Source organism: Perca flavescens, chromosome 12 (assembly GCF_004354835.1).
Source record: "Perca flavescens isolate YP-PL-M2 chromosome 12, PFLA_1.0, whole genome shotgun sequence".
Classification (NCBI taxonomy): domain Eukaryota; kingdom Metazoa; phylum Chordata; class Actinopteri; order Perciformes; family Percidae; genus Perca; species Perca flavescens.
Genome location: NC_041342.1, coordinates 22,045,107 through 22,185,294, shown reverse-complemented (window position 1 = coordinate 22,185,294; position 140,188 = coordinate 22,045,107). Strand labels below are relative to the sequence as shown.

The window sequence follows — 140,188 nt, the reverse complement described above, 5'->3', positions numbered from 1 at the left end:
AACATCAGTCCACTTACAGCCATAAAACAAGACTAGTGCAGCTTCACAGTTGAACTGCAAAAAAAATGTCCCACGTACCGTCCCGTTCGGGTCCGGACAAGTGGGAGGCGGAGTGCACCGTGTGCAAAGCTGGCACATATGTTTCAGTGTCTTTATTATTTATCTTATTACATTGAAAAGGTATTAAGAGATATTTTGTTTGAAGCTGGATTTTCTAACACAGAAGAGGTCATATTTAGAACATTATTTCCTATTATTTATTTATTTTAAAAGAGAGCTATTATTTTGTTACATGTTGTTACAGATTTTATTTGATTACAGAAGTTATTTTTGCACAATTGAGGCATAATAAAGCATGTTCATTAACCTCTGAGAATCACCACTGTCTGGATTTGTCTCGAGGCCAGGCCGAGTGTCCTCTTTTTTGGAAATCAAAATATGGTCACCCTAGACTAGCCTTCTTAACCCCGTTGTATTTGTTGTTTTCCCAGTTTGACAGTAAAGGATGTTGCCTGGTTTAATTTGTGCAGCCGTATTGCCGTGATATGTGAGAGGAAGTGGATTTTATAGTAGCCTACTCCTTAACTAATCATATACAAATGATCGGTCTCAGCAAGCACTGTGTAGTGTGTTGTAACTTAACGCCACCGAAACGGCGACCCTCTGTAAACGTTATGAATTCAAACATGCCAGTTTGTAATATTTTGTATTATGCTCTTCTTGTCTTTACTGAAATCAAACTAATCAAACAGCAGAATGCGCTTACAAACCAGGAGGGAGCGATTTGACTTTTGGCTAACGTAATGGACGCGCTGTTGTTGATGCTGACTCGCCTTGAGCAGACATTACATTTATTACAAATTTAACTTTAGATGAAACGTGTGTTTTAACTTCACCTGGGGAAACTGACTTCACTTTCAGAGGCTCGGCTCGGTCGCTCCAGTCTTTGCCGGGATGCAGGGCCACCGCCCCGCAGCAGACTCGCTGTGTGTGTGTGCGAGCCAGAATGTGCGAACGCCGCTCTGCACGTTTGATGCAGGGACGTAGCTAAGTATTTGAGGGGCAGGGGGCTAAGATTACCAATCTACAATTATTATTTATTATGAATTAATATAAATTAATTGTTTGTTTCAATGTTTTAAGAAGCCTGTGCACATAGTGGCAGTTTGTTTTTACAAGCAAAGTTTTTTGAACACCAAAGTTAGGGGGGCACCTGGGGGGGCAAGGCCCTACAGTGGGGGGTCAGCTGCCCCCCCTTGCCCCCCTGTAGATCCGCCCCTGACTTAAAAATATGAAAACGTTGACAGAAAACTATAGAAATCATTTATTTTAATCCAACTGATTTAAAACTGATTATACTGAACTGGAAAATCTTCTCTTCAAAGATTATCTGGCTGTTTTTTGATAAATGTGAAGCACAAAGTCACATACATACCATGCTACATCTTATAAATGGTACCATACATATTGGTCCATTATCATTTGTAACGTATCCTCATACAATGGCTTATATGATATCTTATAAAAAGTTATGCACAATTTGTGAGCGTTATGCCACGAATGTCAAGCAACACGAGCGATCGGAATTTTAAAAAGTAAGAATTATAAAATAAGTTTGTTACATAACTTACGTACGGGGTATCGTTGGGCAAAAATTCCATAATCATTTTCACCATATTGTAATTCAAGTGGTCTGAGAGAAAACTACTTCTCCATCTCCTCTTGGCTCACTTTTCAGGCTTTAAAAAATCTAGCCCGTGATGGGAGACTTTAGCCAATCACAGGTCATTTAAAGCAACACTAGAACTTTTCCCGCTTCGGACCCCTACAGGTTGGAAGCGGAATTGTCCATTACATTACATGATGCAAGTTTGCCAGATCAGGTGAGTAAGTTGGAGTACAAACGTTTAGCTCCGCCCACATTTAGCCCAACCCCGATTTGCGTACTGCAGTCAGGTGCAATTGGAGTAGGTAGCGGATCTGTAGTGCGAATGACCTGGACAATGTAATGTAATGGAGAATTCCGCTACCAACCTGTAGTGGGACCAACATGGGAAAAGTTCTCTAGTGTTGCTTTAAGAGAGAGTGTTCCAATTGTCTGTTCTGTGCATGCATTTCCTGTGGGACAGAGCAGGGAGAGGGAGAGCTGCAGGAAAAAGTCTCACTCTACTTCAAATTATGGCATTTTTTTGCTTTAAGTAGGTAACACACGTAAAAAGTTAAAAAAAAGTCAATGTTGACTTTTGCTTTCACACGGGACACCAACATGGGGCTCCTGGATGGAAGTCCTGTGTTTGTTTGACCCCATGTCTGTTGGTCATGTGTTGTTAAAAGCCTAATTAAAATGGTCAGAATAAATTCCTACCTAAAAACAGCAAAACAGAAATACATTAATGGGGATTATGAAGTTGTATTCTTAAAACCTAATATTGAAATCAACCATTTTAATTGAAAGAATAATGACCCGTAAACACGGCACTTAACTTAAACTGCTCCACAGTGAAGCTGCACAGGAACCAATCCCAGAATATGGGTTAAAAAATGTTTTGGGGTGTTTTACATTTGTACAGTTATTCACATATGGATACCTTATTAAACTTTAAACATATTAGATCCTAGATATGATGATTGAATCCCAGCCACATAATCATCAATTGATATATTTGTTTGAAACAATGTCAGGCAGAAAGCAAGTTACATCTTCTAGTCTAAAAAATAAAATGTTAAAGGAGCTCCATATTTCTTCCATAGTTTTTTGAAATCCTCATAAAAGATAGTCCTTGATCTCTGTAGAAAGGGGCATCCCATTTGTAGAAGAAAACAACAGTTTCTCGCTGCTCCTTCATGGTGAGTCATTTGAGATGTCAGACCTTTTTTTAACTTGACCTTGGAGAAGTAATCCTCACAAACGTTGCAGGCCTGCGCCTCGCCACTCTGTCCATGCAAGGCCTTGCTTTTCTGCGTTTGGGGAGCAATGAACGTCAACATATGGACAAGGCTGAGGCCTCAGGCAGAAAGCTGATGAGCGACGGATTGTCTGCAGCTCACTGCGTTTTACCGTCGGCTTGTGCTTCTGTCTCAGTGTCAAATTCAGTCAGGCAGCAGTAGAGCAGCATCTGGGCGTATTTGGTGACAAAGGCTGGAGGAGGAAAAGAGGTGAGAGGAGGGAAGATGTGGAGGAGGAGAGGTCAGTTACAGCTGACTGATAATCCAAGATGATAAATGCTGTATTTTGAAAGTGCTATAAAATCATGTGCTACAGATATTTGACAAACTGGGAGAAGGGTGTATGATTGTGCAATATTAAACATAATAATCTTATGTATCATGAATAGGGAATGTCTTCCTTGTTTCACCTCCTCTTAACATGTTTGAACAAGGGTCAACAAACACAGGGCAGCAACAAGACATAAGACATTTCAGCCTAAAACGTACTGTTTAACTTGCGTATGAATTTGGGCCTCCTCTCGTCAGGCAGGTAAATGGCTACGTAGTAGACCGGCACCCCAGACAATGCAATGCCAATTCCTATGAGAGAATTGATGGTGTCTCCATACAGAGGGACGATGACTAAGAACAGGCTACACAGACAGTAGATGAAGGGGAAGAACAAGCTCAACTGTGAGGAGAAAAAGACACAAATCAGGTTAGTTTGTAAACTGATGTCAGAGTATCTTGTGATGAATTATTCAAGACAAAATGTAATCTATGGAAACTGTATTAACAGTGCTTCAGGTTATGTTCATAAGAGTAGGCACAACATGACAGACCCACTAAACCTTCTCCTCAGTGCCGTAATCATATTGTTCATTTTGCACAAAAAGATCACTGAGTTTGGGCTGTAACAAGCTAAGTAAGTTGAAGAAGATGAAGAAAAAGCTTCCTCGCTTCAGGCCATCAGCATGCTGAACTCTCTCCTCTGTATATCTCCACTAACCTGCACATTTGTATATTTGTATCAAGTTCGTAGAAAAGTGTATTGTATAACTTGACTCACAACTGTGGTACATATGCCACAGTTGTGAGTCAAGTTATACAGCTGCACTTACTTTTTACATTTTTATATACTGAAACATTGTACAGCCCACCTACACACTAGGCCAACATACACTTTAACATCTTAATAGGCTACTAATATTACCTATATTTCTTTTTCTATTTCTTAGTTTAACTCTTATTCTAATTATTATTCCCTTTTGCACAGCCTTAATAGTATCCCACCCTGATTTTCATTGTATGAGCATGTAACAAATAAAACCTTTGAATCTTGAATCCAAATGTAACTGTAGATGTAGCTGGATGTGATAGATATGGGGTTCAAAGTTAAATTATTACAGAAATGATCGCTTCAAACCATAACAATATTTGAAATACCCACAGAACTGTAGAGTTGTGTATGTATGCACTATGTGCCGTATGAGCAGTGAAAAAAGCGGCACCTTCACAGGCCTGTGTCTGTCTGGCTGAGTGATGCGCAGGTAGATAAGGCCGGCCACAGACAGACCCACGTAGAGCCAGTAACTGAAGCTGAAATAGTTGATGAGCTGGAACACGTCCTCCACACACAGGAAGATCAGACCCATTAACCCCTGCAGAACATGAATTCACATATGTATGTGTCTAGTTGTGACGTGAACATTTTTGGTCTCTTTAAAGTGGCATGCATGTGTCGTGTATGCATTTGATCAATCTGATGTCCATTTGTTTTTTAGAGTAAGATAAATGGTCCTCACATTGAACAGCAGTGCAGGTATTGGTGTGTAGCGCCGCAGGTGAATCAGACTCAGGCTGTTTGGGAGGTGGCCCTCTCTAGCTCCAACGAAAAACAGCCTGCATGATCAATAAAGATGGAAAGTTTTTGGCAAAACATTCATCATGATAATACTATAAGTCAGGGTCTGTTCAGTACTTCCTAATTACCGTGAGGCAGCTATGACAGAAGCATTGAGTCCTCCATAGCAGGACATGGCCACTGAAACAGGCATGATCCATCTGAACGGCCCCAGGGCTGCATTCCCAAAGGTCTGTGAAGAAGGATGAAGAAAGAAGCACTTTATTGATCCCTCAATTGGGAAATTCAATTTTTACACTCTGTTGTTGTTACATTACACACATAGGCCCGAAATACACTCGCATGTAGTGCCTGACTTAAGGACACCTCGGCAGTGCCAATATTTACTCCATACTTTGGCCTGGTCCCCAAGCCTGAGCTACTACCATTCCATGGTGAACATGGTTTATTACATTTTCTGAAGTCAGAGTGCAAAATGTACTGGGTCAACAATTATTTAGTCCAAATCAACGGAAGTACATTTCCAGGATAAAGCATGACAATTTATCTCACGATACTGTATTGTGTGAACAGTTAACTTTATTTAATATTTTATGTTGAATTTTCATTTGTGGGGTGCAAATGCAAAAACAAGGTCCTTCCTGAGACCATTTTGCAAAGCCACCGTCGCTGTGTCCAGAGCACTACCCAAGATGAACAATTATAATTGGAATTAAAAATGGAAACAACCCAGAGTGTTTTTTTTTCTCCTATCCCAGAATGTATGTGTGGTGTAGCCAGACCTATTTCCACAGCGCTGTGGAGATAGGTCTGGCAACCATTTCAGGACTATATTTAGCAGCAGAGTAAATCATCTCTCTCAAGTGACTGTGTCTTACCACAGCAACGGCGTCACTGGCCAGCAACGATGGCATGTCCAGCACCACATAGTACGCCACGTTGGTCAGCAGGTAGATGATGGTCACTATGGGCATAGAAATGGCAATGGCCAGGGGCAGATTCCTACAACAACAACATCAAAAAACAACACAGAGCACGAGTCTGACTCACTGAAAAGCTGCAGTGACAGATTACAGGGGGTTCATGTTCAACATTTTACTCAAATTGCAATTCTAACCTTGATAGCCCATTATTTAGGATGCCAACAAAACAAACAAAAAACGATAAAATCAATAAGTTGGAGAATTGCATGTGGCTGTGCTATAACATGCCTGATAAAAGTAATCTGTAAAGACTGATAACCTGCAATAACTGATATTTTGGCAACTTGAGGGCGGCAGACACTGTAGCTGTAACATCAGTCCTCCGAAGAGCTAACGGTAACATAGAGTCATCATAATTCTCTGTAGGTTCATCACTACAAGCAATGCTTTTCACAAATACATAGTCATTTGATCCACTGTTAATATGAAAATATTGATTTTAGCAGCCTTAAATAATGCAAAAACAAATGACTGACTGTTACTGTAATTTGTAATACTTTATTCAACTTTTACCGTTCTCTCTGACCACTCTGACTGTACTCAAAGAAAACTGTGAGCAGATTTCTTGCCAGTGAGCAAGAAACAGGAAGTAAAATCTAATCTAAAATTTCAAACGTGTCTCTTTTTATGTCTGTGAATGTATGTGTTACCTCTCTGGATTCCGAATCTCCTCAGTGACAAAGTTGAGTGTATCCCAGCCGGAGAAGGAGAACAGAGCTGAGTAGAGGGCCAAAGCAATGGCTCCGGGATCTGTGGAGGAGCCCTCAAACGGATTGTCAAAGCTCTTTGATCCTCCTGCACAAATAGAAGTCAAAGTTTAAAGCACATATTTATTTGTTTTTTCACTGATGCATTCATACTTTTTACATAATCTTACCAGTAAATATTTTCATTATTCCTACAACGATGATGAGGCAGAGTGCCATGAGTTTGGCGTAAGTGAAAATGTCCTGGACCAGAGTGCCCCACTTCACATAGGCACAGTTAATGAAGATGAGCATACCTGGGAAAACCAGAGTAAAAAGGCAATTAATGAGTCTTCCTCTGCATGACTGAGACATTCATTTATATAAACAAGGTGTAATACAACTTCTGGTACAACTTCTGCCTTCCTGTTAGGTTGCATTTGCAAAGATAAATCATTCAGGAAACAATGGTAAACCACGCTGGTTTGTAAATTCTCTAATACTGTACGTTGAATTTCAAAAGCGATATAGCTATTAGAAGCCTGCTGTGTCTCAGCCCCATGACCAAGATAGCTAATCATCTCCTCTGTGTCATGTGGTGTGGGCCACAGTCTCTATCAGTGTACAGAAACAGAAACTGACTTCTTAGTAGGGCCGCTCATGACTCATGGCGTTGCTTCTCTCTCACCTAAATACCTCTTCTGCTAACAACATTGTTGAAACCACAAAGCCAGGCTATACAGTCTAATTATAGTTGATGCCAGTTCCACACAGGGTTACCGAGTCCTGGGTACTGGGATTCATGGATAGCTAAATATGTGCTAGGTCTATAATACCACTGCACCACTTGCTTTTGCCCATGTCATTCTTAAAGGACCAGAGAGGTAATTACTGAATGTAAATAAAAACTTTTTTTCAATGCAATGCAATCCATAAATAGTATACAAACAGATCTTAAGGGTTGTAACTTTAAGTGTAAGGGTTTTGTTGCACAATAGTGAAACATGCTTTTTGGTTTGATCTAGGGGTTGAGCTGACGTCAGGAACTGGGCTGAGGCCAAAGTGGGCATCAGAGCGTACATTTCAAACACTAGATGGCAGTAAAGTTAGTTTTTCCTGCCTGTATTTTTCCGCAAACCACTGCAGTTTTTTCTATATCATGAAGACAAAGCTCATTTCTAAGTCCTGCATTCTATTTTTCTGAGTGGTGAACTATATACAGACACATGCATGTTTCTCACAGAGGCAGGCTGCAGCGATAAGCCGGACAGCATCATATGGCGGCTGGCAGGTGGGGTAGAAAGCCTCCACCAGGTAGTTGGCGAAGGTCAGCGAAATCACAGCCTGGCTGGCTGGCTCGATCAACAGGATGGACGTCCACAGACGGATAAATGCAAGGAAGCCTCCGAACGCCTCCAGGATGTAGGCGTAGCTGGCTCCAGACTTGGTGATGGTGGTGCCGAGTTCTGCGTAGCACAAAGCTCCAAACACTGAGAAGATGCCTGCAAAAGCCCAAATCAGCAACGACAGCCCATAAGAGGCACTGTGCATTAGTACACCCTTCGGTGAGATAAAGATCCCAGAGCCAATCATGTTGCCAACAATCAGGCAGATTCCATTCATGAGGGAGATTTCTCTCTTCATCTGCATTTTCTCCACTTTCCCATTATTCTGGGCCTTTAAGTCCTCATCAGATGGAGTCCGTAAACTTGGGCATATTGTCTGTGACATGAAATCAATCTTGTGCTTCAGATCCTCCATTAGTCCAGGGCTGGTGTGGAGATGATATGGCAATAATTAAAGTGGATTATTCAAATATAACAGTCAAAACATACTGTTGTTTCATATAAATAGGACATGATTTTTCTTAAGTATACTTTTTCCTTTAATGTCTAACTACACTTCTCAAGCCTGAAACTAGGCTTGGGCGATATGGAGAAAACCAAATATCACGATATTTTTGACCAAATACCTCGATATCGATACCACAACGATATTGTAGTGTTGACTATTGGTGCTTTCACAAAATATTTATACAATGAGATTTTTGATAAATAATCATCAATAATGTGGATATAATGACTAAGTGGGTAAAGGCAAATAATAGAACAGCTAGAACAGTCTGGTGTGTTCAGAAAATGACATCACTTTACTGTAATGCAGCCTTTAAAACCAGGAAACCACTTATGCCATATTACGATATTCAAAATCTAAGACGATATCTAGTCTCATATCACGAGATCGATATAATAGATATATTGCCCAGCTCTACCTGAAACATTAAACCAAAAATGTCCAGTGTACATTCCTTCAGTAATGATTCCTCATGCTCTTTATGCATCCAGACATTAACAAATCATTACAACTAAGTTGTTAAGACATAAAAGGCCAATGTGTAAAAAGAACTTACTTTATTTGTTTACGTAAAGAAGATCACCAGGTATAATTTTTCCTACGGAGTCTCCCTCAGGCCTGTGCTGCTCCTCTGAACCATGCAGTGAGACATTGGTCATCTTAGATGTAGCAACAGGACGGTCGATGTTGCAATTACTGTTGCCCAGCACAACCACAACGGGTGTTTTTCCAGCACTAGGCGAACCACACTCTCGTGTTCCCCCCTGTGCTATTTTCAGAGACAAGCAGACCTCGTCCCTGCCCCCTGCCTGCCCTCAACAGCTTAGACAGAGGGAGCCAAGCTGCTTCTGGGTTACAGATACAGTCAAAAGAATGTATGATATAAAACCGATTGTGACGTATACTTTCATTAAAGAGTATCTAATGCACTGGGTCACTCAGACAGGTTGCTATACACGTGTATGAGACAATAGACCTCTGGCCACGGACATGTAAAATTCCCGGTACCCCTTCTACAAAAGGAGCAGGACAGCCAGACTGAAACTGAACTCTTTGCCTCTCTTTGAGGTCATTTTGCGTCTGTGTTCTTTTTGCGTCTTTTGGGATTGTTTTTTGTGTCTCTATGTAATTGTGTAATTGTGCACCTGGGTCTATCCCCAGTAGGACTGTTCAGTAATCTACATTTATACATAATGCCCCTTGTTTCTTGCCAACTGTTCTAATAATGTAAATATTGCACTTGGATTAATGCTACACAACCATAAATCAAGAAGATAGTAGAAGAAAGCAGGCAGTTAGAACCGAGAACCCATTTTAATGAAGAGTTTGATACAATATATGAAAAATTTAGTTTCTTTTGAAACCACAGCTACATATCAACGGAACGTTCTGTACGTCTATGGTTCTGTAACACATTATGACACTGATAATGACATGGTACCAAATGAGGCCGGTATTTTGAAGAAGGTGATTCTACGAATATCAAATCATCACTTAACAAAAACAATGCATGAGTTTTTACCAAGAGATCACAAATGAAAATATATATAAAAAAGATGAAACTATCATCTACAGTACAAAATATGTTACAACATATTTAAGCTATCAAATTTGTAGCATTTTTACTCATCGTTTCTTGATATGTGTTAAACGCTTTTGCACATTTCTATAGTTGAGACCAAAAGCAGAATATGAGGCACAGTTATCAAAGACAAGGCAACATTATGAAAACATATCGACCTTGCTTGGCCTTCCTGTTGTCATTTAAATGACATGATATAATTGTGTACGATTTATTGTGTCTTACTAAGAATCACCTGCTGTGGCTCATTTCCCACAGTGTTTTTTAAAGTTCTTTATTCAACTGAAAATGACCCAACGATGGGGAACAATACAAAGGTTACTGTGTGGGGAATTTGTGGATGTAATGACAGTAAATGACACAGCTACACTACTGTACCTATTTAACTACTGCTACCCAGGAAGTAAAGGCAGTGACGAAGGCCCTTAATGGGATGTATACCTGCATACAACATACACACTAGAGCTGAAACGATCAGTTGATGAATCGATTTGTTAATTAATATGAAAATTAATCTTCAACAATTTTTTTTTTTTAAATCAATTAAGTTATTTTTAAGCAAAAATACCAAAGATTGACTGGTTCCAGCAATTTATAAGTGAATAGTCTTCTATGACAGTAAACTACATATCTTTGGGTTTTGGACAAAATTTGAAGATGTCACCTTGGGCTTGGGAAACAGTGAAATGCATTTCCTACCATTTTACAGACCAAATGACTGATCAAGAAAATACTTGTCAAAGTAATCGTTAGTTGCAGTCCTATTACACACACATATACAAACATGGCTATAAGGAGGACTGGAAGTAACACCTGTGTCATGGAAACAGAAATAATTTGTTTACAATGCATGAAGTAATTCAAAAACTGTATTACTCAGTATTACTTATACAAACAATCTGGTGCTACGGTCTTAATGTGAAAATGTGTATTTTCTTGCATTAAGCCTTTCTAAAGGTCTCTGATCTCTGTATATGAGAAACAGAGTGAAAATGATTTTATAAACAGGTGTTACTGTCCTTTTGAGCAGATTAGGAAGCACAGCTACAGTAGAAAATGTACGAGTCTAGAGAGTGATAAACTGAGCATTGGCTGCTTAGAGTGCACTTTATAAAGCAGGTAAACTAAAAGGTTGCTACAAGCAAAGCCTGTTTGATCTTATCTGTTCATGTGTTGCATTTCTCCTGCAGAGCAGCTCAACAGGATCAAAAATGTGAAACCCATCGATAAACTGCAGCTCTGGAAGTATCCAGATGAGTCTGAAGTGTCTCTATTAAAACAACACTATTAAAAATACTGAGAGGTGAGGCCACTACTGAGAAGACCAAAAGAAATCAGATCACTTTGGTCCACTTTTAATCTAGACAAAGACATGCAGACAGACACGCATCCCTCTCATTCTGAGTGATATCTTACAACCTCAACTTCGTCTTTACTCAACATCCCAGCGACTCTCTTTAGTTCAGCAGTAAAAAGAAAAGGAGGGGGGAGGAAAAAGAGCCCGGGGCAGGGACAAAAACTTCCCACGCGGTCACAGTCTATCAAAATCACAACTCATTTCAACACTAAAAGACCACATACTTCGCTTTAATACAAAGACACAGAGGGCCACATGCTCGCTCACTTTCTCAGGCGGTAAACCAACATTTGACCAAGATTGCTTTAATGGGAATTAACCTTATTTTTGCTGTAGGTTTTCCAGCTTGTTAACAGTCCTAATATCACTTACTCAGATCAACTGAGTGTATTGGGGATGTTTGCATTTGACAAAAATGGCCACACATCCACACACACACTCCCACCCAACCACAGACACACACACCCACACACACCCACGTAACGGAGACAAAGGAGAGAAACTCTGCGATACATCCACTCAGAATAAATAAATCAATAAATCCTTGACATTGTTAAATAAAATCATTGATTCTTTCAAACTTTTGATTCTGATTATACAGAATAAAACCTCTTTGTCTCTCGTGAGTGGATATTCTTCAAAGCCAAAAGCTTAGTTTTGTACCTGTGACTCTTTTTGCTCACGCAGCCCTCAGTTCCTCCTTCTCTTTGAGGGAAAGACTGACAGAAACCACAGTGACCATCTTGACGACAAAAAGAACAGGTAGGAGTTGTAGTGTAAAGTTGGCACAGTTAATAATCTGGATTGTTTTCATGGATTGGCTGTGACTGCTGCTACTTGTTCCTGGGGATATTGCAGGACATGGACAGAGGCGGCGCGTTGGGGACGAGAGTAGGGGAGCCAATTTCAGATGGGAATGGCTGCAGGCCCATTTGCTTGTTGTCACACAGCTTGCGGACGACAATGCGGCAGAAGGCTTCGTTGCGTCGGTGACAGTTGTCCAGGAGCTGGCGGACCTTAGCGGTGCGCGTCGGCTGGGTCTTCACCAGCTCGTAATCCTCCCGCATAAGCATGGTTTGGGCCAGCAGGGCATCCAAGCTTTGGTTCAGACAGGCCTCTGTCATCTGGGAGACAATATCCTCACGCCGTGTCGCGATCCACTGGGCAATTGGGCCTTGTGAGGGAGGGGAATGCCGCAACAGAAGAGAGTTATCTGCTGAAAAGGAGGAGCGAGAGGAGGGATTCAGATTTTGCTTGTAAATTTTGGCAAAACGGTAAAAACAGTCAATGTAATTCAACTTTCCAGAACTGTATGATCATTATCACCAGGGATCAAAGCTATTTCACCAATACCATATATCTAAAACAGAAGTATTTTAAACTAAATAAAGCGCTGTAACAGTCTAGTGCGATAGAAAGATAAAATCCCAGCGGCAGTTGCTGGTTATCGTTTAGCCGATACAGAGCTCCGTGACGCCGGCTACAGAGCTCCGTCGTATCAGTGGCAGTTTTTAGATGGGTTAGCCGCCAATAGGTGACTGTGAGCCGGCTACAGGCACAGCCAGATGCCGGTCCAGGTCATAAATAAGTGCTTTGGCATGGCTGGCTGAGTGGCACTATCCATGGAATTGGAGGAGGGATTTAATTCTTGCATGTTTTGATTTGTTGGTACATGATCAAAAAACTTCCACCCCTCTGTTTCTTTCACAAATTGCACCCTGATTATCACCCATTTCATCCATTATGCTTTAACTGCTTGTACCTTGTTGCTGAGGCTTGAGGGTGAGGTTATCCAGCTGTGTCTCATATTCAGTGACAGGCAGGCCTGGTTTGATGGGTATGTTCAAATAGTTAAGGGGCCTGGCACTCTGGTAGCCATTCAGATTGTTGACTGTGCAGTTGTCTATCAAAGACTCAGGACGCTCTAGAGTATGAGAATACGACGACAGATGTCCCTCTACATCAGAAAGAGTAGAAGAAGAGATGAGACAAAGCATATATTGTATGTTTACATAAAACCTAATGCATGGTACTGTGCGCTTATTCTTTTTTTTTATAGCCAGGAAATGATGCCAATACATAAGATGCCAGTTATAATAACCTTTAGAAGGTGCAGCATTGCTGCTGGTGAGGGCGCCTGGTAGAGATATGTCCGTGTCCTGGGAGGAACAAGAGCCTGAGCCTGAGCCTGAGGTGGAGCTCTCCTGTGGCAGAACAGACGGTGATGTTTAATTTACATTACTACATAGACGTTGAAAACATAATACCAAAAACAGACAAGGCTTTAATGTATAAGTGCATCCCCAACTTTATCCTGATATTTCCACAGACATTTCAGCTACTGACCGGCCAGGGGCTGAGCCTGTCCTTCAGCATGTTCAGGGATCCTTCCTCGCTTCTCTTCTCACTCACTGACTGGGCTGAACAACAGGCCGATCCTTGCTTCAACTGTGGAGGAACAAGTAAAAAGAGGGGAATGAGTCATACTGACGAGGATGATTAGTGGGGAACAATCCATCCATCCATCCATCCACACCCTCATAAAAATAATATATAAATGACTATAAATGACTTACAGCTTGTGGAGCAAGGGTGGTTTCATTTTTTAGACCGAAAAGAGGAAGGATATGATGAGGGGAAATTATAAAGTGACACGTTTGACCTGTGATCCTCTCATAGTCACGTTACAATCCAAACTCTTCCAAAATTACACAGTTTTCACAACATTTACATCCCCTTCTTTGAGTGCAGACATCAAATATTCAGCATTAGCCTGTAACTATGTATTCTATACATTCAGACTAGTATTACCTAACCACTGAGACATAACAGAAAAACAAAACAGGTCTTAAGATGATAATAAATGTAATAATATTAGTAATTTACAGTTCTGCATCAATCTCTAAATCACATTTAGAAGAATATTCAGTTAAAACTGATCGGTGATGCTGTTTTGCCCTCATTTTTCTCTGTGAAGTTTGCTAGAAGTTACGTAATTTTATGCGTTTTATGTGGAGTGATCACTGCAGTGGACTCTGTTTAAACGATTTCCTTTTAAATGCTACATTGCTTGTCAGCAACCGTTCATATGGTAACTTAAACCCCACCCTCTCTTGCATGTAGTTCCCCAATTTCTCTCCCTTCATGTCTCTGCTGTCTATTAATATAAGCATAAGTTACATTACATGTCATTTAGCTGATGCTTTTATCCAAAGTGACTTACAATTGATTATATATATATATATATATATATATATATATATATATATATATATATGTCAGAGGTCGCACACCTCTGGGGCATCTAGGGGTTAAGGGTCTTGCTCAGGGACACATTGGTTGATGTATCGCAGTGTGAATCAAACCCAGGTCTCCCACACCAAAGGCATGTGTCATATCCACTGCACCATCACCACTCTAAAGTGCCCTAAACACTTTTAAAAAAAAAAAGAACTGTGGGAAGACAACTGACTAACCTTTGACTTCTTGATCTCCAACACTGCCTCCAGTAAGTCGATTTCGTCAAAATTCCTCACCATGGGCTCCAGCTCAATCAAACACTCTGAAATGGCATTAAAAAACACATCACATCTTTACTGTTTATGACACTGAGATATCTCGTCAACAATGCAGGACAAAACTATTTTACAATGGTATCACTGGAAAACAACTCTTAAGTTTATAAAATGTTTCAGAAAAGACAGCATAGAACAATTCAATAATGTGACAGGAAGCTGATACTAAAGGCCTTTTTATGGTTGTGTGTCGAAGACCCCTCTGAGTCTACGCAGGACCCTACGCCGTAGCCTGACGTGTACCTCTCGAAAAATGTAACTACACGTCGCAGCGACGCACGTCGCCCGGCCGTGGCTTGGTAGCGTTTCATTTCCCCTGACTTATTTCCTGGTTCTCCTTCTCCATAAACAACATGAAATCAAGGAGAGGGTTAACTTTTCCTGCTACAGATTTCCCACCTTGGTCAGAAATCACAGGGGAGACACTTTGTTTCTCTCACTATGACTCTAGTTGGTACTCGCTCCAAAGCTATTCGCCGTCACTCTCTCGCTCTATCACCCACTCCCCCCACACACACACACACACGCCGGCTCGACACACACACACCAGCGCACAAGTATAAACATCAGGCCACTTACGTAGGCTGCAGAACCATAAAAAAAGGCCTTTAGTCACTGCTTTGTCAAATTTAGCAGTGACTAGGATTAGTCTGTTACTCAACATGAAAAGTCATCCCAAACTGTGAAAAAGGTCAAACTGGTACAACAGAGTGCAATCCTTCTACCAGAGAAGCATTCCTGCAGTTTAGTTATTTGTGTGAGCTTACTGAGGAAGGAAGGTCGTTCATCGGGGTTAGCGCTCCAACCGCAGGTCATTAAACTGATGAGGGTTTCTCTACTGGGGATGTCAGCATGCAGACTGCCCAGACTTGTGTCAGGACGCAACCCACGTAGCACACTGAACATGATCTGCATTGGGTTGGTCACCTCTGCACACGCACGCACACACACACACACACACACACACACACACACACACACACACACACACACACACACACACACACACACACACACACACACACACACACACACACACACACACACACACACACACACACACACACACACACACACACACACACACACACACACACACACACACACACACACACACACACACACACACACACACACACACACAATTAGTCCGGTAGCACCATGAATGGTCACTCAAAGAGAACCTGAACAGAATGACAGGAAGGCGACATAACCAAAAAGTTGTTACCTTCAAATGGAATCTGCCTGGACAGCACTTCCCACATAATGATGGCATAGCTTCAATGTAAACATGAAAGAGAGAAACATACATGGGAAGTTAGAGTTATCTCATTCTTTCAACTGGTATTCCCCTTCAGAACTGAGGGACTTTATGATGAGCTAACCAGAGGAGGAAGTACAATGAACGTTGCAGAACGACCTGTTGCAGCATTCCAAACGTATTGCCCAAAAGCTTAAGAGGCTACATCAGCATCAATCAAGTGGACTTCTTATACTTGTTTTATAAAAGTTACCCACTCTCTGACAAATTTACAATCACTATTGCTGCACTGATCTTTATTGTGCTTACAATCCAACCCCATGCGGGCACGTTGTCACAACTTGACAGTCAAGAAAACAGTACTTCACTTTATTGCGGATTGTGCTCAACAATCCTTTACTTTGTCAAAGTTTTAAAGCAATGATGTCATCAAGAGTTCATCCATTCACAAATTCTGTCCAATAATTTGGTCACTGACCAATTAAACATCATATACTTAAAATATATTTAGATGTTAGAGATACTAAAACCATACTCCGATAAATGGAGAACGTACTTGTTGATGTCGGTTGTCCAACCGGTTTCTAATTACTAGTTATTGAGGTTTGGTGTCTCACCTGTACATGTCGTGTTTCACATCTGCCCGACGGCTCTTGGAAGGTTCGTACCTCTCAGGGGGCATGTAGATCACTGTGCCCCCCATCTCTGTGGGCTTGGACCCCGAGCCTTTACTGACAGACAGCTGTCGCCACTTTGAAAGGCCAAAGTCAGCGATCTGGACAGAACAATAGCATTTTTTCAAAATTCTAGATATACGTTTAATTTATTTATTTTTTTAACATTGTTTTTCTTGGATCAGCTTATTCTTTTGTCAATTGAAGACAGCTGATTGGGGCACCAAGACCAGTAGCTATGTTGTGGAAGAATTGTCCTGTTTATTAGAGTGGGAGCACCTATGACACACTTTTTTTTTCTTTTGTTTATTAGCACAACATGCTTTTGAAGCAGCACTTTTTCTTAAAGGTAAATGGACTTAAATTATTTAAAGAAATTTAAGAAATGTCAAAAAATCATGAAAAATTGTGACAAACGTACATTATAATTTCAGAGAGCCCAAGTTGATATCTTTAGACTTCTAATTTTATGAGAGAAACAGTCAAAACCCCTTAAATATTCAGTGTACTTTTATATATGACAAAATAAAGCAGAAAAGCCAACATTTTTCTTTGGAAATTTTGCTTGAGAAATGATTGAAAAGATAATATTTAAGATTTAAAATAAATAAATAAATAAATAAACTATTGTGTGCCCTACTTTACAGTTTCATGGGACAACATGGGAATTCACTAAACATGTGATTACTGGGAGATAATCTATTACCATGTACACACACCACACACCACACGCACCACACACACCACACACACAGTAATTATGAAAGTAAGTAGACAACCACCCTCAGTGACATCCACACTCAAATGTTTCTTTCTTTTTGTCCCACATACAGTTCATACTATACCAAATTCTCACTGACACACATACCTTAACATGAAATTCACAATCCAACAGTATGTTCTGTGTCTTTAGGTCGTGATGTAAGAGGGGTGGGTTCATGTTGTGAAGGAAGTTAACCCCAAGGGCAATCTCATACAGGATCCTCAGTCGCAAAGGCCAGGCGAGTCTTGGGTACATGTCCTTCTTTAGGTAGAGACAACAGACCGGGTATACAAATGTAAATAAGAGCATCTGTAAATCATGTGTTTAGGCAAGTGCAGAGGGAGAGGAACAGTTTTACTGCATTTCAAGTGGGGAATTTCCCAAACTACATTTGTCTGCTTCCAGCTTCTTTTACCCTGCTTGTTTCAAAGTGTCATTAGACACTGTGAATACTTCCAAGTTTCACTTTTGCTTGCTGTCAGACAGGCATGTCATGCCATGGCGTACATGCACGTGATGAGTGATGTATGTACGAAACCGAGCTAGAGATGGGGCAGCTTGCCAAAAACAACAAAGAGACTTTTCAGTTCAGCCATTTTGGTAACAAGTGCAGAAACCAGAACTGTTTACATGTTCTCTACATTTGTGACTGTAGAACCTTTCACACAGCTTGTTCAAGGAGGGAATGTTTTCCATTCTGTATACTCAATACCTTTAGTTTCTGATTAGTTTTATAGTACATCTCCTTTCCTGAGGGAAACAGGAAAACAATATAAATGCCTTATAGCCAAGGAAAGCTGCGGTCTTTTTAATCCTTAATCCAAATTAATTCTTTAAGATCCATTAAGGACCTTGGATTATGATGTTAGGACTCGATCAGTTTCTGAATAAAGAACTCTTAGTGTTATGAAATTACTTGATGACATATAGCTACCTCGTGGAGCAACAGGTCCAGAGAGCCATTGCTCATGAACTCGGTGACAATACAGAAAAACTCAGGCTCGTTGCAGATGCCGAAGATCTGGATGATGTAGTTGAACCTGGCTTTGTGGAGCACCTCGGCCTCCTTCAGCAGGCAGTTCCTCTCTCTGAAACACAGCCAGGTGATATTTGTTCAACAAAGAGTTATGGGAAGACACCACAAAGGAGATACATTTGAGTGGACAGCTATTATATCCGTCACTACACATGCCAGTAAGGGAGTCCTAGTCCTCTCGAAATAAAAATGTATCCTATTTAGAAATGCGTGCCGGTTTAAATTAGGGGTGGGAATCACCAGAGACCTCACAATACAATATCATCACGATATTTATGTCACAATTCGATATTATTGCGATTTTAAACATATTGCAATATTCTGCGATATATTGCAATTTATTACCTTTTTTCCAACTTCAAATTATTCCCAATTTCAAAATATGTCCCCAAAAGAAAACTTTGTCAACATCTGTTTTATCTAAAAAAGATACATTTCTCTGTTTTTTCATCTCACTTCAATTTTAGTGCTGCAAAATCAGATTGTCAAGCAGACAAACTGACCAACCCATACATAAAAGATCGATACTTGGCGTCTGTGTATCGATACAGTATTGCCACGGAAAATATTGATACTATGCTGTATTGATTTTTTTTCCCAGCCCCAGTTTAAATATGAGGATTTTAGCAAGGTTCTTCACCTGAGCTGCAGAAAGGCAGAGGGATAATGTCATCCAGAGCTGCTCCATAGACACTATGGATACATCTGATTCAAATATACCTAAAACTGACAACAATTCAAGTCTTGATGCTCCGACTTCCACCTTGTCAGTAGATTCAATTCAATTCAATTTTATTTATAGTATCAAATCATAACAGAGTTATCTCGAGATACTTTACAGATAAAGTAGGTCTAGACCACACTCTATAATTTACAATTTACAAAGTCCCAACAATTACAGTAATTCCCTCAAGAGCAAGCATTATAAATGGCTATTGCGACAGTGGCGAGGAAAAACTAGATGCTAACTTTTCTGTAAAAATGTCACTGAAATAATACAATGTAAGTTTCTGTTTAATTCATCTTTAAATTTACAGTATTGAGAATTTCTCCCAAACAGTTAATATGGCCTACATTGTTACATGAGGTGGTACCTTTCTCCAACAGGACAATCGAGTTTCAGACACTTGATGGCCACAGTGGTCCTCCAGTCGGAGTGCTGCGCTTTGAACACGGTGCCGAAGCCCCCTCTGCTCAGGTAGTACAGGTCTGTCAGCTTCTGGTAGGGGATCACAGGCAAGGTGCTGGTCAGACTGCAAATGTTCACACACCCTATAGCCGCGTGTGGCTCCATAGCAGTTTGTGAGGCTTTTACGGGAAGTCTCTGAGGATTTATCATCCAAGTCAGCTACTTAAAACAGAACTGCCCCTTATGGTAAACCCAACGAGGAAGAGCTCTTCCATTTATACGCATGCCATAATGTCGCTGACTGCTAGCAAACTAAGCTAACGTTAACGTCAATGTAATGGAGGAGGACAGCTGAAAAAGAGCAACCGATAAATGGTTTGCTGATAAAAAAAAACGCCGAGCACCCAACGACTAGAATTAAATGCATGCGCTTTCACTTCCCCGTGTATTCACGTTATGCTGTCAGACTACCTCTAACCAGCTGTCACAGGCAAATAGTCAAAGAGGAACGACAACAGCGAGCTGCTGATCGCCACTGCCATTTAAGGCTGCTGGGTTTGTTGTTGCTAATGACGACACGCTTCCGGGTTTTTGCGAGATGCGTTCGATTGATTCAGACAATTTACCCGATTTTGTGATTTTATGGGACTGATTTTCAACATCCGTCGGAACACCAGGAACTACAAATAAGAGCAAACCCAAATATGACGATGGCCGTGTTTATAGGTTGTTTGAATAACTAGGCCTACATATCGTTTAGACTTCATATTCGCATTTTTGTTTCAGTTTCGTTGGAACAAAACAACTGAACCCATCTGTTCATGTTGGGGTTTACATGCTGGAGTTTCCCAAACGCGGCGGGGCTTTCCTACTATGTTTAATTCAGTGTTTCACTTATTTTAGCCACAGAGAAAATGAACACTTTCACACAGAGAAAAGGAAGACAACGTGGAACACACACACACACACAAGTTCATTTACAAACGTCTTTTCACATCGTACCAAAAAAGATAGATAGATAGATAGATAGATAGATAGATAGATAGATAGATAGATAGATAGATAGATAGATAGATAGATAGATAGATAGATAGATAGATAGATAATTAAAGAGTGTAGTCCTATGCAGAAACTTGGTTATGGTAAAACTATTAAATCCTAATTAAAAACGTCACAAAAAAATCTGTGGGACAATATAGTTATATTGTTGAAGAAGAAACAATTAAATACCAAATAGGCTACCATTATATAAAATATGTAATTTTCCATACGATTCTTATAATGTAATATAATATAACTTATTTATGGTGTTATCAGTTTACAGTAGGCCTGTGTCATCATATTATGTCTTGTTGTTTGTGCTTTATCGAAACTGTGAAACTGTGAAGCACGTGTTTGCATTGCCCCCTTTGAAAACCCTCTGTGAAAACCCCGTCAAGCAGAGGGTGTCAACAAATCAGAAACCATGTTAATGCTTACGTGGAGCTAACACAACGTGCCTATAGTGTCTACAGATGTTGATGATCCAGCAAGACTATATTGTCTTGTCTACGTCAATGATTCCCCTGTTGCATCCTGAAATCTATTTAAAAAAAAGGAAAAAAACAGAAAATGTATGATGACACATTCTCAGATTCTGTTGAAGCATCAACCTTTTAAAGACACACAAGCATAAGCTCAGTGACAGTATTTTCATTTCTGTATCTTCTTTTATTTGTGTGTGTGTGTGTGTGTGTGTGTGTGTGTGTGTGTGTGTGTGTGTGTGTGTGTGCGCGCGTGCGTGTGTGAGAGAGAGCGGGAATAATAGATTTATTTTCTGAGGATATAGTAAGTACCTTAACAATGTCATTGCCATGTTTCATGTACAGGTCTATATCGACCATAAATATACAGATATGTATATATATATCTATATATATATGTTCACAAAAAGTGCCTGCGCATTATGTTGCTATGAATGAATCTGCTTCTTCCCTGAAATGTGAATGATGAACCTTGTCATTCATAATGTGTTGAATGGATTTTAAAGAGTTTTGATGCTATAGACAAATATGACCATAAGGTGGCAGTGTATTAGCAGTTTTCAAAGATAAAACCTCTGCACCTGAATCAAAGATGTTGGGAACTTAATGTTCTGTTCTCATCACCCACAAGGACATCTCTCTAAACCCCGAACACGGTGCTCCGTATGGGCTGAGATGTTTACCTCTGAAAAAGTGATTAACAGTGTTGCAATTAATGAATGAAGTGTGTGTGTATGAATGCTTGTGTGTCAGAGCTTCAGGCCAGTGGTATAGTCTACGTTATACGCAGGTATAGGCAGTATACCCACTAAGAAAGCTCCAGGATTTCCATATACCCACTTAAAAATGCGCAATGACATGTAACAACATACTTTGCATCATAATTTAGATACATTTTGAATTGTCATCTGTGTTGTTGTTTTTTTCTTCGCATAGATAGGTATTTCAAATAAAGGTATTTCCACTGTAATTTGTTGCATACAAGTGTGTCAGAATGCAGTAAATTAAGTCTTTGACGCTATATACATATATATATGTATATATATATATATATATATATACCCACTGCAATACATTAGACTACACCACTGCTTCAGTCCCATCCAACTGAAACCTCATTCATACTAGCCTCATTATCACAAGAGCCACTTTATTTATTCTATTTGTGTCACAGAACAAATGACAGACGTGGACATCGAGAGGTCTGGGCCAGGCTGCATTCATACTGCCACACTGATTGCATTTGTACACAATTGTATTTGTATAGTACAATTGAAAACATACAATACAAACAAAAACAACTAATTGAGAATTGAACGTGAAAAAACTGCTCCCAATGCCTAACCATGATATAAAAGGCAGTAAACATTTGTACCACAATAACAAATAAACATTGTCAAAGGGGAGACTTTATTTTTTTTTAAGTTTTTTTTTTTAAAGCTGTAATTGGCTGATAAAATCAATGATCTTTGGCCTCACTTAAAACACCTAAGCGGTGAAATATCTTGCAACTGGACTTTCACTTAGACACTAATGACTCATGACTTCACTCAGATTTGAGCCAATTGACTTGGAATAACTCCCCATGGCCAAAAATGAAAGATTATGTTGTAAAAGGTGTGAAGTGCATCACATCTTATTGGCAACAATCAACCCCACAGCAGCCAATCACATTGAACGAGCAGGAGGGAAATATGCAGACTAGAAGGCAGGCAAAATAATTACTTATTTAGGACTTGGAACAAAAAGTTTAGGACTTGGACTTGACTTGGGACTTCACACCTAGGCTTGCAAATCACTGTCCCAGTTAAAGAAACCACTAACAGCATAAAAAAACATTAATAATGTACATATGTTTAGTGGTCTAATGTCGGTCCATCTGTCATAATAATATAGTACTGTTCTTTTATCTTTTATTGTATTTTTTTTTTTACAAAATAAAGCCTTCATTCATCCATTCATTTATTCATTAGTACTTGGGTAATTTGGGAGTGACAGCAGGCTCCTGTTTACTTTTAATCGTGATGGTTTGTTCACATCTGGTTCACAGATTATGTCTTTAACAGCACTCATACACACATTGTAAACAGATGTGGGCACATACTGATAGTGAGTAGTGACAATCTTGGAGAAGAACCAGCATGTTCTGCTATCAAGTGAATTCCACACTCACTTAAGGTCAGACCGTGAGAAGCTCAGCTATCTGCCAGCAGAACATTAGTGCATGAGGAAAAATCCAAGATAATGGAACACAGTAATGTAGATTTTTTTAAATCCAAAACACTAAATTGGTCTCATACAGTTATCCTTGCTGTCAGCAGTTTGGCACTCGACAAGAAAAACAACATTACGAGGAGAAGACAAACTGACCAAAGTGAGAGATACGAGTACTTCCCCATAAATAATGCCCAAAAAGTGTCAGAATACCAAGATTTATAAACAATGGAACAAAAAACATTGGAACATCCTCCCTTACAGATAATTCCACAGGGTTTCATTGTTTATAATTAATTGCAGCACATACTGTACTATCCTGAATAAGTTATCAACATGACAAGATATCAAATACTTTTTGTAACATTAATATTGTAATGGCTGGCAGGACGCCATTGTGTTGACTGTTCTACACTGCAGTGCAAAGGATCATGGGACTATATATTCTTGACTGTTTCTGTCGAGTGTGTTAAAGTAGGTTATTGTATCTACACCATAGATCTACACATTTCAAAGGAGTGCATAAAATCACCAGCTGTGAAAGGACTCACCAGAAAGATTAGAAGAAGTTTAAACAAATATTTTAGACAAAGGGAACATTCAGCTATTAGACTCCTGCAATTCCATCAAATAAACTTTACAGAGTTGGACATACAATAGTTTAACAGTGTGTTAATATAAACCTGAACCTGACCTCCTTTTTCATCAACATCAGAAAAAAATAATAATGTGTCCCATATGAGGAGCTGTCAAAAAAGTATTGGAAACTCGCACTACAGCTACAAAATCAACCATATGCCAATAGTGGCATATGGCTTATTGTACTTGGTTGTGTTTCAAAGCTGCACCCAAGGGGTTGTGATAGTCCAGTGTTAAACTCTATCAACTGTACAGGCTTACAAAAACAAACATTTTACATTATACAGCCCATGTGTATGACCTTTTCCCATCTTTTCCATCCACAGGCTCTTATTAGCTATGCATTTTTTTGATTGTATCTTTCCACACCTCTTATTAGCTATGCATTTTTTTTATTGTATATTTCCACACCTCTTATTAGCTATGCATTTTTTGGATTGTATCTTTTGTATGCTGATAACTACAGTAAACACATACATGGACCTTTTTCTCACATTCTTCTTTGAGTGCAATATTTTCAAAACCACCATTTTTGTAAGGTATCTAAATCAGAAGATAATTAATCAAAATTTTTGGACAGTTTATAGTAAACGTAAGACAAATACACAAACAGAATAGGGTCAGTATTAATTAGTCAGTTTAAAATCAAATCTAACTAGAATTACCGCCTTGCGGTTGTATGCCTTTGCCAACCAGCCAAGTTGTAGTTTACATCCATGTCTGTCCAGATAATATATACAATAAAGACTTTGAAACACTTTAAATAAAGGTATTATATTTTTTTATGAAACGTGGATGCTTCAAACACATCTTCAACCCAGCAGCACAGAAGATCTATACAATCACCACGATTTGAAGGTTGTGTCACCAATTCAGTATCCGACCAAATGTCTCCCATTCTCTTCCTGAGCGATGGCGTCGTTGAATAATGGCCAGAAAATGTTTTTTGCAAAACATTATGATGTCACAGTGAACTTGTCATCACTTCATCATTTTATCCTATTAGACATTTGTGTGAAATGTTGTCATAATTAGCATAGGAAATCCGCAGTTATGGCCACAAATGCATTTTGTGAGGTCACAGTGACCTTTGAACTCCAAAATCAAATACTTGTTTGTGCCAAATGTTAAGAGATTCTCTAAAGCAGTCCTCAGAGTTACTGCAGAGGGGCCACCAAGTTGTTGTTTTTTTATTTGATTTATTTAATTGTATCAAGAATGCCTTACACATGAACAAAATACATCAAATACAATTGGATAGGATAAAAACACAATAAAGTCCAGGACCTATTTCCATTGTGGTCCTCAACACATAACATCAGGACAAGACAAAAAATTCACATAGTGTATAATAATCAATGACATAACATAAAAACATTTTTCTTAAATAAATAAAAAATAAAAATGGTAACTTGCCCTTTGATCTATTCGGCAGCCCTCTCTAGTAACCAGACCTTGATACTCTTTTTGAAAGAGTTCAGGCTGGAAATAACTTGTTCCACTGAACTGCCCCTAGATAGGACAAAGGTTCCTTTCCCTAACACTGTCTTAAATTTATAAGGACACAGGTCAGATATGCCGCCACGAGTATAAATATTGTGTGTGTCCTTTACCTTAGTTATAAGACACAACACAAAATTGGGACACTACCAAACAATATTTTCTGAATCATGGTCAGTCTTAACATAGTAACCTGAGACTCCACAGGGAGCCAGTTGAGCTCAACAAATTGTGACCTACCTATATGCGATCTATGGCCCAAGTTCAGAATTACTCTTATTAATATATTCTGTGTTGTTTGCAGCCTCCCTTTAAGTCAGTTTGTTAGGCCTTCAAACCAGGAGGTACATGCAAATTCAAAGTGGTTTAAAATTAAGGCGTTTGCTAAGATGATCATTGTTGACCGTTCTAAAAATTTAGAGTTTCTGGCTTAAAAGTATTTTACTGACATTTTTTGTACTGACCACAACATTATTCAAACTGACCCTAAATTCCAAGCATCTACTCAATCTGTATTTTGAACCGAACAAGATAGCCTCTGTCTTACCAAAATGTAGGGACATCACATTGTCAATCAGCCAGTTGTTTACAGACGAAAGCTCAGAGCTCAGTGTACTCTCTAGTGTTGATAGTTGTTTATGAGACATCAAAAGTGTTGAGTATTCAGCATACAAAAACAATTCACATGAACAGGAGTCTGCCATATCATTAATGTATGTTAAAAATAAGGACGGTCTGAGAATGCTTCCTTGTGGAACGCTGCATTCAACTACACTAGGGTCAGACAACACTCCCCCTGAGACCACCACTTGTTCCCTCCCTGATAGGTAAGACACAAACCACCTACAAGTGGGGCTGTCTGCCCCCAAGGCCTCAAGTTTGGCAATCAGACTGTCATGATTTACCGTATCAAATGGTTTTTGAAGATCCAATAACACCATTCCGCAGAGATTTCCATAATTTATTTCCCTGCGTATGGTGTCGGATAAATACAATAGGCATTATTCAGTAGAATGTGACTTCCTGAATCCGGGTTGAAATTTAAACATTAAGTTGTTTTTATTCATGTTTTCATTGAATTGCTCATTGACCAACTTTTCAAAATGTTTTGAGACTGTGCACAAAACAGAGACTGGTCTGTAGTTACGAAGATCATGGCTTTTTAAAAAGGGGAACTACCTTGGCCATCTTGAGGTCATTTGGGAAAACACCCGATTCAACAGACTTAGGCCACACACGTTGGCCCAGGCCCAGTTTAATATGCAACTCAGATTTATACAAAATGTAGTGGGGGTCCCTTGCTAAGGGGTCCTTTGCCTAAACAATTTTGAAGACCTCTGCTCTAAAGGCATTCCCTAAATTTTGCGTTCATGAGAATGGGACTGACATGAGGTCACAGTGACCCTTATGAGGTGCCATTTAGGCTATATATATCAAGAATGCATGCACTTTCACCTTGCACACACCCTACTTTTTCTTGCAAAATGTTGTGTGTGTGTGAGCTGAAAAGTTGTTTGTGTGTGAGCTAAAAAGTTATGTTTGCACATGCGCCGAAAAGTAGTGTGTGTGTGTGTGTGAGCCAAAAAGTTGTCTGTGGCTAAGCTAATATTCAAATGAAGGCCCAGCGGAGCAATGCTATTGGCTGAATTTTTTTCTGATACACCCATAGTTGTACATTCAAGGGGTTGAATGCCAAGGTATTGTCAATGTCGTTATTATCCCTACTTAGCTGCAAGTCCTGATATCCCCTCAGCAAGGAGCACAGAGAAACTGACATACAGTACCTGTAAAGAATTTCCACTATCTATATTTGCTGGCTCATCAACAAAGCTGGAAGAAAAGCAGAAACCGCTCTTGCATGGTCGTTGAGTTCTCTCTCTCTCTACTTAAGCCATCTGAAGCTTCTATTTGTATTTCCACAACACACCAAAGAGCATCATTAAAAACTTTCCTCTTTGTTCCGAAAACCAACAGAAAATAAGGACTGAATATACAAAATGAAAACAATACTGTGCAAAAACATGATTACATTAAATATTCTATAAATATTCAGCCTAAATATTCAGGGTCCTCAATGTTCCAGTTCCTTTTATTTTATTTCAGGATCATTTGACACACATGCTGCTGTCATGACATTTAAAATTGTATTGACTCCTTTAGAGCTTTTTGTACAGTAGCTCTAAATATCTGTGAGAAATGCCCTCCATTCATGCACACAGGGTGCAAAACAAGGCCAAGGCCAGCCATGGAAACTGCAGGTAACCATGGCAACATTGCTGCCTCAAGCTGAAGTGTGAGTCCACTCACTGGTGGAACAAAACTGGATAAACATTGAGTTAAACGGACTAAAACAACTTTAAATGTAGCCTATATTACTATTTCACCACAGTATCCATTTTCTCTTTCGGTTAGAGTTTATATTTATTTCATACAGTCTTGTTTGTACATGTTATATCAGATGTTATGTTAAAGAGGTACTCCTAAACTATACCAGAGCTCTGTAGTCCGCTTCTCATCTCTACTTGAGGCTAGCGGCTCGAGGCTACTTTAGCTGCCTCTAGCATAACACACCCGAATCTCCAACCTAATTGTCGAATTGCAATTGTGTTGCTCTGTAGGCTTTGACAAGAAAGAATGTTAAACGAGTGCAGGGGAGTACTCTACATAGAGTCACTGTACATAAATAAGGATGGCCGGCACGTCTCCACTTCGTCCCACTGTACAAAAGTGAAGCCAAAATATCCCGGATACGGGCACGGCCATCTTGTAATTTTGGAGCCAGAGTCTGCGCAGTATTGACTGGGAAAAATTTAACACTTCAGCAACAAACAAACAGCGCAATAAGAACTACCTAAAATAACAGAAAGCATCTTTGTGAAAAAATTATTTGACATGTAGGCTACTTAGATTTTTTTATTTGGCCCAAAGCCCATGTCCCTTCTGCTAACGTGGAGGGGCCGGTGCTTAGGACCTATACTGCAGCCAGCCATCAGGTGGTGATCGAGATGTTTTGGAGCCTTTCTATATCACTAAATGTCTATGCATTAACCCCATGATTAACCTAACGATTAGCTAACGATTGTATCATAACCACGCGACTTACTGTCGCATAGTAGAGCAATTACCGTACAGTACAGGAGAAGTTTACAGGCAGTTTCGACTCTCATTAGCTGTTTAAGTTTAATTACTAATGTTAACTATCATTTTAGTTAGCAATAATTAGCCTGTGCCCATGTTATCTCTTTACACATACCTACACTCTCCGTCTCTGTAAGATTGGGAATGACTGAGATTTCTCTCGGCACAGCTACCACAAGACTTCCAACTTTCAGACACGTTGCTCACGTCACATCTACGTCTTCAAGCTCAGTTGGAGGCTGCGCAGTAACGCTCAGCTATCACCGGAAAAGTGCTTCTAATATCAAGGGGGTAAGCTTCGCTTCAGAACTCGAGCCATCATGGCGCCATTTTGTTGCTAACTGGCCATCACCTCCTGTTAGCATTCCGCTGACCGCCATTTTTTTTTTACGTCACTTGACTGCGAATAACTTTACATCTGAAGCGTTTAAAGACTCTATTTGTCCGTTGTTTAGTTCCAAAGAAACACGACAATGTATAAAAGGCTCCATTACCTTGTACCTCACGTTATGGCTCCGTAGCAGACGTTTTATATATATATATATATATATATATATATATCGCCTACCTCTGAGACTGATCTGTTTTCTGTTGCCAGGGCAACAAAGCGTTTAAAGACTCTATTTGTCCGTTGTTTAGTTCCAAAGAAACACGACAATGTATAAAAGGCTCCATTACCTTGTACCTCACGTTATGGCTCCGTAGCAGACGTTTTATATATATATATATATATATATATATATATATATATATATATATATATATCGCCTACCTCTGAGACTGATCTGTTTTCTGTTGCCAGGGCAACAAACATCTCATGTCGTGCGTCGAGCCCGTCACGAGGGGGCGCCGTGTTTCGCTCCTGGTCGTTTGTCATCCACTCTCTTGGAGGCAGAGATACCTCACAACCAGAAAGAAGCACGAGGGAGCTGAAGTGAGGGGTTTAGAGCTGAAGTGAGGGGTTTAAAGGAGAATAAGTACGTAATTCGTAGATTATTATCCTCCATTTGCACCTGATAGTCTGAGATTTATGTAATTAACATATGAGAGACTGATGTTTACCGTGTCATCAACAGATCTCATCATCATTGAATCATGAGGACGATCAACGGCAGACACTGGTTGTGCTTCTTCCTGCTTGCCTTCCCGCTGTCCTGGGCAGAGGACACGAAGAAAGATGTGAGGAAGACTGAGAATGACACAGGTAAGGATTCAACCTCCTCTTTTTCTTTTTTTTTCTTTCTTTTTTTTTTAATGTTTTTTTTAAATCACATAAGTGGATTTTATTTGTTTTTTGTTGTGCTGTGATTGTGAGCCATTCAAAAGTCGTTTTAATGCTACACTGAACGAAAATGATGCAGCCCTTATAAAATGCATTTAGTCTTTAAATTGTTTTACAAAGTAACGTTGGTCAATAAAAGTATGAAATGAATATATTTGTAAGGAGGAGAGACAGATGTTACTTATTTGATCATGGTTTAGTTTGTATTTAGAATTGTTCTTTTATTTAAAAAATGTAAATTATAAGAAAAGTTCTGATTAATTAAAAATTAAACATTTAGAAAATGTCTTCAATTTTAAAGTATTATCTTTGTCTTTTAACCAATCCTGCATATTATTGTATTATACCAATGCCCTGGTGATTTTATAATTTCTGAAGCTTTCAGAACTTTGGTTTAATTTTGGTTTAATTCAGTTCTTTGATGGGAGATTTGCAACAGAGTGAGAAGGACGTGTTAAGATTTGATTCAACTTTATTGTCATTGCAAAGGGTACAGGTACTAAGACAACAAATTGCAGTTTAGCATCTAACCAGAAGTGCAAAAAGCCGTAAAGTGCAGAGTGATGTACAGAGGGGAGAAGCTGTTCCTGAGCCTACTGGTCCTGGAACAGAGAGTCCGTTATGTGCTGAGTCCTTCACACCTAAATGCCCAATCCATAAAATTTGACCATAAAAGCTAAAAGTATACTAACAAGAATCGGACTTAACAACATTTTCTTGTGTATATTCTTGTGTATTTACTGCTGCAAATAGTGTTGACAAAAATTTTACATCATCAGAAACAATAACAACTTTGATTTTATTGTCGTCTTCTGTTAGTTGGTGCATTAAAAAAAAAGCCAGTCAATTTGATGATGATGTGATAATGTCATCCCAGTTAGATTACTGCAATGCACTCTTCTCATGCCTCACACAACAAAACCTCAATAAACTTCAGTTGATTCAAAAAGTCGCAGCCAGACACATAACCATGTCCAACACACCTGTTTAAAATCACTTAATTGTCATTGGCTCTCAGTTCGTCTTTGATTTTAAAATTTGAATGATCCCTTTTAAGGCTCGTAGGGGGTTAACTCCAGGATATATATTGGCCTCCTGCCCCCCCAAGAGCCTGAATGCAACCTGAGATCCACTGGCAGGTCATTACGGGCCATTCCTTGGTCAAACCTGAAAACTAAAGATGACCGGGCCTTTTCTGTTCGGGCCACAGTTGTGGAATGACCTGCCAATGGAGATCAGGGAAATACATTTGAAGTCACTTTTAAAAGCTATTTTAGACTTTTTTTTCAATTGATTTTACTGTTGTTTTTATTATGGTTAGTTGTTGTTTTTTCCCAAAATATTTTATCGACTGTACTTATTGTCTTTTCTTTTAAAATTGTATGTGAAGCACTTTGCAACTTGTTTTGAAAAGCGCTTCATAAATAAAGGTTGTTATTGTTGATAGCGTGTTCCAGTCCTGAGATTGGAAATTCTGTGATGCGAAAACCGTTTGTTTACAGTTGGATCAATGAATCAATGAATTGTTTTTTGTTTTTTTAAACGTAACTTTATTGAGAGAAAAAGTCACAAACGCATCAAAAACCCACAGGAATCCTGGGTAGCTCACCTGGTAGAGCAGGCGCCCATATACAGAGGTTTACTCCTCGACGTAGCGGCTGTGGGTTTGACTTCGACCTGTGGCCCTTTGCTGCATGTCATTCCCCCTCTCTCTCCCCTTTCATGTCTTCAGCTGTCCTCTGTAAATAAAGGTCTAAAAATGCCCCAAAAAAATAATGAAAAAAATAAATAAAAATCCAACGAGCCTGGAGTACATTGGACAAGGCTATGTGCTAACTGCTAAAAGTAAACCTCATTAAAGAGAAGCATTATTTGTTTACCTGTATTTTATCAGAGCATTCACAGTAATCACTCAGACCAACCTCATTATTCTGGGGGGTCCCAACTCGAAAAGGTTGAGAACCACTGGTTTAGCAAATTTTTACCATGGTCACCTTAATTTAGAAGGCTAACATTTGCTAATTAGCACTAAACACAAAGTACAGTTGAGGCCAATGCACTAATAGTAATAGCGGTGGTGGTTAAAACTGTATGCATTTTAATCAGGGCTCATTTTACATATAAAACAGCAACTTTATGTGCTAATTTCTATTTTATTAAAGTAAATATATAATATACTGTATATAAAGTAAAAATTTTGTAAATGGCCCGATTTTTAAGACAGATTTCTTTAGTGAGGGCAAGTTGCCCCCCACATTTTTTTTTATAATTTCCTACACTGGTTTTGGCTGATGTGAATGTTCTGCAGGTATTTAGTCCTAAACCAAAATATTGGATAAATTATAATAATTTTGACCAGATGATAGCGCTAGATGAAAAGTCAGGATCACCAAGTTATTACAACTCATATTTAGCAACATTGATGTCTGTACCAAACTTCATGGCAATCTATCCAACAGTTATTGAGACCAAACTTATTTGATGAGCCTTTTAATGTGAACTTAATAGTTTCCATTTGATTCTCACTGTTATTCTAGCAAGAATGTGAGGGAGGAAACATCCTCCTGCCAACACAATGACAAATTATGCATAAAGACAGGATGAAGGAGGGATCAAAAAGAAAACAGTAATTACATTTACATACAACCGCTTCTCTAGTAATATTTGATTAGGTGTTGAGAACTCTTTCAAGTAGTTAAATCAGAATGGCCATAAACCAAAGAAAGAAGTCAAGAAAGCACAGACTCTATAGCTATAAATTCCACACACTAAAATCCAGTTTATGTAAACGGGTGTTAGCACGCCAAGTTCTCTGGCAATGCACTGAACCTTTACCCCCCTCCTTGTGGGTGGTGAGCCCATATGGTGGCAACCCCAACCTTGCCCCATGGGTGCTAGCACTGGCTCCAGGTAGGGGTCCCGGTTTCCTTATTTCCCGTGAGGTTAATCTGTCAATTTGTGGTCGAGTCAGACTGGTTGTTGAAGCTACTGCACTCTGGTTTCCCCCACCACTAAAAATATGTTCCCCTCCCCCTCCCTAACTAGCTGTGAGCATCAGGTGGGTGCTACACATTAGTGGTGTTAGAGAGCAGTCCCCACCCCCACTCCCCCCAAATGTGCCTTGAGTGTCTATGATAAAGCGCTATATAAATGTAATAAATAATAATATTGAACCACCACATTTAAAGTAGCCAGTAAGGCCCTTGTCTTTTTTTAAGATGCCAGCGTCTGTTTTACATTATAATCCTATGGAGTAAACCGTGTTTTCAAAAAAGCCCTTTTTTCTGCAGCTCAGGGCATCTTTTTGAAGTTGAAAAAAGTTAAATTTTTCTAAATAAAACACCCTATGTCAAGCACTTTTTTGACCACCAACCAATGACAAGATGAGTAGCCAGACCTGTCGTTTTCATAACAACACGAAAAAAATGGAGTCGGAGCACAGTTATACGGTATGACCAGGTGCTCACTGTACAGGGAACTCATTTTGTTTTATGTAACATTAGCAGCACCGCTCTGTCTCTCTCTGTTCACTCCACCGCTTTGTTTTATCTAACATTATAGTGCATTCCATTTGTACTCAGAACTCAGATTTTCCGAGGTCAAAGCCGGAAACACGCCCCCTGACCTCAGATTTCCGAGCTAGGAACTCGGCCAACCTTGCAGTAGCCCGAGTACAAAATACAACATGGCTGCCCCCTGTATCAACAGTTGTGAAAGCTGTAGTAACATAAAGTTATAAGCACTTCTGTCTTATTTGTGTCTCACTAAATCAGTCGTTCACACAGGCATGTTCAACTTCTATCTGTGGACATGTTACGCTGTTTGTATACACAAAAAACGGCGTACTGCGTTTTTATCAACTGGTATTGCTAACAATGGCTAACTGGGCTAGAGCTAATGAAAACAATGAAAATCCGACTAGTAAATGGAACGTACCGTATTCAACTCGGGTGTGACGCCATTCCCAATTCCGGCTTCCGAGTTCCGAGGTAAATGGAACGCACTATTAGCCCCGCTCCAAATAGCGCTCTGGGATACTGTAGCACCAGCTGTTGTTATAGCAACAAAAGACGCTCTCAATTCAATTCAGTTCAATTCAATTTTATTTATAAAATCAAATCCTAACAAGAGTTATCTCCAAACACTTTACAGATAGAGTAGGTCTAGACCACGCTCTATAATTTACAAAGACCCAACAAGTTCAGTGGGCCAATTCTCTTGGCTGCTTTTTGGAACCAAAACGCTGCCAGCTTCTTCTTTTTTACTGCAAAAGCACTTTTCCTTGTCAAAAAAAGATGCCCTGGTATGTTTGACTGGAGGAATACCCCAGGGCAGAACCAGAACACCCATCTGGTACATATGATCTCATATTGTTTAATACATGTTTACTTTTATTCTGAGGCAAAGTGCTGACCTGACAGAACAAAGAGAGGAGAATAAACAAGAAGCTTGTTGTTTGGTGTGAGACCAGAATATAGCTGGGTCTCAAGAGTGTGGTGAGGGTTTTTTCATGGAAACTGAGTCATTATAATAAGCCATGTTTAATGAGTGTTTTTAACAGTAAACATTGATTCTTCTTTTATTTCCAACTCTAGTTTGGAGCCAAGTGAAGGCCAGACAACTGTTTGCGAGGAGAAAGATTTCTCCGCCACAGGAAAGTAACACTACCGTAAGCTTTCTTTGCTCCTTTTAAGCTGCCTTTGTATGTCTATATATACAGTGGTATTATAGACATATATGTATATACATGTATGTCTATAATACCACTGTATGGTCACTAACATTTAAGTAAGGCATGCTCATGAATGCTTTAAAGGTATAGTAAGTGATGTTAATCCAATCCATGTTTTGTCAAAATCAGTGAATATCTCTTCACGGTCACCTATCTCTCTGTTTTCTGTGTGTTAATACACATCCCTGGCTGTGTAAATGGAAAAAAAACAGAAAGGAGTGCAAGAGCCACAAAACACTATTCCAGCCAATCGGCAACAGGCATCGACAGTTGATGTTTGGGGGTGGATGCAGTAAGTGATTGTGCAAAATCACTTACTGCATCTTTAAATGACAAGGCTCAATCTTTAGGGCAGTGTAAAGTTTTTGTATTTGTTGCACATGTGTGAATCCCAAGGGTCCACGGGGATTTGAACTATTTTTTCCATTTTGTTGTGAGACACTTTATCTAAATGATTTCTCTTGTTTCAGAAACACAAGTCAAACCTAATGTCCCCTGCACGTCGCTGCGGCCGCCTGATGGAAAGCTGCTCCGCCCACGTCCTGTGCTGCGACCCCTGCGCCTCCTGCCGCTGTCGACTCTTCAACACCATCTGTCATTGCTGGAGGATGAACCCCCTGTGCTTAAAGAAGACGTAGATGGAGCACAAAACCCACACGTGCACAGACAAAGCCCAGCACCAGGACATATACAGTGATAGACATATATACGCATAAAAATACATATACACTGCCTTCTAGCCTGTGGGTGCAGTTCAGAGAATATTAGAAACATTTGAAAAATCATGAAAAAATTTAAGAATTTCCATTGTCTGTGGCTTCAACACTTGAGTGATGGACGGGGACATGGAAATGAAAGGGTGAAGCCTGTATTTTTCTGTCTTTTGAGGCATGAATAAGAAAATACTCACATAAATGTTTACATAATATCCAAACACCCAACATACAGAATGTAGGTGTAACAACGTATGGGTGACATATGCTTTTTCATGTATGTAGACAATCAACGTATAAACTGTGTGTTGTGCCTTGGTTATTTCACGCTATTGCTGCTTTTGAATATCTTTATCACTTCTGCTCTCCTGCCATACTAAGCATGTGGTAACCCATAATAACCAGGTTTAGATTAATTTTTTTAACGTTACTGCCGTACAGACTAAATGTGGAAATAAATAAAGCAAAATCTTATGTTTTGAGCCATCAACGGTTAAAAACCAGATTGTTCCTTTCCTATGTAAAAGAAATATGACTTGGAGAACACATTTAAGTCCTGAAATGTGGAATTATTAATTATTCACATGTGGATTTATGAGTTAAACTTTTGCTATTGAATAAATATATCATAAGCCTATATTATCCTTGTTTTTGTGCTTTTACTTATTGTTTGTTTAAATGTAGAATAACAAGTCGCTTATGTGTGGATTTATGGGAGGAAACCATGTTGAATTTAGGAAATAGAGACACAGCATCAAAACAATACAAAAGAAAGTAGTTATTTCAAATGTTTGTTGGCAGCTGCTGCTGTCTTGTGGATAAATAGGGACTTAAGCTGCTTTGTATTATTTTTCAGGACGATAATGTGGAAAGCCGAAAGATAATGAGGAAAAATCTTATGTGTAGGGGGCCAACTGTGTATCCATGAAGAATGTGCATACACACATGTTGATGTTAGTTTGGGAATTCCAAAATAAAGCAGTTTTGCATCTCTTAAATCCTTGCCTGGCAATACACATACAGTACTGTATTACTTTGTCTGGGACACTGTCTGCTCCACTTCTGGTGGAAAGAGAAGTGTGTCTGATTGCAAAAATATGCACACTTAATTATATATAACAGTAGCTTGTATGTATTGATTAATCAAATGTTCAGTATGTAAAGCCATGACCATAAAGGAGTTTAAGACAACAAAGAGTGAAGTGTTAATAAAAAAAGTCATTTTAAAATTCCAGTAATGTCTCCATGATGGAGCAGCCAATATAATCACAGAGAGCTGAATCCATGTACTGTGTCTGATTATGTCACACTAAGTGCTCAAATTAAAAATAGTCATGCATATTTAGGGAAGTGTACATAAGAAATGTTCAGTGATTATGTCTCACATTAATGTGTCTGCAGGGAATATGATACACCACATTATCTGTGTTCTGCTGCCAGATTTTGCACAGATTCATTCTCACACATGCAAAATGTATACAATGTATAAACTTAGATTGATTGCCCATACTGTAACTATTGTGAGCCTTTCACGACGGAGAGCTGTTAAGAAGATAAGAACAACCCTTATTATTACACTCTGTTGTTGTTACATCACTCACATAGGCCTAAAATACACACACATGCAAACCCACAGGATCCACAGACATGCATTAATGGAGAGTTGTCAGAGCGACGGGGCTGCCACAGTCGGCGCTCCAAGCAGTTGGGGGTCTCTTTTTATCTACTGTCTGTTAAAAAGAGAAATTTTTCTGGGGTGACTCCATGTAGGTGAGTCCTTGGCATCGGCCTGCATTTGTATCTGACCCGTGGCCCTTGCTGAATGTCACCCCCCCCTCTCTCTCCCCACCCTCCTGTCGATCTGTACTATTTTAAAAAAAAAAAGGGTAAAGAGTAGAGTACACAGAAAAAGAGCTATCAACCCGTGTAGCCAGACTGAATGTACTTGAGAGCAGGAACTGAGACCACAAAAACTTGTAGGGCAGCTATGGAATTTCTTGGTGTCAAAGAGGAAGGGAAAATAACTGCATGAATGTTAGTCAGAGAGGAAATAATGCAGAAGTTACTGTAAAAAATAAAGACAGACACATTTGGACGGTGAAACATCACTTCAACTGCACCCAGGCTTGTTGATAGCTCATTTTGGCATCATGGCAGAGCTCAGTTTCAACGTGAATCACGGTTATCTGGAGGGTCTGGTTCGCGGAATGAAGGCCGGAATCCTGACTCGCACAGACTATCACAATCTGGCCCAGTGTGACACACTTGAAGGTAGGAATATTGTATCACACTGTCATTTTTGGAAAGATTTTAGTTAAAAAAAAAAGAAGTCATAGTCATAGTAGGCTATTGTCATAAAAATGTCATAAAACGTCATAGTATGCGAATCGAGCTGTGCCAGAATTGTATCTTTTTAAAGATTTCCGCTGCAGTGGAGTTAACAGAGATCAACTCATCTAACCTTGAGCCCATTTTTCAAGGAGATAACCAGAACCAGGCATTCCTTTCTGAGAGACGTATACAGTTGAAGTCAGTGCAGATTCGACAAATGAACGTTTGAACTACAGCACTGTATCTTTTTTCAGGACTGTTTACTCTTCCACTCATCAGTCGTGTTAGTTTGTTTAGTTTGAAACTCTTAAATTGCAGTTTATTTATTATACACCATCTGTGTTTGTGTTGTCGGTGATATAATTAGTCATCATCAGCTGTAATGTCTTTAACAAGTATAGCCATGTGTGAATTATATAGGCGATTCACCTCTTCCTGTTTTTTTGTGACTGCAACCTTACAGGAGGCTTTGGGAAAACGTAATGTAATGTTTTCCCTCTACTCTTCACAGACATGAAGCTGCATCTGCAGAGCACAGACTACGGTAAGATGTTGTCTTCGTCTGAAGAGGACCTGACTGTGTCTATGGTGGATAGCAAGCTGAGGGAGAACCTGCTGACTGAATTCAGCTGCCTTCGCTCCAACGCCCTGCCTCCACTATCTACCTTCCTTGACTACATAACGTATGCTACATGTGCTATATTATAAATTATACAAATGTCACATTTCCCGTATCTTTCAATTTTTCTTGCTTATCTTCAAAAGACTGATGTTTAGGTAAATATACATGCTCTTCCCTCTATTATGAAAGCAGTCCATTACATTAAAAGAAATCTAATTTCACTAAACTTACTGTATGTGCAACCAGTTTCATAGTTTCTAAAAAATAAAGGTGATGTAATATACAATGCCATGCAGGTGAATCCATTTACTCTGTTCTGTGTTACAGCTACAGCTACATGATTGACAATGTGGTGATGCTGATCACCGGGGCCCTGAAACAGAGAGATGTGGCTGAGCTCCTCCCGCGGTGTCACCCACTGGGAGCCTTTGACCAAATGGCAGCAGTGGGCATCGCTCGTACCCCAACTGAGCTCTACTCAGCCATACTGGTGGACACACCACTAGGTAGATTCATCAGATAATCTGTGTTGAACACCAAAAGATGGTCAACTTTAGTGTAGTACTGATACTACACTAAAGTTGACCATCTTTTGGTGTGTGAGTTTGTGTAATATCCCTTCATGCACAAAGTCATTGCAGGTCACTAGAGATAATTAACCATAACCTGTTTACAGTGGGAGTGGATTTTTTTATGGTGGGGAGGAAACATCTCTGTAAACCCATTTTCTCTTGGTGAGGGAAAATAAAGACAAAAAAATGGAGAAAAAAATATGCTAATGATTAGTCAACTTACAAACTCAAATCTTAGAATCCTTTCTTGTTGCACTGCTGTGGGCTGGTATTTTTAATCTTGAATGTAACTGGCCTGCTATCCCGCTAAATACTAATCAACCAGGTTAGCGCTCGTCAGCTACAATAGCTCTCTGAGCTTCTTTCTATTTTCCTGGGCTTTTTACTTCCCTCCTTGCATTTTGTTCTCAGAGTTGTACCCCAAGAGGAAAAACTCTCTCAGAAGCTTTCTAACTTGAATTCCCACTTCATCGTATGGCACGGGTCCACTCAACTCAACTTGTTCTTTTTTGGTTTTCCATAAGCAGAAGTTCTGGTAGTACCTGGTACTTTTTTTGTGGTACCACCGCGGTCAAGATTCCAATCGAGCTGAGCCGATACTAGAAGGTGAACACTGTACATCACTGATTGGTCAGGGAGAACCGTCACGAGCGTGCAACATCCTGCACAAACAAGCCAATTTTAAATAGCCAAGTTACCGTCAGTTAAGTTTCGATTAGAAGTTATTTTAAAACTTGTCTGTCCAGGCCTTTAGTAAGTCAGAATATTTGACTTACATTGCATGTTTTTATTTTTATCATTCATATTGAAGTTCTGGTAAATAAGAAAAGTTATATATAATATCAGACTAATGATACAGACTAATGCCCACTGTGTTGTGTCTTAGCTCAGTTTTTCCAGGATGCCGTGTCTGAGAGCAACCTGGATGAAATGGAAGCGGAGATCCTCAGAAGCAAACTGTTTAAGGTGACTACAGGGTGACATAAGATGGCATGACTATCATAATTTACCATGATGCCTGTGTTAGTGCGTGCGTGTGAGTTAGAGTGTGTGTGTGTGTGTGTGTGTGTGTGAGTGTGTGTGAGCTCATACATTCTGGACTGTAGAGTTTACTACTGTGACACAAGTCTTTCCCTCTTTGGTTGAGGTTAGGGGTTTTAACCAATGTGACAGACCCTAAAGCCCTTTTCATGGTATGATCAATATGTTTTTTCTTCAAAGGCCTATTTAGAGTCTTTCCACTCTTTCTGCAAGACCATTGGTGGTGATACAAAAGATATCATGTGTCCTGTCCTCGAGGTATTGTGACACTTTCCACTGGGCTGAATTTGTTGTTTTACATACTATATAGGATAATTTTGTGAAAAAGCTCTGTGTGTATGTGTGCTGCAGTTTGAGGCAGATAGACGGGCCTTCATCATTACAGTGAACTCCTTCGGGACAGATCTCAGCTGTACAGACAGGAGTGCATTGTATCCATCTTGTGGTAAACTTTACCCTGAAGGGCTGTGCCTGCTGGCCAGGGCAGAGGACCACGAGCAGGTCAAAGCAGTGGCAAACTGTTACCCAGTGAGTCTAATCGCATGGCTGCTGTGTCATTACTGCAGTTAATTGTAACTGCAGTAATTGTAATGTAATTGTAATTTCCCCACTGGGGATCAATAAACAGTATAAACTTTATAAACTTATAAACTTTAACTTAAGTCATACTGTGCATGTGGTTAACATATAATTTAACCTCCCTGCAGGCATATAAAATCATTTTTGATGACCCTGAGCCAGGATCAGGTTTTAAGACTCTGGAAGACAGATTCTTTGAACAAGAGGTACTGTAAACTTAAAAGTTAAAAGTACAATTAGTAAGTCAACCAGTGGGTGGATTGTTTTTTTTTACATTTCTGAAGAGCTAAAACAGCAAACAGTGCAAACACAATGCAAACATATTCTAAACATGATTCATGTGTAAACTGTTTTATCATAATTGTATGTAAACCTGTCTTTCTGAGCGGCTTCAACTTTCATCCTTAATCTTTTCTCAGGTGAAGCTGAACACACTTGCTTTCCTGCAGCAGTTCCATTTCGGAGTATTTTACTCCTACATCAAACTGAAGGAGCAGGAGAGTCGCAACATTGTCTGGATCGCTGAGTGTGTCACACAGAGACAGAAGTCCAAGATACACAACTACATACCCATCTTCCAGGGAACAACTTAACTGATCAATAAAGACAAATACATACCTATATTTAACATACAGTTGTATACAACAAGGTAATAAATGCACTTTATGAAAAACACATTTGTTGATCTCTTTATGATCCAAGTTTGGTTGTGAGGATTAGTTACTAGGGTTGCGCTAAAGTCAGTCACAAATATTTTCAGTGTTTGCACTACAGAGCACAGAAAATACAAAAATGAGGCCTTATGATTAAGAATAAACTACTTGCTATAGTTAGCGTGTTCACATTCACATTGCTGGCACAATATCTGCATGTATAAACAGGGCCAAGGTGTACATTAAATGAGGTATAACAATGTGTAACTATACAATAGAGTACAAAATGCAATACAAAATATAAGTGGTATAAAAGTGTAAATGTGTCAGTTTTAGCAGCTAACAGGGCATATATCACACATCTTTGCTCTTCATCAGCTTGTCTTCCCTTCATACTTTCACTAAAACAAAAAGAAAATTGTAAAACATCTAAAATATCATGACACTACAGTATCATAGATCAGAACACAGTATGAGTCTAAACATGCATGCCTTCCTTGGTTATGTAATGGCTAAACTTACAGCACTGGACAGGGACGTCCAGAGGTATGTAGTTCTGCTTGCAGAGATGAACAAAAGCAGATGCTAATCTACACGGTGCTCTGGAGGAGCTCAACTCACACACCAACAAGAACTGACCAGGATCCACCTGGCAACAAAAAAATATTGTAAAAAAGAAGGTTTTGCTTCATCTAATCCATGAGGGAAATTTATGAGTGCAGAAGGTCATGTATGTTTTTGAAAACGTTTCTCATCACATCCAGCTAATGAATTTCTTATCTTATCTTGGCCATGGAAATCAATTAGGACAAGGCTGTCTGGTGGGCGCCGAGCCAGATACATGTTTTTATAATGTCTTAGAAGCTCATGAATTACGTAACGCTAGGTACAAAATTGTTCATTGGCACAGGTCAGGTGTTTTTCTACTCACCACCCTGAAACAGGAACTCAGCGGAGAATCAGGAGAGGAAAACAGGAAGTCACAGCTTACAGGGCTTGTGGCTGCTTTCGGAGAGTGCTCTGTTACACCTGGCGATTTAATACACTCCGGTTTCATCTGAAGACAAATGATCAAACTGCAGGTGAGAAATGGATAATTTTTTGTCGACAAAACTCTGCCAACATGAATATGCAGACAGAAGATTTTAGGATTTTCTTCTTGATATACAAACACTGCCACTGTCACCTGTCCTACCTGCCAACTATAGAAAAATTCCTCCAAATTTTCAGCCTGAGATCCATCAGGCAAAGGAAAATCGTTCCCTGCTTCATTGTCATTAGTTCCCAACAGACCAATTGACGTGCCTGTGTAGATAAAAAAAAAAAAAAAAACATGTCGTTACCAATACTAAGGATCAACACTTATGACCATGGACTTGTTTATTCTCTAACTCGTGTTAAATCTTCAGTTTTATTCCTACCATGCAACCATCCATCGAGAGTGAAGCTGCACACCTCAAGCGAGAGTTCACATGACACTGACACGCCATTCTGATTGGACACCTGCACAATGTTTGACCCTCTCCTGACAGCCACTCCACTGTCACTGTGGAACGCGTGTGTTACAGCATTGTTGCAGTTGGCCTTCACCTGTGACACAAATATATATTTCTTCAAACACGTTGAGAGAAGCCATTTACTGCAGCAGTGTTCATTTTGTTCTCTGACTGGTCTGCTGCTGGAAATCACAACATTCTACTCTCTTAATTTACACCAGCCACGTTTTCACCTACATTAACACATACCTGTCCATTTGGCTGAATGTTGACTGTGCTGTTATTCATTTCTAACAGAAGGAAGTCTGAAGTGCGCAGCAGCGTGAATGAACTCTCAGCGCTGACGTCTTGAGCGAGGAGCAGTGGGCAGGAGACCGGGAGCTCATACAGGTGACCGTCAAATGTCACCACAAACTGATCTGCCACCAACAGAGCTTGGTCTTCGAGAGAGAAAGAAGACAGCATTGCAACCTTGATTAAGTCCTCCAGTAAAGTTGCATTATACTGTACGTATATTGCTAGAAAACGGTAGTCTTACGTATAAATGGGCTGTCCATGATCTTCCTCTTAAGGCGATAAAGCTCAGCTGTGGGCCTGACGGAGGTGAGGGTCAGCAGGGGCCTCAGGAGCCACTCTTCCAGAAGGATCTCCACCAGTCCAGCCTCGGATACCCTGGACCATGGCAGCGGTGGCAGCGGCAATGATGCAACCACTAAACACTCACTTCAAAAACCAAGAACACACACGATTCATAATATCTTACTGGACTAATTTTCTTACATTTCTTTTGTTCCGCACGCCACACTTTTCAGTTTTTTATTTGAAAAAAACATTTTAAAACCATGTATAATTTTTCTTCCACTTCACAATTATGTGCCACTTTGTGTTGGTCTATCACATAAAATCCCAATGAAATACATTTACATTTGTGGTTGTAATGTGACAAAATGTGGAAAAGTTCAAGGGGTATGAATACTTTTTCAAGCCACTGTAACATCCAAAAACCCTGCATGCCTCAACCAAAGTGAGCCCAGGTGTTACCGAGATACCCTGTGACCTTTGTTCTTATGGGAGGGATTGGCATACTATTATACAATGAAGGATTTGTCCCTCCTCTGACATCTTTACGTAATTCAGTGAATGAAAGAATGAAAGAATGAATAAACGAATGAAAAAAAGGGTTGGAGAGAGTTTGTCTTCATGTGTCTCAGACATGTGCAGTACCTGGGGGAGAATTTGTAGACAGAGGCCAGTCGTTTCCTGATTCCAGACAGAGCCATTGCCAACCTGGTCTCCGCCCAGTGGTAGGTATGCTGTCCTGCCTGGTGCACACAGAACACCAACCAGAAATACACACTAATGAGTGTGTTTGCATGCATATTAGTATGCCGGGTTTGAGTCTTATCTTGGATTTGTCTTGTCTGAGTTACCTCAACATTACTGCCTCTCCGTCTACTCTGCATGTCCAAAGTCAGACTTTCTTTTTTTCCAGCATGTTGGTGATAATTACTGTACATTTTACACGTTTATCATCATATTTCATGTTTTACTGACTAATTACTACGTAACTTGAGTCAATTCTGCACCTGAACACATAGAAGAGAATGATCAGAAACAGCAGCTTCTGTCCAGGTTTTATTAAATCCAGAATAAGAGCTCATCCACAATTTGAAACCAGGATATTTACATGCAGTAAACATAAACAGGATACTCCAAAAACCCAACTGGGATACTAGTATGCATGTAAACACACTCAATGATACAGAATTAGACATGCACACACTGTAAAAATATCTACAATGTGCTTTAAATTAGCCGAAGAGAAATTACTACTACTACTACTACTTCTACTACTACTACTACTAATAATAATAATAATAATAATAATTGCCAGACCTTCCTCCGCAGCGTTGCAGAGGAGGGTCTGGCTAGTCCACACAGCATTCCGGGATGGGAAACAAACGTGCTCTGGTTTATTGACATTTCTTTAAACCAATCATAATCGTCTTGGGCGGCGCTAAGCTCCGCACGGAACCGCGGTTCCACTGCAAAATAGCCTCGGGAAGGAACTTATTTTGGTGGAACATATGTACATTCAAAAGTAGTTTAAGTCGTGCAACAGAAAACTCAGGTTGGAGACGACCCAGACACATAGTCTAGCTAGCTGTCTGGATTTACCCTGCAGAGATCTTGGGAGCAGTTAACCATAGACCTCATATATCGACCGGAATTTAAAATTCCAACACAAAGAAAGCGGAAGGTAACGGATATCCGGCCGAAAAGAATGTGATCCGGCGGAATTCCCAGCAGCAACGGAGCAATCCTGGAAGTGGAACGTTGTGGATATAGACTACCTATTGTCTAACACAAAAGAAAAAGGCAGCAGCGTGTCAGCTTTCTCACCACATCCAGGGCGACGCTGAGCGTGGCAACACTGGCCTGAGCCAGTGGCCTCAGCTGAGGGTTCTCCATCAGCACAGGTAGGACCTCCACCAACTGGTCAGTCCACAAAGAAACAGCCTCCCTCAACAACGCCTCCAGCCTCTGGCCCTTCACATCTTGGTACACACCTGCCAGAGTGGCTAGGGGCCCTGAGGATGGAGCACAACACTTTTTCACACTTTGTGCATTAAGATGGCTCTGTTATGAGAGCAACAGCACATAAAAGTTTTTCTCACATTGAAGTTACGAGACTCACAAGAAGTGAGTAAACAAAAAGTCTGTGATTGTGTAGGAAAATAAATAAATAACATGAGACAGAAGAGATGCTTTTCATGCATCAGATAATGACTTAAAGGAAGAGAGGATTAGTTTTGAGTCTTGAAGAAATTAGATTTCTGCCTGTGAGGAAAAAAACTTAAGGGCATGTCTATTAGAGCAACCAAATTTACTGTGCATACACAACCACAATACATCATTCTGTCATTGTAGCTCATGTGCCTGTGGACCTAACAGACAGACATCTGTAATCAAGTTATTTTCAAGAAGTTTTTTTGTGAAATTAGAAATAAAGGTATTGGCCAAACAAGACAGTAGGAGATGGTGCCATCTTCTATATCTGCTTTCTGATTCTACCCTTTTCTTTCAGTGACCTCATCAAGATTTCTGATTGCTTTGCCGGTCAAGGCAGCGGCCGACATGAGTGATTAGCGACATCTCTCTGGACTCACTCCTCAGCTCCTGTTGTCCCAGCAGAGAGGCGTGCTGCAGCAGACTGAGAAAGCGAGGCAGGCTGTCGGCCACAATGCGACGCATGGGGCCGCTCTGCCACAGAGCCAACAAACCTCCGTCTTTGTGCTCCAGCAGAGCCTCTGCTCGCTGGGAAACACGAAGGGGTACAGCGCTCAGCTCCTGGAGCAACTCACTGTCCCTGGACTGCAGAGAAGGTTATAAAGACAAGCCACATAAGAAAAGCACATTTAAGCCTTAAAGTTAGATCCCTACAGTATTGGCTGAGCTTAAACCACTAAATATTTAAGTATTCTGTAGTATCCAGTAGTTTGATTACCTGATGTCTGAATTCAACAAGGTGGTACTGTAATGTCTTGATTCGCTCCAGCAGCTTATTCTGTAACTGACAGCTCAAGTATTGAATCCGTGCCTGTGAAAACAACAACATACAGTATTTCAAGGTGCCATGCTTTAATGTAAAAATGTGGCAACTTTTTTAAAGATTTTTTTGGGGCATTTTTAGGCCTTTATTGAAAGGACAGCTGAAGAAATGAAAGGAGAGAGAGAGAGAGAGAGAGAGAGAGAGAGAGAGAGAGAGAGAGAGAGAGAGAGAGAGAGAGAGAGAGAGAGAGAGAGAGAGAGGGGGGATGACATGCAGCAAACGGCTGCAGGTCGGAATCGAACCCCAGCCCGCTGCGTCGAGGAGTAAACCTCTATATATGGGTGTCCCTTGGTGATACCTCCAATGCAGTTAGACTTTCCAAACAGCCATTTGCTCTCAGCATCAGCTTCTGATTGGCTGATCCCACAGACACACTGCCCAGAGTTTCAGGTTTGCTGCTGCTGTCTCTTTTCTGCACATCCAGCATCAAACTCCGATTTGTTCCCACACATGCCACCACAGTGACGTCCTCGTTCAGACCCGGACCTGGACACGAACAGACTGAATTCTTCATAATCCTAGTTTTAATATTTTTGTCATTTTTTTTGGGGAAGTTTAGGAGACATAATTCTGTATTTACCGTTTGTGTAACCTGCTGTGGTCTGAAGACATCGTCCCTCTGCCGTCCAGTTCAGCCAGATCTTCTCTCTGCGGTCCAGTCTGGCCTGCACCTGGAGACCAGACCCCTGGGGCCACCACAGGGCACTGCTCCCCACCTCCACACTCCAATTACCAATCCTAGACTATGAAGTGTACACACACACACATACACACACACACACACACACGTTTGTGGATTTTGTTCCTTTTGGACACAGCCAGGCTAGCTGGTTCCCCCTGTTCCCAGTCTTCATGCTAAGCTAAACATGAGAGTGGTATCAACCCTCTCACCTACCTCTAGAAATGTTAACTTCTTATGTTAACCTTTGAAGAGTAAGGATCGACTCTTTATTTTCCAAAAGTGTCCTCCCAACTCCAGACTGCAAACTTAAATTGGTCCTCACAAAGACAGAAATACAAATGCTCACACACAGAGAAGCCGCGATAACAGCCACATGTGTACAGAGTGCTATTTAATCCAATTCTGATAATGCCATATTACGATAAAGTCCTGGCACGCAATGTAATAAAACCATCATACCCAATAATATAAAAGTGACATGACATGCCATGTTTAACTAAAGTTATAACTGAGACACATTATTGGTAATTAATCCCCAGAGGGTTGTTCACCTCAGAGAACAGAGACATGTTGGAGCCCTGAGCAGTAGAGGAGTTGATCAAGGCGAAGGTGAGGCTGCACTGGTGGGGCCGTCCTGTCACCGATAGACGAGACTGTGTGTAAAACAGCTCCTCTCCTGAGTTCACTCTGTGGGATCCTGACCACGACAAAGTCTGAGAAACACACAGTGAGAAAAAACAACAGCTGAAGAAAAGAAATAAGCACAGCAGCATCCTGAAAGTTGGAATACATAACAAGACATTCACGTATATTGTGAAAAATACTTTCCCCCAGGGACTGTGCACGTTTATCACGGTACAACTACACACCAAACTGAAACCCCAAACTATAAATCATTGCATGAGAATGAAAGCAGTGAGAAATAAAAGATGCAGATGTGTGAACTCACTGGCTGTGGGGGGCAGAGGCCAAGCAGCACTGTGTGCTCCAGGCGATCCCTGAAGTTGGTCTGAATCTTAGTCAGGAGTGTGTGTGACGGACAGGGTGCAGGAGACACTTTGTCTAGGCCAACATTCATCTGAAGGCTGTGCATTCCCCGTGGACCTCTCTAGGAACAACACAGAAAACACAAACATCAGCCATCTGCAATCACATGAAGAGAGAGTACGTCCTAGCAATTAAAAGGTTTTAGCTTTCAGAGTACCTGGTACTTCATGTTTTGCTTGATGCTCCTGTTGTCCCATCTCAGCTCTGCATTCTGTGAATACAAGTTTCCCTCCTGACCCACTGACACACAACCTTTGACAGAAGACACTGACATCTACACGCACACACGCATACACGCGCACACACACAGATACAATGAATGTCAGTAATAAGACCTCTTCACTCAAGGGAGAGGTGTCTTTCAGGGCAACAGCTTGTTTCAAACTCTATTTAACATCTACATTGGCCTTACCCTTAACAATAAGGAAGTTAAATTTATGCGTTATGTTGATGATCCTTTGTTGCTGTCACGCACACATTAACGACTACAGCAGCTCTTGGACCTCCAGGAGCAGTACGGTCAGAACTAGGCCCCAACAGTCAACTTTAACAAATCTAAAATCAGGATCTTCTAACAGGAGCCCAGATCTCAGAAAACCAAATTTTAATTCAAATTAAGAAACACTCCTCTAGATCACACCCTGTATTATGATGATGGGACTTAAAATCAGTGCCTTAGGGAACTTTGGTCTGGCAGTGAAACAAAAAGGATATAACACATGCTATGCAATTAGAAGAACATTTTATAAAGTAGACAGCAATTAGAATTTACACTCAAATGTGTAACAGTGCAATCCAACCTATCACCCTTTATTGTAGTGAAGTTTGGGGACCACTTAGCCATCAGGACCACTCTAGATGGGACAAGCATCCCATAGAGGCGCTGCATGCAGAATTCTGTCCATTTGGTCCATATTGAACACCCGAAGGAAAACACCAACCAATGCATCACAGAATTAGGCCGCTACCCCATGATTATTAACATTAAGAAAAGGACACTTACATTTTGGTTACATCTCAAATTGAGCCCCCAAGACACCCTAAAATTTCAGGCACTACAAACCCAGGAGCTGAGCCCAAATTAGTCCCTTCTATCAGCTGGTCCTGAGACTTAATGATCGAATAACACCCAATACTGTTCAACCTCAGACCAGCACTGCTTTCCAACCACTAATCAGATTAACAAAAGATGCATATCTGAAACATTGGATGAATCAAACCAAGACTCAAAACAAACTGAATTGCTATCTGGCCCTAAACCATGAATATAAATTTGGAGATTATCTCTTTACTGTCAAAGATACAAAGCAGAGACAGATCCTGACCAAATACAGATGCAGTGACCACGGTCTAGCCACAGAGAAAGGACGACACAAGAAGTCCTGGCTACCAACAGAGGAAAGAGTCTGTGGTCACTGCACGCAAGGTGAGATAGAGATGGGGGGCACTTCCTCTTATATCATATACAGTGAGGAAAATAAGTATTTGAACACCCTGCTATTTTGCAAGTTCTCCCACTTGGAAATCATGGAGGGGTCTGAAATTGTCATCATAGGTGCATGTCCACTGTGAGAGACATAGACTTAACTATTTATTTGTATGATACAGCTGCAAATAAGTATTTGAACACCTGTCTATCAGCTAGAATTCTGACCCTCAAAGACCTGTTAGTCTGCCTATATAATGTCCACCTCCACTCCATTTATTATCCTAAATTAGATGCACCTGTTTGAGGTTGTTAGCTGCATAAAGACACCTGTCCACCCCATACAATCAGTAAGAATCCAACTACTAACATGGCCAAGACCAAAAAGCTGTCCAAAGACACTAGAGACAAAATTGTACACCTCCACTAGGCTGGAAAGGGCTACGGGTAAATTGCCAAGCAGCTTGGTGAAAAAAGGTCCACTTGGGAGTAATCATTAGAAAATGGAAGAAGCTAAACATGACTGTCAATCTCCCTCGGACTGGGGCTCCATGCAAGATCTCACCTCGTGGGGTCTCAATGATCCTAAGAAAGGTGAGAAATCAGCCCAGAACTACACGGGAGGAGCTGGTCAATGACCTGAAAAGACCTGGGACCACCGTTTCCAAGGTTACTGTTGGTAATACACTAAGACGTCATGGTTTGAAATCATGCATGGCACGGAAGGTTCCCCTGCTTAAACCAGCACATGTCAAGGCCCGTCTTAAGTTTGCCAATGACCATTTGGATGATCCAGAGGAGTCATGGGAGAAAGTCATGTGGTCAGATGAGACCAAAACAGAACTTTTTGGTCATAATTCCACTTACCGTGTTTGGAGGAAGAAGAATGATGAGTACCGTCCCAAGAACACCATCCCTACTGTGAAGCATGGGGGTGGTAGCATCATGCTTTGGGGGTGTTTTCTGCACATGGGACAGGGCGACTGCACTGTATTAAGGAGAGGATGACCGGGGCCATGTATTGTGAGATTTTGGGGAACAACCTCCTTAACTCAGTTAGAGCATTGAAGATGGGTCGAGGCTGGGTCTTCCAACATGACAATGACCCGAAGCACACAGCCAGGATAACCAAGGAGTGGCTCTGTAAGAAGCATATCAAGGTTCTGGTGTGGCCTAGCCAGTCTCCAGACCTAAACCCAATACAGAATCTTTGGAGGGAGCTCAAACTCCGTGTTTCTCAGCGACAGCCCAGAAACCTGACTGATCTAGAGAAGATCTGTGTGGAGGAGTGGGCCAAAATCCCTCCTGCAGTGTGTGCAAACCTGGTGAAAAACTACAGGAAACGTTTGACCTCTGTACTTGCAAACAAAGGCTACTGTACCAAATGTTAACATTGATTTTCTCAGGTGTTCAAATACTTATTTGCAGCTGTATCATACAAATAAATAGTTAAAAAATCATACATTGTGATTTCTGGATTTTTTTTTTTTAGATTATGTCTCTCACAGTGGACATGCACCTACGATGACAATTTCAGACCCCTACATGATTTCTAAGTGGGAGAACTTGCAAAATAGCAGGGTGTTCAAATACTTATTTTCCTCACTGTATATGTATATCATAATATAATAAGAGTGCTATTAAAGAAATGTAATTGCTTAATCACAAACCTTACATACCGTAGCTAGATTACAGTAAAAAAACACAAATGTCATGCCAATAACACCTTGAAAAAACATTGAGAGAAGAAATATATATATAATTAAGTAATTGCACACTCAATAAAGACTTATTATACACAAGTATACAAGACATACAGTATGAGGAGTTTTAAATTTGAAGAGAGTCCACCAACCTGTTGCGTTGAGAATAGAGCACACGCCTGCCCCCTGCTGGAGTTGTTCTGCCACTGTTTGTTCAGACTGATAGAGATATTGACAGGGACTGTGGTGCTGTCCCATGACAGATGGGTCTGCACAATAAAAAAACATTATAATAATATTAATAAATGTATAAATAAAACTCAAATTAAATTACACATTACACTATGCAAAATTATCAGAAATATTCTAAATTTAGTTTAGTTTCAGTAAACAACATTATGCATGATGTCCAAGGCAGTAAACATATGTATAACATGTTCAAAAAAATAAAACCTGACAGATTGAAACTGTGATTTGGTGATTTACGCATTAAATGGTTGTAATATTAGAAGCTGAAAAATGTGCTCCATTTCAGCTAAAAGAAATAGAGGTAAAGAATACTGTTTCAAATGTTTTGAGAGCCTGAGCTGTGTCCAATTGACAAAAAATGGCGAGACTCATTTATGGGTCAAATGACTAGCTGAGATAAATACACACACACACACACACACACACACACACACACACACACACACACACACACACACACACACACACACACACACACACACACACACATATTTTAATAGTGTAAAATGAAGAGGTAAATGTGTGGTAGCATACATGGTGGCTGCTGCGCTGTTCCTTCTGTGAGCTGTGTGACAGTGTGTGAAGGGACATCTGGCTGAGAGTGGACGAGAAGGGCTGTTTCAGCTGCAGTTTGGTCTCATTTGTCTCCTCTGATCGACTCCACCAGCTCAGAGCTCTGACCTTGAGATAAACAAACCGCAGAAAGCAAAAGAGACTTTTAATAAAAACGTCAAGACACGTGTTTACATTAAACTGGACACAATTCATGGTGCACGTCATTATATTTTGAATATGACCATTTCTTAGTGGACAAAAAAAGTAGACAAAAAAATTTGAATGAAGCTGTTCGCATATTCAGGATCATGACACACGTTGTACAGTCTGACCTGCTCCAGTCGGCCATGCCTCGTCCAGCCCACTAAAACACTGTCCAGGCGGCCATATAAGGAACGCTCGAGAGTCACCTCCAAACTAGTCCAACGGGGAATGCAGTTGATCTGAACTGAAGTCAAGAACAAGAGAAAGACATCAACAACCTGTAGTCAGCCACCCAGATGTAGGCATCCTGTTAGATGTGATAAAAATGGACAAACGTCCCTGTGGTGGTTGTAACGCTCTGCAGAGTTGGTCTGCAATAGTTTACCCTTCAGGCTCTGGTTCCCCATCTCCAGTGCTGGAGGTGCAGTGTAGAGACCAGACAGGATCAACTCCTGGCTACCCCACACAGCTCCATGTTGAACTTGGTAGCTCCAATTCCTGGCCTCATACACCGTCCTCACTGCGACAGTCCTGGGGAGTGGCTTTAGCTACAGAACAAAGACGATCACTGAAACATTATCGATGTGGGTACGGCATGATGTTCAGGGTGTGAAAAGACAAAAATGTCTTTTAACGATTGATCAAGTGCACTTTTCTTTAGGTCTGACCATTGTGTTTGTTCATCCTTGACACCAGAATTAAAGTGCAATATTGCCAATAGTTTTAAATGTAAATATATAATATATAGGCCTATATATTTACTATATTCATAGTCAAGATATATGCTAGCTATGAAATACCTGTGGGTATGAGTGTTTGAGCTCTAGAACTTGTCTCCATCCACTCTCTATAGCTGCCAGGTCCCCCAGAGCCCACAGCCTCCTCCTGCCCGACAACACCTCCACCAAACCTGCAACACTGGACTGAGACTGGTTCAGCTGGAGAGAGGGAAGAGAGATGTTGACTCCTGTTGTGACATACCATGCCCCTAAAACTATTTAATTACTAGAACAAATGCATAGAAAAAAATGTTGCATAGCACTGTTACGTCACTCTCGTTTTACTGGGATTTAATAATAAGAGCTCCTTTGAGAATAGGAAACCACCTGAGAGCGGACATTGAGCTGAGAAGGCAGGTAAACCAACATCCTGGGAATATTGTGGACCACCTTCACCATCAGGTCCTTGCTGGACAAAAGAAACTCGTCATTTATAGTATGTGCATGTGTTTGATTGACAGAAGACTTTCTAAATGTCGGCAGTGTGATTGATGAGGTTTTAGTATGTGTACCTATGAGGCAGATGGTGTCCCTGGATAATGAGTGCCAGTGAGGAGCTGAGTTCAGGGTTCACAGCCATGGAGCACCTCAGCTGTGACTCAGTAAGTCTTCCCCAGGCCTCCACCTACATCGACAGTCACAGAGATGGTTAGCACAGAGAAGCAAAGTTGTGGGAATTTTAATTGGATGTGACTCTCACCTGTAAGGCAGGGCTAGTTTGTCCCTGCACAGTGTGTTTTAGTGTTACTCTAGCCTCCTTGGACCCTCCATGTGCCCCCCAGCCTCCTACGTCCCCCACCACTCGGACTCGCCAATCCTGACAGTGAACGTCTACTGCAGCGCTCCGCAGAGGACCTGCAGAGAAGATCAATACTGTTCTTAAAGATAAACACCATAATACTTAAAATAGCCCCTCATACCCATCACGAGAAAACATGGTCTAAACCAACCATTTTTTTTTCTTTTGCAAAGAGAAACTGAAAAAGGTACTGAAAAACAACCAAAGCAGCATTTACTCATCCCAAACTTCAGAAAACAACATTAAAACACAAATATGAAATCCAGTTTTTAATACAATCTGACCTTTGAACTGAGCGGTCAGGGTAGTGTCCAGACTGTGCTGTGTCCCTGTCTGATTAGAAGCTGGTGGAGAGTAGGAGAGCAGCAGCGCTAGACGTCCATCGGCCACACTGATATTCAAGCCAGAGGCGAGCAGCTTGTGTCTGTCCACAGTGAGCCGAGCCCTGGACTGAAGCTGAGAAAAGACTCCCTGGATGGAACACAGGCCCTTGGAGAAGAAAATAAAAAGAGAAGTTTTTGTATCCACGCTTATGAATACCAGTGCAATAAACCAATATAATGCAAAGAAGCAAAACATTACAATACCTCTATATTGAGTGGCAGTCCTCGCTCCTGTAGCCACAGCCAGCTGTGCCACATGGTTCCTCTGATCTCTTTGGTCGTCAGGAGATATTTCATCTTAAGTCTCACTCCCGCCTGCTGATCTCCAAACTGGGACTGTAATGTCAAGGCCTTCCCCTCAGCGGAGCCGAGCTCTACCTGCACACACAGTCACTGTGACATCAAGCATCTGAGAGATTGTAGACCTTCATTAAAGTGCACTGTTTAGGCCAATCAACTGTCAGTTCTTAATGCTTGATGGATTCTAACCTGGATGCTGTTGTTTGCAGGGACTCCCAGTTTCTTTAGATAATTCACTGTGTGTCTAAAATGAATCTTCACTCTGACTGTTTCGGACATCTTTGAAACCGTCATCTCTTGAGTTAGCTGTAAAACATTCTGAGTATCAACTGCAGCAGCTGTTACATACAGTAGAAGGTTGGTATGGTTATAAATGCATAAACAGTATATCATCCTAGACTTCAGGCTTGTGTGACTTAAAAAGAGCATTTCATTCCGAGAAGATGTTTTATACAGTGTTGCCTACTACCCTTTGGCTTCCTGTACTGCTGTGTAGTAGGTAATAGTATGAGCCATTGCCATGAATCCCAGAATTCATTGTCAATGCAGCATTAACAGGGAGACCCAGCTTTTTCAATAGGGGCAAAGAGTGGTTTAGATTGAGCGATGCTTCAATTATATCCTGAAAACACAAATAAAATAGATGAAAATAGATCAAGGCTACATCTTTGTATTACAAGGGAAATGTGAATTCCATTGGATTTTATTGTATACAAATGTATGTATTTGCACACCTTAGTTTTCTTAAGAGCCACTGAAGTCTTTAACTCTGTATCATCTATCACCATGGAGACTTGAGATTCTGCAAGAGTTGGGGAGACAACCAACAATGCAGAGGACTGCATCTTGTCAGGACTGCCCCACTCCTACAAACAGGAAAGAAAGTGATATATAGTGATGTTATTATAGATTAAATGGGCAGTCAGATGATCATGTGGTATGTTTACTCAACCTGAATCACTGTGCAGTTGTTGTGGTACACTAGCGACCCCTGCAGGCCTGGCTGTGACATCACAGCTCCTCTGACTCCAACTGCACACTCCTCCATCTGAATGAGGGCTTCGGTGTCATATCGGGTTTTTCCAGCCCTACAGGTGACTCTCAGTCGGCTGTGCTCCGGTAAACCTTTGAGAGCAGGAAGGTTATGACTGAGCTCGCCCTCCACACTCATCTCCGGCCAGGCCCTTGCATTCAGCCTCAGAAAACCCCTTTTGCCCTCCACGTGGGTGTCCACAGTCGTTGTCCAGATACCATGAAGGTCCTGCCACACTGATCCATTCAAATGAGCCTAAAAACAAATATCTTATCTTACAAAAACACTGACTGAAGATGCCTCATTATTCCACACCTCCAAGTGGTGAAGCATTTGCCTATAATAGATAGACCTTTGCAGGAAAATCACAGGTGTAACTTACTGCATAAAATTATGGTATTAAATACACCTGGGCTTTTCCTAACATTTCTATATGTCTGCAGTGAAAAAGTCTACCTTAGTGCCTCAGGCAATCATTAATGTTTGTAAGTAGTTTGATCTTTTCAGCATATTTAACTTCATTCGGACCATTAACTGTACGCTATAATCAAAACAACCTCATCAAGTCAACATGTTTGACTGGCACACATTACAAAATTATTAATGTGATGGACATACAGGCAGAGACCCAGGTGAATACAACTTTCAACTGTCAAAGCTTTAGTAATCATCCACAAAAACATACAGTACCTGTAACATTGGGCACTTTGACTCCAGAGCCCAGAGCCTCTGTGTCCTTCCTTTGGCCTCTATGACTCTATCGGCTTTAATGTAACATGTCCCAGCCTTAATAAAAAAGTCCCCAGCCTGCTCAGGGCCTCTAGGAGCAGTGGCCTCTATGGTGATTATCTGGGGTACACCTTGGATCCTCAGCCCAAGGAAGGAGTGTGTGAGGGTCCCAGAGAGACGTGGAGGCCTGCATGACTGACTCAGCTCAAGGGAAAGGTCCTGGCTGTCTGCCCTCAGAGATGAGGTCATTGTAAGCTGGCAGGGGACGACTGAGAGGAGGGCCTGGAGAGCCAGGGACACTGGGAGGACCGTTCCCTGTGGCACACACATACACGGAGGAAGTTAAGTGGTGTTGAGAGACTGGTGGAAGGAGAGTTGACTCTGTGACTCTATCCACAGAAGTAACAAGTCAAATAGGGGTGATAGTAATCTAGCAGCTGTATCATCTGTTGTGTTGTTTTGCTCTGCTGCTATAATAAATGAGCTGTGGCTTGACCTAATGAGCTGGAAATTGTATTTCAAAGGAAACTATGTTAACATGGACAGGTGTGAATCATGTAAGAAACCCATGTTCTTCTAACTGTGATGAAAGAAATGACAATGTATTGTCACAGTTAGAGGTAACAGTAACATTTATAACTTAAACACATTTTATTTAGGTTTCCACAAGCTATATAACACAGAACTGATTGATTGTCTGACCTGTAGAGCAGGACAGTAGTTGGTCACATTTACAGCGTAGGAAGACTGCTCCTCCTCTGTCTGTGAATCCTTGATCTTCCCCAAATTACCCCTAAAATAACAACGTCCCAGCTCCAGGCCAACCTCCACACCAGGCAGATGTGCAGTTAAAACATTCAGGATTAATGCTCCGTGGGCAGGAAATCCCAGCATCTGTATTGGCTCTATAGTGTGCTGTACAGATGCTTTCAGACCAATGTGGGGGTGACAAGTTAAATACAGACTAAGGCTGCCTTTCTGTTCCCCCTCTACCTGGAGCACGGTACTGAGATTAGTTGAGCAGCCAGAACGGGTGATGGAGATGTTGGCTGAAGTCTGTGATGGCAGGAGAGTCTATAGAGGACAAATTAAAAAGTAAAGATTAGAACCAGGACTATTCTTCACTCCTTCGAAACAAATTAGATACAAGTACTGTCTTTATAAAGTTGTGTTGTCAAAAAATGAACAAGCAGACACATGTACAGCACTATGGATATATAACTTTATAACATTCATTAATCATCAACGCATCTATTTTAAACAAATATACTGAAATACACAAACGAGACCATTGCTAAAAGGATTCACTGCATTACATTTTACATAAAGCAAAAAGGTTTAATATTGTTGATGATTATGGGATGCAAAACTATGATGTCATTAGTTTTGCAGGTACTTGGTCATAAACCAATGTACGGGACAAATTAAAGTTTTGACTTGATGATGGTGTTCGGGGAAAAGAAGGAGGATCACCAAAGTTATTTCAATTTATCTTGTGGGGAACATGAATGTTGTATACCAAAATTCATGGCAATCCATCCAATAGTTGTTGCGATGTTTCAGTCTGGACCAAAGTGGTGGACATACCAACAGACATCCCTAAAGCTATGCCACAAGTGTAGCTAAAATCCATTAGGCGGTTAATGCTCATTTTAACCATGGTCTTGTTGATACTTTTTCATGCAGTATTGGTGTTATCAATGCAACTTGTACTGTAATGGAAAGACAAGATTCATCTCCAAGGTGCAGATGTTTCTTTGGTTTTCCTTCTGCTGGGAAACAAGTTTCCTGGCACTTTTTCTTGTTTCCTTTCTAACCTTCAGTAAGACACATCGCTGGTGGACAAACATTTTCCAGCTGGTCCTTCTGTCCTCTCCTCCCCTGTGTTGATTTGCCAGGAGAAGCATGGAGCACACATCGCTTTCCACCACCAATTCAGCTTGACCAGCCGTGGTCGACATGCTAACAGTGAGCTCCCCTGGTACAGCAGTGGAGGCCAGGTTTTGCTGAAGCGTGACTCTCAAGGAGGTGGAGGGCTCCCAGGCAGCAGTCAAGTCAATCAGAGCAAAGTGGGTGTTTAAAGAGACCCGTGCACTTCCAGATAGGGAGGTGTCACTGAGCTGACCTGACCCCTGGAAGTCTACTCTGTTTGGGATGATGGAGGCAAGAGAGGCCCAGTGATGCTGGAGGGTCCAGCCTACTTCAGCCTTTTGGTCATTCAGCAGGACAGACAAGAGGCACTGACAGAAGTCCTGCTCATTTTCTAATCCCAAGGAACCTTTAAGTCCATCTTTCCCTGCTTGCCCATGTATGGTTAAAGAGGTTTTATGTGGTACACCCCCCTCAACTCTCCTAACCTGCACCCACACCAGTCTCCCCACCCCTTTACACCGGACAGACAGGAACAGACTTGAGGAGATTGAGTCCCATGCCACACTGACATCTGCCCAGATGTGACACCAGCTTTCCAGCCTCATCCGACCTGTCATCTCTGCCTTGTGCTTAACACTGTGGGTCCCAAACTCAAGCAGCCCGTGCCAGCCATATAGCCCAGGCCTCTCCAACCTCAGTGCCACATTTAAGTCCATTCTCCAAGGGCCAACAACCAACCCGATTCCCAGTGCCCACCTCTGAGGCCCAGGCCGGAGCAGGAGCCTGAGACTAGATTTAGTGGGTACGCCCAGATATGTCAGCAGTAGCACAGAAGAATGAGCGAGGTTAGCTCTGAGCTCCTTCTGACCGTTGGAACTGTAACAGCCTTTAGCTTGAGCACTGAGGCTAAAGTGAGCGAGCAACAGGCCATAGCAGAGCCTTTTGTGTGGTCTATAGGAGCGAAAGACTCGTACCTCCACAGGGCGACCCGCCACATTTCCATAGCATTGGGCTGAGAGTCGGTCTGCAGTGGCGTCCCCTGTGCAGTTCATCTGTGAAAACAAAAACCCCTGTTGGTAAAGTTTGTTTTTCAAAGAAGAAACTGAAGAAGGAGACAGTAGAATTTCTGAGGATTACTGAACTTTAGAACAGCTACATACAATTTTGTGGTATACCAAAATGCTAATCTGAGCCCTTATTAGAAAACAACACATGTTTATGTTGAAATAGTATTTCTGTTTTATTCTTAGCGGCTCATTTGATACTACTGATCACAGTGTGCTGCTGGAATAGTGGGTCAACTGCTTTAAAGGAATATTTTGGGAAATATGCTTAGTCTCTTTCTTGCCGTAAGTTAAATGAGAAAATTGATAACACTCTCATGTAGAGTAGTATGAGTATGTACAGTAAATATGAAGCTACAGCCTTTTAGCTTAGCTTAGCATGAAGATTGGAACCAGGGGGAAACAGTTAGCCTGGCTCTGTTCAAAGGTAACAAAATACCAGCACTTCCAATTAATTGTATTTGCCAATGTTACAATGTTGCAGAATTCCTTTACCTGGTTTAGTTCCTACATGCAGGGTACAAATATTGCTGTTTCAATTTGGGGATGTAACAATGGAGTCATGTGCGGTGTCCCTCAGGGATCAATCTTTGTGCCCTCTTTATTCAAATTATATATTTGGACTGGAAAAGCAAATCTTTTTATCACAGTGATACTGGTGACAGATTTACAGCTCTTCTCAACTCACAGAATGCACCAAAGAGTGCCACTGGATGTCGTTCTTGCCTGTGGCCATCAAACTATATAACTCCTCCCTCTGAGTGTTACACAATTGGAGTGTCAAAACTGAACTACAAATCATATTTCCATATCACATCTCTATAATGTATATATTCTTGGACAATTATGTGAAATAATTGCTTGTTGCAATAATTTATTAGTTAAATGTGCAATACCTGACATTATTATAGCCTATTCATGTACATGTTTCAGTTCACTGCTGCTACTTATGTTCACACTGTACTCCAAAAGCATTTGTACAATCCATTTAATGGCAACATAATCTTTTTAACCTAATCTTTTTATTTTTTCTTTAGCTATATTACTTTATGCACTTATAGACTAGTTTTTTCTTACTCTTTTTTTGCCTTAAATTTGACTGTGAGCAACTGCAACTTAACAATTTTCCTGAGGGGATCAATAAAGTATTCTGATTCTGATTCCTACAAGTGATATATGGCCTATGGATTAACTGATTCACTCAATGTACACAATGCTCCAAAACTATGTCAAGATCATGGCTAAAGATTAATAAAGACAGTCAAACTACTCTTTTTCAGTCATATAAATCTGCAAATAATAGTGTATAAATTATGTAAAATGTACCTGTAAAGAGGAGGGTATGACTCCCTGGAATAGCTTCATCTTTTGCCATAGAGACAATGCCAACATAGCTGCGCTGTTTTTCGATCCAACGTTAAAAAGGATGTCAATCATTCTCTCATCTTCCATGTGAAGGACCAAGCCTGTGTCCAGACCTTCTGTTTCTAACTAACAAAATACAGGAAAGACAAATAGGTATGTGCACATATTCAAGATAAAACATTGATATTCATTAATAAAACATGAACTTGCAAGGGTTAGAAAAATAGAAAATAGTCCTGCACCTGGTAATGTGCTTTGGCTTGTATAGAGCTTGATAGACCTCTTTTCAGCAGGGCTTTGACTTGATGCTGCAGCCTGGAGAAGTACTCCCATCGTGGGGTAAGCTGGTCTATCTTGCCTCCATTAAACTCAGCTTTTAGATGTTCAGGTCCAGCCTGAAGCTCTGCAAGGACTGACAGTCGACCACCATCCTGGGCCCACCTCACTTGGGCATTACTGCTGGCAGGTACACCTGTATTCAGAAGACAAAGAGACTGAGACACCAGGAGAGATCATAATGTTTAAAATGTAAAATATGTTATGTATGAAGTAATGATTTACCTGTGGCATTGAACAGGTGGAAGGAGTGAGACAGTCTGGTGTAGACCTCGCCCGTCCTTTGACCCCCCACTCGGCGGCTCACATTCAAACACAAATTCTCCGCCCCTAACCAAACACACAGCCAATCACGGGCCACATGGAATTTCTTTCCCATCATGCCCTCTTTATCTTCACCGTCTGAAGAATCTCCGGGATCCTCCTGATGCCTCAGCTCCGCACTGTACAAGGTCTCCATCACTCTAACTCTCAGCTGTCCTACAATTATATGAAGTAAACATGATTCCTCAGGATGTTTTTCAGGTAAAACAATGTCCAAACTAAACGCTTTCATGTAATATTAAATTAGTAATTGTATCAAATAAAACCTCCACCTTCAATGAGGGTGTCAGACCGTCCCAGCACCCCATCCAACCCCAGGACTGGAGGCAAAATAGCGAAGTTGGCCATGGAGTGCCTCAGGTCCCCGGACACAGCCAGCTGGAGACCCCGGGTGTCTTTTAGCGACCCTTTGACCTGAGCCAGCAGAGCCTCATGCCCCTGTGTATAGGAGCCATGTAGAGACACTCTGCAGGAGACAGGGAACAGTGATGCAATGAGTTCAAAAGTCCATGAGTCCAAGAGACATTCAGCATTGTTTATTACATAGATGATCATCACTGTATATCTGATAAAGACAAAATGATAAATTTAGACAGTGTGATCAAATACAGGTGGATGCACACACCTGTCTGAGGACATGTTGGCAGCCAGGTTTACATGCAGGTCAGTGGCAGAAGGCAGCAGGCTCTGGGATACATTCAACCTCAGTCCAATGGCCGTGTCTCCCCTCAGGAAGGAGTGGGACATCTGGGCGTCCAGCTTCACCCTGTCTTTTCCATCAGCCCTCACATGTACTGAGCTACTTCCTGTACCAGCCACTGCAAACATGTCTGCAGTGGCATTTACCTTCACAGGAAAAACAACATAATGAGAAAATAGCTCAGATGCTAAAAGCAGACCATTTTTGGTTTTTTATAAAATCAACTTGTTGTAAGGCTTTTTTTTTTTTTTTTTTTTTATTACTTGACTATTTTGGGACCACTGAATGAAATAATTTGTCCAAACACAAAAGCGGCCCACCTCTAATGTTTTGGGAATCTTTGATTTGAAGGGATGGCTGAGAGAGGAATAAAGACCGACTCTTCCTGACGTTCCATTGAGCTGTACAGAAAGCTAAAAAAAAACACCAACAAATTCATCACAACACGCTGCCGATTAAACAATAATTAAAATGCTGAGTTGGATTTACTCACTTGGCACTCCTGTCGCTCTATTTTCAGTTTCCCTCTGGCCTGATAATCAAAGTCACTGTTGTTTTTGGGGTTCCAAAATACATTTCCCTCCACTATAGCGGAGGAGGGGAGCTGCAGCTGTAACAGTAATCACAGTGAACTGGTCACAAGTTTGGCCTTTTCTACTGTAAACTATACTGTATGCTGTTGGAGGTGGACTTACAACACTTGTTACAATTCTCACTGCAATCACCATACATCATACAAATCAGTACTTGCCAATTGTTTATCAGTAAAAAGTAGTAGGTCGATTTACCTGGAGCTGATGGGTGAAGTTGGCTCTAACTTTAATCACTTGGTGACTTGAGTGCAAAGGCTTCAACTGAACTTGTCCAAAGAAAGTCAGTCTCTCCTTGCTCCCGACCCGTAACTTCCCTTGTATGTCTTTCTGGGTCTGAGAAGGAGGGTGCCATATTCAAAACATATATTATTTAATACACAAATGTTGCCAATATTTCCATAGATTTTCCACCTACAATATATAAGTTAGATGAATTTGCATTTAAATGCATTGGCCACGTTTTGAGATCAACATCAACAAGTATTTCACTGAAGTTAGGTCACACTTACCTGTGAATTAAATATTAAAATCCAACATTTTAATGGCTCTGACTGTACATTCAATTCTCATGAAACTGCATGTTTTATGTATGATTGTGTACATATTTCTTTGTAATTCAGTTTGTAATTTACACGTTTACCTGGTTGCTGGTTATGGTCACACAGATTTCCGAGTCTGAAGGAATAGTGTCAGAGCTGAAAGGATGGATGAGTGCAGAACAAACCTAAATATCAAGGAGAGCCACAAAAAAAAGAGAAATCTCTCAATACAGTGATTAAATACTCCTTAACTTTCATGTGTTGAGTTAATAAATCAACATGGGCTAAACTTACAAAAGGGCTTGGTGGTCGGTAGCCAAAGGTGAGGGTGTGGATGACCTCTCCGTTGCCATGGAAACCAGCTTTCAACTCCAGGATGTAGAGGCCTTTGAGGAGGTCGATGGTGAAAGTCTCCCGCAGGAGGAGAGTCTGAGGAAAGGCCTGGAAGGGCTGTCTGTGCAATATGGCGTCGCTATTAAAGTCAGCAGTGTTCTCGCTGCCATTGTTTTATTGTAATAAAATCACAACCAACCTAAAATAACATCAACAGATTCATTCCAAATAAATCAGATTGAGACACAGACCTGAGCTGGATCCTTGCTGTTTTCTGATACATCTTCTTGTCCTTCCTCAGCTCCTCTACTACTCCCTCAAACTCCAGTTCTGTGGACGGACTCTTCGGCTTCGAGAAAGTCATCTTCAGTATCGCTTGCTTCTTTTTCAAATTCTTAAAGAAGTTAGTAGATAATCATTCTATTATGCCTAAAATGATTTAACTATGAGGGGTGAAAGTAACAACAATTATTGATAAAAATGGAGGTGATGAAAATGCATGTGAATTGAATGCATGCTTCAGAATTTTCCTCATCTTACATGCATTGAATGTATAGTTTACAGAAAGCATTTTTTTGTTACTTCAGCCCAAAATGTCAATCAAAAACCACGCCCACTCCACACAGTGGACATCTGGCAAAAATACCTGAACAAACATACCAAGATTCGTTAAAATCTGAAAAAAAAAAGATTTTAACCCTCAATTGCGAATTGTTAATTTTTTAATTACTTTATGTTACTTACTTACCGGGAAGTGGCCTCAAGGGTGCCTTGAGGCCACTTCCCGGCAATTCTGTGTTGTGTGATGAATGATGAATGTAAGATGGGGAAAAGTATGAAACGTGGCTCTGTTTTCATTATATCATGACTTTTTCAATCACATCAGCTTTAAATAAATCAAATCACTTGATAATGTATCACTCTATTTTTCAATTCACATGCATTTTCATCTCCTTCATTTTTCTCAATTAATATTTGTTACTTCCACTCCTGATGGTTCTCATAACATCTTTCCAAAGGACTACAGTTGAAAATTAGCCGGCTGGCTAACAATGGTACATTTACAGAAATGTTAATGAATGTGCGCTTATGTCCTTATAAATAAATAAATAAATGAAACATTATATTTAACACCCATTCCACAGACGCGGCCCAGTGTCACCACCCACCTTATCCACAGTGTTCAGGGCAGCAGCGAGGCTGACGTTGTGCTTGCCATAGGTGGAGGCCATCTGCAGGGTGTGGCTGAACTTAAAAGTCTCCAGAGAGACGTGTCCTCTCAAAGGTGAAGTCCAAAACGAGCTCAATGAGCCAGACGCCTTCACACTTCGCTTCCCCACCATGATCCACCCTCCTGCCTGAGGAGGAGTTGGAGGGGCAAAAGGCAATGCAGATTTTGCAGTACAGTTTTCCTAGTTGGTGCTAACAAATAAAATTCTCATTATGACTGACATTATGACATTAAAACATTAAAACAGACACTTTGACTGTTCAGATGGAGCAGCCTCTCCTCTCCTTACTTGGATGTAGGTGGCAGCTGATGTGTAGAGCTCCAGACGGGTCTCCCTCTCTCTGCCTCTGTCCCTGTAGAAACCCTCCAGCATGAGGTTAGGGATGGTCAGCCACTTGCTGGCTGTCAGCTCTGAGGTGAGCTGGAGCGTGTGGTGTTGGTGCTGGCTCAGTTTGTGGGCAGTGTAGATATACAGCCACGGCGTGTCCATGTTAAATGTGCCTGGACGATAGTAAGCGAGACATGATGCTGACCTCACTGCTGGTATAGACTCCAATAATAACTTAAAAACTTAAAAATTCATATGATTAATTATAGCCATTTTACCTTCCCATTTTTTCTGCGGGGTGTCTTTGGGAGGGCTTTTCCAGTGCAATCCAGCCACCAGCGGCATCAAGTTGTTGTAATTGACTTTGAGGTGAGTGCTGCTCTCCGACCCGAGCTGTCTCAGGTGGGAGTGCAGAAGCTGAGTCCTGTAATTTAAATTCTTCTCTGGCACCTGGAGACTGAACTGGAATAACGTGATAGGGGAATATTTTATTGTATTTTGGACAGAGAAAATATGCATTAAATGCTAAGAAAATGTCCATCCAAGGATTATTTTACACAGGGCAATGCATTTATAAATTTATATGTGTGATGATTTGGAATAAAAAAGCTTTTGGAGGCATAGCAGAAGTCTGTTTACCTCCAGTGTGTAGCTAGTGTGATTTTGTGTGGATTGGTTTTTGAAGGACTGGCTCAGAAGAAGTGTGCGTTTGTTGTTGATCTCATCCCAGTGTTTGCCGTAGCTCATGTCCAGGGCTGATTTAATGTGGCTGAGGCTTTCCTCGTGCCTGAGGTGGATCTGTGGAGGCACAGAAAAGAGAAACCACGGAAAGAACCTCTGCTGTTCAGTTACCTGTTTCACCCAACTAGGAATTAATCATTCTGAGAAGCTGGAAATCAGCAGCATAAGCATGCATGAAGAACCACTCACTCTCACTTATCACTCAATAAGTATTACATTAAGATTCATATTAACAGCTTGTGTGACATAAACACACAGTGCGGTTTATTATCTCCAGGTACCTTGTGGTTGATAGGAGCCGTGTTGGAGCAGGAGAATTCGTGATCTGCTCTAATGATGTATGTAAGGTTTGAGTCCCTCTCACTCCTTAGTCTCTGAGACGTGTAGCACTCCTGATGCAGATACCGGGCATCACCTGTATAGGGGTCAAAGGTCAGGACGAACTGATGTTGGGGAGATATTTGTGAACTACATATTCTTCCTGAAAGTGAGACGCTGCAAAACTGCTCCATTTCTTCAAGCGTATTGGCGGATCCTAATGGCAAGATAGGCAACATACTGTAATATTTTTCCATTCGCTCACCTCCCAGACCATATTTGAGCCTGAGTGCGGAGCTCCACAGTGAGCCCTTCTGCTCCATCAGTCCCAGCATCCTGGTGCCGACCACACCGGGTAACAGAAGCTCCGCCTCCACAGAGTACTGCCTGCTTCTGCCATCCTGTCTGCGCTCCAGGGCCACTGATGTCGGTAACGATGAATACCCCAAAATTACTTTTTCAATATAAAACTCATGCTTTCAAAGATAATAAACGCATATCTTTACCTGACAGTGATGCAGTTTCTCTGAACACATTCTTCACTGTGGCAGAGAAGCTGGTCTTCCTACCCAGTCCACGAGTAACATTAGCAGAGAGGATCATGGGATGTCCATTAGCGGCCATTTTGGCTTCAAGGTGATACCGCGTTCTCTGCTCTGACAGGAGGGTCTGAGTGTCGACCAAACCCTAAAGATTCCAAATTCCTAATTAACATCTTTCATGACTGGAAAATTTTAAGAGTAAATATATCCTACAGAAGAAATCAAGTTACAGAATATTTTAACACTTACCATGATGTAATAATGAACACCATCAATCAACAGCTCCAGCTTTCCTGATTTTATGTTCCTTTCTTGTTCAAGCTGCCCTGAGAAAACAACACATTTTCAGGATTAAACCCTGACAGAAGTTGGGATTTTGTGTTTGTTATGGTGCTTCTCTATGACCAACCTTGTATGTGGATGGTTTTCAGAGGGTGGGTGATCCTTAGCAGCAGTCTGTGAGGGTTGAATGTTAAGTCCACAGACATGTCTCTCGGGATGGAGGACTGAGGTGTGGCCAGGAGAAGGTGAATGGAGGCCTCTCTGGGGAGCCAGGTGCCTCTCTGGAACATAAGTTGGGACAGCTTGGGGTGTTAGCCACTGTGGAACTAAATAAAGAGATTTCCCACAGGGACATAGAAAGAGAAAATCATCTCAAAGATTAAACTTATCCGTAGATCTTCGTATTTCTTTGCACCTGAGGAAGCAGTGAGTAGGCAGCCTCGAGCAGGTAGTAATGGAGGCCTCTGTCCAGCTTCAGCAGCCTGAGGGAGAGTTGGACAGGTCCTGGAGCAGGAAGGGAAACACCTGTGGAAGCTAATGAGTAAGAGGCATTGGAGCACAGCTGCCAGCCGACCATCTTGGACCCTGTGAGGAAGCAGAGATCAGTGTTTGGTAAAGAATCTAACTATTACATTGTGACCATCGTAGGAAGTCAGCCGATCAATCAAAAGATTACAGCTGACTTTCACTTTATGAGATAAATGTTCTGATGCATGATTACAAGGTTTTATGCCAGAAAAGAGAACAAAATGGAATTAAATTGATCATAATCACATATTTAATATCCTGCCATTACACTTACACACAGACATGCAAATACACACATACTTACAGGAATAAGTGTGTCAGTATAACTAAAAAAGTAAAATATGGTATTTAAAAAAAAAAAGTCAAATGTCAGATCTCAATCTGCAACAAACTTTACAACACTTTCTGTGTGTCATGTATAATGCCATACAGAGAGTTTAAGGACTTACATGTCTTTGGTGTGCAGGTGGTTTTCTGGACTCGACTCTTTGGCCCCTTTATCTCCTCTCTGTGGTCTCCACTGAGCTGAAACACTCTGGAGCTGGTGAACACAAAAAAACACACTCTTAAGGAAACCATTATTCAAAACTAACGTACACTGTGTGTAGTTTAGTTTTTTGTTGTTGTTGTTGAATTCAGTTGCACTTTATTATCGCTATACTTGTCATTCCAAGATAGTGCAACCTGTAAACATATATGAACAGACACACTGGAGGACTTGTGGAGTCCTGTACATGATAATTCATGTTGTATGTTAATGCAGTTGATAAGCCAACATGATCTGAGAGGCTAAAACATGCACTTCTGTCCAACCTTCACCCTCCCTCATTTTTAAAAAAATAAATAGTTTACATGTGAACCCTCTCTTAATCCTTGCAATATATGCCCTCACTTACTTGAGAGAAATGATGTCCATGACGTCCTCCGGTGTGTTAAGTGTGACCCTGACATCCCGCCCCTCCTGCATCTGAACACTGCCATCCAGACTGGTGGAGCTCGTCAGCTCAGAGACCCACTCCACTGCAGCCTGACCCAAACCACCATCAACCCCCATCCTGGCAGACAGCCCCACATAGGCACTGAGAATAGAGAAACAGCAGTTAGACTTTGAAACCACAGGTCAGAGTTGTAGCTCCTGTTACTTTTGGTTATATGGATGTACTTGGGTTTGATGTATCCAGTCAGGGAGAAGAGAGAAGTATCCCTGTAGTTGACGTTGCCCTTCAGATGCAGCGACAGGAGGGAGGTCATGTTGATGCCCAGTTTGAAGGGCAAACCAGACAGAGACGGTAAAACCAGCTCGTCTGTCATCAGCACGGCCCTATGGTCCAGCTGAACCTCATGACCCTGGAGGACAAAGAAGAAGGAAGGCAGATTGAGAGAGAAGACAGCAGTGTGTGCGTGCGTGTGTGTGTGTGAAAATGAAAAGGGGGGGGTAACAGACAGAGAAGAGACATAGCAACTGTGAGAACAATCTACCTCCAGCGTACCTTAAGCAGTTTGACAGTTAGTCCTGCCACGCTCAGCGACATCTGGTCAATTTGATTGTAGAGATCTTTACATGTGAACAAGCTGAGCTCATTGCCAAACACCTTCACGCTGACCCAACACTTGGGCCTATTCTCCTCGGTTCTCCACCTCCCAAACAACTGGAAAAGACAAAGCACAAACACGTGTTTCAGACTGATTATCACACTCATTTAATTCACGTAATAATCTTCCTTGGATTGTAAATCTTGTATTTTATCTTAACAACTGTCTTTCTTATTACTTTTCTTGTCAGAGTCTTTTTTGTTGTTGCTCTAGTTACTCTTTGTTGCTTGAAATGCTGGTTATTAAGGTTAGAGCTGAAGCGATTAGTCAATGAATCAATTAGTTGATCTGCAGAAAATGAATTGCTATATTTTTTTGCTGATTGATTAATCGTTTAAGTAATTTTTCAAGCAAAAATGCCAAATATTGATGATTCCAGCTTCTCAAATGTGAGAATTTTCTGCTTTTTCTTATCTTTCAATTCTTGTAAATGGAATATCTTTGGGTTTGGGGCTGTCTATCAGACAAAAAAAAAAAGAAAATCGTTAGTTGCAGCCCTAATCTAGGCATTTACTTTAACTATATCAGTATTTTACAAATGCACTGTCAAAATAACAGTATTGACCATAACAAGTCTGAAATCTAAAATGCAATGTAAATGGCTACTAGTCTGCAGCAAAAACCTCCCCACTTCGTACAAAAGAGAGATGACAGTCTTACAACAATCACAGTGACCTCACCATGGCCCTGGCTTGGCTCAGATAACTGTTTGTACTGGATAAACACATTTCTTTTTCTGCACTATGGCCATTGTCTGTTTTTCTTCTTGTCCTCCTAGCCTCTTTGGACTGCGACTTTCGACTTCGAGCCATAGACTCTTCATCAGAGTTGTGGGTCTGGTGACCGAAAACGTTCTTCAAAAGTGGTTCAGCATTTTCGACGTGAAGGTCCACCTTAATTGGGAAACAAAATGCATGCATTTAACACAGTTAAAAAAGACTTTAATATACTTTTAGCAATCTAATGGATATCAAACTCACTTCCAGAAGGTTGTGGGCTCTGCCATGAAAATAAAGCTTCAGGTTGGCAGTGGCAGATCTTGGTAGAAATGATTTGGGAGAGAAAACCAAAGATGTTTCCACATTTGTAATTCCCATGCCTGAGACAAAGGAGCAGAAACAAAACAGAGACACCTTTAAATACACCACCACTGGTAACACTTTACAATAAGGTACACAAAAAAATAGGTAGTTAATGATTAGTTACTGTTTTTGAAAGGGTAGTTACCCTTTTTGAAAAGGGTAGTTACCCTTTTTGAGAAGGGTAACGAATGGTTAAGTTATCCTTTTTGAAAAAGGTAGTTACCCTTTTTCAGAAGGGTAACGAATAGTTTGTTATCCTTTTTCAAAAGGGTAGTTACCCTTTTTGAAAAGAGTAGTTACCCTTTTTCAGAAGGGTAGTTAAAAAGGGTAACTACCCTTTTCAAAAAGGGTAACTACCCTTCTGAAAAAGGGTAACTACCCTTTCAAAAACAGTAATCATTAACTACCTATTTTTTTGTGTACCTTATTGTAAAGTGTTACCGTTTTCCAGTCATGGAAAATTCAGACAATTTGAAGCTGAAGTGAAGCCATTATTACCTGATGAAACTGTGTAGTCTGAATAGGAGGAGAATTTCAAAAACTCAGCTTCAAAGTCTCTGCTGATAATGTTGTCAGGCAGTGACTCGATTAGGGCCTGCTTCATGGGGTCCTCACTCCTCAGGACATTAGTCAGGTGACTCCACACATATGAGCCCACTAGAGAAGCAGAAGAGAAAGGGCTTTGACAAATATAATTTTTTTTTTTTTTTAATTGTTGTTTAGAGAAAAGCATATTTCTGCAGTTTACGTAATATAATGTTGTGATTCCCTGTAGCAAATGCTTTAAATAGATACAGAAATTTGGTACTTATAAATTGTTTATTATTTTGGAGAAACATAGTAGAACTTAAATTGGCTTATAATTAGAAAAACTAACTGGATCATCAGCTTTGTATAAATAAACGAATATAGCCAATTACAAAGGCCCCATATTGTAAAAACCTGAGATTAAAAAGCATGTCCATGTGCTATATAAATACTGTGACAGTATAAAAAAGCTCAATCTACAGAGAAATGAACACGCCGTATTAAAAAACGTTTGTATGGAAATACTATAAAATGTAGAAAGGGCCGTTACAGTCATAGCCCGGCTTCAATGACGGTGCAGAGACGCAAAGAGCATCAATACCAATCAGAGCAGACTTGGCTTTTTCGGGAGGGAAACTTAAAAAGACAGGCACTAAAACTCAGCTTTTAGACAGAGGGTGAATACAGGTACTGTATATTCAGACAGTATGAGAAAAATAATGTGTTTTTTTAAATGAAAGCATGTATATATGTTCTAGTAGAAACCAAAAATACAATCATGAACCTGAAAATGAGCATGATGTGGGACCTTTAAGTCTAGTGGTACAACATCACTACTCACAGATCAAGAAAATACAAGTAAAAGTGGCTGCAATAAACAATGTTTGACAATGAAAGCAGAGCAGAGCTATGATCATTAACAGGAGAGGACTTGTTTTCACTGGGAGAAGCTGCTATGAGCATCCCCTCTACAAACCACAGAGGTTTCAATCAGACCTTGGCTGGAGGTCTCGTTCCTCAGCGTCGTCTTCACCACTTCAAACACATCCTGATCGGGGCAGTGCATGAGCTGCTGGTATGCAGCGATTCTGACCTCAGGATCCTCCTGGGAGAAGCGGTACAGCTGCAACAGCACAGATCTCTGGAGGAAGGAAACTGCTGTCAGTCACTGATGTTAGCCTGCCGATCATCTCTTCACCTACACCCCAACTCATCATGAATCAATTAGAAAGTTAGCCTTTGGATTATGAAGCCTTATCAGATTTACATTTGAGTGACTAAATCTTCTCTTAAAAGTGAATGTTGGCTTATAATTAATTACTAGGTACGGGACCAGTGTCCTATTTTGAGTTATGTAGAGTTCCCTCAGGCTAAGCTTTTACCTCACATATTCAACAGAACAATATGTGAAAGAATGTGCAAAAGACATTTCCTGATGTTATTGTTGCAAATGAATGACATATTAGTTTCAAAATCAACTCACATCAGCTGAGCAGGGAAAGCGTCTGAATGCTTGGATGGCAGCAAGTCTCAGCTCCAGTGTAGTTGAGTGGCCAAGCATGAAGTGGTTTAGCAGAGGAATGAAGACTGGAGCAGACAGACCGGTGTTTCCCACCGATTTCAGTGCATAAATAAGCTGCTTGATGACAAGATTTGTGCCTATTAGGCATTGTTTATGTAAAATAGTTTCAAAACAGTCATGCTTTAGACAGTTACATCAAATCACCAAGTTTCATGTTCATGTTTCAGGTTTCATGATGGGAAATGCACCTTGTGTGCGTCTGAAAGCACCTTCACTCGGGTGGGTTGTTCTCCCTCGCAGCCCTCCTTCAGGGTTTCCTTAAGCGTCTGTATAAAGGTCTGTACCTGCGGAAGTTCACTACAGGAGGCTTGAGACCTTTGGCACAGTTGATAGACCAGAGATGATCCAGCTAACAGCGCCTTGGACCGCACCTCTTGGACCTCCAGTAAGGCCTAATACAGACAGCAGAGATACAGTATGTGCAGAGCCTCTAGGCCTTAATATTTCTTTCACAAGAGCTATAAGAAATTATGAGGATGTTTACTCGCACGGATAGATGCAGAAGCTAATAATCTTACACATTTCTATATATCTCTTACATCAATATGACTAATATATCTCAGGAATGAATACAGAAAGTAGCACTGATCAGAGGTTTAGGTCACATTTATGTCATGTAGAGGTTCCTACATTGATGGAGTTGATGATCTGTGGCGATGGATGAGGGATGAGGGCTATGGTGGTGAGAAAAGTGTAAGCCTGCTCCTCCTCCAGCTCTTTGTTCCTCATTAGGTCAGTCAGTAGTATGATGCAGTTTTCAGATCCACAGGCTGGTAATGCATCCAACAATGGCTGCCTGTCCAACCAGTTATTCAACATCAGTATGAACCTCTGCTGTATGTATGCAACCTGTGTCATACGTGGTGTTATAAAAATGGCTGCTAGCTGTTATCCTGTTTCCAGTATTTATGCTAGGCTAACCAACTGCTAGCTGTAGCTTCATATTCAGCACACAGACATGATAGTGGTTATGTGCCAGTGAGTCATGCAATAAACAATAATCCACAAGATGAGGGACTGCCACACCTAACTGAAACGAGGCTATTGTTAACTATGTTATCAGTTACACCTTTGACTGACAAGTCAAAATGTCCACTATGATAAAGGTATATTTGCTAATTGCTATATTCTATGATAGACAATACTTAGGACTAAGGACCCTTGCATTCAGCTTTAATCCAATTTACTAGTAGCACAAGATATTATATTAACTATGACAAGTTTGGAAATGTCCAAATATCAGACATGGGGAGAGATTAATGAAGAACTAAATTACTAAGGTACTCCATTATAAAACACTGAGGAAATACTGACCAGTCATTACGGCACTTAAAAGATGCTTCCTGCCAAAGTGTCTTGAGTTGAGAGAGAGTCAGAGCTCTCAGCTGGAAAGCCAGTTGAAGGAACTCTTGTGATGCCTAGGATCAAAACCAAAGACAAATATGGACTTACGTTATAGGCTTCATAAAATTAAGAAAATTTACTCTCCAGTTTTTTCAAAACTATTCCTGCTCAAGCAGAACCAATCCCCTACTGCAGAACTGTGAACACACTTTTTCATCCCATCAATCACCTGATCCCCATACAGTAATTATATCATAGAGTGGCTCTGGGTCTGACGGCCTCTTTGAAACACCTCCCATGTAAACAGACTATGATGAAGGTTGCCAGATTAGGCTTGACTGGCCTCCTGTGTATAGTGGACATTAAAATGATACGCAACAAATCTTCAGGGGAAGCCAACCCGCGAATGCAAACACAAACAAGCCAACAGTGGTCTGGCAAGGTACGGGCTATTTAAAAGTGATTAATATTGATTTGATGAAAAGGACTGCAGCATATAAGTGTACGGCAGGTAAACTGAAACATACAATAAGTGTGTATATACAGTCAAAAAATGACTGGAACCTGTTGAGTCCTACCAGTTGTGGGTCTGAGGTGAGGCTACATAAAATCCTGACAGTTTGACTGGCTTGCTGAAGTGTTGACACTCTGGCTTTTTCGGGCCTTGCAGCCCCCTCGTCCTCAAATTGCAGGTCAGTTAGCACACCAGGACCTAAGGAATCTGCATGAGCATTAAGGAGAACAGGCATCAAGCATGTATGTAAAACAGTGTTAATATAATACTAATACTAAGCGCAACTGCAAAAGTATCACTCCTGACCTGCTCCTGAAGGGGTCCCTGGCTGGGCTCTGAGCAGAAGCAGGGTGGACACTGTTTGGGTCTTCACCAGCCCTGCAGTCGTGGACCATGTTGCCATGGAAATGGCTTCGGTACAGTTGACCTCTTCCATCACTCCATTCAACCCATGCCTCTGAACACAGTGCAGCTCTGACTGCACTGACTAGCAAAAACACAAGAAAACAAACCTCTGATCATAAAAGTGTGAATAAATGCTGTTGAACCAAATGTCTGATGTCGTATTGATAGTAGTGGGCTAAAAAGGACATCCTCCTATTCAGTGGTGCAGAAAAGTGACAGTAGAAAGTAACCCCCCAAAAAAAAAACAACAACAACAACAACAACAAATACATTTTAAAAAGTATATGGTTTCAGTGTCCACATTGGTAGCCATGTTTTTAACAAAGACAGAAGAGAGGGAAACTCACTGTATCTTCAGTTAAAGATACTGAATGGGGCCAGAAGTTTGCCAGCCTGGACTGTTGGCATTGCATCAGATCCCTGCTCTTCAGCAGAACAGGTCCTCTCCTCTCATACCTGCTGGTGCACGTCCCGTACACATCGGTCTGAGAAAGAGGTGTTAAAGAAAAGTCAGATAATCACCATGTGAATGCACTATATTATTGCAAGATGATGGTAATGACGGTTATTGTTTGAAGCTGGAGTAGACGTGATATTTGTCAGACTAGAAGAAGTATGTTCGTTTTATTTCGACAAGAACTGCTGTGTGTACACATCTTGCAAATTGGGCGTGTGTTAAACAGAACATAGCCCTCACCTCCTTTTCTAATTCCTGTTTGGATCCCACGCGGGAGGTCTGGAGCATGCTCAGTAGAGCCCTTTTAATGTTGAGGGCCCACACCTGCTCCCCCTCCTGGAGACAGAGGGCTGTGACCTTTCCCCCCTGGAGGGAGAACTTGAGGCGCGTTCTCTCCAGTGACTCCCTGGGAAATAAAAACACCAGATGAGCCCCCTGAGACCCAAGAACACAGACAAGTGGAGCATCTGAACAGAGTATCACATTCATAGGAAAAACAGTTGCAGCATTCCAAAATGATCTGGACTTACACTTTAAATGCTAAAGGCCCGAGAACAGACAGAACCACATGCATGTATGCAAAATAACATTCACTCATTCACTATCTTTTATAGAAACCACATACTATTCTATAAAATCTACAGAGTATTACCTCAAGCTCTTAGAACGCTGAACAGAGTGCTCCTTCTGAGGGGAGAGTCGCTTTATCTGTGGATTCCTAATCTGTTGGCATATAAGCATGTGCATAAACCATTGAGTTTTTGCATTACTTTATATATATAGATTTTTATTTTATTTTTTTCACAAACACTTTATCAAAGCTGACCTGCATCATAAGGTAACACTTTGAAATCACATCGATATCAACCACACAGTCCAAAGCAAGTCCATTCCTGCCAGCATTGGAGCCATGAAGGGTTGTGGTAATTGTCGTGCTATACCTGTAGGTATACCTCACCCCTCTCTGATAGAACAAGTCAGGGGTAGAACGCCCTATAGACATGATTAATAACCACAAGATTAAAAGAAAATGTTTTACTATAGCAAATCTTGAAGTTCAAATAACATAATGTCTTGCATGAAAGAAATCTTATTATGTAAGTATTCAGTGAGCATGCATCATATTTGATATAAGCAACAAACTAGATTCTCACCAGCACAACTTGAATCACAGAGTTTTGGTTCCGTCTGAAAGCAATTACCTACTGCATAGAAAATCAGGTCAAAATAAATTCTCAATCAAAGCCTGCCAAACCTCTATACTGAACACACAAAGGCATGTCAACTCTGAATTCAATGGGAAATTAAAATGCACACCAAAAATAAATACATTATAGAACAAAAACCATAAAACTCACCATGTAGCAGGAGAAAAAATAGTGTAACATGCAGACAGTTGTGAAGTAACAAGGACATAGCCATAGCAACCCTAAGTCACTGCAGGTCTGGCTGCCTCCAAGCCTCCACATGTAAGCGAGATGAAAACCAAGCACTGTTCACAGCCACTGAAAGGCCACGCTTGTACGTGGGCTTCCACAGTGACCCATGGTGCTCACAGCAACCAATCAGGAAATGCCTTCCAAGTTGGAGCTACAAACACTCACTGAGCCAATCACTTGACACAGCACTGGGCCTCACAACATTTTTTGGTTTTCTTATGTTTTCCCATTAACTTGGACAGACATAAGACATGAGCCACATAGAGAGGGAAAATTCAGTTTATTGCAGGAAAGTTAAACAGTTTGAAAGCTGGCAGACGGGTAGCAATATCCAATCCGATAGCCTAGTTATCTGCATTGATAGCCTAGGACAAAATAACAGTATTACAAAACCAAACATGTAATAATAAGTATAGGAGGAGAGTGGGGACGGTTGCAACATTGCAGATTTCTCCAATCAGGAATGAGCTAGAGTCATGAAACTCCTAATGCACATGCTCAGTGTAGGCCCCTTCATCTGTCTGGAAGTTAACAGCCACATGTCATCGTTCTTTAAGGGAGAACTGAAATTCAAGGTGAAAAAGTAACTTTTATTACGACCAGATTTTTTTGTCATACTGTCTAAACTGTTTAAGTATTGATCTTTATCGTTATATAGTTTGAATGTGCAGTTTCTTAGCTCTTAACAGACTTAAGTACCATGTGTTAAAGCTAATGTGTGATGCTAGCCTAACACATTAGCTTTAACACATGGTACTTAAGTCTGGAGGAGCAGTTGCATTGTCCCCCATATGCAACTGTCCACACATGGTGTTGCAACTGTCCCTCATGATAATAATAATAATGACAATTAGATAAAAATGTACATAAAAGGCAATTCTGTGGTTTAATAACTCTGGTCTCAAATAAACTAAATAAATATTTGAATAATTATGCCGAAGTATGAGTTTTATTACATCTAAATGACTGTTGCAACTGCCACATTACATTTTTCAGGGTCCATTTAAGTACAAATTACTTCCATATTATCATATGTACACATGGGCAGGTAGGTGACATATATGGGTTTAAAATATATTTGTTTTGTCTTTCTAATACAAACGGTTTATGAGAAACTGAAGGAAATGTAAGAAGTGTTGCAACTGCTCCCACTTTTCCCTAAGTGTGTTTGCTGCTGCACATCTTCAACGATAGATTTGCTTAGAGATTATTTGAGGACACACACTGTCAATATGACCATACATACTTAACCCAAATCAATAAACCTCACAACCAGTGTGGACTTTAATTAAAAGCTGATTCAGAAGTCTCTCTGAAGACAAGCAACTTCAGAGCAGAGAGGTAAGCATGAGAGAAGAGAGACGTCTAGTGTCTGTCTTGTGGATAAAAACAGTTGGAAAAGTAAAGATTTATGGGGATAAGGTGGCTTGATATAGCCTAACTATATTTGCCAGAAATGTGAAATAAAAAGCCCTGCACCACACAGCCACGTTCTACAGAGTCCGAGTGTGCTAAAACTAAATTACCCGTCACGCATTTCATCCCCACCGCCTTCCCCCATCATTACCCAAGCTGCCTGCCACCTACTTTCCACGACGATGCGCACCCGCCGCGGTCCACGCCCGTGCTGCGACGTCAGCCTCTGCGTGTTGCTAGTTGACGCTGCGTTCAAACACATAGGGAAAATGGTATTTAAGACAATACTCTGAAAAATACCGTTAACCCCGTTTAACCCGCTTTCACCCCAACTTTTAGGTCATGAAATAGGTTTGTAGAAGTTTGTTGAATCGAATATACATTAGTGTGCTAAAATAAAATTATACTTGTGATTTAGCGATAATATAAAATAAATTTGAAGAACACAATTAGATAGAGCTACATTTTCCGTTTATGTTTAATACTAGGATTTGTGTTTTGCTGTAGGATGGCGAGTTAAATGTTTCACTTATCAAATCGATATTGATGTAAATGTAGAGGCAAAGTAAAAGTACCAGTGCGACCTTTATATACAGTCTATGATTTAAATCGATTAAACACACAAACACCTCCAACAAGTTTTAACCGACAGGTCCTGAACGCATCCTTAGTCCGGACCAGGGGGCGTAGGTTTGACCGGCTTCGCGGAGGCTCAGACACAATGAACCGTCAGATGGTGAGGGGTACGCATGTTAAGCCGAACGTATTAGCACGGTTTTAGAACATTATTATTCTCATTTGTGCCTTTTCTTTGATTAATTTAATCAATTTCAAACTACTGATACGCTATATGGCGGTAACAAGGCTCAGCTGGAAACGGTTGGTTCGTCGAGTTTGGTGAAAACGAGGTCAGGCTCAGACTACCGTTAAGTTAGCCCCTCCTGGCGGATTTTGTTTCGTTATTTTTTTCTAGATAAAGACCACAAAACAAGGCAGATAACAATGTCGTTGACTGCTTCGTCTGATTACTTCGCTGCCGAGTGTCTGGTGTCGATATCCAGCGGTCCTGTCCTGCACAGACCCACCCCAGTCGCCCCTGCCACCCAGTCGGCCACGGTGGGCCTTCTCCCCGGAGACCCCGACGGGTCGAGTGAGGACAGGGAAGTGCGGGAGACACTGAGGCTGGAGGGGGCGAACATGATGGTTGTGGCCGGTATCCTCACCGACCTGCACGGCAAGTTCCGCCCCATGTCGGCCTACTCGGAGAGCAGCAACTCCTCGTGTGGTGGGGAGAGCGGTTACACCACGTTGTCCGACCCGACCACCCCTACCATGACCCCATCCGCCACCCCGGTCCCCGGACAGCAGCAGCAGCTGAGGGGGGGAGGAGGAAGCGTGGGGGCCCCGCGGTCCCCGGTGAAGCGACATCAGTGCACTTTTGACGGTTGCGACAGAGTTTACGGGAAATCGTCCCACCTGAAGGCACACATCCGGACACACACAGGTACGGAGATAACAACAGTTTGGTTGCATCAGTAGTCCACATGTGTACATACACAGCTAGCTAATTTTCTGCATATAGCTAAACTTTGTCATCCAACTTCTGCTTTGTCGATAACATGCACGGCCATATTGTTATCTTTAATATTGTAATAGTCTGAGGAATATTAGAAGTGTTGTGGTCCTTTTTACTTTATGGGATTAGCTAGTAGCGTGGTGGTGGCAAATGTTTTCCAATTTACCCCCGACTTGGTACAATAACGTGGCCAAACAAAGAGGGAACGACAGGAAAACTCCCCTCAGAGATCTGACAAAGAAGTAAACTAACAAAAGAACTGGGCTGGACGTTAAAAATGTGACGAAGATCTTCTTCCAGGCTGGATTTGCATATGAAATGAACGTAAGACGAAACCTTAACGTCGAGAGCAGAAAGTTTACCGTCGGGCATAGTCTGTCCTGCTGATGGCAGCAGCAAGTGGTGTTTTGGCTAAAGTTTTTCTCTTCCCCCCCCTCCTTCCTGGCGTCCTCTGTCGAGTAAAAATCGTTTTTCTCTGCAATGTGTAAATTATTGATAAACGTTTTAAAAAGAGCTGCAGGAGGCGCTTCCGATAATGGATGCGACCTATGTCTGAATGGACACATTTTCATTTCTTTTTGGATTGTTTGCTGAGGAAAATCATGTAACGTTAGTTCAGTAGCGCCTCACTTTACAAGCTGCTTTATAACTTAAATTCTCAACTGTGTATTGTCACACTGTAAAAATAAAAAAATAAAAAACACCAGTCCGGGTGAAAACAGGGTTCTACAAGCTATTGAGTTAAAACGTGCATGCAGATTTTTCACAAAATGAGGGGAATCGCGAGTCGGTGTGTTCAGGGTCACTGAGCAGGCGCAAACGGATTAAGGACAGGAAACGGCTCAAAGAAACTGGTGGGAACGCCCACAAAGAGTTCAGCAACAACAACGTGGCCTGGCTTTGTGATCTTGAAAATGGCACCGAGCATCCTAATCTCCTATCCTGGGTTTGCTCACATTGCCTGCAAGAGATTAAGGCTAGTGGTATTTTAGGCAATCTGGACAATCTAAAACCTAGATATGGTTTTGACTTATTTAACTATGTAGACATTACTATTTTTGTCTAAACCACAAGTAATGCAGGCTTCGATTTGTGTCAGTATCTTGGTATTTAATGTGCTCATCTGAAAATTAATTTTGCTCTAGGCCCCATAGTGTTAATATGAAAGCAGATGCTTATTTATCTTAAGGAACATATTAAAACACACACTGACTATAAAATGCCTAAGACCATGTTAATAAAATGTTTTATTTATTTATTTCCGGTAGACTTTGATGTATGAAAGCTTAAATAATAAAGGGCTGCATTTGTTGTGCATAAATTGCACATATTGAAGATGAAACGAGTAGGCTAATTGATTAGTTCGTAGATGAAAATGAATCAAACATGAGTTAAATAATTCATTAATTACTAAATAAACAGACACAGTCACGTGTCACGGTGTGCTTCAATTGCAACCGGCATTAACCGCTCATTTTTATATATATATATATATATATATATATATATATATATATATGTATATGTATATGTGTGTGTGTGTGTGTGTATATGTATGTATGTGTATGGAACATTTATTTCAAAATAAGTCAATATTTTATTTGGTTGTAAATTTTAAACACTACATTTGTGCGCAACACAACATTTCAGCTGTTGTGCGACCACTTTCCACACACGTGTGTTTGCCGTGAAAAGATACTGGCAACGCAATTTTCTGTTCACGTTAACGGCGCATTTTACATTCCAGTGCTAATATGGCACCGGTGCCCGGTTTCTACCGGATGAAATAGCAACGCAGATTTCGGTGCCACTAACATGTCTGCGCTGCTCTCTGATGCTCCGAAACCCACGTTTGAGGCAGCAGAATCTCTGCATGTCACGGTAGTAAACACTAATAACATCTTACACAGCAGGTAACGTTAGCCTACCGTTAGCTACAGTAGTAACTGGATTAAACACGGTTAAAATGCTGACAGTTAAAGGTGCTGTAGGTAGGCTTGTGAAGATGCAGGACTTGGCCAAAACATTTTTACCATCAACAACTTCTCAGTCCCTCCCCCCTTTTCTGCTAAAGCCCAAAACTGTCTCCTAAGCCCCTCCCCCCACAAGGGAGAATGAATGCGTGTGCATGAGCAGTGATTGACACGCAGTTAGAGCCCCCAGCCCTGATTGGAGCATCTGAACAGGGAGCGGTGGATTTTTGCAGATCACACTACAGGCTGTAGGTGGTGCCTACTTTTTAATTACCTGCTTCATGTAGTTCTAGTAGTATGTATTATTTTTAAGTCTTACCTACTGCACTTTTTAAACGGTGCAAACGTGTGATTGTTTTTCACATTAGAGTATTTCAACAGCGGGACGTACAACAGTCTGCCGCTAAAGCTATGAGCTAAAAGACACAAACTAGCACTCGGTCCCTGCTGTTTGAAAAACAACACAGACGGGACAAAATGTTGCGTTTACAGCTAAACTGGTAAACCTTGTGGTGCATTCAAAGTTATTGTAAAATACCCTTTTCTCATCTGTTTTTTTCTTTTAACAGCAATTTACTGGTGAACAAAGTAATTATTGTTAAAAGTTATTGTTATTACATTTTTAATAATCATTTAAATTCCCCCCTTTTTTGGTGCAGATCCAAAAGTTGATCCGATCCGTGAGTTTTGTGATCTGTTGCACCCCTATTTGAGAGGAATGGGAAATTACATTGCAAGCCATTATCTCATTGTTTTATTATTAAAATGTGTGGTATAGTTAAGAAGAAATGACTTGATCCAAATATAGGCAGTTTAAAACATGGCAACCGTATTGTCAATTTCAGCAACCAAAAGCTGATGTCTGGTTGCCAAGCCGACAACCACGTTAAAAAGTTAGCGGTTGAGCCCTGCCTGGTTAGTTGTAATAGTTGTTTAGAATGGGAATAAGTAATTCTCTCCCAAGTGTTAGAACCAGAATCACAGAAGGATTTATTGCCAAGTAAGTAACACTTACAAGAATTTCCCTTGGTTGTTCGTGCATATTTAACATATTAAACATTCATATGAAATAAACAAACAATAAATACAGAAACAAATATGTTTAACATTAAGAAAAAGAGGCTGTATGGATTAGTAATGATATGGTGGTAAATGGTTCTTCCCTCTTTTCTCTGTCTCCACGCTGCAGGTGAAAGGCCCTTCCCATGCACCTGGCCTGACTGTGAGAAGAAGTTTGCCCGCTCTGATGAGCTCGCCCGCCACACCCGCACCCACACAGGGGAAAAGCGCTTCCTGTGTCCACTGTGCGATAAGCGCTTCATGCGCAGCGACCACTTGATCAAGCACGCCCGCCGCCATCCTGACTTCCAGCCCTCAATGTTGGGCCGCTACAAGGGCACGTCCACCACTCCCAGTTCAGCCGTGCACCATTAGGATGGTTTGGGTTGGGGGGTTTCCTGGCAGGAGCACAGAAGGTCACAGTGGTTTCAAGTTAACCAGCTACAGTCAGAGCCACTGATTAGGATTTAGCATTGCTGTGTTGTACTCCAAAATGTACACGTAATAACCCATACATACAACACAATCCGCACAGAGCTGGATGTGAGGGGGGGCAGCTTCATCCCTCCATCAACACAGATGAGTCGTGACCACTATCCACCTACTCAACATAACTAGGGTTGGTAGAACACTCCAAATCTATAAGTGGGGATTTGTTAAGAAATGTGCTTTTCGATTCCATTTATCGTTTCCTGAAAGCAAAGTTTGGACCTACTGCACTTCATTTACATTGCCGGTTACACATGTATCAAAGTACGTGTATAATGTTTACAATATGACGGACTGGAGCTAGCTTTCACAAGTTTAGCTATGCTTCACAAAAGACAGTAATGATGCAGTGAAATGTAATCACTGCATGAAAATAAATACATGCAAGGAAAGAAAATCAGTCTAATGTGACAACACACTTCAGAATGTAAAAGAATGCATTTTTTTAATGTCCTGTATCATGACATAGTGCCATTAAATGACACTTTTTTATAGATCAAATAACCAGATAGGAATATCTGTTTTTGGTTAATCCACTCAATTAAATACAGGGCTAATCAAGGTACTTCATCACATTGATGCAAGATTCTGTAAAACAATAATGCCATAAAATAGCCCCAGGCTTTAATGCTTTTGAAAGCATAATCAAATGTAATTTTCCATAGCACAAGAGAGAATATTTATTTTTCTTTTGTTTTTAATCCCCAAAAACATTCTTCGACGCAGCCTAAAGCTTAAATAAATAAATGATTTTTTACTTTCAACATACTTTGGTTTCTTTTTTTTACTCAGGATTCGATTAGAATGGGAATCGTTAAGCAGATTTGAATGGATAAAATGAACCCAACCCTAAATAATAACCTCATTTTCTCAGACACTTTCACAAATTGCAGGGATTTTTCACATTTTCTGTAAAAAATCTGCACATTCGTCGTCAGCCAAAACTCTGGTTTCTTGTGGTTAATTTGTAGATTGTTGTTGTGCTCTTCGGTACCATTTATTTACCATGAGTAGCACAACATTGTGATGTTTGGTAGCGAGGCAGTGACTAGAAGCCTTTTAAGCTTTTTTTTTTATAGCTTTGTTGACTCCATATAAGTTTTAGTGGTGACACATTCCTTCATTTTTATTGCATTGGTAACCATCATTGAGGCGATTTTGTAATGTTTTCTTTATATCCAATTTAACTATATATCAAATATTGATTATGCCAGTAAGTGGATCAAGCTTCACTGTAGAAGAGCTGTTTGCACGCCATCCTTAAGTCTAGATCAGTTATCCCCCATAAATGCTGACACGTAATACACAGTACTCGTATTGTGTCTAATACTGATGCAAATGTATATAAGCTTTTAATGTAGATAAATGGTAATGCTACTAGCTGCAGAATTAATAAATGTCATGAATTTTAGTCCTTATATTAGGGGTAACAGTATATTCTTGATAGGTTGGCATTGCCTACAAGTGTCGGTGTGTATGTGTTTTTATTTACATTTTTGTTAGCGACAGAACTGGGGAAAATATGCGATATCAAAATATTTTGAGAGGTAAAAAAAGATGAGATGAGCTTGACTTTCAGCCTGTTGCCTTCAAAGTAAAAGCGTTCATCCCACTCATGGGGGGTGGAGCCAGACGGCAGAGCGCATTTCAGGATCAGGTGTGCCAGGTGTTTCTGTTGACGGTTTGACTTTCAGCAGCAGATGAACCAGGTCTCTAACGTGTAATGTTGAAAAGAAAATCCTGTTATTTGTTACACTTGTGTTTGACAAGTCAACATGTCCACTGGTAAAGAAACAATACTATGTACAAATGTGGATTTGTTAAGAACCTGTTAAGTCAATGGGCACCTGATATTCCTATATGCCAAAAGAAGTGAATAATCCCCTTGCATTTCAGGAAAAATATACATGAGGAAGCCTCGAGTAATTTAGATATTTTAAATCTATTTGAGTACATACAGTATCCAGGTCTGATAATAGAGGTAGAATCTTTTTTTTATTTTTATTTTTAATGTTTCCACACTGTTTGTCCAGCTCATGGACATATTCTTTATCTCAGTGAACAACACTTAAAGCCTTAAACTATGTCATATCTACTTTGCACCATGTTTACAGTTGAATCATTGTATAGGTATATGTGCCCTCCTGTGGGCTCATCACAGATACTCATTATGCAATATGGCACTTTTTTCTTACAGGTGTATATGGCTGAATAGTGTAATGGCTTGCACTGTATATGCTTCTACAAGCAAGCACTGTGGAACTTGTTGATAACCAGTGGTTTGTAATACTGCCTTTTTGTCCAAGTGCTTTAGAAAGCGTGATACAAGAAGTGGGTAGTTTTGTTTCTCTTTTTTTTTTTTTTTTTTTTTTTTTAAGTGTTTCTTTAGTCATCCAGGCCCTTTCTTGTTGTAGAATTTGTATTTTTTTTTTCTAAATGGAACACACTTCATTGGTGTTTCCAGATCTGTCGACTTTGTCTTCTTCACACTAAGATTACAGATGTCTTCCTTATACATATGTCAAACCATCTATGTACCAATTCACTGTTGATCTCATTTCCATGGGAGCTGCACTCATTAATGCAATGCTTTGAAGTTTTTTACACATTCCTTCTACAGAAGTTCGATCTGTTGACAGTTTTTGGTTTCTGCTGGCAGTAACCACAAACACATGGACTGTTTAACAAAGGAACACACACAATATACTTGTATTTTATGTCTATAAATGGAACCATTTACTTACCTCTCACTGATGGGAGTGGCCTCTCACACTGACTCTGTCCGGGTCTCAAAGCTATAATATCACAATAAGAACATACCTAACTGATTTTGTCTTTTATGTGTCTTTCCAAAATCCATCCAACTTGTCTTTCAGAAAGTCCCATAAAGCCATCCAGCCTTGGATTTCAGAAATGAGTTATCAGCTAGATGAACTGTTATGTACCCTTGTCCTTATCTTGTCTTTATATGCAACATCACTACTACCTGTGTAGCAGCAGAATTTCCTTTTCCATGCCTCAATGATCTTCTGTTGTTAATAGACCGTAGCAAATGAATCTCTGGGATAAATCCAGGCTCTGTCATTAAAGCCCAGCAGGAGTGAAGAGAAAGACTCACTGCTGCCTCAGGCAGAGGCTTAAAAGGGGTATTAAAATGTAAAGAAAAATGACCTGTAGACTGTCACTTCACTGCAGATTTCAATTAAAAGAGCTCAGTCCAAATCTATTTGTTCATATCACTGAATGTGGCTTGACAGATGAGAGTTATCCACTTTGGATTTAATTTTTGCTGCCTCGCTGAGAAAGAAAACGCAACAATTTCTCTTGTCACCACACTAATTCAGATATGCACATTGTACAGAAATGGATGTTTTTTTTAAATTGATGCCTAGTTTTTACATTAATGTAATTTAAAAAAAAAATCAAGCTGTTTTGATATTTATATTCTCAGGTGTCTTAACATTTTGAGCATTGGAGTTTCAATCTTTCCTGTGCAACACCTCAGTACAAGCATGTTTTATTTCTTTTGTTATGCTGATTAATTTATTCCCAAAAAATATCATTTTGTGTGGTTTAATTCATTATTCTTTTCATAACAAATTTTGTTTGTCCTATTAAATGGTTAAATGCTTGCATTGTTTGCTTGACATGAAAATACCAGTGCTTTTTTTAAAGAATAAAAATCCTTAAATTGATTGTTGTGTTAATCTTTTTTTTTGTTTTTTTTTCTGCTCAATGAGATTGCCCTTTTAGCACAAACAGGCATATATAATAGACAATACAGTATAAACAGCATTTATTCATTCATTCATTTATTCTTAGTAAAATGCACAGAAATAATTTTATTTGATGAGTACTAAGTGCAGTAGCTGAATCTCAATTGTAGGTCATAATCCTAAACAAATGGCTTTAAATAACATGTTGCCATTGTTGAAAGAGTTATGAAGCAGGTGTATTTATGGGCTTTTAAGTTAGATTGGTGTTGTGGTAACATAATTACATGGAATCTATTATTCCTGAAGACATTTTAGTTTTGCAGAGACACATACACTGTTATTTGCCAGTCTTGGTCTCAACAGGTGGTCCTGGTGTGTGGAAGGGTGGATTACCACCAAGGCAACTGCTCTGGGACTTGACAGCTCTAGGGGCCCCAAAAGCTCCAAACCTACTGTGGCTTAATAGTTTTGTGCTTATTTAATTGAAAATGTGTTTAAACATCAGCCTCAGGACGTTAAACTGGCCATGGTGTGTAACATGACATAAGTCGACCTCAGAGTTCATCTCTGTTTCCGGCAGAGAGACGAGGCACGCCACCGCGAGCTGAGTGAGGAGCCACAGGCCGCAACCCTACTTCCTCAGTTTCCCGGTCCCGCGGGTGTTTGGCTCCGTCTCGGTCCCAGTCCGTTTCCACGGCCTCGTCGTCCCAGATGGTGGAGGTCTCTGTGTCACTGAAGTAGTCAGGTTCGCCAGTGTAGTGTGTGGGGAAGAGCAGTAGAGGCTCCACTGAAAACGCTCTCAGGTCCCTCTGCTTGTAATACTGCATGTACTCGTCTCTGAAGGGGCAGAGAGAGGTTGACATAATGACTTTATACTGAATACGAAAGGCTCTAACTAGTATTAAAAGCATAACGTTTGGATATGCATACAGTGGGTGAGACTCACTTGGGGTGCTTGTTGAACATGATAGGTAGGAACTCATCAACAGGCAGCATTTTGTTAAGGGGTTTGGCCTGCAGGAGCTTCTGGGCCCCATTCAGTGACAGGACATAACCCAAGGTCCAGTAGGAGTACCCTGGGTACACAAGGTTACTGACTCCCTTCACCCACTGCTCTGGCTCCTTCACCTGCAGCCGCTTACGGCCTACATAACTTTATGAGGACAGACAAGTGAGTGACAGATCCGTGGTGCCTTGAATAAAACTTTAAAAACGTAATTTGAGTATGCAAGGTATACAAAGTGATGAAAAAACGAGATGAAAACTGCATTAAGTCACTAACATGAGGTCCCATTCAAGTCCCACTCTCTGTACATTCTCCATGATAGTCACCAGCCTGCTGCAAAAGCGGGGCTCAAATCTCACATCATCCTCCAGCACAAGCACCTGCTGCAGTTCCTGCTGCACCACCTAGGGGGAGACACATAACAGCAATTAACACCGAACAGCTAAACCTCTCCATATACTGTCACACCTCATCATACTGCCACATCAGCTTCACTGTACTAGATAAGTCTTGTTTGAAACATTCACAGAGCAAGGATATACCTGTTTCCAGATCTTGTGGTGGCTGAGGAAGCAGCCAATCTCCCCTCTAGTCAGCACCCGCTCTGAATATGGGTCTCTGTACCCGGGCAGCATGTCTATACCCATAGCCTGCAGCTGAGAGGAGTTCAAGGCTCTGTGACAACAACACAAGGAAACATATTTCCTCATATTCCACAGTCAGCTATAAGACATTTAAAACAAATTCTGGGACAGCCTCATTTCCCTTGTCAAGTTCTACAGCCGTAATGCTAAAAACACCAATTAAATCTTAAATTGCAGCATCAAGTTACTTGAATATTCTTTTTGTGTGTTTTTTAATTCAGGCTACTAATAAATCTGTACATTTCAATTGACAATAGTGGGTATTTTATCATGTAAAGAGCATAATGAGAGTGGTAGAAAATAACTTAAAAATAACTGTACAATTTTGACTACTACTAGATCCATTTTAGGCTACTGCATATTAATATAATCCATTAATATGATATAAATAACTTCAAAATAATATCACTACTTTTACGTTTGATAATGTTTTTTTAATGAACTTTTATACTTTTATGTAGGTAAAAACTTGACTGCTGGACCTTTACTTGTAATGGAGTATTGTGGTAATTCTACTGCTTAAGTAAAGTATCTAAACGCGTCTTCCACCACTTTATAATGATGTCGTACTTGCCGTCCACGGCTTCTGTCAGTGTAGTGTTAATGCCAAGGACAGCCAAAGAACTCAACATCCTGTCCCGCCGATCTGAGCGGCGCTTCAGATTGATCAGAAAGATCTAGAAGTGGAGGAGAATAAAATTACTGTTCACTCAAACAACACTCTATAACTGGAAGATATTTCTATTATATTATGTATTATAAATGATTCTGTACCTCATCAAATCCCATCTTTCCTGGTTCTTTAGGCACAATGTGCATATACTGTGAAGGCTCCATGGTGTGGGCAACTGGAAAGTAAAGTTACACATTCACATTTCACATGAAGTATAGTAAATCTGACTCTTTTGGTTTCAAGGGAATTCGTTGGATCTGTTCAATATCTAACTGCTGTGAAACGGTCAAATAAGAGGGGGAGAACAGGAAATGAGAGGCAGTGGGCTTTGACAGAGGAGTGAGACATGTGTCAGGACTGTGAGAGCAAAAAGGCCCAAACATGCTCAAACAGGAGCTAGGAAATAGTGAGCAAAGACTGAAGATATAGAGTCTGTAGTTATTCAGAAAAGTATAGAGTGAACTACATTATATAGACAATTAGATTAGGTGCTTACTGAGTGCCTCTGTCAGTGTGTGGGTAAAACTCTCCTCTTCTTCTTCCAGTGTCTGGTCTTGTCTAAGGGGCACTGGTAAATATCCATAATGGTCCTTGTTGCAAACATACATCTGAATCCCTGCAGCAGAGCAGATGGATCAGGGCTCAGTGCAAACATCTTTTCTTTATTTGATATGGTTAGCATAGCATATAATATGTCAAGAAAATTAGGTAGTAACAAATTCCTAGTATGGCCATTATGGCCAGTAAAGTCATTATGCTATTATAGGAGAGTGGTGAGAAAGATATCTATTATCAGTGAAAATCAAGTTCATAAAGTTCATGTGTACTTTGATGTGTACATCAAAATCACACAGGAAAATAATTGTGTGAGGTGCAACTTAAATTACAATTTGCCAAAGGTCCGACCTGCTTGCCGTGAAGAGAAAGCGAAGGCCATGATGTCATCTAAGTGGTAGGGGTAGTGGGGGTGAGGAGGGTGGAAGGCCAATGCTTGGCTAGCTCTGCGCCTCAGGTCCAGCAGGTAGGTGGAGTGCACCATGGGGGCTGCAAAGCAGCCCTGACGCTTCCATTTACGGATAGGAATATACTCTGGGGTTCGCCTGTAGTAGCCCTATGTGTATTAGGAGACCCAGAACAATCACCTTCCTGCAGTTTTAGTTCATATTTTGCACAATAAATATACATTTTCTGTTTTGGTCTCCAAAAAAATCCTACCTGAGGAGTCATGCCACACCAGAAGTTGGAATAAAGGCCTTTTGATTCCAACATGGGTGCCACAATTGTCAGATTCTCTGCTATCATGTCAGATAGCACCTGGCGGTTTGTCAGCAAGTTGTCACTGTCCACAAACTGAGGGACAAAGAGGAAACAATAAATATCATTAATCAATAGATGACAGAGTGAATATGATACATAAGATACTGTAATAATGGATGATTCCTCTGAACAATAGGATATTTAATTCTTTGTGCCTTATGGTCTTTTACTGTCTCACCAGAATGTAGTCAGTCCACAGTCGTCTGGCAGCTCTGAGTGCTGCCTGCTTTAACTTCATCACATGGGTGAACCGAGAGTCGGGCCAGTGTTTGGGAGACTGCTCATCTGCATAGGAGCTGAAAGAAAGAGGGACAAAATAATTACGGTATATGAACATTTTAGGATCAGAGAATATCAGGTTTACTACGCCTCTGTTAAATCTATGATTAAACAGTATCAGGGTGGTGAATAATAAATGAAGTTTTGGCCTCAGGTTATTCACCCGGGTTGCTCCATAGGCCTCCACTCCACCGAGTGGTACAGGTGTTGAACTCCTCTGAGCCACTGCTGAAGCATGGCTGTGCTGTTGTCCACACTGTGGTCAGAGGCAGCCCTGAGATGATAAAGAACATTACTAAACACTGACTTCACCTCTTTGTTTCCACTTCTCTGTGCTTTCTCACTTGTTTGCCGGTGAACAGTATTGCAGAATGTGAGGAATGACATTTACACAGAAATGGCCTAAAATGTATGCTAACATCTTCATTGCTAAATCCTATCTATTGACACTTTTGCTTATTGTTTTGTGTTAGCTCTCTGAATCAAACCAGCACCTCTTCATCAGTAATTCTGTGATTCTTACAGAGAGAAAGTCTTTTATAAACCAAAACTCAAGTGCAAGTTTTCCTACTTTTTCCAGAAATATTAACACATTTTTTTATCAAATGATCAATGCAATAAATAAATAACTGTAATTTTACCAGATGGCAATGCGGTCCTTTGGATAGTCCAATCGGTCTATGCATCCTAAGGAGTAAGGGAGGCTGTGTTGTGCGTTGCGTGCGAGGATGGTGATCAGCACTGTGGGCTTCAGCACAGAGGACTCCTGCTGGGCTGGTTGGAGGAGATGATCAGCTGGCAGCTCCTCTGTGCTGGGGTACAGGAAGAGCTTTCCTGCTAAAATCACAAAATATAATCTGAATCCCACAAATCCAGGAGGCATATTTCCAACAGGGCCTTGAGGCACTGAGGCCTTGATGTCTCTGTAGCCTCAGACTGGTGCAAGTGAGGGGGAGAGAGACTTTCTCTCTCAAACACACACACACACACACACAGCAGAGGTAGAGGGAGGGGGAGGGAGGGAGGGAGGGAGAGAGAGAGAGAGAGAGAGAGAGAGAGAGAGAGATTGAAGAAAGCTTACACAGATATTAGAAGTTTTTATAATCTTGTTTTGTTTTATACTTTTACGTTTATGTCTAATGTAACCATATTTTATATTTATATATTTTTCATAATTGCTTTTATTTAAAGTGATGATGATGATGATGATGATGATGATGATGATGACGATGATGATGATATTATTATTATTATTATTATTATTATTATTATTACCTTAAAAAGAGAGAACGTAAATCAATTTAATAACATAGGTGTTTTGTGCTTTTTTGTTCTTTTGTAGCTTTTTCGGCTGTGCCCCAGTCTGACATTTCGCTGAAAACAAGAACATTTTCCACCCGGAAGACTTATACTGTAGCACGCCGGCAAACCTGAAAACACAACTCACACATGTCGTGACCATAGACAGTATGGTCGTGACAGCAGCAGCGAAATGTCCTGGCATTAGAAAGTGGTTAATGAGACAGTAGTCTGTAGACACGTTCACTAGTTAACATGTCAGAAGAGTCAAACAGAGCAGATGTGTCAGAGAAACCTCCGCCTCCGAACTGGATCCTTCAGCACCCAACAGTGAGTGTGAGAGCACCCCTGCGCTGCCTTCACAGGTCTGATGCTAAATCATGCAACGCAATAACCAGAGTTTCTTTCTTGTTTCAGTATCAGCAAATAAAGAGTCTGGAGGTTGAGGACAGTGCACAAGTACACGTAGCTTTCCTCGTGTACATGGATCTTACCGAAGGTGAGTTTGACAAGATTTTTTTAAGAGTTTAGCATGAGTTATTACTTTATTATTATTTTTTGTCTGTTTGTGTGTCACGAAGAGACGGGGATCATCTAACATGGTAATAGCTTGAATGTATTTATTTATTATTTATTTTTACATGAATCAATTGTGCTTTAAGAACGATCAACTGTGTTTACTGTACATTTTTATCTCCCATCGTTATGGTTTAAATGCTGCTTCAACACTTAATAGATCATTATTAGAAGAAGAAATGAGAAATCCATTACTTTCAATGTAATTGATCTAATCTTCTAGTCTATCGAAGTCCAAAGGAGATGAAATTTGCTGTATGAATTATAAAGGTGTCATCTCATATCTACTCCCACAAATAAATAAATAACAACATCAAATCAAGTGAGGCATTTTAAGATAAAGGAATTTTTCGTTTTTCTTTACCTTTTTAAAATACAGATTAGCAGATATGTATTGTACTTAACCCTTTATCATCCATGTAATCAATGAGTGTGACTTATTAACGCACATAAGTAACTTACTAAATTATCTGTAATCCTCTAATTTGTGTCTCGCCAGAGAGAAAAAGGTAAACACCTGTTCTAAACAGTAAAAGGTGAATCCGTCTAAGTCCTACATACCTGTAAGAACCTTTTGAAGGTCCCACTACAGTTAGCCATAGACTTAGCTAGGCTACCACTCTCTCACTCTTACACTGTGCTTCTTGTGCTCCGCAGTGCGTCAATGGAAAGGGGTGTCTTGTGTCAAGAGTCCTGAGCTGCAGGTGGTTTTGCTGGAAGGGAGGGAGAAGGAAGGAGCACCCGTCCAGACAGTTCTTCCACTGCCTGCTCACCGATCTCTGAGCCACAAAAGGTAAAGGGGCACTGGAGAAGCGCTCAAACGTTCTGCTACCCTCCTTCTTTTGGTTTAAAGACGTTTACTATCACACATTGTCTTCCCAAACTTATAGTTTCCTCCTCTCTGCTGTGCAGCATACGTCAGGTTCTGGACAGAGGCTTTCCCATGCTGTTGTGTGCAGTAGCTTCTGACTCCACCCTTGTCTACCAGAGGATGACTGATGGGTTGGTGACACCGGACCCTCCCGCTGGCCCCTTCCAGGATTTGGGACGCCGGCAGCACCGGAAGAGACGGCAGAAGCACTGACCAGCTGGAATCAGAAGACACCTTAGTGTTGTTGGTGAAACATAGAAGAGCAGGATGGGACAGGCAGTCGGGTCTGTCTGTGTAAGCCGCTCCTAAAAAAACAATACAAATACAAAGGTGTACTGAGAACATCGCAGCAGGTGCAAATGGTCCGAACCACAGTGCCCTTCTAGGTGCTCTCAGTAAGAAACAACCAGCTGCATCCAACCAGTGAAGTCCAGTTCAGCGGTTCCCAATGTTTTGGCTTGTAACTCCTTAAAACTTTTGACCCAGTATGTGGTTACATGCTTTCCTCAAAACCTTTGTGCTGGACCTGATGAGTTGGATCCCAAGGCATAAACAATTTGTTTTGGATACATCACTACTAGAGCCTGACTGATACTTGATTTTTTTAGGCTGATACAAATATTGGTATTTGGAAGTTCAAAAAATGTATTGATTATTAAGACATACTTTTTATTATCATAAAGATTTTTTGTATTTTATTTTGTTAGTTCCTTTAAAGGCGCTGTACTCGATATCCAGCATATTGTTATAGCAGTAAACAAATATTTTCTATGGAAAAATATAGTGGAGTAATGGCATCCTAAGCAGAGAATGAAGTCTCACTCCCTCCATGTGTGTTGTAATCCGAGCTTCTCTGTTCTTTGTTTATATATATATATTAGGGCTGTCAAAATTAACACGTTCATTTTTGCATTAATTTTTTAATATTTAACTCGTTAAAAAAAATTAACAAAATTAACGCAGCTGTGTTTGTTTACTTCATGTGGTGGCTGAGAAACGTAATACGTCTCCATAACAGCAGGCGGCGCTACTCTGTATTGTTGCCCAAGTAATGAAAACCGGCAGCTGATTGGACGAACGCATCACATGGGTTTGTTTTCTCCGGAAATCCAAAGCCAGACTGTCATGGCGGCCGTTCAGAATACAATCTCATATTGTACTAAGATAGTTCACTGAAACATGTTTCTGAAAACATTTTAAGCGAGAAATAGGCCGTGCAGTTGCTGAATCTGTCTTCATTTCAGCTCAACAAAGGTCAGTTTATTAGATTTTCGTCAGATTTTGAGAGACTAGTCACCTCATTGCGCTCGCCATTTCCGGGTGAGTCCCGACTGCCCTGCCGGCGACTGAACTCTCGGCTCGTTGGAGATGAACTGAACTCTCGCCTGTAAAGTAGACGAGAGCAGGTGACAGCAGCCGGGGACGGTGACAAAAATCTGCTCTCAAGTCAGACAGTTTCTAGCCGTTTCCAGCAGCCTTCAGCAGGACTAAATAAGCCAAATTGTTGCTGCTGTTGTTCTGAAAGATATTAAACATTCTGAACTTAGCAGAACCTTTCCTTGTTTGGTTTTTTCTTCATATTTGCAAAGTTAAGTGATTTAGCATTTAAATATCCATTATTACAAGCTTCAGTTTCAATTTAAAAAAGCGATTAATCGCGATTAATTACAGCAAATTGTGCAATTAATTAGTTAATTAAACAGCCCTAATATATTATATATATATATATTTTATATTTATATTTATATATATTTATATTTATATATATATATATATATATATATATATATATATATATATTGTGAGTGCCTTGTGCGTCGGTATTGGACGCAGAGGGCCGCTAGAAAGCCTCGGTATTTGACAAGTGGGGGAACGCTCTGTGGTAATGGGTGCAACGGTATGAGGGTTGGAAGTAATAAATATTAGCTGATAAAAATGGCGGTGATGCAAATGCATGATTATCAAGTGGTTTGATTCATTTAAAGCCGATTTGATAAAAACGTGTTAATGTGTGACTTTGGCGAATCCTGGTTAACCCTTTAAAACACCAAAGTCACACAATAACACTAACTAACCGATCGAGGCAGTGGTAGACCAGCATCTCCTGTGTCCTGCGAGGTAAAAGTACTGTTTTTGTCGAAGGAGTCTGGTGGCTTTGAATAGTGCATAGATAGATAGATATAATGGCTCCAGTTCCCCGTCAGAAAGGGCTGTTTGACAACAAGGTAAAGCGGTGAAAATATTCTAAATATAGCGTAGACTTAAACTGATATATCGGCCTTTTTTAGGTGGCTAAAATACGTCTTGCTGCTGCCCCCGGCCACAGCCGTACATAGCTTAGCTTCGGTGTCAGGACTGCCGCCTGCTTCTCCAAACTAGGTGCGTACTGACCACAATTTTCTGTAGATAATACACTGACTATGGATAAGTACCTCATACAACTTCAAAATTTCTGAACTATCCCTTTAATATCTCTAGAAGCTAAACATTGTCTGATAATATCAGCCACGCCAGTGTGTCACTTGGGCTCTAATTCTTAACTGTCTCTTAATATAATCTTATTACCCAGTTCACCCATGTTTTCATGAGCTCCGTTGCTGATACAAGTTTTATTATGAATTAGTATGTGGTGCAGCATATTTAATACCATTTGTTAACGTAGTAATTGTATTAATGTATTCATTTGAATCAGACAAGCGGCTGAGCTGCAGTGAGTATACTGTTGACTAAATGAATCATCCGGCAGGTTGTTCTGTCGGCTTTTCTTTAAAGTAACGCAATGTTGTCAGCTGTGTGGATAGCTTACTGAAAACACTTTTTATTTTTCTAGAAAAACAAAAATTCAACATGGAAAACTGAACACAACAACAAAACACTGGTGTGCGAAATACACAATCGGACTACTATGTGACGTAGCAGCGTCCACCCTGTGGGTTTAGCACGGGACAGATACTGAAGCAGGGGACATCGATAGCCCTGCTGTGAGTGCGTTAGTGTCTTTTTAATGGTGCAACAGTGTTTAAAATGAGAGGAAGGACTTGACTACATGAGACAAAGATTACAACACTTCAACCCTGAGCCTTATTCAACATAAATACTCTATAATCATAGCAGAAACAGACATGGACAGACAAACACAATGTACTGACCAACGTACTGTAGAAAAGAGGTTCAAACTGTGTCTTGGAATGCAGGAAGTTTCCAATCTGTTGATGTTTCAGGGAGGCATTAAAGGATGAAATATTCAAATATGATGCAGATAGAGACACTATTTTCACTTTGGGTGTCCACGAGAGCACTGGTTGCTTCTGCTGTTGAAAATGTATATGTCTGAATGTTTCAAATGTCTATAGGAAGTCTCAGTGGCAGCCATGTGTGTAGTGACCTTCCAGGACTCATCCAAGGAGGGAAAGAAAAGCAAGTAAAATCCAAAGTTCTCTGTCATCCTGTAATTGCTTCATTAAGGAAGAAAAAACAAATGTTCTCTCCTTTTGGAGAACCATGAAAACTTAAAAATACTAAACCCTCTTTGATTTTGGTGGTCCTTTCTCTCTTGGTTGATATGAGCAGGGGCTAAGGTTGTGAGCAAGAGGGCAAAAAGGTGCTTGATTCAAGTCTGTAATCCATTTTTCTCAGGCGTGTACATACAAGGTACAGGCCCCCCCCCCCCCAACATGGTAACACATGGTACGGCCCATCCGTAACACTGCGATAACAGTTCTTTCATATTGGAACTGATAGATACACGACCGCAGTGCTATGTCATATCGTCCTCCTCTGAGCAGTAGTCCTGGCCCTGTAAACAAAACAGAGATGTTAGTGTATGGTGCCTTTTTAGTATTATTTGATGGTCTGTGTTTTGTATTCCTAAGACTTAGCCCAATTAAATTAGTATCACAATATGGATAGGGCAAATCTAGTTAAAATCCCATTCATAGTAACATTAATAACGAATGAAATGAACTAGGCTCCACTGTGATGCTTTACATCAGACCAAAATGCGTAAAACAAAACCATTTTTTGTTATAGCAAAATATGAACATATAATGTTCGGTTACAAGGTAACCTTGGTTCTCTGAGTGAAGAGACTATCTCTCCAGGGCGAAGCCGCTCGGTTACCGTTCCAATCAATGTAAATCAGTGAACCCATGCACATCTGGGCCTTTTATGCCCAAGCATGGGCCACGTAGTGGTCTGTCTTAAAGTGATATCCCCCGTACATATGGAATATGTAAGTATCGATACAATAGAGAACAATACTGTAACGTGGCACTGAAAGCAGCACAGCAAGTTTAATAAGAGAAAATAAACTCAAAAATCTAAATCAAAACAAATCAAACACTTCGGATCAAATACTTTTTAGAGGGAGGACATTAGATCACACAACTACAAAATGTTGATGAAACAATCAACTCAAAGACTAATTTCCATTATGGTCTTTGTTGTAAAGATCAAGGTGTTCTTTCTGAGCTCACCACATCACACAGATGTTGAACAATTACACAGAGACAGATTCATTGTGTAAGAGGCCAATTACTGACCATTAGTAGCCTCAAATGCAGCTACAAGACATGGTACATTTTAAGTCACTTCTATCTAAATTAGACAAATGTTGCTCTGTCACCGTTAGCTCCGCTCTCTTCACCTGCACACACACACAAACATAGTCCAAGACTAAACGCAAAACATATTCTCTAGGAGCTATTGAAAGGCATTCGGAGTAAAAAACTGCAGGCAGAAACAAAAGCAGAAAGGATAAAGCTGGTGTTATTTTATATTAAAAGACGAACCAACAATGAGTTTTCAATACTTTGTGACTTCCCTGCCCTGTCTGTAGCACTCAGCCCCACACAAGTTTATTCGTCTTGAAGACATAAAAGTAAAAACAAAAATAATAAAAAATTTAAAAAAGACTAAATAATGTCCCTAAACAGCTGGCCACTGTTGGTTTTAGCAAACATTATTAAATCAGGAGCAAATTGTTAGGGACTATTTTTAGCAGTGGATAAATACACATTTGGTGCACTAGAGAGTCCGGCAGCAAGGCAGTGCCTGTGCTCAATAAAATGAAGGAACATGTCACCCAGTGCAACAGTGTGGCTCATTGGTGTGTTTTAACAATAGAGCTTTATGTCACATGGGAATAAGCTACTGTATATCAGGCTTTAGATAAATATATATTACGTTTTAGTATAATCAATTCATTGTTGTTATTTGTTTTTTCAAGGCATTTGTTGACAATGAGAAAAGTATAGCACAATGCAAGCCTTATTCACAGGATATCACTTAACTGCCCCTGTATGCCATAAAACAATACAACTCATAAACACTAAACCACTTCCGACCAGATCTAGGCACACTGCAGCACTCAGTAAAACATGTTTTCAACAATACTACTTTAAATAACCCTACAATTGGAAAGCACAGGACACAACAGATTGAGGCTTTTCTTTTTTAAGGTATCATTATGTCATCTCTGCTGTATCCTCACTTGCTACAGATGCAGTGCTGCAGTAATAAGATTAACATCCATTATGTCATTTAGCAGGAGCTTTTTGCAAAATACTAAAAAACAAAAAGTAAAGAGCCAATGATGGGTTGTCATTTCTTACTTTTTCAATTTTCTCATCCAACATCCTGAAGAATTCTTGCTGACTCTCTGAGGAGTGGATGCTCCTGCAAAGGAAAGCGGTACAGCAGATTAGAGCCTTGCAGTATAACTTGGGACATGAAGAAGAGTTTAGATGATCAACAAAATAGACAAACTAGTTTAGTCTAATACACAACATATGAATACATGTTTGTGATATTCAGTCCGTGACACTTACAGAATCTTTCCATTTCCGTTTGACCCTGTCTCATCCATGTGTTGACCTTTACCAAGGAGAGCACTTTTCTCCTGCAGGATATCCAAGCACACAATATTGTGTGGCATTAATACCAAGTTATTCTGTTTTTTCCTTGTTAATATGCAGATGTATGCAGCACGGTGCTCCAAAATCTGATCAAATGTGTCTGAATAAAAAGTTTACTTCATGACTCATTTTAGATTACACAGTGACTCTTTGTAAGGGAATAAACAGAAGCCATCTTAATATAGAGTAAATGTCCCATTCTATTCATAAAAAAAAGAATACAAAGAGTACAAAAGAATCACGCACTGTGCTGTCCTGGCCATCCCCGCCTCCCTCTTCTCCACTGATGTACTTGACCTTCTCCACTCCTTTCATCTTGTACTCATCTGTGACAGAGTGGGAGAAAGAGAGGAGCACATCTCTTATTAATACACAACAGCAGAGGATGACCCACACACAGCCGCTCCGATCAGAGCCATCCTCTGGGTTACTTGTTCTCACAGTTCAATACTTGGCAAAGTAATTATGTGCTTGAGTTCTCACGCTCCAGACTAAATCCTCATAACAATGGTTGGAAAGCTGCAAACACACGAGCTGTCAGGCTGATTCTCCTCTTTTCTCTGCCTCTCCATCTTTTCTCTCACACATGCACAGCCCCCTCCTCCATCTCACCCCCACGCATGTAGAAAGGAGGAAATGAAAATACAGTTACGAAACCAGAGTAATAACGGCCTGATGGACTCATACAATTATAACACATCAGATTAATGCTGTGCAAGTTCTTATTGTAGCTCACAGATAGTTGCAGTTGATCATTCCTCCGTAGCAGCTTTAACAACTATGAAAATAGCAGACAATTGTCTTGCAGATGATGGTAGCCCCATGAACTGGTGGCACTGTTTGACCGTTTGTGTGCACTTGAAATGAAACCTGTGAAATACTCTTCCTGCATGTTGACAGTGCAAGGTGATTTTTTTTTTATATCCCAGCAGGAACTAATGCTTGCTCATTAGGGCTTGGTATCATTTAAAAAGTATGATACCAGTACCAATACCAGTACCCTTAAAGTAATATCAATATCAATAAAGTACTTAATTTGATACCTTTTTCCCACCCGACTTAATTCGATACCCATCATGTTAATTGAAGTATTCAATTGCGTGAAATGCCACCACCACTCCACCACTTGCTGCTGCGGTAGTGGGCCAAACACATGTCGCATTAAATCACAAAAATGTGAAACCATTACACAGATTTTTTCTAGATCGGAGTTCAAAAAGGATTGAATGTTCGTTTGACTACAAGTTAGTAAGTTTGGATACTATTCTGTACTGGTTTATTTTGGTATTGTGTACCGATACCCAGCCATACTACTCATAGCAGCATTGTGTGCATTTTTGTACTTTCTATACCTAAAGAAAAATTGTGTTTTAAAAAAAAAAAATATATATATATATATATATATATAAAATATTGTATTTATATATAAATGTATTTATTAAGAAAGCGGACATGAAAATGAAATGGCAACAACGTTAAAAATAAATAGTTTTTAGTGATTTTTTTAAGCAAAGACACCAAACAATTACTGGTTTCAGCTTCTCCAGTGTGAGATTTAGTAGGTTTTTAACATGAATGTTTTTTCTTGACTCTTGGTCGGATAAAACAATTTGAAAAACAGAAATTTGAAGATGACATCTTAGGCTCTGAGGCATTTGTCACAATTTTCTAGCATTTCATAGACCAAACAATTAGCAAAATGTTCCGCATTGATTGATAGTGAAATGAATTGTTAGTTGCAGCCCTAGACAAGATTTGGTTTTAAAATGATAGTAGCACCTATATAGCTCTAACTGACCTTTCGTGCGAACCTGCCTTTAATAAAGCACTAATTAATGTTGCCATCATTATCTGAGAGCATCAGGGTCCCTATTCAATACTGCTAACCATTTTCAAAACTCTTTTGAAAAATTAAGGTATCATCTGGATTATTATTATTATTATTTTAAATACCCATATTGATATGAATGTGGCCTAATCTTTAAAGATTCAGGTATTGCAGGCTATGTCATAAAGGAACTTCCATGTCAGCAGTGAATCACATCGATGAATGGTGGCAAATACCTCATATTTACCAAAAGGCCAGTCTGACCAAAAATGAAAGCAAGGATACGGACGTGGATACCACCTGGCACTTAGAGGTGCATGGGAACTGTGATCAGTGTGTACAGTAAACAGACTGACCAGAGAGGAGGTCCCCGTTGCTGTAGGCTTTACTCTGGCCCTCCTCGCCGTTGGGCACAGCAGACACCTGCTTGGCAGAGGTGCAGCCCATCTCCTCCTCCTCAGCTGCTCTCCTCCTCACCCCTGAGCATCACAGGAACACCTTGTGGGGCAGATAGGAGAAAGGGATGTGTGTAGATCCGGAGTTCACAAACTTATTTTTCTGTGAGCAAAGACCCCCAAGCAGAAAGCCTCAGATCACAGACAGGTATGTTGATTAAGGTTTTGTCTCTGTGGGACTCTTCTCAGGAGCATCAGTCTTTATTAGAAACATCGAGTGGAGAGTGTGGTCTCTGTAAACAGCATTACCAAAAGAGCTAACCTCTTCAAGAAAAGGAAGTAGGAAATAACCTTAATTTCGCAAGGGAAGAATTCCCCTGAACTCCAGCTTTGGAATCACTATTTTTTTTTCCCATAATCAATTAGTCATGAAGCGCCCCACCCTAGAATTAAAACACGCCGGCATCACAATCTGTTCTTGAAAAGACCGTAAAATAGATGGTCTAGCCGGGTTGTGGATCATGCACATGACGGTCTGGGAAAACACCAATCAGAACGTGCGCACGGCGGTGCCAGCTGCACTGCAACAATAAGGCCCTCTCAAGCTAGGATGCCACGGTGCCAAGCCGCCGGGTCATTTCTATCAGCGAATGGGGGTTTTCTGTTGCGCTCAGAGGATTAACTGAGGCCGCAGTTATATCGGCTTGTAAGAGCCGCAGCAATATGGCTAATGGATAACGATGTGATTTACCAAATCACTCGGTCGAAATGCTGAGTTGTTGAACCCATAAGGTATGGTTGATCCTAAACGCACTGGCCACACAGCTGAGTCCAGCTGCAGTCAGCTGCTCCGCACACATCACTCATATCCTCCTCATTAGCTTACATTTGTACATGTATATAGATAGAAGCTGCAGCTGCAGCCCACAACGGTGCATCACTGTGCTGTCATACCATTTTAGGCAAGCAAATATAAGAAACAAGGGATGTTAGCAGAAAATGCATTCCCTTGCTGCAAAATTTCAACCATCGTCGCATCATTTCACAACATCGGAGTGAGGGGATAACGATCAGGGTTCAAATCATGGATTCAAGACAACTAGCCTAATAACAAAAGAAGAACGGCCAGCAGGAAACGCTGTAATGATATATATCGCAGATACGGAACCAAGTAAACAAACAATAGCAAAATAAACGTACAGCAATGGGGCAAAATTACCTCTCTGGTTTGTCCATGGTTCCTCTGGGTTTAGTTTAGAGAGTCTTCACTACAGACGGAGGACCCAGACAGACCGCATCTGCACCTCTCGGTTCAACACAGGCATCAGCAGTCGAGATGTAGTCAGTCCGTCTGCAGCTGTCTGGTAGCTCATGGCCTGATACTGAAAGTGATGAAATAGCGCCGACCCGATTGGAAAATAAAGCAGCAAATCAAACAACAGCTAATGCAAATTTCGAAAAATATATTTTTTTTCATAAACTATTATTGTTATTCAGCGCAAAACACAATAATTCACTTAATTTCCCATACGATTTTTAGAAGCAGCTACCTCTTTATCCGATGGAAATTTGACTACGAAGTTGCATTTCATCAGTTGCCAGTCGGACCTAATTCACCGGCGCACTAGGAACTTCCGTCCAGCTCATTCCTTCCCTTCTGCATCATTAAAGTTGACATCAAAAACATACGAAGTTTTTAAAGTTTACCGTCTCTGACAAAAGACCGACAGTTGACGCCGCCAATTATTGACCTCCATCAATAATGACTTCACTAACGATCATCGCTCGTGTAGCGGACGGACTACCGCTCGCTGCGTCCATACAGGAGGATGAACAGGTGAAATGAAAGCTAGCTTCTCTAAACGACGACTACACGCCAAACTCCATTAAAAAATGTTTGTTGACTGTTAGCTTATCCGCAAAGGTGTAACGTAAGACCTCCTCAAAACAAGAAGAAATACGTTTTCATTCTTGGTAGTATATTGGGACATTTGGGACATAATTTTTTTTGAATGTAATGGTCAGATAACAATGTACGTAGTTAACTTTCTGCTGTCCACTACCAATAAGCATGGTTTTTACATTAAATTGTCAAATGTATTCATCTCGGTCCAACAAAAACATTTGGACTGTATGTGCCGTTTTAATACGAGTCTTGATATGAGATTGTTTTACAACTGCCATAAAATTGTACTTGCACTTCTGTTTACAACCTGTTTTTGCTTATCTTTGTCAGTCAGGTAGAGACCTCCAGCAGTACCAGAGCCAAGCCAAGCAGCTGTGCCGTAAATTGAATGCACAAAGTCCGGACCGCTGTACCCTGGAGGCCGGGGACATGAACTTCCAGTAAGTTATCACAAGCACCAAGTACTCTTGTTAAAGGTCCCATGGCATAAAAATTTCACTTTGAGTTTTTTTTTTTAACATAAATATGAGGTCCCCCAGTGTCTAGAAATGGCGATAGGTGTAAACCGAGCTCTGGTTATCCTGCTCTGCCTTTGAGAAAATGAAAGCTCAGATGGGCCGATCTGGAATCTTGCTCCTTATGAGGTCATAAGCTCATTTTGGGACTGGCTCTAGTGGCTGTAATTCTACACCAAGGCTGAATTTTGTGAAAGAGACTTCAGATACAGTATAAGGGGACCACTAAGGTCTATATAAAAGCATCCAAAGAGCTCCGTAATATTGCACAGTCAGTTTGGTGGTTTATTTTGATACACGTTACCCTAGACTGTATAAGAAATATTACTAGGAAAAAACATTTCATTAGTAATAACCACTGATTTGGATTTAACTTGCTTTTTTTGTTTTTAGTTATTTAATAGCACAGGGTGTTTGCTACCTTTTCCTCTGTGAGGCTTCATTTCCCAAAAAGATGGTGTTTGCATACCTTGAAGACCTCCACAGTGAGTTCTATGACCAGTATGGAAGAAGAGTACCCACAGTAACAAGACCGTACTCCTTCATCGAGTTTGGTAAGACTATTTGTGACACGGTAGATTCAAGAAATGTTGTCTTTCTGTAGAAAGAACAAAATCCTTCACTGAGCTTATGTCATACATACATTGTTCCAGACACTTACATCCAGAAAACAAAGAAGTCCTACATTGACAACAGGTCCAGGAGGAACCTTGGCAGTATTAACACAGAGCTCCAGGATGTCCAGAGAATTATGGTGGCAAATATTGAGGAAGTTCTGCAAAGAGGAGAATCTCTTTCTGGTAAGTAGTCATAAAAAAATCTGTCCTGGCCAGGGTACCTGCACAAAACACAAGGGACAAAATACCAAGAAACCCCTAAATCCAATACAATTTTGCGGTTACTACTGCCTATATGAAAATGTTTGTTCTGTGCCAGTTATGTTACGTGTCAGAGGAGTTGATTGTATTTAGTCAATTTTGTTACCCCTTTGTAGTCAGTAGTTACACAACTTGATGTCATTTATTTAAATGTCCAGTTCATCACATCAATACTTTTATTTTCCTCAGCTCTAGACACAAAAGCCAGCAATCTGTCTGGTCTGTCGAAGAAGTACCGCAGCGATTCCCAATACCTCAACACCCGCTCCGCATATGCCAAGGTGGCTGCCGTGTCAGTGTTCTTCATCACACTCATCATCTATGTGCGTTTCTGGTGGCTCTGATGGACTCTTAAACATGGACTTTAACATAAGGGAGAGGGTGTTTCATTTTGAAAAAACAAGAATTTAAACTGATCCTGTTACATTACTGTTGTATGCCAGGGTGCCTTAAAGGGGTCATATACAGCCTATCCCTATTGCAGGTAGAAATTCTTCCTATGCTTTATCCAGCTTTGACTTATGCAATGTATAAACTATAAACTGAGCCATAGCTCTGCGATGGGACTTCTTTATGTATGGAAGCAAATGCTTCATGGTGAGTTCATGTAACTCTGTTTACTGGAATATTAAGAGCAGGGTGTAGATACATTTATAACCTGGAAATAGGAGTTTCTTTCAGAGTTTCAGCATTAAGGAGAAAGTCTTAACTGTGATAAAAGAATGTTTGTTTATTGTTGACAAAGTTTACATTGTAACAAAGTCTTACTGAAAATATTAAATATTTATCGAATTATAGTTTCTATTTTACAACTGTATTTATGACACACGTTATGTTAATATGAACAGACCGCAACAGTCCTCTTCATTGTATATACACACTTATAAGGCCCAGATAAGAGGGCGTTTTAGCAGCCAGGGGCAGCTTTTTTTGAATGGTTTTCAATGAGAGTGAAGCTTTTTGGTTGCGGCAGGAGCGTCCTGAACGCCTTGAGTTGAAAAAACTAACTCGGAGCGGAAAAAACGCCAGACGTCATTTAACTTCACAGCAAAAGAACGGTTGACAAATGCGCTGTCTCATCGGGGCCTACACCAGCATTTCCATTTTCCATTTTTTTGACAAAAAAAAGAGGTGTTTGGTGACAATGTGAAGCCTGGAAGTGTGTTCCTTTGTCCTTGCTCAGTTAGTTGTTGTTAAGAAGGCGAGAACACTTATTTTCTTGCCACAATTTCCAAGTTAAGAGATTTGAACTGTTGACTCCTGGGTTGTAGAGTTATTCAAGCCATAGTTACAAGAGCAGAGTACAGTCCCTTTCCTATCCTCCAGGGTGATGAATGGATGTAAGCCAAAAGTCTTATGCCACCAGATCAAAGTCGTCCCTCTGGAAAAGAAACACAATGGTAGTATAACATTAGCATTATTTTTTAGCCCAGAAAAATGATCAGTGACACTAGTAGGTTACAGGACTGACACCAGATGATCATTTGCATTGAAACAAAACAGTTACAGCAGATGTATAAGCGGATCCTGAAAACTCACTCACCTCATCATTATAATTCATGACATGCTGCTTGATCTTGGAGGAGTCCACCCAAGTAACAAAATCTTCCATATTTCTGGAAAAAGTCACATTAACAGTGTCAATATTTGATCACTTTAGACGCTTTTCACATGCATCTATACTGCCAATTTCTGTTTCTGCAGAACGGACAGTTTGTGTGAAAAGGCCCTCTGCGGCATAAAGTGGTTCAAACTAATTATGAGAAGACAAAACAAAGTGAAATCTAACCTTGTGACGAGAAAAGCTGGGTCTGTGACAATGTCTGGGCCAACACGCACATCTGATACTGAGTCAAGGTCAATACTGCAAAACACTTTCTGCACTTTTACATAGACAAAATGAACCAATTTCTCAAAGGAAATTCAAGACATCAATCCCAAACAAACTCTTGGAATAATGCAGTAATGAAGGATACGTCCTTGTTCGATGAAGGTGATGGCCGTCTTCAGGTTCTGAGCCATCCGGAGTTTCAGCACAATGCTGGGCAGCCTCCTCCTGCAGGGGTCACACGGGTAAATTGAATGATATATAATTGCATCCAAGGGCTCCAATAAGGGATAATGTATGGAATGGAATAGCATACACTTTATTGTCCCAGAGGGGACATTTGTCTTAGGCATAGTGCTACAATCTGTTGCTTTACAACACAAACATGTAGCAGAAAAAAACATTTTAAAATCAACATAAAAACAAACAAGATCCACAAAACATCTGAGGACACAAAAGAAGGACACATGACTGTACAGACATCACAACATCTTAAATAGAAACTGTAATAAGCAAAGTGCAAAAAGTGCTGGTGTATTTATTGCACTTTTGCTCCTTTGTTTACTGTTGGGAGTTCAGCAGCTTGATAGACGTTGGAATAAACGATAGCTTAAGCCAGTTTGTTTTACATCTCGGCACCCGGAATCTTCTCCCTGATGGCAGCAGTTCAGGATGATGTAAAGCGAGCCGGTCATTATTGCGAATTAGAACCCCGACAGGGTGATGCAGGACTGAATCAGCCTGAAAGGGTTTAATTTCTAGTAATGACCAGCTCTCTCTACATTATCCCGCTTATTAGAAGGCTACTTACTAACAAAATCAATAATTTGACACAAATGTCCTCCAGATTCTACCATCAGAAATAACAAACCGTAGAATGCCGTGATTGACCAATCAGAACTGAGAACTCAACAAAGCTGTGTAATAATTAGACTATAAGATGCTGTATTTTTTGGGATGATTTACCTGCAGAATGACGAAGCTGTGACTTTCTCTGTGAGGGACAGATTCTGTTTGGTGGGCATGAGACCGATACTGTACCTTATGTGAAGAAACAAAAATATGATCAGTGGGATATTATGATTTTAAACAGATAAACCAAGACTGTCCAAAACAACGAGGAAAACAAAAGCCACTGTATGACTGTACAGGAGCTTGTATTATGAAGCAAGTTCAACTCTAGCTCTCTTTGGGTTAACATTGGGGAGCCACAATAGCCGGTATCATGAAGCTGGTTATCAACTGGATCTTTTAACTCTGGGATTTCCTGTTCAGCTACCAGTCATGTGAAAGAGTTGTTCATTTAAAGTGACAACATCAGAGCCATGAGGGGAGCACTTAATAGGATAGGAGATGAAGAAGTTATACCTGCATGGAAATTTGTTTATAGCAACAACATTAAGTGATATTCAACAAGGTGAAAAGTAGTTAAAAGTGAGCCATCTTCGACAAACAGGAGTTAAGCCCAAAGGGAACTGGATAACCCACTCATCTCTGCTTCATGACACAGGCCCCAGATGTTGACTGAAAGTTATTAGATAGGCGATTCTGTCAAGGCAATATCACACTGAAAAACTCACAGTTTTTCCAGTAGTTGATGTGTGCTCTGAGCTCTGAAGCCATCTTTCTCATCCAGGTCTCTGATTTTCTGGGCAAGATCTCTGATGTTACGACTCAACTTGTTGTACCTGAGTCAGAGGAGAAATAAACACTATTACTATAATACACTACAATAACAATTCATTTGCTTTTCTATGTACTATTCACTTGTCAGCTTCTACCACTGACTATATATTAGACTGTTGTATATATGCGTTTCTGTATTTATTGTTTACTTCAAACATTTAATATGTTTATGTATGCACCAATCACCAAGGCAAATTCTTTGTAAGTGTGACCTACTTGGCAATACATCCTTTTCTGACTCTGATATAAAGAGGCTGCTACCCTTAAAACGAGTAGAATTTTGACATACAATATTTAAAGGGCTGGTTCACTCAAATTATGCAATTAAAATACATTTTTAAAAATCCTGACTGTTTAAAGCAGTCTTTAGGCTTTATAAGCTCTAATATCTAGTATTTGTAAATTCCATGTAACGTTAGTGTAGCTAGCTATATCAAAGTAAAAACATGAAATAAATAATTAAGCGTTTAACGTGTATTTCATGGTAACCTAGCTAACACATTCACGCTTAAACACAGCAGAACAATAAGGTTTAGTGACAGTAACCAGCCGATGTTGCTTACTTGGTGTAGTCCTCCCTCTTTTCGATGCGATACTTCCGCAACACTTTGACCTCGTGCAGGTTGTTGTCCACCTCCCAGTTGATGAAGTCCACCTTCTTCAACAACTTCTGTTCATGGTGCTTTAATTTACGAACCATTTTTTAAACCTTTCGCTGGCTGAATGCAATTTATTTACAAGGCAGAGTCCTGTCCATGCAGGGGGAAGAGGAAACACAGGAAACACGTGTTCTTCTTCTTCGGCGTCCGTTTAAGGTCGAACGCGAAGTCAATGTGAGCTACAGCGCCATCTATAACACAATAACTCTATAACAACAAACAAACAACCAAGAGTGTAACTTTGGTTTAAGAAGTGTGTGTGTGTGTGTGTGTGTGTGTGTGTGTGTGTGTGTGTGTGTGTGTGTGTGTGTGTGTGTGTGTGTGTGGGATCTGGGGGTTCTCCGCTAGAATTTCTTTTTTATATTTGAATCCCATTTCCTGTATTTATATATACATTTATATATATGATACAAAATCCAGGAAATAATTAAGTGGATCATAATAATAAATTCTGCCAGGAAAAAAATAGTACTAAACTATGTATAATAAAAACATGTCTTACTTTCTTTATTGTTTAATATAGGGGCCGGGATTTTAAAAAGTGAGTTCCCCCCTGTCCCCAGTGGAAATTAGGCTACACCCTAGATAACAATAGTTATTTATTTTCCTGTCCAGCAGGAGTCACCAAACGTTTGGAGTATGTTGTCAGCATATGTCGATTTTTTTTCATTCAGCAGCGAGAGAGGGAGACTCCGTCCCGACTGTATGTCTACTCAGGGTACAGCCTACCGCAACATTTTCCAACTTGCAGCGTGTGAGAGAGTTATCTGTAGCGGTCGGAGGTTTAAAGAAGAAGACAGCGAATGAGTATCCGGACACCCCATCTACCTACCCAGCTGAGATCCAGTCCGACAGGTAAGTTAGCCTACTGTATGATGGAGAGTTTGGGAAGGGGCTCTTTCAGGCATGGAGGGAAGAAGAAGCAGATGCTAAATGATCTTATCCTGTCTGCAGAGGCATGTATGTGGGCTTGTAGGAAAAGCTGTTGCTTTAATTCATTCATTCACTTACTTACTTACTCACTCATTCGCTCATTCGCTCACTCACTCACTCATTCACTTACTCCTCTCCTTCCCACTTTTTCTCCTGACGGATCCACATCCTGATGCTGTTGTGATGTTCAATATTTGTTCAGGTCAACTCCCACTAAAACAAATATATAAGGCTTCCCAGCGGTAGCAGCCAATCAATCTCTGCTCTTAATACACACATCCACGTCACCAGCTGTAGGCATGAATTCCTTTCTAGCACCTGCCCAAAATCTCAGCATTTCAGTTTAGTCCTGAAACATTTTTGCATTTTGACACACTGGTATCAGATTGGTACTCGGAATTCGGAACTCGCAATTTCAGGTATCAGAATCGGTATCGGGAAGCAAAAAATGGTATCGGCCCATCTCTACCTCAGACATTGCTTTTTTTGACCTGAGCCCACCACATATCTGTTTTCTATATGATGCTACATCTGCCACACGCCACAAGATAAAACAGCGCAAGACCACAAGTGCAGACAATACAATTTGTATTGTCTGCACTTGTTGTCAATCAGCATATAATAGCACCGCCCCAGGCGACAGGGTAACTTCAGTATGTCAACATGCTCTTTCTTTCTGTGTGCACTTTGTGCGTAAAATACTCGGTGGCAGTGTTGGAAGATGTACTTAAGTCCTTTACTTAGTTAACAGTAGCAATACCTCAATCTAAAAGTAAAGAGGTATTAGTAGTAGTAACTACAGCTGTCAAATAAATGAAGAAGAGTAAAAATTACAATATTTCCCCTCTGAAACGTAGGGTAGAAGTATAAAGTAGCAGAAAAGTGAAATACTCAAGCACAAGCTATATATATATATATAGTTATTGAATAGATGTACTTTTCACCACTGCTCTAGATTGCAGTGATGGAGTACTATACCTAACTCACTTTGGCGACATGGCTTGGATTCAGGTATTTTTTATGGTGTGAGTGTATTGTCCAGAAACCCACTTGCAGCAGCTCACAAATGAACCTATTTGGTTTTGTTTGGAAACTTTTGGATTTCCACTAGAACTTAAAATAAAGCTCTGTAGCTTTAAACAGTGATTGGCTGTGCAGAATGAGTTTGTAATAGTGGACTCACCTATGGGTAGCTGCTTATTAAGAGCTTAAATATTCAATATTCTTGCAGCTGTCTCAATGTAAATGAAGGTGAAGATCCTGCTTTAGTGTGTGTGTGTGTGTGTGTGTGTCCTTGTAGACACACACAACAAACTCCCCTCTTACTCTCTCTAAGCACATTTTAAGAACAGTATTGACTTTCATTTTCAGTTGCCAGCCATGCAAGGATCTTCACACTTATTTACACACACACACACACACACACACACACACACACACACAAACAGAGAGGGATTGTGCAGCCGTGCCCCTCTGCTAAGCAGCGCTGCTGCATAAGGAGGTCAGTGTGTTGAACACACCACACCTCTTTTTCTGTCAACACGTCTTTGCCCTCCGTGGCTTGTTGTACATGCTCTTTCTACTAAAGCGGGATGCATAGCCTCACATAGTAGAAATTATAAGGTCCCTCGGTTCTTCCCACCACTTGAAGGGGGCTGAAACAGACTAACTCTAGAAGTGACATTGCTGAAGAAGTTTAGTATGGTTTGCCTCTCATATTCTGCCTTCTGCGGGGAAGTGAAAGTGGCTGTTCAGAGAAGAGATGCTTCAGTCAGGAAATGTAAGGCAAAAGAGTGAAGAATGTCCATCTTCAAGCCTCCAGTACACTGTAGTTACAAGACTGGTAATAATTAACTCATTCCTCTCAACCTAACATTTTTAATGCATGATAGGTTATGAATAACAACTAGACACTAAACACTTGGCAGCATGCTTTGTTGAGGGCTAATAGATTAGATACAAACCATGGAACTTGTTGACTACTGAAGCCAGTGATGGAAGAAGTATTCAGACCCTTTACTTAAGTAAAAGTACAAATACAACAGTGCAATAATACTCTATTACGTCAACGTAAAAGTCCAGCATTCAATATAAAGTTAAAGGGTATAAGTATTATCAGTAAATATATTTAAAGTATCAAAAAACATGAGTAACACTTACAGGGAATTTGCCTTGGTGGTTGGTGCATAACAAACATATTAAACATTAATATGAAATAAACAATAAATACAGCAACAAGTGTTTACAAAATAGCTGTTTAACATAAGAAAAAAGAGGCTGAATGGTTTAGTGGAGTGGTATATTATTACATTACATTATTAGATTGTTGACACATGCAACAATGTGTTCTTTGTACTTTTCTGTCATCACTGACTGTACACAAATGATAGCCATACTCAAATGTTATTATATATATATTAGGGCTGTCAATCGATTAAAAAAATTAACTAATTAATTGCACAATTTGCTGTAATTAATTGCGATTAATCGCTTTTTTAAATTGAGACTGAAGCTTATAATAATGGATATTTAAATGCTAAATCACTTAACTTTGCAAATATGAAGAAAAAACCAAACAAGGAAAGGTTCTGCTAAGTTCAGAATGTTTAATATCTTTCAGAACAACAGCAGCAACAATTTGGCTTATTTAGTCCTGCTGAAGGCTGCTGGAAACGGCTAGAAACTGTCTGACTTGAGAGTAGATTTTTGTCACCGTCCCCGGCTGCTGTCACCTGCTCTCGTCTACTTTACAGGCGAGAGTTCAGTTCATCTCCAACGAGCCGAGAGTTCAGTCGCCGGCAGGGCAGTCGGGACTCACCCGGAAATGGCGAACGCAATGAGGTGACTAGTCTCTCAAAATCTGACGAAAATCTTCTAAACTGACCTTTGTTGAGCTGAAATGAAGACAGATTCAGCAACTGCACGGCCTATTTCTCGCTTAAAATGTTTTCAGAAACATGTTTCAGTGAACTATCTTAGTACAATATGAGATCGTATTCTGAACGGCCGCCATGACAGTCTGGCTTTGGATTTCCGGAGAAAACAAACCCATGTGACGCGTTCGTCCAATCAGCTGCCGGTTTTCATTACTTGGGCAACAATACAGAGTAGCGCCGCCTGCTGTTATGTAGACGTATTACGTTTCTCAGCCGCCACATGAAGTAAACAAACACAGCTGCGTTCATTTTGTTAATTTTTTTTAACGAGTTAAATATTAAAAAATGAACGTAAAAATTAACGCGTTAATTTTGACAGCCCTAATATATATATATATATATATATATATATATATATATATATATATATATATATATATGTTTTATATATATATATATAGTTAGTTAGTTATATTTTCTTTCTGTGTCATGCCAAACATTGTGGCCCAATCTTACATATACAAATAATTCAGAGAAATACATGAATACAAATATATACATATATACATATATATATACACACACACAGTACATACAAACAACAAATCCTCATTTACAATTCATCTCAATAAAGAACGTTTTTTCATCTTCAAGCACTATTTACAAAACCTCTGACTCCTCTCCCAAAATGAGACTTTCGCCTCAAAACAGTTTTACCTGTGTTCAAAATCCAATACTGCTCTTAAATCATAAACAGAGTGATCAAAATTATATGCACTATCAAGCAGTCAGTAAACAATACACCAAAAAATAGAAAACACTTGTTCAAAACATATAGTTCTCCGGGAGAAGTACATTTTTAATCTCCAAACAAATTTCATATTTTTACGTCATTGTCTTTTGATGAACGAAAACATGTTCTATTATAGTAGCTCAAAATTGATCAGAAATTACTACTCTGCTTTTCTCTTTGCAATTTGTGTTGTTCTTCCTCTTCCTTGTACCCCTATTTTTACAGTACTGTACCCTGCATCTCACAAACTTGTCCTTTGTCTCTGTGATACTGTAATTCTTGTTCTTTGTTGATATGAACCTGCAACCAGTCAAAATCTATTGAGCAGTCAGTACTGTTACAGTAACAAATGGAAAGCACAATGTTTAGGGCCATACAATTTGTTCATTGTACCGTTTACAGCCTACAATCAAAGGAGTAAACATGTGACCAATGTGCATAGGGTTGTGCTTATATTGGTTGTGTCACATCATTTGAAACACGTGAAATCAATTTTGAGTGGTTGTGTTCAATCAATGACATGTGTTCTCTATTTGTATTTGATTGTTGCCACTTGTGTTGACCAGTATGGATGACATTTGCATTAGAGTGCAGAATGTGTTTTGAGAATGAGAATGTGTTTAGAGTGAGATCTGCAAATTGTGTTTTACCATGTGAAATGGTTTAAGGTATTGACAACAGACTGCCCAATTAGCTACATGAGTTCAAGCAACTGAGAACTTTGTTCAGCCAATGGGTTTTAGTGTTTTAGCAATTGAGAATAACTGTACTCAGATAACAAATGCAATATAACAGTTGGGCTCGGGTATTCGCTGGTCACTTGAAGTTTCAGCTTCACCAATGATTCACCAATCCTTTCCTGAAGCAGCAGTTTGTGTCTGTTGGTGGAGGTCAGACTTCTACACTAGTATAGAGAAGATGACAGCTGTTTTGAACTTTGAGTTGTACTGCAATACAATAATAATTTCCCCCTGTCCCCATTATTCTTATTTCTGTTCTGATCTTTCTTTTATGTGCTCCAGGACTGCAGACTGGTCACAGGAATGCCCGACACTGCGTCAGGCTGGACTTTCTGTTTAACTACCCTTTAACTTAACTACTTAGCCTTCCTGCTTGTTCTACACTCAATTTCTCCTCTCTCTGACTCTTTAGAATCTGTCTCCATTATTCTCCGTTGCATTTGACTTTCATGATCCCTCCATAGTTTTATTCTTAGTTTTGTGATAGTATACAAAAATTGGTTTCTTGCTCAAGGGCTTCTTTATTAATCCCTGAGATTGGTAGGAGCTGCAGGGGTATGCCTCATTTCTCTGCTGAACCAGACTCACTCATTCATTATCTCTCTTTTTCTTTCCGTCCATCCCAAAGACTCCTTGGCTGTCTGCTGACTCGGGCACAGAGTCCACCACGATGGTGCTGTCCTCGCCACACTCCTCCAGGCTGAAGTATCTATCTCTGGGGGTGCTGGTGTTGCAGACCACCTCCCTGGTGCTCACCATGCGCTACTCCCGCACCCTGAAGGAAGATGGACCCCGCTACCTGGCCTCATCCGCTGTGGTGTCGGCCGAGGTGCTCAAGATCTTCGCCTGCACCCTCCTCGTCTTCATTGAGAACAGTGAGTAGGAAGAGTGGGGGTGTGACAGGAAGCTTTTTTTCTGTGTTATTCTTTCTCTTCTTAGTCTATTTAAAGATAGATTTGGTGCTACAGGGTACAATATCTCATATAAATGCCCCCCAATCTTCTTAATACCAGACTGATCCTCTCTGTTTCTTCTCTTTGTCTCTTTACTCCATGTGTGGTCTTTTGATTAAATTACTGACAACACACTGTTTCTGCCAGATTTCAGTGTGCAACTTCTGAAGGAGGAGATTGTGAACAAGCCCGTGGAGACCATGAAGTTGGCTATTCCTGCAGTGATCTACACACTGCAGAACAATCTGCTCTATGTTGCCTTATCCAACCTGGACGCAGCCACCTATCAGGTGACACATGAATGTGCTGGTTTAAGTTCACTGTGTGTGTGTGTGTGTGTGTGTGTGTGTGTGTGTGTGTGTGTGTGTGTGTGTGTGTGATCCAGACAATCCACTGTAATTAAACTGATGTCTGTGTGGTTTGGCATTTGCCATAATGTGTAGCCTTCCTTACAATAATTTTAAAAATCTTGTTTAAAATGTTTAAATTTTATCAGAGACCTTTCAGATTTTCAGAGAGAAAAAAAAACCTCCATTAGAGGCAAGTGGAACTGAAGCTAACTAGGGTGGCGGGCCTGATATCTACTACTATCTTACTTTCTGTCTTAGTGGTGTGTTTGTGTTGTGCTTTACACAGGTCACGTACCAGTTAAAGATCCTCACCACAGCTCTGTTTTCTGTCTCCATGCTGGGGAAGAGGTTGGGCTTCTACCAGTGGCTCTCCCTGCTGTGCCTCATGGCCGGAGTCACTCTAGTGCAGGTACCAGCAGACACTGCGTGTATATGAACGTGGATGTGGTGAAGTTTGCGTTTGCAGTGAAAGTTGCAGTTGCGTTTGTGGTCAACAGAAAATGCACTCCTTTAATCGGTGTCTTAAACTCCACAGTGGCCAACAGAGTCTGAAGGTGACTCTGAGCAGAAGATCTTGTCTGCAAGCTCTCAGTTTGTTGGACTGATGGCTGTGCTGATGGCCTGTGTGTCCAGTGGCTTTGCTGGAGTTTACTTTGAGAAAATCCTCAAGGAGACTAAACAGAGTGTGTGGGTCCGTAACATACAACTGGGTGAGTAACTATGGCCTCTCCTGGTTTGGAAAGGTGAGACGATGATGTGTGTGTGTGTGTGTGTGTGTGTGTGTGTGTGTGTGTGTGTGTGTGTGTGTGTTGTGTGTGTGTGTGTGTGTGTGTGTGTGTGTGTGTGTGTGTGCGTACGTTTGTTATTTATTGTTTGTTATGTAAATATGGCTATCTCTTGTTATTGTTCATTTGCTTTACATTCTGTGTATTGTGGGAGGGTGTGTGTGAAACTAAAAGACTTACTGCTATAAGAGTCACACAGTAGGAAAAAAAAAGTTCACCAAATACATTAATACTCAAGTGGCAAACATACTGTTTACACATGAACACCAACCAATTAAAGGTACAATATGTAACTTTTCTGCATTAAAATGTCTAAAAACGACCATACCTATGTTATATATATTTTTGAGTTGTGTAGTTACACTATCCCAAATGATTCCATCAAATGGCAAACCCAGAGAAATCTGTTATTTTATTTTCAGACACGTCACGTTTCAGTCAGTGGCGTCATATAACCTTTCACCATCTAGTTACTCGTAACTTCAGTCAAAACACGGGCACCCAGATGCTACGTTCGAGAGTAATTGTAAATCATACAATGTCACAGAAAAAAATACTGGTAACACTGCTTTTTCTGCCAAAAGGCATCATTTTGTGATTAATTACATGCCACCTTGCAACACAGTAATACAGCAGAAATCTTATTTATTGATACATATCAATATTAATCCAGTTTAATGTTACTACAATGTAAGTGCTGGTTGACAAGTAGTTAACATTAATGCTAGCTAATGCTTGGTGGATAACAACATCGTTCAACACGCTCATAAAGTTATTAGTAGTATGATTGTTTGGACCATGGATAAAAGCAGCACTGCGCTAACCCACAAATATTTTCACTAGTAACGTTAACGTTAGCTGTATAGATAGACGATTAATCTAATGCTAATTTAGCCAGCTAGCACACTCCAGTCTGCCTGCCTCACTCCCACGGCACAAAGAGACTTAATTCGGGATGATAGCTGACAACACAGCCGGGACATGTAGCAATAGCTAGTTACCATAAACCCCAGCCGGTGCCGGGTGCTTACGACGCTAACGGCAGTTTAATGATAGTGTTTAGCAATAAAAACTCCCATAATTCCACGCAACTTCCCAAGGTCATCAAACGTCTGTGTTTAAAATCCATTGTTTTGGTTGAGAGACCCCTAGCAGCAGAAAGTTACATATTGTACGTTTAATGGGATCCAATTCTTACATGGCACTGATCAATAATACGTTTGAAATGTGTGACATAGTTTACAATGGCTCATTTGCTGACAAAATAATTGTGAAGTAATTTATTGAAATTTTATTTCAGTGTCATTGCCTATTTTTTGGTAGCCTCACAAGCCAGATTAGTTTGCCTTAGTGCCCTTATATATATAAGGGAGAGTGGGGTAAGTTGTCACACTGCTCATAACTCCACCACTAGAAGCTCTATCTCAAAAATCAAATAGCCACTTTGTGTGACTTCTTCTTCTATAGTCAACTTCCTGTTCACATGTGGTCAAGGTCGCTCTAATCTGAGAGTTAGCACAATTTTCTTATTTTTCTGCTTAAAAAGTAAAACAATTGCACTTTAAATTTTATGCAATACAACTTTGTTAGGTATGAATGTTAAAAATAATTATTTTGCACAAAACAGAGGAGACAATAACATGTCTTTTGATACTTAAGCTGAATTGCTATGTTGAGTTTACCTTGAGATTAAGCCAACATTAGCATACATGTCAGTTTGGGGAAAGTTGTCTCAATGACTTTGGAGCAAGTTGTCACAGCCAGCAAAGGACGAAAACAACGCAAATAAGCAATTCTTACTGACACGCCAGTGAAGCAGCAACTAGAAATAGAAAAGAATAAGGCTCAATCTTGCAAAAAGCTGTTTGAAAAGTAAGGGAAGCAAGGGGGGGAAGTCAAAATCTGGACCTACGAAGAACAAGGCAGCTAAAAGAAGAAAAATGATACAAGAGTCATCGTCAGATGATGAAGAGTGCTTCTGCCGCCATTTTCAAACAGTCGTCCAAAAGAGACCTGGGTAAAATGTGTAAAATGCAACAAATGGGCCCATAATGCTTGCACCATAGCCCAGGCAATTTATGTGTGCCAGAATTGTGACTCTAAAGATGAGCCTGATTAGTCAAATACAGGGCATCTGTTTAGTTCAGGTTAAACATGTTAAGTTAAGCAAGTTATCTGCAGCTTTCCATTCAGTTATCATGAATCTATGTGCAAGCCAGAGAACGTTAGAGTTTGAAGTTCAAAGTAAAGTGGTCTTGCCACTTAATGTGTTTTGATTGAAATGTGTATTGTTTTTCCAGGTTCTCTAGGCATGATAGTTTATATTTCCAGTTCTGGAAATCAATATTCACAAATTAGTTGTGTTCTTATTTTTAGATAATCTAGTGTGACAATTTACCCGCCGATGGGGCAAATTGTCACAAGTGTACATTCTCTATTTAACAGTCTACTACTCCGTAATGAGATAAGATATGAAAATGTTATGAATACCACATATGTTCCCAAGACTTCCTTCTTTCATTTGGTATGACATTTATACTATTGTGATGTATGGTGCTCAGTAAATGTTAGACAGTGTGAAAAGTGTGACAACATACCCCGCTCTCCCCTATATATATATATATATATATATATATATATATATATATATATATATATATATATATATATATATATATATATATATATATATATATATAAAGGGCACTAGATGACCTGTTATTTGGGTGACCTCTAGTGGAAGTTAGGTGTAGTGAAACAACTTCTTAGGACAACAATGTGGTTAAAGATAACAAGTCCCTGAACTCTAGTTTCCTGTCCTTTCAACAAGATTGGTTAAAACATTACCTCACTTCTTTGTCTCTCCTTGTGTCCTCCAGGTTTGTTTGGCTTTCTGTTTGGCTTTGTAGGAATGATAGTGTATGATGGCCAGAGGGTCAGACAGTCGGGAATGTTTCAGGGCTACAACACCATCACCTGCACAGTTGTTGGCTTACAGGTTTGATCATTATGTTTCTCTTCATTCTAATATTTGCCAATTGTCAATAAAATGCATTTGGTGTACACGCTCTTATACTTGTTTTTGTTGTACGGGTTGTCTTCATGTTTTGTGTGTTTGTCTTAATACTTTCCAACTTTGTCTGCAGGCTCTGGGCGGCTTGGTCATAGCAGTAGTCATTAAATATGCAGACAACATCCTCAAAGGATTCGCTACCTCTCTGTCCATCATCGTGTCCACACTCATTTCATATTACCTGTTGGAGGACTTTAACCCTACAGGGTAAACACATACATGCTCATGTACACCCCCACAAGGCTTAATTTTGGTTTGTGAATAGTTAGTTATTAATAATAATTACTATTTTTAAACCAGGCTAGCGGCGTGGCTCTATGGATAGCAATGTCAGTCTGTTCGTTGGTCCACCACTTCGGTAGCGACTGATCTCAACAACTATTGAATCGATTGCCATTGAATTTTGTATGGACAATTGTGGTTCCTAGGTGAACCTACAGACTTTGATGATCCCCTGACTTCCTCCAGTGCCACTATGAGGTCAATTCCCCAACCCATTGTCTATCCATACCACGATTTAGCGTCTTGGGGAAACGGACAATATTTCTGGAGTTTTTGGCCCTCGATACAAGACTGCCTTTTCCGTGAGGTGGTCAAATTGTTTCTTGTTCGAGTCGGTACTTTTTGATAGGTTTTTTCGGTCCAGACAACATTTGGAAAAAACGATTTCCCATCAGCCTCAGGTGTACTTTGTGTTTAGTGCTAATTAGCTAATGTTAGCATGCTAAAATGCTAAACTAAGATGGTAAACATTAACATGAAATGTATGCCGTGTAAGAATTGTCATTGTGAACATGTTAGCACGCTGGCGTTAGCGTTTAGCTCAAAGTGTCTAAGCACAGCCTCACGGAGCCCATGAGCATGGTTGTAGACTTGTTAACATGACATGAGCTGAGTACACAATTGTTTGTTTATTGAATTCATTTTTAACGCCTCGTTATTTTCTCTCTTTTGTTTCCTGTTCCCGCCTTTCTCACAGTGTATTCTTCCTAGGGGCAGTGCTGGTTATTGCTGCCACATTTCTCTACAGCAATGAGCACAAACCTGCCAGTAGCAGCGCCATCAAAATATAAACAGAGACCTCTGTGAATCGGGTTCCCTGACAGAAGTGATGACAGGCAATCAACATAGACCGAGCAAGACTCTATGAACTTTGGCAGTGAGTTTGGCATGCGGAAATTAGAAATGCGGGAAATTTGGATGTGATTTAATCTGTTACTGCCAAACAACAACAACAGCTGAAGGCTGTTGAGGCTGAATGTTCACCATTACTCCTCTGGAGAAATGCTGCTTTGTACAAAAGATGGGGGTCAATAATATGAAATACGTTTACTTTGTATTTTTTAAGGTGTTTTTATAAAGTACATGAGTACAGTGGAGCTAACTTTCTACATCAACAGACATTGCTGACTGAATTATCCCATTAAAACGTACTGTGAGTGCAATTTACAGGGACAAGGGGGAGACAAAATATTTTAAAACAGTTTAATATACTGTATGACTGTGTTTATTTATGTAAGATATGCAGAAAGGGGTGTACTTACAATACAAAAAAAGCATTTATGGTGTGACAGTGCCTGCCTCAAAGAGAGCAAAATCCTCGAGCTTCCATCTAGTGGTGGAATGAGGTGCAAACTTGCCGCAGAGAGGAGGTGTTATCTTTGGTCAAAGTGCTGAATGTCATTTTTTTTATATGAGATCAGATAAGATGGGAATAACTGCTTTGACCTTGCTGCTCACAGTCTAAGTATTTATATCAAAAGCACTCATTCTACTGTTATTTAAATGCAAAATAAAGGTCTTTATGAAAGAACTAATTAATAAACGAAGGCATTTTTTAACAACCAGCTCTGCCTTGATCTTTTTTCTTACTTCAAAGTGAAATGAATGGCTACATTGGAGCTCTAAGTGTGTATGTTTGCACACTCTCTCTCACACACACACACACACACACACACACACACACACACACACACACACACACACACACACACACACACACACACACACACACACACACACACTAATGCATTCACACAGAGCTAGGCTTCTTTTCAGCTCCAGTTGCAGTGCAATCTGAAAAACCAAACTAGTCTCTATAGCAACAGATGGCTGAATGAGCTGCGGTGCCGAGACAAATGAAGACACACTGTATTAATATAACCTACTTTAACCTCTTTGAGTACTTTACATTTACAATAACCATTTTTATTCAACAATGACCCTGGCAAATGAAAGAGATCGAGGCAGATGAGCAAAAATACACATCTTTCCTATTATGCCAGTTTTTCTCCTTCTGATTTGTTTACAGTCACAGATAATCTTTGCATAGTTGTGGATTTCAGAGCAAATGAGTGTATATGAATAGAGATTGTGTGTGTGATGATGTGGACAGACACAGGGAGAAAATGAGCAGGCAGATTGGGAAGGTGAGGTGTGAACCTGGAGAGAAGCACAGATGGAGGATGAGTCGTGAGTCCTGTGTGAAGTGGCAGGCAGGGTCTTGGAGTGAGCCCAGGATGAGCCACAGGACAGACCATAGCCATGACACAGGAAACCTTCATCTGTGATTATCTGCAGAAGCCTACTGCAAAATAATATATGTTAACAATATGAGGAGAAGCTGTGATATACAGTACATCCAGTGTTAAATAATGGCACTAATTCAACTCAGTCATTTTCTAATTGCAGTCTGGTTTAATTCCACACCAAGGGAACTATTAAGAGTAGATTTAGGATTCCCCGATTGTAGGGAGATTTATGTAACTTGGTAGTGCAACATGGCCTGATTAGTGTCACATCAAATCTACTTTAGGTCTGAGTACAATTTGGCCCCATTCCAGCTATCACCCTCTTGTTTTAAATGTGTTGTATGGCACTTTTCCAAGTCATTACACTTATTGAAAGCATAGCTGACATTATTTATTTAATCTGTTAACAGATCCAACTCCTTTCTCTAATAGTTTGTCACCCATCTTAATAAAATACCTGCTGTATGACGGAGGTCGAGGGAGTTGAAAATAAAAGAAAAAAAATTTGGTGTATTATTAAAACTCCAGTGAAAACTACAACAGTTTTTCTTCCAGACTTTTATGCAAGGTGGGTGCTCTTAATACAATCTGATTGATGCATGAGTTTATCTTAACTTAAAAAGATTCATATAATACTTTGTCTCTTTTAAATTCTCTGAATACATCCTTTAACTCTGGTACTGAGTGTGCTGAAGGCCTTTGTTGGCACTATCGAGGTTTAACCAGCCCGCAGGGATTCTTTTGGCTGGCTTTTCAATCAAAATGTCTTCAGGTATCAAGTTATACAAAAAAAATGCTAACTTTAAACTTCTTAAGGACAGTTTTTTTCTTGTGTCTCTCTCACTCTCTCATGCAATAAGATCTACATAAGGATGCAGGATGCAGTTCTCGTTGTGGGCTAATACCTCTGTGGTACATCTAAAAACAGCGTTCCTTCTTCGCTAAAAGCAGGCAGAACTCTTTAACGCAGTCCAAAACATGGTGTGGGCCAAAAAAGCCTTGATGCAACCCGGGCCCTTGACACTAGTTTGTTGTAGACTTCCATTCTGACACCGTGCTGTGTCAGATCCCAGATGTAATATCCACTCTGGCTTGTTATACTGGTCCACTTAAATCTTTCAGGGATAATGAGCCACTGGCATCTTGAGCGCAGGGAAACCATCGGTTCTCTCTTCTCTGATAGGCTTCTTGACTTCATCACCTTCATATCCCCTTTTTCTGCAAGAGGGAAAAATTATACTTGTGTCTGTGCAACCATTTGACCCTCTTATTTTGGCGGTATGACCACTAGTGGCGCCCCTCTCCGTGGCCTCCACATTAGCACTTGGGCGTCGTTGGCATTCGGCCTCCCCAGCGCGTTGGGAGGGATGGGCTCTTGGTAGTTGAGGATGTGCGGTTGCTCCTGGTAGGGACGACCCACCAACGAGGCCCGAGACCCCAGAGGCATGTCAGGGTCCACAGCAATGTCCACCCGCATCCGCCACTGCACCGTCTGCAACACGATGCGCTCCTGGAAGAGGAGAGCAATGTTAACATGGTCGATACTGTATATACGTGTATGTGTATGCATGGTGCAGTCTTCTATTTTATGTACATTAGGAGAGTTTTCTTGAAGCTTAAGCTGATTGTGTATCATGTCCTATACTGCTTATAGAGTGTAGTTAATGTGCATCCTAATAAATGGCGTGTTACTTTGGCTTTGTTAAAAAAAAATTGATCTTTACTGACACGGAAGAAAGTTTGATGTAGATACATAATTTTAATGCTCAGATAGGTATGCTCTTCTTCTGCTCTTAACTTATTAACCAACAATTAAGAAAACAAGCCTGACAACCTTCTCTATAATAACCTAAAAAGAAAATAACTCAAAACATGCCAATACATGAATACTGTTGTGTGTAATGTGTAAGCATTTAGATACACATTTTAAGCTTGACTGACTCTGGATGGGTAATTGCAGGGGCTTTATTCAGCAGATTTGAAGGCAATGATGAGGTACTTGTAACTTTACACCAGAAACGAAAAGTGCAGGGGGAGATTATTACATCACAGTCAGGGTGTGTGTAATGCAAGAGCAGTGTCTAAAGATGTATATCCAATGTTCTTCATTTAAACTGGGCAAAACATATCTGTGACTGTGAAAACACTGGAAAACAATAAGATATTCATTTGACGCATGTGGGAACAAACAGTTTCATCTCCAATGTCAGGCTGCTCTCTGTGTTTTTGTCCTACCTTGGTGACGGAGTTCATGGCCACCAGCCAGGTGATGAAGCTCTGGTCCCTGGTGATGTGGGTCAGCATTGGTGTGTTGCTGTTGCTGATGGGTACTGCCCAGGTCACGCTGGGGTAGAAGTTGTCATTCATGCTGACCGTCAGACGGGACGGTTTGGACGTAGGTCCGGTCAGTGTGACTGTCTCGGTGGTGTTGCCGTACCAGGGGTAGCTGACGCCATCTGAGTCGCTGATGGCCTTGACCCGACCCTCTCGAAGCTCCGGTAACTCCCAGCTGGACCTGCGGCAGTGGACGGAAGAGGACATAGTGAGGATGAGATGAGAGCTTTTTTTTTTTTTGGCAGTGGCAGGTGCAGGGTTGTGGTCTAGATGTCCTCAGTGTGTGATATAAGTAGAGAGAGGTGTGCACATGCAAACACTATACCCACCTGAACACACACACACACTGAGCTCATTCAGTGGCATAACGGTTATGTCTTACGGATACACTTACATGCCAATATCACCATAGGTGTTGTAGAACTCCATCTGGGTACAAGCCTGGATCCAACCCACCACCCAGGTTTCATTGCGGGGCACTGGTGGCATCACAACACCTGCTGAGGCCCTAAAGTAAGGCGTCTTGTAACGGAGCACAATTGGTGAGTTCTCCTCAATGATGGTAGGACACTGGTCAATAGAGGCTGACACCTCGTACACCACAATGTTCTCCCGTCTGATGCGGGGCTTGCATGCGATGCTCTGAATACAGCCCATAGTGCAGGCGACAAGCAAAATGAGCAAAACCAGAGAAGAAGGGAGCAAATGATACCTGGCCAGTATGCACATCAGTCCCCTCCGGGGTCCACCCTTGCCTGAAGAGCAGATCTAATCTTTTAATTGCCCATCATCACTGATTGGTTGGGGAGGAAAAAAAGGACAGAAAGTGATGGGGAGTTTTACAGTCACCATTGATCAAACATAAAAGCGTCCACCGTCATATTTTCAGGATGATATGGGGGTGAGCGCGCAGTGGGGCCTGGGGGGGAAGTATCACAGATCTCCGCAGCCTCCTCCCCCCGGTCTGCCTGCTGACTGCCGCACTGCCCTTGGCGCTCGTCCCCAGAAACTGCAATCCGACCTCCCCTGGGCTGCTGCTGCTTCTCCGCCGTGCGTCCGGAGGCTCCTCTATTCCTTGTCGAGTCCACACGCCCGGCTGCACGTCGGTGCCCCTTGATCCTGCTGCTCTGCTCCCGGCTCTGCGCTGTCATGTCAAGTGGCGACAGGGCAGCCAGGTGCGTCAGAGGAGGGGGGCTGGATGCCTTTTGTTTGCTTGGCTTTCCTGTAGCCCTACATTCGCGCGGCGCCCTCAAAAGACAAAAGCTGGGTCTTCATCACCTTGACCTACATGAAAAGAAGCTTCATCAAATAAGCGAGGATGTGTCTAATAAAGGCGACAGAACAGGGCTACAACAGGCTATTTTAACGTTTTCCTCGCGATGTGCTTCCATTCTTGGGGATGCATTAATGGTGCATCATGAAAGGAGGCAGCGAGGCAGCATAAACGTGCAGAAAACAGTGACTATACCCAGCCGCTCGAGCGTCTCTCGGTTAGTCGTCTCATCGTTATGTCTCCTCGAGCTGGTGTGCATCGCGGACCGTAGAGCATCCTTTTCCAGCCGCGGGTCGCCTTGTTCGGAGGTGCTGATGCTAGAGAGGCAGGGGAGGGGCGTCACCCGACCTCTGCATTGAAAAAAAACAAAACAAGTGCAAGTGGGCGTGGCTACATGAGGCATCACTCCTATGTGAAACCCCATTGGTCGCTGAAGTCAATAGCGGAAGTGGTGTCATTTTGCTCATCCACTTCCTACCCTCCGATTGACACGCATTCACCGGCCAACTCGGCTTATTATTTTTTGTCGCCACCCCGCCGGTTCACGTCTGTAGCTGCTGGTGCTGTTTTATGATCGGTCGTTTGTTCGGTAACGTGTCACAGAGGGTGCCGAGCTTGCTGTACCGGGTGTCGCTAATGATGAAGCCGCAGGTTGTGTTCGTGCTGGGCGGGCCTGGCGCAGGCAAAGGGACCCAATGCTCCAAAATCGTGGAGGTATGAGAGATGGCAAAAGAAATGACAATTAAACCTACCGACTTTGATGGTTAGGATTTAGCATGTCGTGGTGAAAATGGTATTTAGTTGATTTTAGGATGGTTGTGCCTTTTAATAGACCCTTTTTTTACGAGGTAATATCTACATTTCAGTGACTTCCGGTTGTCCTCTAAAATGAACCTGTGTAGCCAGCTAACGTTAGCTGGTTAGCCACACAGGGTATACAGTTTATGTGCTGGAATACAGAAACTACAAATTACCATTTTAAATATTTTTTAAATATTCACTAACTCTCCAGTATTCATTTCTTAGTACTGAGTCAAAACAGTAAAAAATGCAATGTATTTTAGCCCACTGTTTAATGTTGTAACGTTACAGTTAAACGCTTAATTAAGGTCTGCTAATTCGCTGCAGTATGAATGGAGCCAGCAGGAGATATACCCTATTGACATTTGCCTTGACTCCTCTATGTAGTTGAAATTATGTAATGGTCAGTATACATGTGGAGTAGGTTTGGTCACTCCACCGTCGACTTTGAACAAACAGAAACAGATGGTGACGTAGACATGTACAGGCTGAGTCATTAGTCCAATGGTCTGGGTCTGACAAAAGTTATTTTTAACAAGCCACCCAAAAAGTTTGAAAAGCCAGACCTCTACTTAAGGATGCTACTTTGATTTTTGTCTGAAAGTCAAACTCATGAAAGCTGCAGCTCTACTGGGGGGGCAATAAGTCTCACTTATAGAGCTTCTATAAGAGAGACTTTATAACTACTTCTGTTTACTGATGTTACTTTGAGTGTTGGCTGCCGTGCTTTAAGTATGGTGCTGAGGCCTGAACGCATAGAGGCTCCTTTCATTAACTACACAAGGTCTGACTTCTTCCAAGCCTCTGAGTGAGAAGATGTTAGCCTGTCCGTAAAGGCTGTCTTCTCAAATGCAGATTTTTAGAGTCAAATATATACATACACACACACACGCACAAACTTTTTTTGTTTTTAAATGACAATCTGCTCTTTCTCCTCCCCAGAAATTCTTGATTACTAGCTATGAAGTGCTTTGCTTTGAAATACCATTTTCATCGCATGAGGTCAACTTATTATATTTAAAAAAATGTTTGTGTCTCTCAGAGCTACAATTACACACATTTGTCAGCTGGAGACTTGCTGAGAGCAGAGCGGGCTAGAGAGGGGTCAGAGTTTGGACAGCTCATTGGCAACTACATCAAGGAGGGCAAAATTGTCCCTGTGGAGATCACCATCAACTTACTCAAGAAGGTATGCACCAAATACAGGCTGTAAATTAGGTTTGTGCTTGCCTGGCAAGAGACAAATTTGAATCCGTCAGCCTGGTGTCAGACACTTTTATTCAGGACCTGTTTACAATTCAACACAACTCCTCTTTTGTTTTTGGATATACAGGAAAAATCTGTAACTCTTATCAGAGATTTTAACAAAAAAAGTATTTTGAAATTGATTCTACTCTCTTGTCTATTCATGCCAATATATCTGGGCAGCACTTCTCTTGTTTAGTGCTGAAACAACCAAGGCGATTTGTGAATTCACTGGATATTAAACAGCGACAATCAACACATTTTTTAAGTCATTTATTAAGTAAATATACAAAACATTTGCTTCTCCTATCCTCGTTAGTGTTTTTTCCTGTTTCATATACTTTAGATTGAAATGTTTTGTTTCTTGGACTGTTGGTTAGACATAAGTAATTTAAAGACAACTTTAGGAACTGGTAACTTGTGATTGTCAATTGTCCTTATTTTTAACATGAAAGACTTACCAATGAATAACACAAAAAAAAATCAGTAGATACAGCTCTATTTTTGTTTCTGACAAAATAATACATTTTATTGGTAGCAATCCAAGACCATGTCTGACATGGATACTTGCTAATGTTTACATTTCTATTGTGTGTCTATTTCTATTTGTGTTTTGAAATGCTAACCAATAGAATAGATATTGTGTGTCATTGTGTATTTTGATTGGTCTGTGTCTTTTTATAAACGGCTATTTCAATGAATTCACATTAGGAGTAAAATATTTCTGTGTTGTTCTCTTTCTTAAGGCAATGGAAGAGACCATGCAGAAAGATGAGAAAAAGTTCCGTTTCCTCATAGACGGTTTCCCCCGCAACGAGGACAACCTTCAGGGGTGGAACAATGTCATGGATGGCAAAGCAGATGTCAAATTTGTGCTTTTCTTTGACTGCGGCAATGAGGTGCGTCATGGAAACTAGCTGTTTTTAGAGCAGAGAACAGAGCTGATATCCTCAGAGACATGTTACACCAAGCACACAATCTCTGTCTTTTTTGTCCACAGGTTTGCATCGACAGATGTCTAGAAAGAGGGAAAAACAGTGGACGCACTGATGACAACAGGGAAAGCTTGGAGAAAAGGTACCATCCTGCATCATAAACAAAATATGTCACTTTAGACTTTAACAGTACTAAACCCCAGAAGTATACACTGCTGCCTTTAACCATTAATTGATTTCATGAACTGATTTCTGTCTGTAACAAAGTACAACAAGCATATCTGATCGGTATAGATTTATCTGACCCATATAGCTGACTGCTGGGTGCCTGCACATGTTTTTAACCTCATTTGTGTCTCATTTGAGTCTCCTGTGTCATCTGACCCCAATAACCAGGCATATTTTTCTTGCAGAATCCAAACCTACCTGCAGTCCACGCAGCCAATCATTAAACTGTATGAGAAACACGGAAAGGTGCGCACTGTAGACGCCTCTCGCTCTGTGGATAAGGTGAGTAAATGGCATCGCCTGTAGGAAAGCATTCTATGAGTGCTACCCATAGATTTCAGAAGGGACGTTTGGTTATGTTTGTTTAAAGTTTTTTTATAACCTGGATGTTATGCTATGTTATGTGCTCACCTTAAATCTGAGTTTAAGATGTGTGTGTACCAGCTGATTTTGTGACTGGTTAGTTACTAATTCCGAAGCCAATCGTGGTCCAATGTGCAACTTACTCAAGTAGGAGACATCTTGTGTCTAGGTAAACTTCTGAAAAGAAGTGGATGACATTTTTAATTTGGTAATCAAACCTTTTTGTGAAAAAAGCTATTATATTGTATTAAAACTTGTCTGGAGGAGGTCTTTAAACAAATCCACATTATCATTTTATTTTATAGTGCTCATTTTCAGGTTCATAATTTTATTTAGAGGTTGTACCAAAATAGGTTTACATGGTTTAATTTTCAAAAAACACTATACACTCCTCTTTTCACCCTGTGTGTTGAGCGCTCCGTTTTAGCTACAGAGTGAGGCATCTCTCTTCTGTTCAATCTTTGATGGGAGTCGCACATGCGCAGTAGCTAGGTAAGGACTACTAGCCAGTCAGAAGCAGAGTATGAGGGCGTGCCACACTAGCAGCTAGGCGAGCATTATAACGTGTGTTACAAAGTGACGCACATTCGTCACAGAAGTAAAGGTTGGACTACAATAGAGCTCTTTGGAGCAGTTTGTGAAAAGTGTTTTCTGTTGGAGATGGTAGGTGCCTTTGGGGTGGACTTTGGGCTTTTTCACTTTGTAAACCTATAACATGGACAAAAAATATATAACACGATAAAGGCAGATACTTAAGTGATTACCCAACTTCATAGTTGTAAACGTCCATCAGATTTAGTAGGAAAACGTTCTGGTTTAACATTAGCTTCCACACTTTTAGTGGTGTGTGACAAAGGATGATGGTGACATTCTGGGCTTTTGAACTTGTTTTTCACTTCCAGACACATACTTCAGATTAGAGCTGAAACTATTGATTTAGCTGTCAATTGACAGAAAATCCATTTTCAACTATATAAGTAATTTATTAATTGCTTTTATTATCAGGCAAGAGTGCCAAACATTCACTGGTTCTCTGGTATTTTTTGTAAATTGAATATATTTTAGTTTGTCAAACAAAGCAATTGGTCCATAAACATCATCTTTTATAAACTTAATGATAAATCAAATCATCAGAATTCTTAATGAAATTAATTTTTAGTTACAGCCCTACTTAAAATGGGTCTGTTACTGTCAAATGGGAATTTAAAATCTATCTGATGATATGACAACTTTTATAGCCGTGTCAACTCATTCCAAAATCTCACCAGTGAAGTTGATGGTATGTTGTAACTAATCAGAATGGTGCCTGGAATAAAATGTTCAAATCCTTTTCTATGTGTTTTACTTGTGATCAAAGTTCGTAATATAGGCAGCACTTCAGCTTACTTTGGTTAGTTCAAATACCGACTTTGTTTGAGTACACCTATGTTTGTCTTTCAGGTGTTTGCTGATGTGAAAGCCATTCTAGACAAAGAAGGTTGAGTTTTTCCAGCTGCCAACTGCATTCATTTACCCTTTTTTAGTTTTCTTTTTATCAACTGCCAGTACACTATAATACGTTTTTACTTTTGGTTAATTTTTTTTTGTTTTCCATCTCTTTTGTAAAATGTTGCACTGTTTGTTTGTGAATATGTGTACAATATGTATTGGTATGGATGAGAAGTATTGTTGCCTAGCAGCTACTTGTGATCAACATGCCATGCTCAGAAGAGCTCACAGCTCGTCTGCACTCTTTCATCATAGTTTGAGGCCTTTGCATAGGAACAAATTGTATCACTTCTAGTAGTGGAAGTAGCTTTAAAAAAAAATGGTATATAGCGTATCACTAATGTCTTCAGAGTATCATGTCATTGGAAGCTGCCATAATGCTTCAGACCAAATAGTTTGACCTGATGACGGCCGGCTGGGATTGATTTAAGACTGACTGAACATCCAATAGCCTCCAAATAAAATGCATAAAACATCTGTCTCATGTTTAATGGACAGTACTACAGAGGCTGTTGCTTTTGTGCCATTTAGAGTTATCCGGTATATATTTCTGTGGTAGATGCCCAATTCATCAATGCATATTTGACTTCGTATCTGAACGTCTCGACATGGTCCATCACAGCTATGACACTTGGGACTAATCATAGAGAAAACATAAAGGATTTGTCAAATCTGTACTGTATCAGCTTGAAGGAGGGGGCTAAAACTCAAAAGTAAAAAATATTTTTTTCCTTTGTCTTGCTCAGTTAATCTAAAACATTTGTTTATTTATGTGTTTATTTATATATTATGTGCTTTTTTTGTTATTTGTGTAGTATTATTCTGCAGTCCAGTACTTACAAAGATTTGGATCAGGTTATTAATTGCTACGCAAGAATTTACAAATTCACAAAACCCCATTCACATGGTAGCTTTCAACGTTATTAGCCAGCAGGGGGCGCTAGACATCACCATATAATGCGAGCACATCTGTCTTAGTTTTTTTTCTTCAAAAACTGTCAGTTGGATTCTTTTTACAGAGGATGGAAAATGACTCCTCAGTAAACAAGTAAATGAATGCTGAAATAAATATTGACTGTATAAGGAAGTGAAGCATTTCTGTATTTATATCAGCATTTATTCATATATTTAGAATGCTATTTACTTATTAAAATTTCTAGATCATATATTTGTGTATACAGTGTTAATGTATTATTTATGTATTTATTGATGAATAAGGCATATTAGTTTTATTATAGTTTTACCCCCCCCCCCTACACACGATTGGCTGACTAAACCATCGGTGCTTCTCCAAATGCTAATGCTAAGTCAAGTCAGGACACGTCTTACTTGAAAATAATGAACACATTTATAGCAACAAGTGCTACGTAACTCATTTTTAATTTCATGTGTGTGTATACACAGTATGTAATCTACAGTAAGATATTTCCTTACACATTCCTGAGCATTTTTTTTTTAGCTTGAGGCCTGGTGAATCTGCATTTTAAGAGCTACACTCAACAGATAATCAGCTTCCAAAACAGTACCATACATGCGTGCACTTGACAACAGAGCAATGTACCAATGTGAAATGCAGCACAACAGCAGTTTATAACTATTGGGGCTTTCATATAGTTCCAAGTTACACATGGATAACACATTAATAGTTTTTCTGGGAAGGTAACAAATAGAGGAGTGTGAATGTAAGGCACTGTTACACTGGTTTGTATGAGTGCACACTATACAACTATACATACTATACATATAGTTAGATAAAATACGGTCAAACTTTAATAATCCAGCTGACATGCATCATTGCAGCACCAAAAGGTAATAGAATATAGCAAAAAAATTTTTTGAATATAAATAAAAGAATGGCAAGTGCTGGGCATGGGTTCTAACAAACATTTTCAACATGTCAAGAACATTTTAAGTAAAAATATTTGAATGAAAAGTATGAAAATATATGAATTACAGCATTATGAATATGTGCAAAATACCATCAGGCTAGAAATGATTGAAAAAAAGAAAATATCTACATAGCAATTTTTTAAAATGAATGACAATATGTACATATTACAATACGTACCACAAACTATGAAATGGCAAAATAACAAGCCCTTGTGTTAATGACAAACTTAACGTTAATATATTCGTACTCTGCCAGCAGATGGCAATCTGAAAATATATATTATCTTATTTACAGAAAAATAAACTAATGAAAAATAACTGCATAAACTGTGACCACATTACTGGGCAAAATGCATACCAATATCTAAAGCAAAACTGTAACAGTGATTCACAATCCAATAAGAGAGAGGACTGTCCTTCAATGCTGATATTCTGTTAAGATATTTGCATTTAAAGAGAAATGCCTGCTCAAATTTTCACATTCAAAATGTACATTTTGTTGTTAGACAATCACAACGAAAGCATAAACTTCTACAATCTTTGAAATACCAAAGAGCTTACATAAAGTAATGTGCATCATTTACGAATGCATGAAGAGAGAACTTTGTTTGTCTTTGAAAAATATAAACATCTTTTGACAACTTGGCAGCCGATGCAAAAAGAAAACAAAAATGACACACAGCGAGACTGTAGTGGGCTCAGCAGGAGTTCACCAGGCCTGTGTTGATGTTGCTGGGAATCCTGCGGTACTGAGCCTTGGTGTTAGTGACTGCGCCGTGCTTCTGTCGCAGATGAAGCCTCAACTGACTCTTGTGTCTGAAGTGGAGGTCACATTTTTCACACTAAGGATAAGAGACACAAAATTTAGAATCACTATTTAAAGGGACGGTTTCATCCCCCAACCCCCACAGCCACCGTTCATAGCTCTCCAGGATTACTACTCAGGATTTATAACTATTGATAGGCGTATGGAGAAGGGATTACTCTCTTTTTAGCCAGCAGACACAGTGGATAAGGAGGAAAGGACTGACGAGGAAGCTTACATGATAAGGCTTCTCTCCAGTATGAATGCGCATGTGGCTCTTGAGCGTCTGAAGGTGGCGGAAGTGAGTTCCACAGATCTCACAAGGGTACGGTTTCTCTCCTGTGTGAATTAACACATGGGCGCGAAGATGGGCCACCTGGAGGAGAATTAAAACATATATTAAGACACATACACTTAAAGCAGTGGTCTGACATTTGCAAAGCTTTTTTTTTCTCACCTGGACAAATCTGGAACCACACGTCTCACACTTGTATGGCTTTTCTCCAGAGTGGATGCGGGTATGGGTCTTGAGGTTGGCTGGCCGGTTGAATTGAGCGCCGCAGATGTTGCAGTGGTAAGGCTTTGCACCTGGAGGAAGATCAGCAGGTTGTGCAATGACCAAAACAGTCACATCCAGGAAGTCAACTTGATCGTACTTTATAAAGGAGGTTTTAATCTTACCGGTGTGAACGGTCTTGTGGCTGGCCAGGTTGCCCTTGTAGCGGAAGGCAGCCTGGCAGAAGTCACACTTGTATGGCTTGTCACTGTGCACCTGGGCCATGTGTTCTTTCAGGGAATCTTCATCTGTGAACTTGGAGTCACACCCATTGCAGAAGTACATGGTGCTTTCTGCACCAAGAAGCAACAAAATCAATGTGACTTTAACATACCTCTGTGGTTTTGTTTAAAATAATCTTGTGAAATCATTTGTTATAATTAAATATAGTATGGCACTTGTGGAGTCCACTTACCACAGTTGGAGGAGGAATACTCTGAGTGCATTTTGGTGGCGTCATCTCGGCTGTAAGAGTCAGGAGAAAGGTGACCCATTTCCATGCACTGAGGGCTGTCGCAGCCACAAGAGGAGCATCTGTGGTAGCTGCACACAAAAAAGATGACCACAGAGTTTAACTTTATTGAAACGATGGCTCCTTGAGATGTAGCATCTCATTTTCGAGGGGGTCCTATAAACACAAATACATAGTTATAAAACACGTACAAACAGAACAGCGTTACATAACAAACGTACACTACAAATACACAGATACAGGCAACTTGCTCACACTCTCTCACCCACAAAAACTGTTTCAAGAAGAACAGTTGAAATAAATACATTTAAAGATGAGCTCAACCCAGTGAAATTGCCTTCTGGATTTAGGCTGTAGCCAGTTCAATGATTCATACATAAAACAATGGTGAGTTCTGTATAGACCCCTCAAAATAAATCTACATAGAGAATTAAAAACAACATTAAGAGGTCTAACATTAGTGTCAGAAGTGTTTTGATAGACACTATTAGCGTCATCAATAATAGGCAGTATCAACTGGGAAATTATGCTTTATCTAACTTGAAATGTAAAACAATTAATTGAGCGATAAAGTGAACTCAGACAGCCATATGTTTTTTAAATAATAAAATCAATGTGGGTCTTAAAGGAGAGTTCAGGGTCAATCCAAAGGCCAAGATACTTGAATTAATGAACTCTCTCAAGGGGTGACCCAATCATCAAAATGAATATGCAAATCAAAAGGATATGTTCGATTGTGTCGTGTACCAAACACCATGCTGCGGGACTTCTTCTTATTCAATAAGAGTCTATTGTTATAAAAACTGTTTTGAACCAAATTAACGTCAAACTGTAAGGAATTCTGGATTTGTAATAAATCAGAGTAAATAACAGTATCATTAGTCTAAAGATGAACATGACAGAGCATATTTGAGGTAAGTCATTAATAAAAAAAAAAAGCAGGGGTCTAAAGGTGGAACCTTGTGGTACACCCTTTTCCACAATCGCTATTCAGACTGAAAACCTTGAAAAACAACAAACTGGCGTCTATTGTTAAGATAGGCATTAAACCACAGGAGAGCATTATAATTTAAACCAATAGAGTACAGCTTATCCAGAGGGAGATAGTGATCGACCATATCAAAAGCCAATAAAAATTATGACTATGAGTTGGCTTTTTTTAAGGATGAGAACACATAATTCGATAAAAAAGAGCAGTGATGGTAGAGAAATTTAGTCCAAAAACCAAAATAAATCCCACAATGAGTTGGAGTTTTACCTGATGGTGCTACAGGTGCTGCTGCTGCAGCTGTCGACACTCTGAGACATGAGGATTTCTTCTCTATGCTCGTTGACTCCCTCTTCTCCCTGGACTTCATTGTGTCCACCTGCTACACCACTCCTGCAGGGGCTCAGTGAGGGCGACATGGATATAGCTTCAGCGCTGCCACTCCGAGCCTCCTTTTCATTCTCATCAGGAGTTTGGTTCATAATGATCAACTTGTACTTCTTCCAATTGCGGGCCTTGCCGTCTTTGGCGCAGTCTGAGAGCTGTCTGAGGCTCAGCGTGGCGTTTCTGCTGCTGTTAGACTCAGTGGGCGAGTTGGGCTGGCAGTCAGATCTGAGGGGGCTTTGAGGGCTGCAAATCACACCTTTGCTAAACCCTGGAGACAATGTTAGGTAGCTGGTTTGTGGGTGGTGAATGCTATCTTCCACCATGGGAGAGACAGGCCTTTGAAGGCTCCTGTGGGCTCCATCTGGTCGGATGATAGTGGTGGGAAAACTTGGGTGGAATGGCACAGGGTGGGAGATGATGGTGGTGGACTCATTGTGAGCCATGTTGGCGCTGGGTACCTGCGAGCATCGTTTCTGAGACAAAGCCCCTTCTCTGGGAAGGTCACTGACCTTATGGGAACCTTCTAGCTTCTCAGCGGGGACGTGGGGGTCACCATAGACATGATAGGAACCAGAGGTGTTGATCCCCCTGAAAATGTTAGGGATGTAGCTCCTGCATTCCTGGAGAGGGAATGAGGATGACTTGTGGTTGTTTCTAAAGTCTTGCTCTTTCTCATCAACAGGCCTCAAATCAGGGATCTCCTCAGCCAGATGTGATGAGTTGATCTGTACCTCTTCAATCGGATGCCTGCAAAAACATTTTGAATGACAAAGTTATGTAGTTATTAACTCCAACTCAGATCCCTTTCATTTTTACAGAGACATTACAGTGTGTCTTGTCACATTTTCTATTTTCCTTTACCTGGACTTGATGAACCTGTGGCAGGTGTCAACCACATGTTCCATCTGGAGGTAGATGGCTGTGTTCATGGTGGCCAGGACCAGACTGTCCTTAAGGTCCAGACAGGATGTGTACATGAAGTCCAGCAGGATGGAAAAACCCTTGGGGTCCACTTTGGGGTCTAAGCTGATGGCACTAAGGTTTGCGTTTTTGGGGTCCATGAACACAGAATAAAAGAAGCCACTGTAAGACAATAAGAGAGAGGGTTGCACAGATAACAAAAAATATTAATTTGGTAGGAGGTATAGAGTATAGGGTGTGGCTGTGTAAGGGACAGTGATTTACTTGATTCACAAAAAAATATGTATTCTATATATAATATGGTCCCAAAGGCAAAATTTAAAAAAATAAGAAAATAAAATCTATAGGTAATCATGCTGCCAAACTGTCAGATATTGTGATGGTGCATACCTGCAGGCCACCAAGATGGCCTTGTGAGCATGAAAATGCTGCCCATCCACCTGTATGGCGACGTCAGTCAGTATGTTCCTGCTGCGGAGGCGGTTAAAGTTGAGTAGGACGTCACCTGCATGGCGTGTGAATTGAATACAGCCATCTGCAGTCGTGGCCATGCTGTCACAATCTGAACAAGGGAAAAAATAATAAATAGTTAGATCATTTCAATGACTCTAAAACTGATCCACTGCTAAATACAGGCACACAAGAGAGGTGCACATACTGTAGGCAGAGTAGAAAAATAACAATGTGGATATTTTTATTGTATTTATTATACTTATTATATACGTTTTTTTTTATTTAACAGGGAACACATATAATAAACATACATGTCAATACTTGAAATATGATGCATTATAAAGAGATATAGCTAGAAGCTATTTTCATCCCCAGTCCCTGGGCAGGACATCTTAAGACCCAAGAAGTTAAGGCAAACTTAACTCACATAGTTGGCCTATTTAACAGTCAGTAAATTATACATCAATGAACACTCATTATATAAAAAGATAAACTTCTATAATACAAGCCATCTGCCTTCAAAGGTTATACTAAAAAACAAGCTTTGAACCTTAAGTGTCTTGACAGCATTTTATCAGAGTGTGGCGCCATTGCAAAGAGAAAAGTGAAAGGGAGTTACACTACATCTTTAATGATGGCGTTATTACATGGGCTATGATTAATATTTTAAACATGCTATTATTGAAAACAGTGATGTTTATTTAGTTGGTCAACATCTGTATATAATTTAAAACGGCGCTTATCATAATTTTGAGGCGACAACAAATCTTAGCCACAGACAATATTATAATACACATATATAGGCTATATGCAAACCCGATCCTACATTGCTGACATAAGGATAAATAATGTGAGTAGCCTATAATGTTCTCATGTCTGCGCTCGCTGCAGTGTCACAGCGTGTAACAGCAGACCAAAGTGCTGGCAGCCTGTAGGTTGTAAACGTGTTTGACGTTGAGCACATTCCGTCCTGGCTGTTCAGATTAGGTTGCCAGTACACAGAGAGGTTTCCTGTTCCCCGATATAAGTAGAACTCATCTCATTTAATCCATTAGCATTTATTTCCTCCTACTCAACTAATTTATCGAGTTAGGCTATCTCTTAACTTCAAGTATTAGACTAAACTTAGACAGCATGATTTCGTCGGATGTGACTCCAAGGAGTGGTTATTTATTTTGTTGCTGCGTAACTTTGGCTCTAAACCGCCGAGCAGGCCAGCACAAGTCCGTTCAAGTTTAGAAACGGTGTTAAGCTGCCATGTCTGGGTACTGTTGGGTACTTTAATCATGTGTTTTAAAGAGTGTTTGCTCGATTGGAAATAAGCATGTAAAGTCATCGGCTCTGTTTTAGAGACATTAGGTGAAGTGAAAAGATTGTTTCTCAATATAAGAAATGCGCAGAGAAATTTAGATGTGACATAAACCAGACCAAAGAGTCCCGTTGCGCCACTTTTGTAGCGTAACTTGACAAATGCTATACAAATATAACAATACAATGTCTAAATATTATTGAGCTATAACGTTAACTAAAAACTGCTGCCTTAACGAACAAGGTTAATGTTGCAAAACTGCTGCTTTCAGTCTAACAGCAGCTATGTAACATTACAAGTGATCAAATTTAATCCGTACTTCTGTCTAAAACACAATCAAAGACTGTGCATCTGTCAAAGTCAACTCTCATAGTTCAAATCTGTTAAAGTTAGTTCACTTCTAGCTAAAAGTTATCACAAAATGTAAGAAAAAATAGTCCAGGCCGGGAGCAGCCACATGAGCATCTGCTACTTCACAACACTTCTGACCTAATGCTGAGAAAATAGGAAGGAAAAAAAGTCACCTTGTAAAAGTTTCCTCGAAACTCTGTGCATCACCAGTTCTGAGAATCCAGTTCTAAGAAACAGAGCAGCTCAATTCTCGGAATTTCAACAGCGGGCCGTACCATTATCTGCTGGGCGGGGGAGCTGTTCCCCGCCATCTGCGTCCTTTCAACCCACTGCCGTCAGTATTGTACGGCATAATATATGGCTGCTCAATTATACTTCTTAATTAAACATATTTGTAGGGTTGGTACAGAATATGTCTGAGATTTCAGCAGTTTATTTGTTTGTATCCTAGTTGGTTAATCTCCCCTTTGTAGTGGATGGGTCCAAGTGCAAGGTCAGCTGACCAAGTTATAAATACCGTGGGGAATATGAGAGCATGTTGTCGCTGTAAACCCCATGTGTAAACTTACCTGAGGTGCTATAAGGAGTTGAGAAAATTCAGTCATCTTATCGTCTAATAATTTGAAATAGAATGCCCCCATATTAGGTTTTTCTTCTTTAACATCTCCCCAGTACATCTGTTTAAATTGATTAAGAAGAACACTTAAAAGTAATAGGCTACATTCCCTGGCAACATGTTTATGTGAATACGTTCTCTTAAAGTAGCCTATATAGTCTACGTTAACAGTAAACATTTGATTAGCCTCCTGGGGAATTCTGCAATACTGACAATTAACTTTGTGTTAAAATTGATCTCACATCTGAGAGTATGTGCGTCCTATTTTTAATGTCACGCAAGTTATAGATAGCAATGTGTGTGTGTGTGTGTGTGTGTGTGTGTGTGTGTGTGTGTGTGTGTGTGTGTATAAAGTCCTCAATTCTCCATGAGGCTCACTTGCTCTTGTGTTCCCACCACTTCCTGTCTAACATCACAGCTGTATATCTATTCATCTGGGTAACAGAATGCTTATATGAGTATACTTACTGATGATTGAGGCAACAAATCAGGAACTAACTGCTCTTTAATGAACAACTGACGTTCCTGAAAAACTTCATAAAGAACTAATGTATGTAATAAATTATGTAACCCAATATAATAATATGATGAAGAACAGACTGCTATGTTAGCTATAATGAACCAGTGTGTAATGACATGTTCCTAGATATCGGACCACTTTCCTAATGACTTGTTCCTGATTAACACCAAATCAGCTGCTAAATGGCACAAAACCAGTACTTATTGTATATGTTATTATTTTTTTGTGTCCTTCAAGAAAAATGGTGTGGTCCTTAGTAGTTCCTTGGTAACTACACAGGATTGTGTGTGCCTCATGCAAAGTGTTACCTTAATCTATTCTGTAACCTGTTTAAATGTACATTTCTTTTGCCAAGTGCATGTTATCATACAGTATCTAACAAAGTATGAAGTATTATTTATGTTTCTCAAATGAATTTTTGTTTGAATGAAAACATATTCTGTAAG

At 40.4% G+C, this 140,188-nt stretch overlaps 15 protein-coding genes across 20 annotated transcripts; 7 read left to right on the top strand and 8 right to left on the bottom strand.

Annotated features, from left to right (window-relative positions):
• Nucleotides 1–1,309: 1,309 nt before the first annotated feature.
• On the bottom strand, nt 1,310–9,091 carry LOC114565629 (Y+L amino acid transporter 2). Its single transcript, XM_028593808.1, has 10 exons — nt 8,872–9,091; nt 7,703–8,232; nt 6,653–6,778; nt 6,426–6,570; nt 5,671–5,794; nt 4,921–5,024; nt 4,734–4,830; nt 4,440–4,589; nt 3,436–3,619; nt 1,310–3,139 (listed from the first exon to the last, which is right to left on the bottom strand). Exons 2-10 carry the CDS (start codon nt 8,220–8,222, stop codon nt 3,045–3,047), a joined length of 1,545 nt encoding a protein of 514 aa, XP_028449609.1. The 5' UTR covers nt 8,223–8,232; nt 8,872–9,091; the 3' UTR covers nt 1,310–3,044.
• A 518-nt stretch (nt 9,092–9,609) lies between these two features.
• Nucleotides 9,610–20,245, bottom strand: ripk2 (receptor-interacting serine-threonine kinase 2). Of its 2 annotated transcripts, none has more exons than XM_028594050.1 (11): nt 19,658–20,245; nt 18,462–18,615; nt 17,633–17,788; nt 16,708–16,865; nt 16,058–16,107; nt 15,597–15,758; nt 14,731–14,816; nt 13,601–13,702; nt 13,356–13,458; nt 13,017–13,211; nt 9,610–12,470 (listed from the first exon to the last, which is right to left on the bottom strand). In XM_028594050.1, the coding sequence occupies exons 1-11, from the start codon at nt 19,900–19,902 to the stop codon at nt 12,088–12,090; spliced, it is 1,794 nt and encodes a 597-aa protein (XP_028449851.1). In that variant the 5' UTR covers nt 19,903–20,245; the 3' UTR covers nt 9,610–12,087. The 2 variants fall into 2 exon arrangements, with proteins under 2 accessions (XP_028449851.1, XP_028449852.1); XM_028594051.1 differs by having other exon boundaries at nt 9,610–12,467.
• A 9,278-nt stretch (nt 20,246–29,523) lies between these two features.
• On the top strand, nt 29,524–36,070 carry asip2b (agouti signaling protein, nonagouti homolog (mouse) 2b). The gene is made up of 4 exons (XM_028593793.1): nt 29,524–29,683; nt 29,783–29,910; nt 34,584–34,657; nt 35,191–36,070. Exons 2-4 carry the CDS (start codon nt 29,802–29,804, stop codon nt 35,356–35,358), a joined length of 351 nt encoding a protein of 116 aa, XP_028449594.1. The 5' UTR covers nt 29,524–29,683; nt 29,783–29,801; the 3' UTR covers nt 35,359–36,070.
• Nucleotides 36,071–37,485: 1,415 nt separating this feature from the next.
• On the top strand, nt 37,486–41,188 carry LOC114565305 (V-type proton ATPase subunit d 1). Its single transcript, XM_028593264.1, has 8 exons — nt 37,486–37,704; nt 38,276–38,447; nt 38,714–38,892; nt 39,845–39,924; nt 40,180–40,257; nt 40,351–40,527; nt 40,707–40,784; nt 40,998–41,188. Exons 1-8 carry the CDS (start codon nt 37,584–37,586, stop codon nt 41,169–41,171), a joined length of 1,059 nt encoding a protein of 352 aa, XP_028449065.1. The 5' UTR covers nt 37,486–37,583; the 3' UTR covers nt 41,172–41,188.
• Nucleotides 41,184–55,036, bottom strand: LOC114565304 (uncharacterized). Of its 2 annotated transcripts, none has more exons than XM_028593262.1 (28): nt 54,937–55,036; nt 54,657–54,773; nt 54,372–54,545; nt 54,069–54,273; nt 53,686–53,840; nt 53,498–53,610; nt 53,313–53,394; nt 53,007–53,144; nt 52,592–52,754; nt 52,335–52,450; nt 51,982–52,128; nt 51,351–51,467; nt 48,227–48,343; nt 47,972–48,130; nt 47,574–47,735; nt 46,921–47,083; nt 46,639–46,841; nt 46,236–46,328; nt 45,898–46,102; nt 45,131–45,318; nt 43,952–44,049; nt 43,266–43,450; nt 42,977–43,167; nt 42,653–42,821; nt 42,427–42,536; nt 42,163–42,288; nt 41,754–41,880; nt 41,184–41,632 (listed from the first exon to the last, which is right to left on the bottom strand). In XM_028593262.1, the coding sequence occupies exons 1-28, from the start codon at nt 55,003–55,005 to the stop codon at nt 41,622–41,624; spliced, it is 3,903 nt and encodes a 1,300-aa protein (XP_028449063.1). In that variant the 5' UTR covers nt 55,006–55,036; the 3' UTR covers nt 41,184–41,621. The 2 variants fall into 2 exon arrangements, with proteins under 2 accessions (XP_028449063.1, XP_028449064.1); XM_028593263.1 differs by having other exon boundaries at nt 46,639–46,826.
• Nucleotides 55,037–78,383: 23,347 nt separating this feature from the next.
• Nucleotides 78,384–84,402, top strand: zgc:153115 (Krueppel-like factor 9). The gene is made up of 2 exons (XM_028594166.1): nt 78,384–79,189; nt 82,424–84,402. Exons 1-2 carry the CDS (start codon nt 78,688–78,690, stop codon nt 82,666–82,668), a joined length of 747 nt encoding a protein of 248 aa, XP_028449967.1. The 5' UTR covers nt 78,384–78,687; the 3' UTR covers nt 82,669–84,402.
• Nucleotides 84,403–87,052: 2,650 nt separating this feature from the next.
• On the bottom strand, nt 87,053–91,212 carry LOC114565974 (procollagen galactosyltransferase 2). Its single transcript, XM_028594316.1, has 12 exons — nt 91,059–91,212; nt 90,581–90,691; nt 90,317–90,434; nt 90,037–90,171; nt 89,728–89,932; nt 89,318–89,437; nt 88,923–88,996; nt 88,719–88,825; nt 88,047–88,179; nt 87,781–87,908; nt 87,445–87,651; nt 87,053–87,335 (listed from the first exon to the last, which is right to left on the bottom strand). Exons 2-12 carry the CDS (start codon nt 90,652–90,654, stop codon nt 87,053–87,055), a joined length of 1,584 nt encoding a protein of 527 aa, XP_028450117.1. The 5' UTR covers nt 90,655–90,691; nt 91,059–91,212.
• Nucleotides 91,213–91,803: 591 nt separating this feature from the next.
• Nucleotides 91,804–93,995, top strand: tsen15 (TSEN15 tRNA splicing endonuclease subunit). The gene is made up of 4 exons (XM_028593908.1): nt 91,804–92,046; nt 92,134–92,215; nt 92,950–93,085; nt 93,205–93,995. The coding sequence occupies exons 1-4, from the start codon at nt 91,972–91,974 to the stop codon at nt 93,374–93,376; spliced, it is 465 nt and encodes a 154-aa protein (XP_028449709.1). The 5' UTR covers nt 91,804–91,971; the 3' UTR covers nt 93,377–93,995.
• A 1,969-nt stretch (nt 93,996–95,964) lies between these two features.
• zgc:55943 (uncharacterized protein C1orf21 homolog) lies at nt 95,965–103,576 on the bottom strand. 4 transcript variants are annotated; one of them, XM_028592939.1, is made up of 7 exons: nt 103,515–103,576; nt 102,521–102,683; nt 101,263–101,404; nt 99,325–99,404; nt 98,992–99,062; nt 98,776–98,839; nt 95,965–96,959 (listed from the first exon to the last, which is right to left on the bottom strand). In XM_028592939.1, exons 3-7 carry the CDS (start codon nt 101,351–101,353, stop codon nt 96,921–96,923), a joined length of 345 nt encoding a protein of 114 aa, XP_028448740.1. In that variant the 5' UTR covers nt 101,354–101,404; nt 102,521–102,683; nt 103,515–103,576; the 3' UTR covers nt 95,965–96,920. The 4 variants fall into 4 exon arrangements, with proteins under 4 accessions (XP_028448740.1, XP_028448739.1, XP_028448738.1 ...); XM_028592938.1 differs by lacking the exon at nt 103,515–103,576 and adding an exon at nt 102,833–103,257; XM_028592937.1 differs by lacking the exon at nt 103,515–103,576 and adding an exon at nt 102,852–103,257.
• On the top strand, nt 102,883–105,397 carry sec22ba (SEC22 homolog B, vesicle trafficking protein a). The gene is made up of 5 exons (XM_028592934.1): nt 102,883–103,138; nt 103,538–103,647; nt 104,116–104,276; nt 104,376–104,522; nt 104,790–105,397. Exons 1-5 carry the CDS (start codon nt 103,064–103,066, stop codon nt 104,942–104,944), a joined length of 648 nt encoding a protein of 215 aa, XP_028448735.1. The 5' UTR covers nt 102,883–103,063; the 3' UTR covers nt 104,945–105,397.
• Nucleotides 105,311–108,950, bottom strand: imp3 (IMP U3 small nucleolar ribonucleoprotein 3). Its single transcript, XM_028592935.1, has 7 exons — nt 108,678–108,950; nt 108,009–108,116; nt 107,395–107,469; nt 106,577–106,656; nt 106,390–106,441; nt 106,144–106,216; nt 105,311–105,981 (listed from the first exon to the last, which is right to left on the bottom strand). The coding sequence occupies exons 1-7, from the start codon at nt 108,812–108,814 to the stop codon at nt 105,955–105,957; spliced, it is 552 nt and encodes a 183-aa protein (XP_028448736.1). The 5' UTR covers nt 108,815–108,950; the 3' UTR covers nt 105,311–105,954.
• Nucleotides 108,951–109,464: 514 nt separating this feature from the next.
• On the top strand, nt 109,465–121,043 carry slc35a3b (solute carrier family 35 member A3b). Its single transcript, XM_028593861.1, has 8 exons — nt 109,465–109,628; nt 114,744–114,990; nt 115,216–115,358; nt 115,705–115,827; nt 115,954–116,128; nt 119,083–119,201; nt 119,350–119,483; nt 120,256–121,043. Exons 2-8 carry the CDS (start codon nt 114,786–114,788, stop codon nt 120,347–120,349), a joined length of 993 nt encoding a protein of 330 aa, XP_028449662.1. The 5' UTR covers nt 109,465–109,628; nt 114,744–114,785; the 3' UTR covers nt 120,350–121,043.
• Nucleotides 121,044–122,156: 1,113 nt separating this feature from the next.
• fam78ba (family with sequence similarity 78 member Ba) lies at nt 122,157–125,297 on the bottom strand. The gene is made up of 3 exons (XM_028593872.1): nt 124,536–125,297; nt 124,043–124,322; nt 122,157–123,317 (listed from the first exon to the last, which is right to left on the bottom strand). Exons 1-3 carry the CDS (start codon nt 124,868–124,870, stop codon nt 123,075–123,077), a joined length of 858 nt encoding a protein of 285 aa, XP_028449673.1. The 5' UTR covers nt 124,871–125,297; the 3' UTR covers nt 122,157–123,074.
• A 544-nt stretch (nt 125,298–125,841) lies between these two features.
• cmpk (cytidylate kinase) lies at nt 125,842–131,209 on the top strand. Its single transcript, XM_028593422.1, has 6 exons — nt 125,842–126,128; nt 127,258–127,404; nt 128,207–128,359; nt 128,461–128,537; nt 128,809–128,905; nt 130,427–131,209. Exons 1-6 carry the CDS (start codon nt 125,985–125,987, stop codon nt 130,466–130,468), a joined length of 660 nt encoding a protein of 219 aa, XP_028449223.1. The 5' UTR covers nt 125,842–125,984; the 3' UTR covers nt 130,469–131,209.
• Nucleotides 131,210–131,835: 626 nt separating this feature from the next.
• On the bottom strand, nt 131,836–138,824 carry bcl6ab (BCL6A transcription repressor b). The gene is made up of 9 exons (XM_028594115.1): nt 138,780–138,824; nt 136,884–137,055; nt 136,434–136,655; nt 135,456–136,319; nt 134,141–134,268; nt 133,851–134,018; nt 133,627–133,757; nt 133,408–133,545; nt 131,836–133,206 (listed from the first exon to the last, which is right to left on the bottom strand). The coding sequence occupies exons 1-9, from the start codon at nt 138,808–138,810 to the stop codon at nt 133,063–133,065; spliced, it is 1,998 nt and encodes a 665-aa protein (XP_028449916.1). The 5' UTR covers nt 138,811–138,824; the 3' UTR covers nt 131,836–133,062.
• Nucleotides 138,825–140,188: the final 1,364 nt, after the last annotated feature.

Coding starts and splice junctions, on each gene's coding strand:
- LOC114565629 (XM_028593808.1), bottom strand. CDS start 8,222: ATGGAGGATCTGAAGCACAAGATTGATTTCATGTCACAGACAATATGC. Junction 6,571..6,652: donor AATAATGAAAATATTTACTG/GTAAGATTATGT, acceptor CTATTTGTGCAG/GAGGATCAAAGAGCTTTGAC. Junction 5,795..6,425: donor GAGATTCGGAATCCAGAGAG/GTAACACATACA, acceptor TTGTTGTTGTAG/GAATCTGCCCCTGGCCATTG.
- ripk2 (XM_028594050.1), bottom strand. CDS start 19,902: ATGATAAATCCTCAGAGACTTCCCGTAAAAGCCTCACAAACTGCTATG. Junction 17,789..18,461: donor TGGACCTGTTGCTCCACGAG/GTAGCTATATGT, acceptor CTCTACCTAAAG/AAGGACATGTACCCAAGACT. Junction 13,703..14,730: donor TGGAGATCAAGAAGTCAAAG/GTTAGTCAGTTG, acceptor GTTCCTCCACAG/TTGAAGCAAGGATCGGCCTG.
- asip2b (XM_028593793.1), top strand. CDS start 29,802: ATGAGGACGATCAACGGCAGACACTGGTTGTGCTTCTTCCTGCTTGCC. Junction 29,911..34,583: donor GAAGACTGAGAATGACACAG/GTAAGGATTCAA, acceptor TTCCAACTCTAG/TTTGGAGCCAAGTGAAGGCC. Junction 34,658..35,190: donor CACAGGAAAGTAACACTACC/GTAAGCTTTCTT, acceptor CTCTTGTTTCAG/AAACACAAGTCAAACCTAAT.
- LOC114565305 (XM_028593264.1), top strand. CDS start 37,584: ATGGCAGAGCTCAGTTTCAACGTGAATCACGGTTATCTGGAGGGTCTG. Junction 39,925..40,179: donor TCAGAAGCAAACTGTTTAAG/GTGACTACAGGG, acceptor TTTTCTTCAAAG/GCCTATTTAGAGTCTTTCCA. Junction 40,528..40,706: donor CAGTGGCAAACTGTTACCCA/GTGAGTCTAATC, acceptor ACCTCCCTGCAG/GCATATAAAATCATTTTTGA.
- LOC114565304 (XM_028593262.1), bottom strand. CDS start 55,005: ATGAATTCTGGGATTCATGGCAATGGCTCATACTATTACCTACTACAC. Junction 48,344..51,350: donor CTCTATTCTCAACGCAACAG/GTTGGTGGACTC, acceptor GTGTGCGTGTAG/ATGTCAGTGTCTTCTGTCAA. Junction 47,084..47,573: donor ACATGTCTCTGTTCTCTGAG/GTGAACAACCCT, acceptor TACACTTCATAG/TCTAGGATTGGTAATTGGAG.
- zgc:153115 (XM_028594166.1), top strand. CDS start 78,688: ATGTCGTTGACTGCTTCGTCTGATTACTTCGCTGCCGAGTGTCTGGTG. Junction 79,190..82,423: donor ACACATCCGGACACACACAG/GTACGGAGATAA, acceptor TCCACGCTGCAG/GTGAAAGGCCCTTCCCATGC.
- LOC114565974 (XM_028594316.1), bottom strand. CDS start 90,654: ATGCTTCAGCAGTGGCTCAGAGGAGTTCAACACCTGTACCACTCGGTG. Junction 90,435..90,580: donor AGGCCTATGGAGCAACCCGG/GTGAATAACCTG, acceptor TCTTTCTTTCAG/CTCCTATGCAGATGAGCAGT. Junction 90,172..90,316: donor TGTGGACTGACTACATTCTG/GTGAGACAGTAA, acceptor TTTGTCCCTCAG/TTTGTGGACAGTGACAACTT.
- tsen15 (XM_028593908.1), top strand. CDS start 91,972: ATGTCAGAAGAGTCAAACAGAGCAGATGTGTCAGAGAAACCTCCGCCT. Junction 92,216..92,949: donor GTACATGGATCTTACCGAAG/GTGAGTTTGACA, acceptor TGTGCTCCGCAG/TGCGTCAATGGAAAGGGGTG. Junction 93,086..93,204: donor CGATCTCTGAGCCACAAAAG/GTAAAGGGGCAC, acceptor TCTGCTGTGCAG/CATACGTCAGGTTCTGGACA.
- zgc:55943 (XM_028592939.1), bottom strand. CDS start 101,353: ATGGGCTGCACCTCTGCCAAGCAGGTGTCTGCTGTGCCCAACGGCGAG. Junction 99,405..101,262: donor CAACGGGGACCTCCTCTCTG/GTCAGTCTGTTT, acceptor ACTCTGTCACAG/ATGAGTACAAGATGAAAGGA. Junction 98,840..98,991: donor AACGGAAATGGAAAGATTCT/GTAAGTGTCACG, acceptor TTTCCTTTGCAG/GAGCATCCACTCCTCAGAGA.
- sec22ba (XM_028592934.1), top strand. CDS start 103,064: ATGACTTCACTAACGATCATCGCTCGTGTAGCGGACGGACTACCGCTC. Junction 103,139..103,537: donor CCATACAGGAGGATGAACAG/GTGAAATGAAAG, acceptor TATCTTTGTCAG/TCAGGTAGAGACCTCCAGCA. Junction 104,523..104,789: donor AAGAGGAGAATCTCTTTCTG/GTAAGTAGTCAT, acceptor TATTTTCCTCAG/CTCTAGACACAAAAGCCAGC.
- imp3 (XM_028592935.1), bottom strand. CDS start 108,814: ATGGTTCGTAAATTAAAGCACCATGAACAGAAGTTGTTGAAGAAGGTG. Junction 107,470..108,008: donor CATCAACTACTGGAAAAACT/GTGAGTTTTTCA, acceptor TCTTCACATAAG/GTACAGTATCGGTCTCATGC. Junction 106,217..106,389: donor CCAGCTTTTCTCGTCACAAG/GTTAGATTTCAC, acceptor GACTTTTTCCAG/AAATATGGAAGATTTTGTTA.
- slc35a3b (XM_028593861.1), top strand. CDS start 114,786: ATGGTGCTGTCCTCGCCACACTCCTCCAGGCTGAAGTATCTATCTCTG. Junction 114,991..115,215: donor CCTCGTCTTCATTGAGAACA/GTGAGTAGGAAG, acceptor TGTTTCTGCCAG/ATTTCAGTGTGCAACTTCTG. Junction 115,359..115,704: donor TGGACGCAGCCACCTATCAG/GTGACACATGAA, acceptor TGCTTTACACAG/GTCACGTACCAGTTAAAGAT.
- fam78ba (XM_028593872.1), bottom strand. CDS start 124,870: ATGTGCATACTGGCCAGGTATCATTTGCTCCCTTCTTCTCTGGTTTTG. Junction 124,323..124,535: donor ACCTATGGTGATATTGGCAT/GTAAGTGTATCC, acceptor CCACTGCCGCAG/GTCCAGCTGGGAGTTACCGG. Junction 123,318..124,042: donor CCATGAACTCCGTCACCAAG/GTAGGACAAAAA, acceptor CTCCTCTTCCAG/GAGCGCATCGTGTTGCAGAC.
- cmpk (XM_028593422.1), top strand. CDS start 125,985: ATGATCGGTCGTTTGTTCGGTAACGTGTCACAGAGGGTGCCGAGCTTG. Junction 128,360..128,460: donor TCTTTGACTGCGGCAATGAG/GTGCGTCATGGA, acceptor TTTTGTCCACAG/GTTTGCATCGACAGATGTCT. Junction 128,538..128,808: donor AGGGAAAGCTTGGAGAAAAG/GTACCATCCTGC, acceptor TTTTTCTTGCAG/AATCCAAACCTACCTGCAGT.
- bcl6ab (XM_028594115.1), bottom strand. CDS start 138,810: ATGCACAGAGTTTCGAGGAAACTTTTACAAG. Junction 136,656..136,883: donor GCCATCTTGGTGGCCTGCAG/GTATGCACCATC, acceptor ATTGTCTTACAG/TGGCTTCTTTTATTCTGTGT. Junction 133,758..133,850: donor CCACAAGACCGTTCACACCG/GTAAGATTAAAA, acceptor ATCTTCCTCCAG/GTGCAAAGCCTTACCACTGC.